The sequence below is a fragment of the Macrosteles quadrilineatus genome, unplaced genomic scaffold, assembly GCF_028750875.1.
Source record: "Macrosteles quadrilineatus isolate MER2022 unplaced genomic scaffold, UCM_ALF_1.0 Scaffold_8__2_contigs__length_117827958, whole genome shotgun sequence".
NCBI classification, from domain to species: domain Eukaryota; kingdom Metazoa; phylum Arthropoda; class Insecta; order Hemiptera; family Cicadellidae; genus Macrosteles; species Macrosteles quadrilineatus.
In genome coordinates, this window is record NW_026542601.1 from 74,419,953 (window position 1) to 74,541,671 (window position 121,719).

Here is a 121,719-nt window from a genome sequence, read left to right on the forward strand (position 1 = left end):
CTTATGGGACGTCTGTCACTGAACAACATCACTTGCGATGTTGCCAATTCTACCAGGCCGCGGCCTGTTGTTAAAGGCGGCCGTGCCTGGTGACGCCTGAGAGTTGGATAAAATCATTGGAGTTGCCAGCAAAGGGACACTTTTCCACTCAAGCACCACCCCCTCCCCCCCGGTAAGATAGTTTTCGGCCCACTTGAGGATAAATAAACCAAGGGTGTTTAGTAGGTCTTTGCAACAAAGATGACGTTCTTCAGATAGTTATAACTTAAACCTATATTTTATTAGGAGGCTATGTAATTCCATAGGCATAGCCAAAACATACTCCTACGTTTTGCAACAAATTGAAAAACTCCAATGTAAATGCAACTTCAGACGTCAAAGCTTCATGAACTACATCAAAGTCTTGATCCTAGTCAGCATTGAAAGGGTAATCAATGGAAATTGGAAAACTTAGAAAAAAGTTTTCTTTGTATACTCTCTCCACTCCTCCCCTCCTACTCCTAAAGCTAACCTAACCTAATAAAATCCAAATTCCAAATCAAATCCAAATCCAAATCAAATCAGTGAAGTGAACTGAAGTGAATGAAGTGATCTCGATCTGTGACTGTGGCTTTTTTTACAGTTTTGGAGTTTCGATGTTTCGTTTCCTGCCTGATTTGATTGACTTGACACTGATATGAACGATACGATACTGCTCTCTCCTAGTCTCCTTAGTCCTTACACAATTAAGAGAACGAACACCATTAAGTAATTTAGGAGAGACTGCCTGTTGCCTATTTGTCTCGTTATTATTGTTTGTGCTACGGCTACGGAACGGAGAATTGAAGTCTTTTATCTTGTTATTCTGCTTTACATAGGCCTAGTTCAGTTCATTTATGTTCTTTAAAGGTAAGTAGGCCTAACAAGATATTCAACTATTTTGACGCTTACGATACATGTCACGGTTAGGGTATGTTTACGCATTCCAATATGGTATTGTTTCAAACTCAAGCAATTAGGTCTACATATTTCTTCTGATTGTTTCTGACACCAACGTAATTGCGTACAATTTTCGTGGGAAAGTGTTTTATAGGCCTACTTTTAACTTAGAGTTTGTCTAGAAAGCCTTAGAGGCCTAGGCCTTAAGTTAGGTATAGAGCATGGAACCGTTTAAATTAATGGTTTAAAGGGGTACACTTCATTGGTGTGAACCTGGCAATAACTCCAGCCATAAGTAGTGCGCGCGGCCAAAAAAATTTATTGCTGGCCGTTTTGCGGCAAAATACGTCCGCGAGCAATATTACCGATGATGCCAACAGATAGAGGACACTTTAACGGACACGACAGTATCAATATCATGTACCTGGGGGATAAGTTAAGGGGGGTAAAACCAGCAATAAGTTGTGCGCGCGCCCGAAAAAATCTATTGCTGGCCGTATTGCGGAGAAATACGTCCGCGAGCAATATTACCGATGATGCCAACAGATAGAGGACACTTTAACGGACACGACAGTATCAACATCATGTACCTGGAGGATAAAAAAAGGGGGGTAAAACCAGCAATAAGTAGTGCGCGCTCCCGATAAAATCTATTGCCGGCCGTATTGCGGAAAAATACGTCCGCGAGCAATATTACCGATGATGCCAACAGATAGAGGACACTTTAAGGGACACGACAGTATCAACATCATGTACCTGGGGGATAAGTTTAGGGGGGTATAACCAGCAATAAGTAGTGCGCGCGCCTGATAAAATCTATTGCCGGCCGTATTGCGGAAAAATACGTCCGCGAGCAATATTACCGATGATGCCAACAGATAGAGGACACTTTAACGGACACGACAGTATCAATATCATGTACCTTAGGGATAAGTAAAGGGGGGTATAACCAGCAATAAGTATTGCAATAAGTAGCGGCTAAGCGACTACATAGAACATGGCTACTGTGCACTGGTTCTAGTATAACAGACAATGATTAATGGTTAGTGCAGCAATGGTATAGCAATTGTTAGTACAGTTCTGAAATACAAACAAATGAAAGCGTGTTAGTTAGTAAAGAAGCCAGCAAAAAATTACAATCACTCTAATAAATCAACTATTTTCTTTTACTCCCATAAATCAAATATCTCACAGCTGAATTGCTGCTACAGTAACTATCTGTCGTGATAGTGGAAATCGTATAGTGGGCGAGAGGCCTTACCCACGGGCTCCACCCCTGTTACTACAATAGTATTAATAAAACTATTGATTGGTTAAGTTAAGATGAAATAAACAAAACAGAATACAGTAATGGTAATGCAAACAAATAATAACAGCTGAGGTATTTTTAACATTAGGTAAATGGAAAGTTCCCTTTGGAAAGCAATTACGACCTTATAGGGCAGTTTATGAAATAATGAATAATTTTGCGCAAGGTTTCTCGTCATGACGAACCCTTTTAAGTATATGGTTTATGGGGGTGTGACTTGTAGTTTTCTCAAAAGTTCATGGGTACTTTTGACTTGATACATAGATTACAATAAACATTGACTACAAACTAAACACCACACATTATTTTAGGTAACACCGTGTTCTCACGGACCTACGCGATAACAAAACGAATTTGAAAAACCACCTTGCTGTCGACTCCCGCCCATCGATGTAGTTATTATACATCGATGCTCCCGCCTCGCCGTCGCCGACCCCGACTGCGACTCAGACTCACTGTCTAGTCTAGTGTCTAGTATCTCGGCTCGGCGAGCGCCGCGCACATCCAGCGCTGTACCCCGGCTGTACCCTGCGCAGGGGCGGGCGACTGATGCGCGGCCCGGCGGTGAACCACAAGATCAGCTGTTTCTGAACTAGTGTCATCTGCTAATTTGTTATGTGTACATTTTGGAACATAACTTTGGTGAATTGGCGAGGCGATTCTGCTAGTATGGTTTTAGTTTGATTATAAATATTATAAATACTAACTTAGTTACTTGTATAACTGTGTGGGAAGAGGTTTAACACCAGAAAACCTAGTACAGTATATATTAGGAACGGCAATGCCTCTCCTCCAAACTTCACGTTATCTGCCCACAACTATATTGATTATGAAATAAAACTGTGCTAAACAAACCTAAACCAAACTTGCTGCAATATTTTAAAATTCCGTTTGATAGCAGCATTCTGAAAGGAAACTGCTGTTCTTTAATATCCTAACTAAACTTTCTGTAACATTTCAAAAATTTCTTTCCCAAAAATTCCATGATTGAATCATAATTCATTTGTTCTAAATATGCAGCCTAAAAATTTAGTTTGTAAAGTGTTTCTTGATGATAGACTAAGTAAATATGAGGTTTGTGACATTAAATTTACTACAGACAAGACAAATTGTAACAAAAAAAACATTATGCTATACTTCAAAACATCTTTATTTAGTCTTTAGCTCTCAATTACTTTAAACTAAAAAAAATATAACAAAAAATTAAATTATTTGAAAAATTACAAACAAAAAAGAAAAATATACATAAAATACAAATTATACAACATAAATAACAAATAACATTAATTATCACTCAGCTCCCCTTCCTCCATACCTCTCCTTCCTCCTCTTCTCTTTCGTCGTCGTATTTTTCCGCAATACGGCCGGCAATAGATTTTATCGGGCGCGCGCACTACTTATTGCTGGTTTTACCCCCCTTATTTTATCCTCCAGGTACATGATATTGATACTGTCGTGTCCGTAAAAGTGTCCTCAATCTGTTGGCATCGTCGTTAATATTGCTCGCCTGCGTATTTTTCCGCAATACGGCCAGCAATAGATTTCATCCGGCGCGCGCACTACTTATTGCTGGTTATACCCCCCTAAACTTATCCCCCAGGTACATGATGTTGATACTGTCGTGTCCGTTAAAGTGTCCTCTATCTGTTGGCATCATCGGTAATATTGCTCGCGGACGTATTTTTCCGCAATGCGGCCGGAAATAGATTTTATCCGGCGCACGCACTACTTATTGCTGGTTATACCCCCCTAAACTTATCCCCCAGGTACATGATGTTGATACTGTCGTGTCCGTTAAAGTGTCCTCTATCTGTTGGCATCATCGGTAATATTGCTCGCGGACGTATTTTTCCGCAATACGGCCGGAAATAGATTTTATCGGGCGCGCGCACTACTTATTGCTGGTTATACCCCCCTAAACTTATCCTCCAGGTACATGATATTGATACTGTCGTGTCCGTAAAAGTGTCCTCTATCTGTTGGCATCATCGGTAATATTGCTCGCGGACATATTTCTGCGCAATACGGCCAGCAATAGATTTCATCGGGCGCGCGCACAACTTATTGCTGGTTTTACCCCCCCTAACTTATCCCCCAGGTACATGATATTGATACTGTCGTGTCCGTTAAAGTGTCCTCTATCTGTTGGCATCGTCGTTAATATTGCTCGCGGGCGTATTTTTCCGCAATACGGCCGGAAATAGATTTTATCGGGCGCGCGCACTACTTATTGCTGGTTATACCCCCTTAAACTTATCCCCCAGGTACATGATATTGATACTGTCGTGTCCGTTAAAGTGTCCTCTATCTGTTGGCATCATCGGTAATATTGCTCGCGGACGTATTTTTCCGCAATACGGCCAGCAATAGATTTTATCCGGCGCGCGCACTACTTATTGCTGGTTATACCCCCCTAAACTTATCCCCCAGGTACATGATGTTGATACTGTCGTGTCCGTTAAAGTGTCCTCTATCTGTTGGCATCATCGGTAATATTGCTCGCGGACGTATTTTTCCGCAATACGGCCTACAATAGATTTTATCCGGCGCGCGCACTACTTATTGCTGGTTATACCCCCCTAAACTTATCCCCCAGGTACATGATGTTGATACTGTCGTGTCCGTTTAAGTGTCCTCTATCTGTTGGCATCATCGGTAATATTGCTCGCGGACGTATTTTTCCGCAATACGGCCGGAAATAGATTTTATCGGGCGCGCGCACTTCTTATTGCTGGTTATACCCCCCTAAACTTATCCCCCAGGTACATGATATTGATACTGTCGTGTCCGTTAAAGTGTCCTCTATCTGTTGGCATCATCGGTAATATTGCTCGCGGACGTATTTTTCCGCAATACGGCCAGCAATAGATTTTATCCGGCGCGCGCACTACTTATTGCTGGTTATACCCCCCTAAACTTATCCCCCAGGTACATGATGTTGATACTGTCGTGTCCGTTAAAGTGTCCTCTATCTGTTGGCATCATCGGTAATATTGCTCGCGGACGTATTTTTCCGCAATACGGCCGGCAATAGATTTTATCGGGCGCGCGCACTACTTATTGCTGGTTATACCCCCCTAAACTTATCCCCCAGGTACATGATGTTGATACTGTCGTGTCCGTTAAAGTGTCCTCTATCTGTTGGCATCATCGGTAATATTGCTCGCGGACGTATTTTTCCGCAATACGGCCGGCAATAGATTTTATCGGGCGCGCGCACTACTTATTGCTGGTTATACCCCCCTAAACTTATCCCCCAGGTACATGATGTTGATACTGTCGTGTCCGTTAAAGTGTCCTCTATCTGTTGGCATCATCGGTAATATTGCTCGCGGACGTATTTCTCCGCAATACGGCCAGCAATAGATTTTTTCGGGCGCGCGCACTACTTATGGCTGGAGTTATTGCTAGGTTCACACAAGTGTACACTTCCATATCTGTTGGCACAAACAACCTAATGAGTAATATTGATTATTTGATGGTTTAATTCGATATATCGTTTGGTTAGTTAGGAAAGGTTAACCTAACCTAACTAGGCTAACCAAACGATATATCGAATAATTGATACATCGATCGATATTTCATCTGGTTGTTTAAGTGCCAACAGATATGGAAGTGTACCCATTTAAAGTTATGTTAGGGTGAATCTGATTTTATATTGTGCTTTTGATTTGGCTTCCAATCTTGATTAAATTATTGAATGTGAAGCAGTGGCGTAGGTAGTATCGTGATTATCTCTCGCTGTTGTGGATACATCATCGCCATCTCCTGGAATTACAGCAAAATCCTAAGAAAATTAACTTACCATGGCATAAGCGGTAATTTTCTATCGCCCGATTATTGCAAAAGTGTCTGATATAAGTTAGTTTGTCGGAATCCTTTTTTTTACGATCGATTCTTGATACCGATACCAAGGTCGTAGTATCCAAGTATATGGTACAATATTGAGCATTGGTATCAAGAATCAACACATCCCTAATAAAAATAGCCTATACCGGTAGGTAGCCTATACTGTATAACTTTGGGGGTGGCCATCTCGGGCCCCCTCCCTGAATACCCCTTTTGTGAAGTAAGTACTTAATGGATAAAAATGAACATTCAATCTGTCACACATTTTAACCTACACCTCCCTGAAGTGTAAAATCTTATTAATTTGCTTAATCTAGATAACTGATGCCTAATGATCTGATCTAGATGATCTTTACCTGTTAATGACAAACCATTTGCAAATTTTAAAACTGGAAAACTACACATCTCAAAGCTTTCATATCCCAAACCTTACACCTGTTGGTTAATAACTCAGCAGACCTTACTGGTATAGTGGCTGTGCAGTATTCACCTAGGCCTAGTTAGACTCATGTTACAAAAGATTACTAGAGTTATTATTACAGCTAAATGGAGCCTTGACACCTCTATTTAGCCTACAGTTATTGTTAGGGGTATTACATTTTAACTAGCCTACTTTAGTCAAACTTACTTTTGCTCTATGTAAGTTAGGCCTAACTGTTACAAACTTGTAACAGTTCATCATTAGCAGTGTATATGAGTTAATGATAATTTTAACGGTAAGATACATTGTTTAATGTTTACCAAAACATAATAGCCTTAACAAAATACGGTGATACAAATAATTGGCTTATGTGTCTGCTCTGTGTAATTCCAACAAACATAGAACATGCCATTCACAAATAATGTGTAAATGCTGCTGATGATGATAAACTGTAACAAGTTGGTACTGGAGGCCTTTAATAAACAACCAATGGGCTGACACCATACGTCCTCTGTAATTTGTTAATCAAATCAAATCAATAAAAAAAGGTTTGGTTGTGTTGCTAGTCTAGTGGTTAGCGTCTCGGACTTTGGTGCAGGAGGGACGGGTTCAATCCCTGGCAGTGGCACATCCACTAAACATTTATCTCTCGTAACTCTCTCGTGAAATGCCACTGGCGTTGAAAGAGAAAAAAATCAACAAAGGTGTAAACATAAACATTGAGCGGATGCTCCATTATAAATGCTGTTTTGGTTTGCCGTTACAGCGTTGTTGCCACTTACGTCTTGTAGCTGCCTTGAAGAGGCTTTGGTAAAACATTTATCACGTAGATCTCTATTTAATACTATAACTGCCTTCTGGTTAGGCCTGTCCATGACTTTAATAAATTAAATGGAATTCTATAAGAAATTAAAGAAATAGTTAATTCGTAATCATAACCAATTTGATTTTAGCGAATTTCCCCTATAGGGAATTGAATAAGCTATTACTGTAGTACTCATGGTAAGACCTGGACCCGGGACCGATTTACTTTTTTGTTTTGAGGTCCCTAGAGACCAAAAATGCCATCCGCTCAAATTCATATATCTATCTATATATTAATTACGTAAGCCAATTCTTTGCGTCAAAATTGTGGGCGACTGGGAAGTCGTAGAACGACGGGAGAGGGCTCAAATTAAAGGTCTCGATCCTGTGACAGCGGGAAAAATAGTGAAATTCCCTAAATTTTAACACAAAATTGGATATAACGTAAAATGTTCTCCATAAGAAATGCATTAGAAGCCATGCATTAGATGCATTAGAGGCCGCCAACCTCTTAAAAAAAAAAATTACTGCTGATTTTTGTTTACTTCAATACAGCTGATCGTGATTAATCATCAAACCAGTAAGCAATATTACATTTGGATTACTCATTTGCCAGTCAATTCTGCAATGTACTATAGCCTATACGATATAAAACCAGGGATAACTTTAGGCCTACCTATAATAATAAATACTTTTTAGTTACGTCTTAAAATTTTGAAATCAATTATTTTACTGTACAATTGGTATTATTTACTGTACTCAAATCAAATGAATTAAACTTAGAATGGCTGAAAAAAATTATAAAGTTTTTATCTTCTAACTTAACGGTTATTGTTGTGTTGAAGGAATGTTCAACATGAAATAACTACATTGACTAAATAATAATTGATTCAAGATTGTTGAAAACTTCTGCTTTGTTTTGATTTCAAAACATTTGTTAACGATTTATTCTACACTTTTTTGTATACTTACTAACATTTTTAATTTGAGGTTTATTGTAGTGTTTACAAAAGGAGCATACACTTAGAAATAATAACTGGGTCGGGATGCTAATTTAGCGGTTTTAACTAAGAACTAAGCTTATCTCATCACACCTTTATTTGCCTTTTCATATATGAAGAAGACAATTTCCAATACTTTTATCAGGAAAGCCTTTTTATTATCAAAAGACCAAAGCTACATTAGTAAACTAATATTTATTCACAAACAAGTTTGCTGCCTTAGCAGAGTTAAACCTTTGGAGTAATTTAAATTATTTATTAAAAATTACATCAACAAAAGCAAACAAAGACAAATAACAAACTATTTTTTACACAAAAGATATGTTGTACTGGGATTTATATCTGATATATGTATTAGATTTATTTAAGTTTGTTTATACCGTACTGTATTACAATAGTTTTTTTTTACATTTGAGCTTTTCAGGGACTTATGTCCCTTTAAGCCACTATATTTATATATGTGTCCTTTAGCGCGATAACTCGAGTATAAACCATCCGATTTTGATGAAATTTGTTACAAACGTGTAAACCTACGTTAATTCGAACGAGTTCGCGAGCCAGCATGATCGGACGATGGGAACAGTGGTCTATGGGGTGTTTTTTGGGGTAAAAATTGGGTTTTCTCATTTTTGACCCTAAAAACTTATAATTTAGCAATTTCTTTCCAAACAATTTTGTAGCGCTTAAAAAAAATAGATAATTTAATATATTGAAGCGTTATTATGCTCCTAATGGTTATGAAGAAAATTCCAAAAAACTGTAAATTTAAAATTCCCATGTTATTCTTAAGGAGAATAAATAAACTGTTGTTGTTTGCTTGTTTATGAACATATTTTGATCAAATTTGGAAAATGCATTCATTTCATACTAAACTATTAACATTTTACAAAAAAAAAAAACTTTTTACCCTCCCTATTGCAGCAAACCTAAGTACTCGTTAACTAATGCTATTTAAATAGGGAATAAATGTGATATTTTTAAGTAGACATTTTAGTGTAAATCCAATCAGGCAAATGGAAATTCGCTTAGTCTGCAGGTTTGCAGGTTTGCTGCGGCGGGGGTATTAAACAAATTATATAGGAAAACCGTTAATTTTCCATTGATTATTATATTTTTTTCCAGGTCTGGTTTTGAAAAATGGATGATTCTGAGTGTGGTTCAATAGTTGAATTGGCTAAAAGTAACTCAGATAGCGGGATTGACGGTTTCCTCTCCGATGGTAGCACTTCATCAAGCAAGTCTGATCGCCTTACTGAGACTTGTAATTTAGATAAGAATTCTCATGGCAAACAGTGCACTTCATCAATTAAGTCTGACCGCCTTGCTCAGACTTGCATTTTTGAGAAGAATTCTCATGGCAAACAGTCAAAACAGTTGTCTAAGCCCCACCATTGCTCCCTGAGTCATTACAGCATATCTGGAAGATGTATCGAAACACTTAGCCCAAAAACCTTTCGCTACCTTTCAAGTTGTGTGAGAGTACTCGATTTAAGTAATAACAAAATCAAAACCTTACCAGAAACCATAAGCGAACTACAAAATCTCCAAGAGATAAATTTGTCTTGCAATCAATTGGTCAATTTGCCCGATTCATTTGCAAAACTTCAAAAGTTGCAAACCCTGAATCTGTCTGAAAACATAATTTGTGAGCCTCCTCGATGTTTAGAGTTTGGTCTTGAACGATTAACCCACTTAGACTTGTCAAAAAATGGCATAACTAAGTTTCCTAAATCACCCAAATGTTCTCCACTACTTCAGTGTTTGAACTTGAGCCATAACGACATAAACTTATTGCCTTTGTGGCTACTTAGCGAAGAGTGCCGTGCCATAGAGGAGTTGGATGTCTCTTTCAATTTCTGCTTCGACGATCCCGCTTTGGAAAGAAGATTACCACTGTTAAAACACCATCGCACGTCTGCACTCAAGAGTCTGAAGAAACTTTTGATAAGCAACACTGGAAGCAAACCAGTCCATTTGTTTGCTCTAAATAGTTTTGAATCTTTACAACACGTGCATCTAGGAAATCTCCCAGGCTCCAAGGAGTCAGAAAACTACATTACAGACTTGGATTTGAAATTGTTTTACGATCCCAATAACATCCTAGAACTTCATCTGCCGACAGTAGGACTAGCTTTATTGCCTGAGAACATTGACAGATTCAAGAACCTACAAGTGTTGGATGCTTCATACAACAAGCTGGATTGGCTTCCAGACAAAATAGTAACATTAAAGTTCCTTAGAGAGTTAATACTTTCAGACTGCAGCCTATCACACCTTCCATCTAACTTCAACGAACTGAAAAGTTTGGAGAAGCTAGTTCTTGACCGTAACCAGGTGAGGTGTATTTTTTTAGATTTTTTATCTTGTTTTACGTTAATTTAAACTGCCTATCAGTTGGCCTAAGCTGAATTCTTTTCACATTGTACAATTTTGCATGTCTGTTCTTGTAAGTATAAAATTTAAGATAATTGAATATTAAATGTTAAGTTTTCAGAAGTGATTTGGTTGCTTTTTGACTGCTGTACTTTGGAAATAGCCCAGATCATAGTTTAGCTTCGAGTAAAGTTGTGTTTTACTTATATTTTTCAGCTCACAGATGTTGAGAAGTGTCTTGATGAGTTGCCTAGGCTGGCGTATGTAGATTTGTATGACAACCTTCTGGAGAGTCTTCCTATCTCGCCTGATTGTTTGCCAAACATTCAAATGGTGGACTTCGCTTTCAATTTTGTTAATCTAGAAGAAGCATTGGATAAAGTAAGTACATGCTAGCACTGTATATAAGACAATGAGGCTAATAGCCTTGTGCCAAAATGTTTGTACAATACTACTGATTTAGTTTTTCCAGCATTTGAATAAAGTCACAAGATTATTTAATAATGAAAATACCTTTGTTTAGTAACCATTACAATAGAACCCCTAATTTCCGACCTTGTCATAACCAACTCCTCAGAATATCCGACCTAGTGATTCACTGTCTACTTGCCGCATGTCCACTTGGGGTTGCCATAGAACTCTTGTTAAAAAAATTGGAATTTTAAAATATAAAATAAAAATTTTTTCTGGTTTTCCCAGCAGCAACATCTGGGGTTTCCTATTGATTCATGGTCACCAAGTACACTTTTTACAAGGGGTCAGGGAGTCTCTGTTATTTTTAGGTCAGATTGGGAAAAAAGTCGTAACAAGAGATCTATTTTGGCCGAATATGATTATCGGGCAAAGCTTGCGTTGAGTCAATCTCAGCCAAGCGTTTATTTCAGCAATCGCGGGTAGTGTTTGCAAAGATGCTTGATTGAAAATAAAAGTTTTTGTCGCTATAGTGGGTGATCTTCACGGTCGTGCCGCAATTGTGGAAGGCGACAATGTCGCTGTTACCGCAAAAGATATTTATGATTTTAATTAGACCGCAAAATATTCTCTCGATTTTGCCATGACTGCAGACAATGTTCACGATTTTGCTGTCACAGTGAAAAGTGTTCTTGATTTTACCGTGACCATGAGGTATGTTCTCGATTTAAACAAGACCGCAAGAAATGATCTCGATTTTGCCGTCACCATGGAAGGGATTCACAAATTTATTGTGATGCTGGACCCTGTGTTCACAATGTCGCGTGACTACAGAAGTTGTTTTCGTATTTGCTGTGACTGCAAAAGACATCTAAATTTAGAGGCAAGCATACTCGAAGCTGCAATTTAAAAAAATAATAATAGCCTCAAACAAATACAATGTACAATGTAGCAAGTTTTAGAGAATGATTATTTGTAGAAATTAATAGTATATCTAATTTATTAAACAGCTTAAAGTTTTATATGTCATAAATCTTGAAAAAAATAAATGGCTCTCATTTTCAGGATGTTAATGGAGAGAATCTTTTTAACATTTACTGTCATCAACAAGAGAGATTAAGGTCATCATCTGCTTCCAAACAGAAGAGATACAGTGAAAGGAAAATCCAAAACATTGCGGCCAGTTTTGAGAGTTTAGGTGAGTTGTGGTATTAGATACATTAGTTAACTTTGCCCAGTTCTTTTTCTTCTCAGAAACCATTTTAGTTGAAAGTCCAACATATTATGCAGGTGACTGCACTTCTTACTACAAGCTAATCAGCTTTGCATGCAATTTATTGATAGTTCAGCAATAGTGCCGGCACAAAATTGTACAAAAACAAATTTAGCTAATATTTATGCTAAAGAATTGTTATTCAAAATTTCAAGTTGATAAAAAATGTGTTGAAATATCACAGCTGTATTCCATAAGTCTGTAATCTTTTAATATTATGCTTTGTGTTAAAAGTATTAGGTTTCATTCATAGATCTTGCAGCTTTTAAACAAATTTAAATTCAGTAAAAGTATTATTTTGTTCATTAGTGTGCTGACGATTAGAATATGCATCAGTGGTATGGTATCCTCATCAGCTCTATCTTGTAGATGTGATTGAGGCAATTAAAAAAAGATTTTTAAGATTTATGTACGGTATTTTAAAACATTTGATCACTATACATTTAACATTCCATACCACCAGCTCTTGACCATGTTTGATATGACTAGTCTCAGTGACAGAAGGAAGTTGGCCGCCTTATCTTATCTCCATAAACTGGTGAGGGTAGTTCTGGACGATTGTGACTTGCTGGGACAACTCAATTTTCATATTCCACGACACAACTCACACAGCACTCTTGTATTTACCTCGTTACTCTCGTACCAATCTTGGATTCAATTCCCCACCAAATCTAATGTCTCACACTTTTAACGCCTATCAGTTTGATATATTTAACTTGTCACAAAAAATGTGAAATGTCTGTTTTTCATATTCATTCTGTCATTCTTATTTATATTTTATGTTCTTATATTTATACTAGCTGACCCGGCGAACTTCGTATCGCCTAAGTTATAGGTTTCCCCTAAGACAGACCGATGGAAAGAAAGTACCGTTACGTTTAATTTTCAAGATGATCTCGTTCGCATCGCTCAATCACGTCCTGGTTGAAGTTCGTTCGCTACGCTCACTCACCTTTGGGTTGGAGCTCGTTCGCTGTGCTCACTTGCCTTTAGGTTGGAGCTCGTTCGCTACGCTCACTCGCCTCCAGGTTGAAGTTCGTTCGCTACGCTCACTCACCTTTTGGTTGCAAATTAGCTGTTGTCATAAATGTAAAAGAAATAATAGTGCTGCACCCTGTTGGTAATCCTTGTAACTTTAATGCTATTGAACATCATAGGACAGAACCAACTTGTTTAATTGAAACAGCTGTTAAGATTCATTAATTCCATTTCTCATAAGGTTAACATGGGAAACTCCAGAGCCACTGGGGCGGAGCCCTTTTAAGAATTTCGAAACGGGAAATAGTTTACGTCCGATTCGCATACCTACAGAATTTACACACCAAATTTCATTACGATTGGTGAAGTCGTTCCGGAGGAGTTTGCAGACAAACACTGTGACACGAGAATTTTATATATTAGATTTTGAGTAAAACTGTTGAGTATGACTGCCACCATAGAAGACGGACATTTTTCCCTTGTATTTATTTCTATATTGTTACACTCTGTTAACATTATTTTTGCATGATTAATGCAACAAAGTAATTGGCATGTGCTGTTTTTTAGCATTGGAAAATAAAGTAAAATAAATATTTTTACAATTGTTTTAACTATTTTTGAGCTGTTCAACCTTTCTGCTTGCATATAAATTTCTGGGGACAGTTTTTGTTGTAAGGTCGAGACTGCAATGATAACTTCAGTTAAAAATTAGAAGCAGATGGTCATTTAGGACCAATTGACAATATTAAACTAGGCCTATGTGTTTTTGCACAAATTTTACCTAGGAAGAATTTATGAATGGGGCTCAGGATTTCCTAAACTTATACAAGCTCTAGTATTAAATAGCTATTCCATTATTTTTTTATTGACTTCTTAAGTATTGTTCACATAGTTTTACATGTTTGTATCATTTATATGTTTTAGAGTCTGAATTTCGTCATTACACGAGTGAATCGGAGAGTGATGCTGGCATCCCAGATGAAATCTTCTTAGGGGAACCTTGCAACAACGGGTATGTGTAAGATGTGTACAACCATAGATATATTTGAATATTTTAATTTTAAATGGGTAAATTTCTTTACCGATTCTCAACACCACTAATTCCCAAAACCTCTTGAGACATTATTGCCATCCAGTTAATAAAACATGTTAATAAAACCAGTTCAGTTCCAATCATAGCTATACTACTGTAATGGCTACTCACTCAGATTATTATTTTAGATTTTAACGTACTCTGTGTAAAACATTAAAACTATTTTAATGACAAGGCTTTAGTGTGTGCATTACAGTTGACATTTGATTTTTAGGTTAATTTTCTAGCCCGGGATTGTTTTTCACATTACTTAAGGCTAGACCTAGGAGTTGCAGCAATATCACTTAGGCTAGATAAAATCCATTGGAGATTTAGTGGGATCTAAACCCAGGACCGAAGTCCCGCGCTCTAACGACTAGATCAACTTGCTCTCCCCTAAAAGAATAAGAATAAGAATCTTTATTACCCTTCAAACATTTTACAGTGCAATAGAGTTCGTCATTTGCTACATAATATTAAAATGTAATTAAATATTTCACACAAAATAGTAACAAAGATAATTTTATCAAATTATAATTAACTAGGTACATTGAAATTGCTGGGTTACAAAAAAATATCTTATTACTGAGCACCATAGAAAAATACAGTTTTTGTGAAAATAATGGAAATACTGTTCAAATGTAGAGTCAAGAGAGCTATTAGAAATACAATCTTTACAACCAGGCATATTTTTAGCATGCGCAACGTCAACCAATTGTCTACAAACTCTGTGGAACATGCCTAGAATGTGAAATTGTACAACAGCGAAGTTTAAAAAAAAATTGTTGAAGCTTCATAACACAGTTTTATAACATTTCATTGTCTTTTTCAGGATGAATGTAGATGAAAATTGGGATTTGGACAGCTGTGATGAATCAGATTACTTTGATTGCGCAAGTAAGTTTCAAGGGTTTTTATTAGTCAAAACAATGAATATAATTTGCCCTACATTGAATACTAAATTGTTAAAACATTCTTTAACTTTGATCGTTAGGAGTTGGAACTCTGAATCACAAGTTGTCTCTTTTTAAACCTATAACCTTATTTATTTAAACCTAATATTTTTTTTCTAAAACAATAATATTTACTTGAACACTGCAACTTGAAGTATGAATTGTGAATAAATGTATACTAGCGAATTTCCTATAAAGAGAAAAAAACTATTACCACAGGTCTTATGTTAAGATCTAGACATGGGGCCGATTTACTTTTTTGTTTTGATGTTCCTAGAGGCCAAAAAAGCCATCCGTTTGAATTCACAATAGGCCTATTATATATGTGTCCGGTTAGTACGAAAACTCAAAGAAAAACAATCATATTTTATGAAATTTTGTACAAATGTAAATGTGTAAACCTAGGTTTATTTCAACGAGTTTGCGAACCAGCATGATTGGACCATAGGAACAAGGTTTTTTTAATAAGGGTTTTCTCATTTTTTAATCAAAATATAGAATTTTCTGATTTCTCGCCAAACCATTTTGTAGAGCTTAACAAAACAAATAATTTAGTGTATTAAAGTGTTTTTACAGTTATTTTTTACAAAAAATAAATAAATAAATAAATAAGATTAAAAATTCCAACGTTAACCTTATAGAGAATAAGTAAAATTGTTGTAGTTTGCTTGTTTATCTATATATTGTCATCAAATTTTGTAGATTAGATTTATTTATTTCATACTAAGCTATTGTCATTTGACTAAAACATAATACTTTATTACCCTCCCTGTAGCAGCAAACATAGGTACTCATTAAACATACAATTTTTCAAATAGGGAATTTATATTTTTAAGGAAATATTTAAGTGAAAATCAAATCAGGCAAATAGAAATTCGCTTAGTCAGCAGCTTTGCCGTGGCAGGGGGTATTGTTGAAAATTGAACAGCCATATTCAATTAAGATGAAAATCTACTTACGCATGCCAGAAGGTGTCAAATGTAGTCGTCTTTATGATGTACTTGTTTTGAGCTTGTTACAGCCCATCTTTAGCAGCATTCATATATTTACAATAAACCACATCGAGCGATGTTTGTTGAGCATTTCCAAACACTTTCATACACACAGAAATAAACATCATGCATATCGTTTTGCCGGTATTTTAAAATTTTTTTGTACGCACACATGGAGAGTTTTTCACATCAAAACCGGATGACATTCTTTGGCCTGAGGAAGACAGAATTGAAAAATATTGAAATTTTTAATTTTTTTACTTTACAATATAGTTTAGAGTGCAAGTTAAATAACTTTGATGGTGACTATTTTTGGTAGGTGTGCCCAGGTACAGCCTGCCCCTAGGGTACATCTTTGGGTGGACTCCCCCAGTCAAGCCGAAGGATTGCCAGGTACCCATTAATCAGCAGGCGTCTGGCTTCCTGTTCATTCCTGGACAGCTGCATCAGAGGACCACGGTGAGGAAGCGTCGTCGGGAGGACCTCCCAGTTGTCGATGGCCAGTTTGATGATGCTTGTGTAAGTATCTAGATTTGTGTTGATGTGTGCTCAGTGAAGTGAGCTTAAGTTTAAAATATGGTAGCGCTGAAAATAATAAAAGTGCGAAAAATTGAAATCGAGCGATTAAAAGTGAAAAAAAATTTTGGAACCCGCTATTTTGTTTTTTACAACCAGTATTGTATTGTTTTGTTGTGGGGAGCAAGCTGACGTAGTGGTTAGAGCGCGGGACATCAGTCCCTGAGGTCCCAGGTTTGATCCCCGCCACGAATGGATTTTATCTGAGTGATAATGCCACAACCTCTAGGTCTAGCCTGAAGTAATGTGAAAAACAATCCCAGGCTCGTACCTAGCGTCCTAGGACAACAACAACAAAATATTGTATTGCAATAACTATTTTTTTTTTTATAAATACATGAAACAAATATTTCTTCGCAATTAAAAACTCCCACTCAATCTAACTCCGGGGGACCAATAACCAATGATGGATTTACCCATCCCTCCAAGAATACAACCTGACTTGGTGTTCTAGTCTAGAAAGTGTCTTGCTCCAAGGAGAAGTGGGGGAATCACTGTTGGAAGCTGTTAAGTAAAGTGGTTCCCAGCACTGTGGTATCTTTATGTGTGTATCCAGGAATGACCTCTGTATTTTGAACTAATAACCCCAAGTCATTTACAGCTTTACATCCTAATGTATAGAATACTGACATTTTGATGTTTGCAAATTATTTTTCATTGCAAATGGATTCATCAATTTCATTGCACATTTTATCCATTTTACTGTAGCCTACTCCTAAGTACCAATATTTTTTTTCTTTCAAAATTCAGGATGATCAATAGATACTATAGATAAAGGGTATAATAGTAGAGTAAATATATTTTTAACTAAAAGTAAAACAAAAATTATGTCTCAAATGGAAGATTGTGGACTTTCTGGATTAACTTGATTTTTGTGTTTAATATGGGTTAAAGGGATCTTCCGGCCAAGGGGTCAGACTGTTGTTTTTGTACAAATGTTACAAAAACTGACCCTTCATAGATCCTATTACCTTTTTAATGTTCCAAATGTTTACCTTATTTTCCTACTAGGTGGATACATATGCGGGTTTACAGAGCGGCAAAACATTGATTGGTAAGTATTTTTTGGTTATTGGGCTGCAGGTGCTTTTCCATGCTTTGCCATGTTTAAATGAAAATCACTCATTTAAACTAATCACACAAAACTGTAATTAGAATCGTAATCTTCTGCATCTTAACAATACAATTTTACTGTTATGAGTTTTGCTGTTTACATTGTAAGTCACTAACAAATAGTAGCTAGAGAGGGTCGTAGCTGTAGAAATCATTATTGTAGAATTTTCAGTTTTTTATTAGGCCTATATGATTGCAGAATGTTGTGAGGTGGGGTGAATGAAAACGAGCACTAGAAGGATCCCTCCTAGTGATGAAAACTACTTAAATTATTATTTGATAGTTTTTAAGACATGCTGTTGTCACCAATTATGCTATCTAGTTTTGCCTACATTTTACCAACTAATCGAACCAATGATTTTAAATGGTAGAAAAAGGAGGATAGCAGCTAGCTTACCTTGAAAGTGTGGGTAGGCCATAGAACAAGTAGAAAAATATTGTGTGCAAAATATTGCCCTAGGGACAAAGTCCCTTAGGGGACGAAATATTGTGTGCAAAATATTTTTCTACTTGTTCTATGGCCTACCCACACTTTCAAGGTAAGCTAGCTGCTATCCTCCTTTTTCTACCATTTAAAATCCTGGCCTAGAGCCTTTCCTTAAACAAAACTAATCGAACCAATGAGTTATTGGAAGCTGAAAATGCATCTCTGTACCAGAGAGCAAATCACTTGCTAGAACCAGACGTCTAACAAAAACACTCATTGGTGTGATTTATATGGCAGTGGATGTAGCATGAACAAGCGGTGGGAGTAACTATGGTATTTTATGGGTAAAATCACAAAAGCTTAATAACTTTTGAACCGTAATATTTTTACAGCAGTGGGGGTTGTAGGACCATAAAAGAGTAAAATTTAACCAAAATTGTTGGAGCCATTTAACCCTCCAGCTGCTAGTCGACTCGAGCGAGTCGATACGTAAGGTGTCGTTTAATCTACTTCACTCCGTTCCAGTGTACAAGAAACTGGATTGAGTTTGGGATCTCCGTAAACGTCAGATTTCAGGCTTTCTCCCGATACCTGTCTCTAATGCTTTAACCCATCTGGCTGCTTTGTAAAATGACTTGCAAAATTGACATTATTGCGCCAGCTGTCTGCTGTGCTAACCTGCGTAGTTACCGAGTCTGTTTGTTTATGTCATCCAAAGTGGTTTCTAATGTATTAATTTAGTGTTTTTATGTAAATAATGGATAGTAGTGACATCTGTATGGGTTTTAGTGAGGATCTTAGTGATTCTGACAAAGATTTGTTTGGTGTTGGTAATGAAAACGTACGCATCCTAGGCCTAGGCCTATGCCTACTCTTGATCCTTGGGTGAGGGTTTCTGTCCATAAATGAGATATGATATAATATTTTATTTTTTATTTTATGTGCATAAAAGTATATATTTTCTTGTTCCTTATTACATTAACTACAAAATGGCTACTTTTAATTTTAGTTCAGAGGAAAATAATTTTATTTTTATTATGTGCAAAGTTACAAAATGAAAACAAACTTTTATATTTTTTTTGTTTGTATCTTTAAAAATATTTTTATGGAAACATAACCATGCACTAATATGGTATGTTTTTATTTATACTGAACAAGAAAATATATAATATGTTATGATTTGTTTAATTTTTAACTTTATTACTAATTTCTTTTTATTGCCTGTAAAAAATGCTTAGCACCAAGGGAAAATATAACTAGCAGTTAGAGGGTTAAAAAAAATTTGGTTTTACATTATTTTACGGGCTTTATGAAAAAATCACATCAGCTGCAATAACTTTTGTACTGTAATCTTACAGCAATGGGAATAGTACCATTTTTATGAATGGAAAGGGCCAAAACGTACTATAGGCTATTATAATCAAAATCGTTCATGCCGTTTTTATGTAAATCCGAGTTTATTGTTATTTTTTTCTAAAATCACCGTTAGAAATCAAAATTTCAATGAAATGAAAAAAAGGCCTGGAGATACCAGGGATTAGTACCCACATAACTAATTTCATCAAAATCGAACCCCCACACACATAACTTTGAAAACCTCTTTTGGGTTCAGGAGGACCAAAAATGGATATATCCACTCAAAGCCCTAAACTCAAAAATGTGGACAAAAACAATATTCTCTCCATAGGGGGAGAAAGTAAACAAAGAACGCCATTCTCAGGTAAGAACATTCTCTGTGTCTTGGACCACATTCTTCAATAAAGGACACATGATGGTTTTTTCCACCGTCTTTGATTATTTCATTAACTCTTGTCGCTTTTACAGCCTTGCTGGAGAAGATGCACATGTTTGTCCGGAACCCTGCGGGGATGAGGACTAGGAGACGCTGCAGGACCCACGGTCAATACGATTTTTGTTGTTGCCCTGGAGTGTGGTTTCAGCTCAGCCCTCCGTTCAGCTTCATCATTCCATCCTCCTCGGACATGTGATTGTACTTTGTGTTTGTGTTATTGTTCTCACTGATAGTGTTTCTGTTCTGTTGGTAGTGTAGGTGTTGAGCTAGGTTAGGTTAGGATCGACTAGATTCTGAAGTATTCCCGTTCGGTAAGGTAGGATTTGTGTTTGTCTGTAAGACTATAAAATCTATAATCTCGTGAATTAGAGAATATAACCGATCAGGAAACCATTTTTAGATTGCTTTAATCGGTCAAGTGGTAAGCTGGTTTAGCCACGGTATTTCACATCGGCTATCCCTGGGCTGATCAGATAGCCAGTGGTATAGCCCAACATGAAAACGAAAACACTCAGTTGAAATTATTCTGAATTGAATGTGTGAATGACATGACAATCATTAACAATTCGGCAAAGCCATGTAGATTATTGTTCACTTCAGTGCCAATTTTATGTTAATTCGTTGTGTGTAAACTGTGTAAAGTAAAGGTCTATAGTGTTTGTCATTTTCAACGATTGTTTGGATTTTGATCTATGTTTTGTTCATGTCTTGAAGTCTTGTCTGAATTTCCTTTGTATGAAATTACCTATTTAGTAGAGCCTAGTAGGCCTACAAAATTTAAAGAAAAGTGTATGTTTGTGCTATGTAATTTTCAGTGTTAGTTTTTAGTGTAAGCTGAGGTAAGAATGATTTGATAAATTTGTTTGCACTTTGATTTTGTTGTGCTATTTCTTCGCTAGATTTAGAGTGCGCATTTTTCATTTGCACTTAAGCTCATTGAATGCTCAGTGGGCAGTTTGTATAAAAAATGTACAGTTTGCTAATGCTATGTAAATATGTCTACTACGGAAAAAAGATTACATTTTGTATTGTGTTAAGTGTAAATCAAACTGTATGTATTTTTGCATATTGGAAAACATTTTATATTCACATTTTTATACATCAGATTTGAAAGATGTTTTAAAAGTACTATTTTTATAGATTTATGAACAGTTAAAACTTCTCTGTATCCTTAAATTTTGGTCCCTGTTCTCTCACATGTATCTAGTCCTAGATGGGACCTGTTAACTGTTTAAGTGCTGGTTTTGGTTCTCACTAGATCTTAAATTGGGCTGCACATTATAATGTTATCAATCTATATCTTTCAATATTTTAAACTTAATTTAGATATTGTTTTACGTCAGGCAAATCATGATATAAAAAATATGTTGTTTTTAACAAAGTTCAGGTTATTTGAAGCTTTTTATGTTAAAATTTATTTGCATTGTCAGGCAGCGGTTTACAAGACACTAGTTTGTGTTAAACAGTGCTTGTTGAAACTGCAACCTACATCCTATTACCTCTCTTTACTACTATAATCTCTTCTCCAAAGGATAGCTTTTTGCTCAACTAAACAAAATTGGTAAAACAGCTAATATTTGTTAAACAATATTTAGAAAGAACATTCTGTTCAACTGCTTTCCTTCTCAAATTCAGCACTTCTATACAAACACCGGTTTGAGTTATACAGCTGTTTGAATTTCACAGTTGTTTTAACGGGTGAATCATTAGGAGATAATACTCAAAATTTGCTAACTCTCAGTCTGATAGTATTTTATTAAAATTTAAACAATACCACAACAATCAAAATTTCTAGCTTGTATACTTGATTGCATGATTCCAATTAATCGGTAGCTATCCGTCCACCATCGGTTTTACTTCTATTTTTACTCAAGTTCCAGAATATGCTAAGTAGTTTGCATTCATTGAATTTGCATTCTAAATATCAAAGGAAAGGTACATAGTAGCAACCACACTGACAGACTCTTGGTCCAATACCAACTTGAGAAACACACTGATGAAGAACTGAGAATTTGTATATAAGGGTGCTATATAAGGGGGTTTGTATATAAGGGTAATTTGTTCTAGGTTTACATTAGTCATGTATCACTAAGAGCAACTACTACTAAAACACATCATATATACTGATGATGAATAAGAACTGAGTTGTAAATAAGATATGTATTTCTAAAATTGTTATGTATTACTATTTGTAAAAAAAAACCGTTATTTCTTTAATGTTGTTTGTTAGTGGTTATGTTGTTGATTGCTTATTTATTAAAATCATTTACTCGTTATTGTATGTCTTAAGTTAGTGTTTAAATTTGTTAGTTTATGTTGTAAAACAAAGTTGTACAAACATGTGTAAAGTACAAAGAGACAGTTTACAAAAAATTAGAATGTTCCAAAATGTGGGTCATTGGTATATTTTTTAAAATTTTGTTTTATCGTGTATTAGCGTACATTTTTGTAGTGATCCAAAACTATTAAAATAAAACTTTTGTATGTTTTTGTGAGGTTCACCTCCAAGATATTATAGAATCGGTTAAATTTATTCTGGTATTCATAATTTTTACTCACAGAGCTAGAGATACAACTGCAGGTAGTACTGAATAAGAGAATCGAGAGACGTCCACTTTATATACTACTTGGTTCGTTACGTTATAGACATTATACTTAATACGTTGGAACTAGGGGCTGAATTTTAATCCGAACCACGGGGTTTGTGGAATTGTAAAATAGCCTTGAGCTGACCAATGCTTGTAGTTGGTAACATGTCAAAATTTTCAGCATCTAATTTTCTAGCAAAGTTGCTGTGCCAGTGCTAACTCCAGTTTTATTTCTAGCTCAGTGTTAACCTCATAATTAGGTCGGTGTGACTCATCTTAAACAGAGAATGAAGTTTGCATTGATTTACATTCCTGTAATGTTGATTTAGAGAATATGTGTTGTGTGGGTATATAATCAGGATAGAGTTTTGTGTTAACTCCTTGATGTTTTTGGCAATCAAAAGCCATGTTTAAATATTTGAGCTAAAAAAGGTAGCCTGCATTTTGCACACAGTTCTTAGTTTAGGTTATATTTGTTCGGGTTTTCCATGACTATCTGTGGTTCTCTTTAAAACTGCTATGTTTTGTGTAAACTCATATAATCAAGTAAAAAAAATGTTGCTTAGGATATAATTTATTATGCTGATTCCAAGAACTGTAATCAGATTCCTATATTTACTCTTATACAGCATTTGTAAAGGAAAATATAACAATTAATTTCAACTTTCATTTCAACTTTATACTTATTTGAACAAAAAGGTACGAATCCTTCTTACAATCGCAACATATGTGAACCCTTTGTTTAAACTTAACCTTTGCCTAATGCTCTCTACCGTGTATCCTTTGGTGTGCGATCCTTAATGGAGTTACCAAAATACATTACCATGTTTGTTCAGTTTTACAATAAGTATTATGATTTCGTATTTAGTAAAGTCTAGATTATCTACTCTTTGGTCATCCAAACTTCCCTGTCGTCCAATCTTCTGTGTTATCTGACCTTCCAAATTGGGCTATTAATTAACAGCTGTGTCTAAGGAATGTCAGACATAGTCACTAACAAGACTACAAGATCGCGCCACTCATCCTATATTCATCTCCATTCATCTTGGCTTAAAATACCTAATTTGTATGGTCGCCATTTCATAGAACGTATCCATAATACACATAGAACGTTCATATTAACAGTATCCTACCTTCCCTTTATATCTGACTTCCTGTTTTATCTGACTGTTATCCAGCCTTCCAAGTTATCCGACCCTCTCCTTGGGTGTTCGAGTACCTTGAAATCAAAAGGGTTTTTTGTGTGCACTGTATATTCTTGTGGGTAGGTTGAGACATAATCTTTTTCATTGTCTGTACTCAGAAGATAAGCGCCCTCTGCACCTGACTGTACATTCTGATTGTTTTAGCGTGGTAAATACAGTTACCTTCTACCACCTATTACTCGTCACCTCCCCAAACTAATATAACTCTCTGCTACCCCTCTCATCTGAGTCGTGGTGTAATTTGAGTGCATGAGTATTGCTTTATCTTGCGTTTTTTTAGTTACAATAGTGGTGTCTTAAAAATCGGCCCTAGACGGTGTTAGGCCCAGTGCAAACATTTAATTTACCGTACTCGAGCTGACTTTACCGCATCCCTTTCTATAAACAATGACTTTCTGATCCAAAAAGAGAGGTGAAACCAGCTGCTTATCGAGTAGCGTGGTGAAAGTGTGTTAACAATAGTTTTTTTATTATTTTCTGAAATTTCCAATCTTTCTGTTGATCTTGCTGTGATTTAGTTTGAATAATCGAGACTTTGCTTGGCGGAGGTTTCCATTTAATAATTATTTGTATTTTTATTTTCCTATCTAACTGATTTGTTAAAATGAAAATGGATTGCAAAACAATCTGGCTTGGTCTTACGATTGGGTTAAAAAAATCACATATATTTTATTTAACAAATAATGGAATACCTCCAGCAACATTTTATAGCAAGGAGCTGCATTTTTTTAGTTACTGTGTCTGAGCTTTGCAGTTTTTGCCAAGTTTTTCAACCTGTAGTTGCCTACTTTAAAACTAGAACTAAGTGCTCTTATAGATGGTTAAGAGTTTTACAATTTGTATTCTCTGCAAATTAGACTAATGTTTTCAATTAGGTTAATAGTTTTGATACATTTTTTATAGTGAGAAATTTGACAGAGATTTAATTCAAAAAGATACTTTGGTTTTTAAGAAGAAAATTTTGTTTGATTATTAGCTTTACATTCATGGAAATGTATCCACTGAACTATATACAATATTCATTTAGTTTAAGATTTTTAAAAAAGTTTGCTAAATAAAATATGAATGTTTTGGTTGATAGTGTAATTCACTATAAGTGTTATTTGTCAAAAAGTTGAAAATTATTCATATTTTTAATTTTAAAGTACTTTTAAAACTTGAAAACTAGTAATTCCCCTTTAATTAAACATGCTATACTGCTCCGTTGGTAATACCATAGACAAAAAGAATTAAATATAGACTGTCAGCCGTGCTGCGGTTACCATGGTTACCATAAGTTCGGGCGCACACCGCTGTAGTTTACGTAGCGCGTGCGCTGTAACTACCGTGGCGATCCCAGCGGTGTGCGCCAGAACCTATGGTAACCGCAGCACAGCTGACGGTCTATATTTAATTCTCTTTGTCTATGGTAATACCATTGATTAATTAACATAAGTAGACTTCTTATTCCATTATAAATTCTGAAACTCATTTTTCATGTCCAATTCATGTATTGCACACTAGTGTTGCCAACATTTTGTTTCTATTTGTTTCTACGGGTTGATTTTATGACTTGTGTTTTACTTTTTTGGTTATATAGCCAGGGGACGAGCTATTGTTTATGATCAGATCGTTTTATTTGGTTAAACAAGGTAATACTGTAACTGAAATTGAAAGAAAAAACTGTAAGGGACTCCCCTAGTGGCACCAGACTGAACCAATACAATTGTCTTTAGTTGATCCATAAGGATCTAATAAAATCTAATAAGGGAGTATGTTTAATCTGTGGTAGTACTTAGACTGTTTTCCTCATTGAAGTACAAAAAAATAATAAAGTGGTTTTATAATTTCATTACTGTTTAATTTTTTCCCCCAGTTTATGGTACCAACTTTAAAAATAAGTACAGTATTTTAATTTAAAGCTAAACATCTGATAGATTTGTTCCTCTTTTTCTATTCACTTTGAAAGCTTTTCTTTGAGTTTTTCTATCAATAGGTCTGCTCCTTTTTTGTTGATTTTATCAAAGTCCTTGATTGTAGATTTACATCGCTGAAACCAAGCTTTAGTTAATGGAAACTTGTCTCCTGTAGGGCGATAGACCTGAAAACAAACAAGAAACATTTTAGTGATTAACACTTCATATTATTTACATCAAATGAAACTGTTGTGTTACTTTTGGAGTAGGGTTTTATCTGGACCAGAGATATAATTGTGCTACATTGCCTCCTTAGCCCTACAACACTGTGAATGTTTCATGATAGTAAATCAAGCTTCCATAGCATTTACAGTTCTTTTATGATTGAAATTCAAATTATCTTTATTTATAGCATGTACAAGATGTACAATAAATAGTGCCAAGCTTATAGTTACTATGTACAAATACTTTACCTAAACAACAAATGCAGAAAATAAAACTATAGCTGTATACGTTCATAAACAGTTTATCTATAGAGTAGATGGGTATTTCTTTAAAAGAATTCTGCTGCCTGTTGGTGAGATATGACCTTAACCACTGTAAAGGAGTTTTCATCACTCCTCACCGAAAGTAACTATTTTCGATAACAGCTGACATCAATGAAAGTAGCTGTTTCCCAAGCTCTAATTTAGGGCGAGGGAAAATCGATCAGCTGATTTTCCCTCGCTCTAAATTTACTTTCCCTCGCTCTCAATTAGTTTTCCATTTATTCACTACGCGCGCTAGTGTTTTGTTACGGTTTAATTTAATGATTCAAATCAGCTGTATGTATTGTTCAAAGTCGTTTTCATCTTTTATTATTATGTTTGAAGTATTGAGAAATATACGAAGGTTTCCTTTAGAATATTTTATTTTATTTTATGTTTTAAACTTCAAACAAAAATAAACATAGGTTTACTTTTAGAAGATTTTATTTTATTTTTATGTTTAAACAAATTCATTGATAGATAATTATTGTAATATTACTGATGAGGTCTGATATTCTGTGTTTGTGTATTTTTGCGTTGTGATGAAAAGTATCGTTCATAACTCGTACCGAAAGTTATTATCCGGCACTTGCTCCATTATTCCCGTCCTCGGCTTCGCCTCGCACGTGAAAATAGCTCTCACGTACTCGGCTTCGCCTCGCACGTGAAATTTGCGTTCCCTGTGTTCGGCTTCGCCTCACACAAAAACTTGTGCGCGCGCCGGAAAATGCCACTTTCGGTCCTAGTAATGAAATATACTATTTTTTTTAATTCCAGGATAATGTGATTTCTGTAGCAGCTGTTCATGTGAAATACTATCAAATGCTTTAGAAAGGTCCATGAAAATACCAGCAATACTTTCTTGTTTGTCTATTGATTCAGTAAAATTGATCAGGGCTGTGGTGACAGATTTATCTTTACAAAAACCATGTTGTTCGTCATTTGGAAGACTATTTTGTTCTAAAAATGACATTAGTCCACCTTGCATGGCTTTTTCAAAAACTTTAGATATTGAAGGGAGAATAGAAACTGGACGATAATGTTCGACATTAATTTCTTCCCCTTTTTGTAAAATGGAATGATTTTAGAAATCTATAATTTGTCCGGGAAGATGCCAGAAATAAAGAATGAATTTATCAGTTGTAATAAATGGCTTAATCAATGCTTTATCAGGGCACAGTGGCTTTATCAATGGGAGTTTTGAAACTTTTATATTATAATTATATTTTATTATTAAAGGTTCTTTGTTATAGACCCATAACATAATATTAAAACAAAATTTCTGTTCCTGGTTGCATATTAATTTTTTGTGATGGCAAGTTTATCATTTACCTACATCCTTTTTTTTAACTAGCCTTTTCAATTCTATTTTGAACCGATAGTTTGAAAAGATTAACTTTACCGTATTGTTAGTAGGTCTTTATAAAAATACAAGAACTCTAGAAAATTTATTAGTTGTAAAAAAAGAAAAACCAGTTTAATTTCAACATCAATAAAGAGGCCTACCTCTAAAATGTCAACAAGAGTCACATAGCTGAAGTCTGCAACCGTGAGGGAGTCCCCAGCAATGAATGCTTGTCCCTCCAGAAGTTTCTCAATGTTTTCCTGAGTTTGTTTTACCTTTTCCAGCTGCTCATCCAAGATCGTAGTGGCGTCAGAGTACAGAATTCTTTTCTGTAAATATGTCAAGTTAAATTACTAACATCTGAGTAACCGTCAATTTTATAATGATTTTTGTAGGGCTTAAGTATTTGTTTCTATATTGGTTACCAGTACAGATACATCTGTGCTCAGTCCAACTTGTACTAATTTATAAAATTTTATATTCTTAAGGGGAGTCGCTACTGAAACTAGTGATTTTTAATAAAATCCTTTTAAAAATTATCATATATACTTTTTTAAGTTCATTTAGTCTTAGAAAAAGATTTACTGCCGTTAAAGTAAAAAAAAAATTTTTTTACATACTTTTTGGAGTTTTTTAAGTTTTTTGGCGGGAAAAAATGGGGTTTTTTAAATCTCTTATAACTATTTAACTACTGAACCAATTTTATTGTTCGATATCTTATTTTAAAGAGCAAGGAAAGCACATACTTTCTGTGCATACTCGTGTTATTTTCTCAATTATTTTATAAGTTATGGCTTCAAAAATAAGTTTTTGAAAAATTTATAGGTTATAAATTTTTATAAATTTTTTTTCATGTACTTTTATTTACCCAATTACAATATCCATTCACAGAAAGTTGATTTATAGTATAAACAATGTGTGGTAAAAATTTCATTCATATAGCTGCAATAGTTAAAAAGTTATAAGAACTTATACATAAAAAAAAACAAAATTTTAAAGTCGCGGAAAACAGCGGTTGAAGTTTATACGTTGGTTTATACTAGGCCTAGTTGATGCCCCAAAAGAGGTGTGCGCGCTTCACTTCAAATATTTTTTTCACAGTGAAAAAAATATATATTATACCAAATGTTATGTTTTTCTGAAACCTTACAATCCATAGAACAAGATAAAAAAATAATAAAAAAAATCAAGTTTTTTACAAAATTGGTAGTTTTTGAGTAGCGACTCCCCTTAAAATCAGTAGGGTCTATTCAAAATTTGTTATTGAAACAATTTGTCATATAAAAGAACAAGTTTAGTTTTTATTTGGGATAGCGTTTTATTAAATAACTAAAGTGTATATTATATTGAAAGTTATTCTTTAATCTACTTTAACAATCAAATATATCCAAGATTTATGATTTATATTAGCTGTCAGTAGCAAAATGTGGTATAAACCCCCCCCCCCACCACCTTGGTTTTACCTATATAAATATTAGATTCATTTACAAGAATTACAAGATCCAATCAGTACCTACACTTTCATTGCTCCAATATCTTGAGCCTTTTATTTTTTTAACTATTTTAGATACCGATGGTATAGATTACTGTTAAACTATTGATTCCCTCCTCAATGAAAACCTGTCGGATATGTTAGACTTACAATAATCTGTATGAAAATGTAGAACACATCATTACTGTAGTGAAGTCGTTGATCAACAATTGCTCTTTTCTGCAAATCTTTCGGGTAGAGAGAATCGTCTTTGCCATACTTGGAGACCAGGTAGGTAAGGATTGCTCGGCTGGAAATTAAACAAAGATTTACAAATTGTTTTGTAACAAAGGCTACAACAACTATCATAAAAATCAGAGTCAAACTGCTCAAACTTCCTTACCTTTCCCAAAGTATGAATCCATCATCATCAATGACTGGAATAGTGTGAAGAGGATTTAGCTGTAACAAAATATTTACTATGTTAACAGCTTATTACAAAGGCATTTACCTAACCCGCCATGTTAAACTTCCCTATCCCAAGCGTGATGTATACAACTTCTTTACTTCTCGAGTGATGTAAAGTTGAAAAAAACTCACTCGGTGAGGTAATGAAACCCATTTAAATAACATTGAGTGCTTAACTTAAAAAATATACCTCTATGGAGCCAATGACCAACGCTAGAAATCAGCTGTGCGCTTGAATTTTATTGTAATGTTTTATAGCTTTTGTTTGTAAATTAACGTTACTGTTAGAAGATGAGTGAAATGGATAATAAAAAATATTGTTCGTAACCTCCTGTATATTGTCGGGTCAGGTAAAATCTTGTACCTTACACGTTACGCAAGAGCGTGTTTACATCACTTAGGTAAATTATGCAACTCGCTTCCGCTCGTTGCACAACATTCACCTGCGTAATGTAAAAACGCTCTTACTACACTTGTAAGGTAAATAGCTATTACAAATTTAAATGTATATTATAATCTAAAGCTGCAGAGTTAACTGTGTTGTCGCTTGTTATAATACGTTTTCATTATAATTATGATACTGTTAAGATTTAATTTAATTTAGGAGTTACAAGTGAAGAAATAGTAATTCTTGATTCAGAAAATTAATTTAAGTTGAATATAAATTTTTGAATAAGCATATTATGAGTGTTATGGTGATCATTTCACCTTTTGTTTGTGTCAGGTGGAAAAAAGTCATCTCATTGTCATGGTATTTAAAAAATCTATAATTTTAATATTTTATATTATATCTTTGACTTAATCTGTTTCCAATAAACTGTGTTTATTTGTAACACAGTTTTAGCAGGAGTTAATCCAATAATACCCCCGCCGCAGCAAACCTGCAGACTAAGCGAATTTCCATTTGACTGATTGGATTTACACTGAAATGTCTACTTAAAAATATAACATTTATTCCCTATTTAAATAGAATTAGTTTAACAAGTACTTAGGTTTGCTGCATCAGGGAGGGTAAAACTGTTCTTTTTTTGTAAAATGTTAATAGTTAGTAAGAAATAAAAATATTTTTCAAATTTGATCAAAATATGTTCATAAACAAGCAAACTACAACAGTTTACTTATTCTCCATAAGAATAACATTGGAATTTTAAATTTACAATTTTTTGGAATTTTCTCCGTAACCATTAGGCGCATAATAACGCTTCAATATACTAAATTATTTGTTTTTTTAAGCTCTACAAAATGGTTTGAAAAGAAATTGCTAAATTTTATGTTTTTTGGGTAAAAAATAGGAAAAACCTATTTTTACCCCATAAAACCCCCCATAAACCCCCGTTCCCATGGTCCGATCATGCTGGATTGCGAACTCGTTCGAATAAACGTAGGTTTACACGTTTGTACCAAATTTCATCAAAATCGGATCATTTTTGCTCGAGTTATCGTGCTAACGGACACATATATATATATATAAATATATAAATATATAAATATATATATATATATATATGAATTTGAACGGATGGTGTTTTTGGCCACTAGGGACCTCAAAACGAAAAAAAAAATCGGTCCCGCGTCCAGGTCTTACCATGAGTACTACGGTAATAGCTTATTCCCTATATGGGAAATTCGCTAAAAAGGAGTGTAAATAACACATTTCTAGAAGTCAAAAAAAAAAAAAAAAAAAAAAATGGTAATGCCAATATAATTCCACCCATCATAATCAAGGCTACCATAAATTGAAATTAGTTTCTTCATAGTAATTACAAAACGGCTGTTTCATTATAAAAAATAAAATATTACAAAACTATAACAAAAAAAGTTCAAACTATTTCAGCATTAGCCTTCTTCAGGAACAAACAAATAATGTTTAACCTTGCAGTATCAGATGGTTTTAGAATCCAAAATACATCTAATTTAAATGGAAGGATTTAGAAGGAAGGATTTAGAAGGAAGGAGAATTTTTTCATCAAATATAAAAAAGAAAATTTTGATAAAAAGAAAGAAAGAAAAATATTATATACTATCTAAAATGTAGACTAGATGGCGTTTTTAGATTTAAGTGATGGGCTTGCTCAAGCAGTCTTAATTTTATGTCTGATTCGTCTTTGTCTAATTTTCTCATGCCTTTTAATTTAATGAAAAAAACACTGTTGAATTTTGAGAATGCTTGTGGATATCAAGTACAGTATTGCATTTATTTATCAGGATAGTTTACATCATATCTAATATCTAATAAATTCATTGTATTCATCTGTGCCAAGTGCCGTCCATTCATACGAACTCCAAGAGCATTTGTTGTTTTGCCATGTCGTTAGGACATTTTTTGCAGGAAATTTGGCAAGTGACATTGGTAGAATCAGAATGATGAAGGTTTGACGTGATGATTTACAAGTGGCACATCGAGGTTGGTGGCATGGATTACAGCCTGAAAGTTTTGCTGGTGGTTGGGAAGTGGGAGATAGTTTAAATTGAAATTAGTTTAGTTGATATGTTTAGTAGTTAAGCACTGATAAATAAAAGCTGCAGACAGGGTACCTTCAAGAACTCGGGCTTTAATTGGTCCTTATGAAACAGATTGACAGTCTTGTATTGAGCCTTGAGTCCTAGGGTGTGTATCAGCAGATCTACGGACCGCACAGGAGGACTTGGGTCCAAATGATACAGAATCAGCACCATATCTGTGCAGAACATACAATGGCGTTATTAATTTATTTAGAGCTGAAAGGAGTCGAATTCACAGTCAGCATTAACAAATCTGATGCTAAAGAACAAACAAATTGTGTTAACAACTTACCAACTCACTATTTAATAGTCACCGCAGCCATTACTTAACTGCAAATATAATAGCAGAGTACAAAGTTGTTTTATTTGTAGTACCTATAAAATCTAAAACCTGATTAAATAGAAAATTCACAAAATTTGATTAGGTATTAAATATTTCAAACCCAAGAGTGTCCAAGAATGTACAGCGTTTGGCTCAAAACCAAGAACAATGTGAATTTGTAGGCCTATATGCTATTAGTTTGCAGAGGTGCTATTCCAACAAACTTTTTTCGTTGTATATTCCCATTTCAAACTCTTATCATGTATTTCAAAGTCATATAAGTAAATTTGATAATTTTTTATATACCGGTATTAAAACATGGGTCAAAATTTATTTGTATGCATTTTATATGCTTGCTATACATTTGTAAAAAACAATGTTGTAATATAATTTTTACTAGTTTATTAAAGCATTTTAAAATGCAGTTACCATACCAAACTTTTACCAGTTTTTTAATGTTTTATAACAGCCTATTTAAAAATAAACTCCGACTAAACAACTTTAAGTTTTATTTATGATAAAACGCTTTGCTTTTCCTGCGCGGTTTTAACAGTCGTCATTGATTTTGATTAGTTAATACTAGTGCACCTGTTGCTCGAATTCGAGCAATTGCAAAGTATTCCAGGCGTTATTTCGAAACCAATAACAGTCATAATTTCGGAGGGGAGTCAAAGTCGAAATATTTTAATTTTTTTCAATTTTTACTTTTTATGTTCTTTTTATAGCACAGAACTTCTTCTTAAAAATGGTACACTTACATTTTTGATTACTAACCTAGAAATGTATAAAAAAATATATTTTCCATAAAATTGCAGTGACGTTTTAAAGGTAAAACTAGTAGACCCTTGGTTGACCCTTGGAGGCTTTTCTTGCCGATTTCGCAACTTAACTTTTTTAAACTTTAATGTAATTTTTTTCAGGACTGGTAATACATACAGCTGTGAAATTTTACCATGTAGTCTTAGTGACTTATTCTAAACACAGACATAAGGAATTCATCATATCTTTAGTAGAAGCATGTAAAAAAAATTATAAATTTTATTTTTGAAACAAATTTTTGTTTAATCTATAAAAACCCATAAAATAGTTATTTTTAATTTAAATGAAAAATCTTGTGTCCGTGACTACTTATTATAAAAGTATACCAAGTTTCATTATCCTACCTGTTCTAACTCCTGAGAAAAGTGACATTTAGTTAACATTACTAAACATAGGACCTCGGACTCCCCGAGACAAAATTTTAAATCGGCTCATGAATTTGTGAGATAATCCCCCCCCTTTTCCCCTACCCATAACTTGTTTTTTAATAGCAAGGTACCCGCCCTTGTGACATATCAAATGAAAAATAAATTTCACCAAACATTTTCTTTTTTCATGCTCTTTCATTTGATATGTCACAAGGGGAAACTTGCTATTAAAAAAATTAAGTTCCGGGGAGGGGGAGGGGGAAATATCTCGCAAATTTATGAACCGATTTTCAATTTTTTTTTCATCAAACATTTTCTTTTTTCATGCTCTTTCATTTGATATGTCACAAGGGGTACCTTGCTATTTAAAAAAATTAAGTTAGGGGCAGGGGGAGAGGGGGGAATGTGAATCTAACGTAGAATTCAAAAAAATTGGGCCCCTTACGTAAATAGATGATTCCCGCAAACTGCATATTTCTATCTATTGCGGTTTTTACATAAATAAAGATGCAAGTTTAAAAAAAAAACACCCTGATGACTGTGGAAGTGGAGTGGATTCAATGGGATCGAATCGGATTGGAATGTAGTACTCACTCACTTAACACTTAACAGCCACCGCCACCCACCCAGTCAGTCACTTCCACTTCACTCCTTCACAGTCACACGTGCTGTTGCTGTTGATTGAATTTTGAAGCGAAGCTTGAAAATTGTGCTTGCTGCGTTGCTTTGTTTCTGTTTTTTTGAGTTCTAAACTAAGACTAGACTGTGTTTCGGTTCTTTATTATTGTGTGTTTGTTGATGTTGATGTTGTGTTTTGTGTGATGAACAAAATAATCCAAATCCATACTTCGGGAAATGTATTTTTAAATTAGAATATTGTAGATAATTGTTTTGATTTACAGTTTGAAGCTACTGTACTACTTGCTCGGTAAGTTCCTTCTCATTATTAGTGCATTTTTTTAACACAGAAAACATACTTAGGCCTAACTATAACCATAAGTTACTATACTTTTAACAATATAAACATACTTTGAGAGAGGCAAAGCTTCTCAAAGTACTTAACGCTTTTTACCATGCGGTTGGCATTCTGGGTTAAATAGGCCTAGTAGGCTAGTATGTTTTCCGTGATTTTAATGAGAAGCTCTAAAAGCACTGCACAATATAATAACAAGGAAATGTTATGCACCACTATTCATAATATAACATAACCTCAATTTCACTTCACTCGCTACTGCGCTTGAAACAAAAACAATTTTATATATTTCCAAACCATAGGTAGGCTAAGTTATTTTACTAAGTGTTTCCCTTTATTAAATAGATACCTTCCGACGAAGACCGATCTGACGAAAAACGATCAGAAATGTTAGTGATGGTGAATCTTTGCAGAGAACTCTCGCTGGCATCGAGTCTTGGTGCAAGCAGAATTTGATGTATCTCAATGTATCTAAGTGCAATGTAATATCCTTTACAAGACGTGAAACTATTGTACATATAGATTATTGGTTGGATGGTACTCCCCTGAGCCGGTGCCACGTAATTAAAGACCTCGGAGTCTATTGGAATTCTTCCCTTACGCCTGAGCACCACGTAGATGAAATCTGCAGGAAAGCTTGTGGAGTCCTCGGTCTGATCTTCAGAGTGTCAAGAAATGGATTTTCAATAACAACTCTAACTACCCTTTACAAGACACTCCTTCGCCCGATTTTGGAATATGCGGCGGTGGTTTGGAAACCTTACCATGACATCTACGTTTCTCGGTTACAGCGAATTCAGAGAAGATTTGTAAGAATGATGGGAGTTAGATGTGGCTACAACTATAGAGACGTCCCAGTTGAAGAACTTGAGTCCCTGCTGAACCTCCATACTCTGGCCAAGAGAAGAGATGTTGCGGACCTGGCTTTCTTGTTAAAACTGATCAATGGTAAAATTGACTCTCCTCAGCTGTTGGAAAAGCTGTTATTTCGAGTTCCAGGCAGTACCAGGTCTACAGATGTTTTCTTCAGGGCGCAGTACAGAACAAACTACCAGGGTAATAGTCCGATGATCCGACTCCAACGGCTAGGAAACGAATTCTCAACTCATGTTGACCTCTACAGCGACAGTCTAGCCTCCCTTAAACATAAAATCCTACACGTTTAATTAATTCACACCACATTACACTTCACATCCAAATACAGATTTACACCAGACTTCATACTACTATATACTACAGAACTACACCACTTACATTAGAATACAACAGATCAAACTCAGACATCCTACCATACGATTCAGACACATTTCATTATCATTGTTATTGTTATTATTATTCTTATGCCTTGTTTTTGTTATGTCATAGTTTATAGCTGTCAATGTTGATCGATTGTATTGTTGTTATTGCTGATGAAATGTTGTTTTGTTATAATTTAATATTTTGTATTCATATAATCTTATTATAGGTAATCTTAACTGATTGTATTTTGTAAATGGCATTGCCGTGGAAAATAAAATGAAAATAAAATGAAAATGAAAATGATAGGGTAACTTACTATTTTTTGGTTGGAATATGATTCCGAAACATTAATTAAGTTATAAAGGTCCTACGTTAATTGCACAAGTTCCAATCTGCCTAACTTTATTCAATGATTTTTAGGGTTGCACTTTAGTTTACGTCCTACATTTACTATAGTACATTAACTACCCAAAAATGAAACTTTTCTAAACTAACTTAACATAACCTCAACCAAGCTGCAGTAGGCTAGATACTTGCGAGTAAACGTAGGACGTAAACTAAAGTGCAGCCCCATTTTTAGAATACCGGTAGGCCTAAGTTTTGCATAAGATATAAACACAATGTTATGATGTTAATAGAAAAAAGGGATCTGGTAAACTTTAAAACCGCCATAGCCTACCTATAAGTTGGGCTACCCAAATTGTCTTATACTCTGGTAGGCTAATCTAAGTTGGGCTTATAGGCCTAGTCAGTTATACCACATAAATAATCCTACAGGCATCACACAGATATTAACTTATCTAACATCGTTCATCAGAGACTAAGTTAGTTAACTTAAGTTACTTCTGATGGATTGTAACTTAGAAGGATTTTAACTTAGGGCCTAAGCTATCAAGAAAAAACTTAATATTTTCACATTTAGGCTAACCAAAAACTCTATGAAACGTAAACTTACACATTTGTATTTCAAGACAGTTAGTGTCTAAGTTATCAAATGTATTTCATAGGTTAGAAAAAGTCGTGTAACTTACGGTAGCTGTAAATTTTTCAGTATAGGAATGCTTACTTTCTTCTAAGATTTCATTAACATATATAAGATTGTAAGGTGTTAATTCCGAGGGGGGTAAAACTACACCTTATATGCCTCGGATCTGCTAACAGTCAGGTGTGTCCAGGGTTCAATTTATATTATTAATTGGCTGGGCTCAGACCAAAGGATGTTATCATTGATTCAGTAAATCATTGGTCATCATCATTGCCCAAATTAAAGCCAATTAATCCCCGATCGTGTTTTTATTATCATTGAAGTTAAGTAAAAAAAAGTTAATCAAACGTCACAAAAAGGAAGAACCTTAGGTTAGCCGTGAACAAACACTATCGCTCGTGCGTTACCTACGCTCACCAAAATAAAATTACTTCTACAAAGGTTACTTCACCTTTTAATAAAAACTAATAAAATCAAAACTAAAAATAACTAACGAAAATTATTGTCACGACTAACAACTACGTCCTAGGTTCCCTGAGTTGTTTCACCCGGGTGTGACGTGGGAATATATCAGGTTTAAAACAATTATTTTAAGTGTATTAATCTAGATAGATGTGTATTAATTAATAGACCACACGACGGGACTGATCACGACAAGGCTGTTCCGCCCGTCACCTAATAATCATCGTAATTTGTAATAAGTAGTGATTTAATATAAGCTGAGCTTTTTCGCCCGCCACCTAGTAATCCGATTTAACACAATAAAATGCGTTCTGTAACCACTATAATTTATGGTTATGAATGAAGAGGAATAGGGCTGAGCTACTATCGGTTACGATGGACGTGAGCTGTTTCGCCCGTCCCCTAACAATCGAATTTTAATAATAAAACTAAATAGAGTACGTTCTTTAACAATTATAACTTGTGGTTGTTACAGACAGTTGTAGAGCTAAGCTACTATCGATGGACGTGAGCTGTTTCGCCCGTCCCCTAACAATAGAATTTTAATAATAAAACTATAGTAGACCACTATCCGTCTACACCATGAAATAAATCTACTCTCAAGAAGACAACTAACAATACCCGTAAATAGTCTTGTTAAGAGTATAACCTATCTAACTGTTTTAGCTCGAAACTATCGTGGCCCATAAATTCCAACAAAAAGGAATATTACAGCAAAATTAATAGTAGTGAATTTAATTAATTATATTTAATACCCAGAGTACTTACAGTTGGTGATCGTTTAGAATAGGGACGACGTCCACGTTTATTTTACCCAATGGGTTTTTGTGAATGAGAGCGGGCTAACAGGGAGTAGTCAAGAGAGGGAAGTGACCAGCTACACGCCGGCCGATCGAGTGTCGGTTGATCCTAGGTCCTGGAGAACTCTCGCCCTACCCCTACCACTACGTCCTTAAGACGCTACTAGTGCTGCGGGTGGACACTGCCGGTAACATTTCCCGCTCTAATTTAAAATTGAATAGAGGTCCAATTTGGGACCTTACACCCTCTTCTCACTTTCGGGAAAGAAAAAAAAACAGACGGGAAAAATGTTTTCCAAATAAAGTTTAGACTTTTATAAGGGTTGAATACGCTACTAAGCTAATGAAACAACCCCCTTTTCAAAATAAAATAAAAGTGTACTTCACAATGACACAAAACAACTGTTAACAATCTATATAAAATAAAATTAAAATAACAAACTTCTCTTCTGGCAAAATTAACGAATACTGTCACAAGGAACTAATAATTGGTAACAGAAACACGGCCCTAGGCCTACGGAAACAATACTTCTCATTAAAAGGAAATCACCCAAATCACCCCAAAAATAAACCCGACTAGTACCAGCGCCTGCGGTACTGAGGCTTGCGATACTGAGGCTTACGGTACTGAGGCTTCAGTACTTTCTCCCGGTAGAAGGTCCCGTCCTCTCTCCACCTTCTTATTTTGTAGAAGCGGTTCGGCCTCCGCCGCCATTCTGATCCTCCGGGAAGTTCATCTGGTCCCAGGGGAGTGTTACTCACCTCCCTCCACAATGGCGTAGACACAATGGTTAACGATGGACGAGAGCTGTTTCGCCCGTCTTCGGAAGCACTGATCTCGAGATCGTCCTCATTCGCCAAAATACTCAGAACCGGTGTCGATGGTCGATCTACCGGGTCCACGACTTCCCCCTCTTCCAGCTCGGGCACCCGGGTAGCTTCCTCTTCCGTCCCAGTTAGATCAATAAAAACGGGCGCTGCCCTAAATGAGTTGTAGCTCCGGAAACTGACTTGATCCTCCATTAAATCGTCCCTTATTTGACGTCCTTCTCCAGTGACTATTGTTAAAAGTAGGGGTCTGGCATGGGGAAAGCCTGCATAACGCCGCCCGTGCTCGTCTCCCGGCTTAACCTCAAGTAGGGCGAAGTTCTCGTCTTCTAATCGCCCTCTCCTAAGGGCTCGGGCGATTTTCTTTCGCCACTCGCATGGGTTGATGTTCAAATCTTTAATAATCCCCGAATTATTGGACAGCTTTTCCGCCATCGCACACAAAAAGACGCCACATGACGTCTTGTCAGGCTGTCGCGGAGCCTCGTCTGGTGTCTCAAAGAGGGACCACTCCTCGGGGTTGAACTCCACCCCCTGTATCAACGCCACCTTCTCTAGATAACTAAGCACTACCTTCATTTGGGGAGCCCTGCGCAAGTGGACCGAGTCGTAGGCCTGCAAGAACTTTGCCCGAGTGTTTACTACCACCAAAGCCCAATGCCCCACTTCACTAACCTCCGGAAGGTGTACCGGGAATAGCAACAGTTTGTGCCCGAACAAGGCAACTTTACTCACGCGCCCCCTGGTAGCTCCGATACCACCCTTCGCCCAGTCTCCAAAGAATTCCGTGTCAAAAGCCCAAGCGGAGGGCACTTCACGGTAATACCGACTTCGGCGCTCTAGGAGCCTTACGTAGGCGTTAATTACTAGTCCATCCACACAATCATTATTGTACAGCGCATCCAGCTCACCACTACTAATTTTTATTATCGGCCTTAAGGTAGCCATGCTAAAGTGCACAAGGTATGGCGTAAAGCAACAGTGGGGAAACTATGGTAGCATGCACAAGCCAAGCACTACAATGCAAAAGCGGGACCTGCAAACAAGAGAAATCAATCAATTTTGGATAGAATAGTGATAAAAATATGCTACGCACTAACTATGTACAGCAGTTTAATACTAGTGAAATGAAAACTTAACTATTGGGACCATTTAGGATTAGTCAACTGTGTAGACTTATTTATAACTTAGTCGACAATCGTACGCTCCTGGAGTGCCTTTAAATCTTTGACATGAGCGGTTTGTTTTTTCCTTGATCCGGGCAATTGAATTTCATACATATTGTAGCCTACTTTACGGGTAATAACAAATGGCCCTTCATACTTAGGCGACAATTTCGTGGCCACGGCATTAGCTTTGGACGATAAAATGTGAGTCCGTTTTAAGACTTGCTGGCCAACCGCATATTGTACATCCCGGCGTCGCAGATTATAATATCTAGCTTGAGAAGAAAACGCGTTTCGCAAGTTTCTCTGAGTTGCTTGGTATAGAGCCCTAAAACGTTGCATTCGCTCGTGGTGTAATTCATCAGGAGTTATTTCACCCCCGTCATTAGCAACCTCAAATAATGGACCACGGATCGCCTTAGGCACCCTTAACTCCCGACCATAACACAACATGGCGGGCGTGTACTTGGTAGACTCGTGCACCGCCGTATTCATAGCGTACACGATTTCCTTCAAACTCTCGTCCCAGGTTTGCTGAGAACCCTTAATACTTTGCGCAACTAGGGTTTTAATTACCCGGTTGCGCCTCTCAATAGGGTTGGACTGGGGACTGTATGGGGCTGTATTTTGACAGGTTATGTCCCAGTCCTTTGCTAGCTCCTGGAATACGCGAGCACCAAATTGAGTGCCATTATCGACGATAAGCACTTCAGGAGACCCATGCCGCAATAAGACCAGTTCCTTAAATTTCTGAGCTACTTGCGCGGCAGTGGCACTCCTAAGTGGCGCCATTTCAGTCCACTTACTGTACTGATCTTGGAAGGCTACAATAAACGTGTTTCCTTTTTTAGAACGTGGTAAGGGTCCCATAAGATCTGCCGAAACCGTGTGCCAGGGCCCACCTGGAGGGCGAAAATGCATAACTCCGGCCGGCTTGGTCTGTTCGACCTTAAACCTTTGGCACGTAGCACAACTTCTAACGTAAGCCCGGACGTCGTTCCGCCAGCCCGGCCAGAAATAACTCTCTCCAGTTCGTTTGGCTGTTTTCTTAAAGCCAAAATGACCGGCAGTAAGGGAGTCGTGGGTTTCAACCAATACCCTTTCACGGTCCTCTACTCGAACGCAAAGCTTCCAACATTCCTTCGGTTCGCCCTGAGACTCTTTCCGCCTAAACAATTTATATAGTTTATTGTCCCGAATAGTGAATCTATTGTTGGAAACTGGATTTCTGTCTACCTTTGCAAAAAGACGGTCGTACCATTTATCCACGGACCCTGTAACACTGTCCTGGGGCTGTTTCGCCACCTGACTCGGGGTGTTCACGTCCACGGGACAAGCCGACACGTCAAGGTCGTCAGTAGTCAAAGCCTCGACCGGAAAACGCGACAACGCGTCAGCTACACGGTTGTACGCCCCTTTCCTATACTCGACATCAAACTCATTTTGTTGGAGCTCGAGAACCCACCTGGCCAGCCGTCCAGTAGGTTCTTTTAGACGCAAGAGCCACTTTAGTGCGATATGGTCCGTCACCGCAATAAAGCGGTAACCCTCTAAATAGGGGCGAAATTTCTTTACTGCCCAGACTAAAGCCAAGCATTCTTTCTCGGTTACAGTGTACTTGCGTTCGGCATTTGAAAGCAGACGACTCGCGTAGGCGATGACCACCTCCCCATTGTCATGACGCTGGGTGAGGGAGGCTCCTAGTCCTTCGTCTGACGCGTCCACTTGAAGGACGAACGTCTTTTCAAAATCAGGGCAGGCGAGTATAGGTGTAGAAGTAAGGCGACTTTTTAATTCAACGAACGCCTGTTCTTGTTTATCCGTCCACATCCACGGGTTTCCCTTCTTTAACAGACTCGTAAGAGGGGAAGTGATGCGGGCAAATCGATCTACAAAGCGCCTGTACCAGGAAGCGAGCCCTAAGAAACTTCTAAGGCTCTTAACATTCGTCGGCCTAGGAAACTCGCTGATCGCTTTTACTTTGTCAGGATCAGTACTTATACCTTCGGCGTTAACGATATGTCCTAAATATTTCAATTCGGTCTGACAGAAATTACATTTTTCGTAATTTAGTTTGAGGCCAGCGGTACGCAAACGTTCAAAAACCTCTTTTAGCAAAACAAGATGCTCATCAAAGGTTGAGGTAACAACGATAAGATCGTCAAGATATGCGAACGCATGAGGTTCTAATTCAGGGCCTATAATTTGGTCTAAAAGTCGTTGGAACGTCGCAGGGGCCGAATGGAGGCCAAACGGCATCACAGTAAACTGAAACAAACCCACCCCCGGTACAGTAAAAGCCGTTACTGGGCGGCTCTCAGTGGCTAAAGGAACCTGCCAGTAGCCATTGGCTAGGTCTAGGGTTGATATAAATTTGGCATTTTTCAGTTTGTCCAAAATAGAATTGATACGCGGAAGTGCATAAGCATCCAGTTCGGACGCCCTATTAATGGCACGAAAGTCAATGCAAAATCGATACTTGCCGGATGGTTTACGGATTAGAACAACCGGCGAAGACCAACTACTACTTGATTTTTCAATTACTCCATCGTCCAGCATTTGTTTCACCTCGTCGTTAATCACACCCTGCATCGCAGGGTTGCGAGGATAGTATCGTTGCTTAATAGGAGCCACTCCCGGTTTCAGATTTATTTTGTGTTCTATTAACGAAGTTCGTCCCGATACCTGATTAAAAAGGGGCAATTGCTTACCTAAGAACTCGTCTAGTTGGGATTTCTGACCTTTGGTCAACGAGGTTAGAGCTCCTAACCCCTTCTCTTCTCGGGTACTATCACACTTGTCCGATCCCTTTAAACAAGTTACTTTGATGTTGTACGAAATCAAATTTAGCTGACTAATCATATCAATTCCTAATATGACATCACACGTCAATGAGGGCAAACAAACCGCCTTAATCTCCTGACGCATACCCTCAATAATACCCTCAAACTCATAAACACAATTTTGTTGCACTTTAGCCCCGTCCGCTAACTGTACTAAAATAGACGCATTTTTAGCTTTTATGCCCTGTGCCTCCAAATGTTTTGCAACTTTAGAGTTAATTAAAGTTATCGCGGCACCAGTGTCCACAAGAGTCCAGAAGTCCATGTTATAAATATTAACTTGAATATAAGGCCGTTTATCTAAACTAGTAGTACCGACTCCAAACCCTTCCGGAAACATTTTGACTTTTTCCAGCCAAATTTGCCAGTCGGAGGATTTAGGATTAGATTTGGACTCGGGCGACCTCCTATCACCTAAGCCCGTGGCTCGTTTCCCTGACGACATCCACAATCACGGGTTCGAATACCTACCTTCTTACAGTGGAAGCATTTTAACACTTTTGGTAATTTACAATCGTAATATGCATGACCAATTTCATTACAATTCCAACAAGTAGGTGTACGTCTTTGTTTATTTGTTTGGGACATCAGTGTATTATTATTCGGCTGTGTTTGTTTACTAACATCGCGGGGAACCCCCTTATCGGAGAGTTGATAAGCCGGTCGAGCATTACACTGCGGACTACTTTCACTTTTTACCTGAGACAAGTCCCGCGGCATATTATTTTGCCATCTAACTGCCGCTTTGTCACTTACAGCCGATTTATTTACAGCAGATATTTCTCCGCTATAAAAAACATTAACACCACAGTGTCCCATTTGTCTATCGTCTTTTCGCCTCGGTTGGTACGCGGTTTCCGGGACGAGTGCTATTGAGGGGGGAGGGGGCGGCCTATATAACGCCTTTTCCCGAAAATAACTTTCCACATGCTCAGCCTGCTTAAGCATACCCTCATAGGAAACGATTTCATCACGTTTCATTGTAAGCTTATAATCAGGTTTCATGTTAGTATAAATAATGTCTAGCTGTTTCGCCAGAGATAACCCACCACGTCGCCTCATTAAAGTGCTCAATGCGACGACAAAGCTACGAAACGGCTCTTTTTCGCCTTGGGTTCGGCACCGTATCTCCTCATCAAGATTCCTCAAATAGCCCGGTGGTAAAAAATGTAAATCAAAACTATGACGGAAATCATCATAAGAAAACCAATTACTTTTATTATTCCTATACCACAATAGCGCGGTGCCATGTAACAATTCGGGTAACACTATGAGAATGTGTCTGTTATCAATACCGTAGGATTCCTTCAATTCCTCTAACCTCTCTAGGAATGATATAGGATCTTTACTCCCATCAAATTTGACATTCCATTTTCGAACAAGGTTACACAACGAAGATGGATCATCTCGGTTTACACCCGGAAAATTATTGTTTTGAGGCGGAATAACGGACGAAATAGGTCTAGCTGAATGACTATGTACAAGGTCGTGCCCATGTTGGTGAGGCCAGCCTAGATAATTACTCTCATCATTTTCCTTAACGTTCGACGTCGATTGTGATTTAATTAAAAATTGGGATACCGACCTACAAACTTCATCTATTGAGGTCTCAGGTGGCATTCCTAACACTTCAGAAATTTTATGCCATTCATTTCCTCTCAACTGAGTAAACGTTGGTTGTAAAACGCTTTGAGCAATATCGCTTTGAAAAATATGATCCGCGCTATGTAATGTGTGATCGCGGTACAATAGACTTCCGGCCTCGGTCGACTCACCGGCCTGACCAGTAGGTGTTTGTTTATTTTTCTCGCGGGGAATTCCATCCTTCCAAAACTTTGAAAAACGCCGTCTAAGTTCGTCTACTGTTCCCGAGGTATCTAAGTCGTACTTATTCATTTCAAGTCTAAGTTCATCTTTGCTTAATGACCTTATCCAGCTAGTTCTGGGGTCATCTTCGGACGGGGTTTTAGATATTACACCTACAGCCTGTGTAGTTAATGGTAACTCTAATTGTGATTTACTCACAGTAACTGTATCGACTGGTTTGACAACTTTTGGTATTGTCCCAGTACTACTAGTACTGGTACTAGTCAAAGTACTACTTGCTGTACTTGAAACGGCTTTCAGGGTCTTATCACCCTTATCACCCTTGCTCTTATCAGGGGTATTTATGTAAAATGTAGGCCAGAATAGCTGGAACAAAACTTTCAAAAACAAACGCCAAATTCTCATTTTGAAAGTTTAAGATTCTACAACAATACGGTATAATTAATTAATTAATTAAGTCCTTTCGTTCGGGCGCCAATTTGTAAGGTGTTACGTGGGAATATATCAGGTTTAAAACAATTATTTTAAGTGTATTAATCTAGATAGATGTGTATTAATTAATAGACCACACGACGGGACTGATCACGACAAGGCTGTTCCGCCCGTCACCTAATAATCATCGTAATTTGTAATAAGTAGTGATTTAATATAAGCTGAGCTTTTTCGCCCGCCACCTAGTAATCCGATTTAACACAATAAAATGCGTTCTGTAACCACTATAATTTATGGTTATGAATGAAGAGGAATAGGGCTGAGCTACTATCGGTTACGATGGACGTGAGCTGTTTCGCCCGTCCCCTAACAATCGAATTTTAATAATAAAACTAAATAGAGTACGTTCTTTAACAATTATAACTTGTGGTTGTTACAGACAGTTGTAGAGCTAAGCTACTATCGATGGACGTGAGCTGTTTCGCCCGTCCCCTAACAATAGAATTTTAATAATAAAACTATAGTAGACCACTATCCGTCTACACCATGAAATAAATCTACTCTCAAGAAGACAACTAACAATACCCGTAAATAGTCTTGTTAAGAGTATAACCTATCTAACTGTTTTAGCTCGAAACTATCGTGGCCCATAAATTCCAACAAAAAGGAATATTACAGCAAAATTAATAGTAGTGAATTTAATTAATTATATTTAATACCCAGAGTACTTACAGTTGGTGATCGTTTAGAATAGGGACGACGTCCACGTTTATTTTACCCAATGGGTTTTTGTGAATGAGAGCGGGCTAACAGGGAGTAGTCAAGAGAGGGAAGTGACCAGCTACACGCCGGCCGATCGAGTGTCGGTTGATCCTAGGTCCTGGAGAACTCTCGCCCTACCCCTACCACTACGTCCTTAAGACGCTACTAGTGCTGCGGGTGGACACTGCCGGTAACATTTCCCGCTCTAATTTAAAATTGAATAGAGGTCCAATTTGGGACCTTACAAGATTCTTGAAAAAAGCAGAGATCCGACAGATTCCTATTCCAAGTACAAAGTATAGCTTAGAATGTATTAACAGTCAGTCAGTCATTGTCTATTGTTTCGCTTTTCAAAACTATTAAAAGATACTAACTTGCTCACTGTCTATTTACAATCTTTCTTTCTTTATTAAAAAAAACAAAAAAAAAAAAAAAAAACATTCGTCATGGCTATTAGTACGCCTAAGATATGGTTTGCTAATTACCGTACTTGCATACTTGAAGGTAAGTTTAAATTATCCCACTTGTAGCATTTCAGCCGTGGTCGTTAGTTTGGATTGGATAGTTTGGTAGGCCTAAGGTTCTGAGGCAAGCCGTTGTAGATCCTCAGAGCTATGGTTAGGAAAGCATTCTTTGTCTTTGAGGATCTACAGAAATGAATGTAAGCCATGTTTCTTGGCAGACAATTTTTGAATTTTGTCCTTGACATGTTGCGCATATAGGCTATGTCACATATTTATGATAAGCCCTATATATCACAGATTTCACTGACTAGACTGTTAAAACGTTTGTTCTGATAAAAAAAAGGGCTTGCAATGGTCCTTAAATGAAAATTGTGATCCTAAATCTAAGTTTTGAATCCCTCGTCTGTGGCAACAGGATTTTAATGTAGGCTTAGGTAGCGTTATGCCCCCATAGCGCAGTACCGTACGCCGTTGCTCAGCATGCAATCAAGAGCATAGCTTAGCATTTGTCAAGATGGACAAAAAGGCTCACAATAGAAAGTTTAGCCTATATTAATATGTCAAATATATAGTTCATAACAGGTGGGAATAATGATTCCAACTCTCCATTTGTGGCGAGTCTGTGGCTCAGTCGGCAGCGTCACAGACTTTGGGACTAAGGCAACGATGTCGTGGGTACGGATTCTGGTCACCTCCGCTATTTTTTATAAGTACCTACAGTTCACCATTGTCAGTACCGGCTCACCCCTTGCTTTACTGGATACCGTATGTTACACACACAAGCCCATAGCCTATGTCGACGGGCAAGTGCAAGGTTAAAAGAGGCCGCCAACCTCCTTTTAGCAAATTTCCTATATAGGCCTATAGGGAATAAGCTATTACCGTAGTACTCATAATAAGACCTGGACCCGGGACCGATATATTTTTTGTTTTGAGGTCCCTAGAGACCAAAAAGTAGTTTGTTGTAGTTAGTGCGTACACGCTACGCGGCTCCCAGCGGTGTTCGCCAGAACCTATGGTAACCGCACCATGGCTGACAGTCTAGGCTATATTTAATTAATTTTGTCTATGCTTTTTCCTAGCTCAAGATATTTTGTGGTGACCGATTCGCTTACGGAATTAAATATATAGATTTAGGCCCAATCTAAATTTAATGGTTAGCCTACTGTACTATTGGTTTGTCTAGTTTCTAAAGCTGCCTAGGAAAACCAAATCACATTAATTTATATAAAATTACACCTTTAAGGAACATAATAAAACACATCCATTTGAGTTTCTAGTTTTTAGCATTTTTATCAAATAAATTATTATTAGGAAATAAAAGCTATTAAGATCAATAGCTGGGCTTTGTTTGCTTCTGCAAATAAAGAGTTTTGTACTGCTACAAACATGATTGAATTTTTTATACATAGGCTACCGGTACTAAATGCAAAGTTGAAACAATGTGAAGCGTAGAAGAGTGTTTTATCAGTTAAATAATGATCAAATAACTCATGTTGAATTATTTACAGATTGATGAGCACGACTAAACTGAATTTCAAATGTATTCATTTACTAGCGGGATTCGAACCCGGCACCTTCAGATTATCAGCCCGACACGCTATCCACTTCACCACCAAGGCTCATGACTCAGCTGCTCCGTATCGTTGCGGTAATGGTTGACGTCACGCCATCGGCACAGAGCGGTGGTGGGGGGTTTTCCGATCTGATCCACGATCCTCGGGGTTGCACTGGCTGCCTAGACGCTTATAACAAAACTTGATCGGAAATGGTTGCGGTATTTGTAAACAACATTTAATGTAAACATATCAGTGACAGCTAGAAGTGAGAACTAATCCAAACAGCTGATAGTTATTTCATAAAATGTAATAGTAAACATTAAGGAGAAAATTTGATAAAAATCAAACGAAATTGGGTTTTTGATGGTTAGTTATTTTGTTTTCAAAGAAGCGAGGCCATGTTTTTATAGCCAAAGACACTCTCACCAATCCAGTAAATACAGAAAAATGATTAGAACCTTGATCGGTAATCTAGTTTTCTAGGAGAAGGCCGTGTAAAATGACATTTTGGCGTTACAGACGGAGTCACAGAATGGACAAACAGACATACAGACAGAAATTGAGATAAAACTCGTTTCGGCTTTCTTAGGCTATAAAACGTAAAAATTACCAAAAACTGCATGATTCTAAGCAATGTACAGACAAAACTCTAATTTTATTTATATAGATAGAAGATATTTGATTGAAAATAAAGAAGATAAATGATTTTTTAGGTATGTGGGCTATAATAAGAATTGTTGAAGACTCAACATATGCAGTTGTACCTGTGTCATGGCTAGTGGATGACAATACATGCTATTATCCAGATGTCGATAGCAAAACTTTGAATCTACTTGTGGCCAGAGCCCAGGAACCTGGGACGAATTGGGATGTGGTCCTGATTGAGTTAATGGATAAAAACATTGGTAAGTAACAAATTGTTGTTTTTCCTAGATTACATCTTATAACTGGAACACGCTTATGGGACAACCGTGCGCTTTCAGCTCTGGTATGTTGGGGCGGAAATATATTTAGTACAAGCAAGAAAGAGCCCGAACGGTGAGCACTGTGTAGAAATTTCTATGGCACAGGGTCTTTTTCAACCTTGAGTTTTGTAGTAGGCCTATGTGATAGTGAGGTGGTGGAGAGAGACTTTGCTCTAGACACCAGCACTAGTGCTAGACACCACTCCTGCCTCTGTGCTGTATCATACAGCGTATATTCTGTTCGTTACTTCTCCGTGCTATAGGTTTTTTCAAAATGCTTCAATATCTTAAATCTGTTAACAATTAGCATTAAGATTGATTGATTTTACTGCAATGTAGGCCTATTAGTAATAGTTTAATAAAACCTAACCAAACATTTGCCACCCATGTACGTCTCTTCAGAGGTAACATGTTGAAATTACATATAAGTACTTTATTGTGTAATGGCAAAATGTTCCGCCTCCTAGAAACTGTCAAATAGTTGATAGTTTAATAGGCTATCATATGTTTTTGGTTTTGTGTTATGTAAATAAGATCAATAATTAAAATGGCTTGAATAGAAATAAAGTTTGTTACAAGTTCAGCTATGTCCTTATTTAAATGTTAAAATCTACAATTAAAAGTAATCAAAGTAAAAGTAAAACTACAAAAATAACAGAAGCATAAAGCTTATGAGTAGTTATAAGTAAAATCCCCCATTGATACATACCACTCTTATGATTCTAAAAAATCCAAAAATTGTCCATATTCATAATTTTGGCGATTTTATTTTTGGAATATCCAAAATTCGATACAGTAAAGTCATATTATTTTTTCTAACGCTGTATGAACAAAATAGCTCATTGCTGCTCTGGAGCAGGAATGGATCATACCCCCCCCTGCTAAATCAGCTGATCTCACAATTGTCGTTTGGAGACAAACCACAGCCGCGTATTCGGTACATTAAATATGAACCAGTAAGAAATAACACAACCTTTAAAAAAGCAAACACAACCTAAATGACATTTATATACACCTAAAAAGAAAAATCTTGTGTGTATTACGAGCACAAGTAGTCATTGCCGCATTCTAAATGTATGGCCAGCTAAAGCTTTGTGCAAGCATCTTCAGTTCTCGAGCCGCAATTACATACTTTGCACTCCTAATACACAAATAGCTATTATACTACTGCTACAGGACTGAGGGATTAATAAACTTTATTCCCTAGTCATAATACCTAAAGTAGCTTAGCCCTGATACATTTTTGCAATACTTATTCCAGATAGCTTTGAATATTGCATGTCAATCATTGCCTGCCTCAAGAAAGGTGTGACATCAGAAAATGAAAAAGCAATGAGCAAACGGAAGAAGTCTTCATCCATGAATTCAGAAAGAAGTAATGAAGAATCAGACTCTTCTTTAGATGACATTCAATCGTTCAAAAAAATCCAAACGCCGAAAAAAACTCGAACAATCACCTCAAAACTGGAACCACTTTCCCCAGTGCAAAGTTCTCCTATAATTTCCCCTGCTGCGGCTTTAAGGCCTTCAACAGAACAGGTAGAAGTGTGTTCTACCCAAGAGTCATCCTGCAGACTGCCCAAACAAAGTGAACATTACTGTGTCTTCAAGTCAAAGGAACAGGTTACATTGGAGGCAATAGGGCATGCTCTCTGTGTAATAACACGTAAGTAAAGTTTTTACATAATCATAGTTACTATTATAGATGTAAGACTTTCTTTGCAAGAGGTATTAGATGGAATCGGGGAAATTGCTATTTTTCATCAATCCGTAGTACAATTTTAATATTTTTCAAATGTACAAATTTAAATTTGAACAATTTTTTCTTCTGGATTTTCTATAGAATACCTACTGTAGTTATTTGAAAACCGTATATTATACACCATTCTAAAATGTACATAGAAAAATAAATTCTTTGTTCTGAGTGGTTAGTCACAGACACCACCACAACACACCTCAGGGATAATCACTTCTGAACATTAGATTGCTTATATAAACAACTAGCAGAGCACCCGTCCTTCGTACGGGGTTGGCATCTATAAGTATAAAAGAGGATGTTTGTATATATATTTGTTTGTTTGGAAGTGATAAACTCAGACACCGCTGAACCGATTGCCACGAAACTTGGTACATACATGTAGAATGTCATGGAATAGGTTTATACACCATCAATTTCGTGATCCGTCCAATCGGCTCCGCCCTAGTGGCTCTGGAGTTTCCCATGTTAACCTTATGAGAAATAGAATTAATGAATTTTAACAGCTGTTTCAATTAAACAAGTTGGTTCTGTTCTATGATGTTGAATAGCATTAAAGTTACAAGGATTACCAACAGGGTGTAGTCAGCACTATTATTTCTTTTACATTTATGACAACAGCTAATTTGCAACCAAAAGGTGAGTGAGCGTAGCGAACAAACTTCAACCTGGAGGCGAGTTAGCGTAGCGAACGAGCTAACCTGAAGGCAAGTGAGCGTAGCGAACGAGCTAACCTGAAGGCAAGTGAGCGCAGCGAACGAGCTCCAACCTAAAGGTGAGTGAACGTAGCGAACGAGCTCCAACCTAAAGGTGAGTGAGCGTAGCGAACGAACTTCAACCAGGACGTGATTGAGCCATGCGAACGAGATCATCTTGAAAATTAAGAAGTTAAACGGGGCAAAGCCCGTGGGATTATAAATAGTCAAAGGCAAGACAACGTCTGCCGGGTTCAGATAGTATAAGTATAAAATGCTTATGGCAGTTATACTCAAGCTTTGCGTTTACAATGGGGGAGGACACAGTTTGATAAAATTTGGTTCATAAATTTACGGTACGATATAGTATAACACATCTACCATTGCCATAATGTTCTACCGCTGCAACTAAACAATAGAAAAAAATAAATGATCAAACATTCGCACAATATCACAAATTATTCATTGGATTAAAAACTCAAACCTAACTGTAAAAAATCCCACTTTTCAGTTCTCATTGTGTATCACAGCTTTTTAGTGCTGCTTAGTTCAAATTAGCTGTTGTCATTTATGCAAAAACAAAATAATAATAGTGCTGCACCCTGTTGGGAAACCTTATAACGTTTTAATGCTATTGCATGTTATAGAACCAACTTGTAAAGTTGAAACAGCTGACTAAATTCTTTAATTCCCATTAAATAAGAATACTAATAAGGTTAACATGGGGAACTACAGAGCCACTGGGGCGGAGCCCGAAAGGATTTTTGAGATGAGAATATGCCTAAATGTTAATCGGGAATGTGAGCTATCATCATGCCAAATTTCAGCCCAATCCGTCCAGTAGGTTGTGCGTGATTGAGCAACACACAAACACACACACAAACTCACAAACTTTCAGATTTACAGTCTAACCTTGATATAACGAACCTCGATATAACGAATTTTTTTAAATCCCCTAGAACTCTCCATAAGACACAATGTATATTTTACCTCTACATAACAAACAAACCATATCAACGACCTTGATTTAACGAATTTTTCATGATCCCGGATAAAAATAAGACACCTCAATATAACGAATTTATCATTGTCAGAACCTCTACATAGCAAATTTAACCTCTACTTAACGAATCGTCTGCATCTCTCCCTCGAAACAACAAACCCCCCACCCCCATTATTGTTTTTGAACAATCCGTTTCTTCATCAAATGAAATGGAAAGGTGACGTCAACGCTTGCGCTAACATTCGTCTGCTCCGTTTTACACATCCCTGTCTGCTGACGTCGCTGCATGCGCGCTATGTGACATACTGAGAACTGAGGACTGATGACGACGTAATGTGTAGTAAGCTGTGATTGGGTGATAAGTAAATATGGTGAATTGTACAATTTTTGGATGAAGAGAAACCTAAGAAAGAAAAAGAATAGAAGAACAAAGCAAAGAGAAAGAATAGCAACATCGTTATCTTAACATTCCTTTTGCGAGTCTTTTTATTCTCCTTAAGTTGGCTATGATTATGATTATACACTTTTATAACGACTTATCTAATATTTTTATTATTTTCAATACGACTTGTTTAAACTAAGGCAACACCAATGCTATAGTTGATGATTATTACAGTATTGACATTCCTCTGTTGTGATTTAAAGCATTACTGTAGCCTACCGGCCTATCACGAGCAGTAGCTTACAAAACTCTCTACTGTTTTGTTTTGTTCTTTACGTGGTTTATTGCTATAAAATACAGTATTTGGCTAGGTTTTAGGTGGGTTAGAATAAGCTGTGATTTTAAACTTACAGTTTGTAACCTGTACCAAGGTCAATGACTAGAAATGTCATGATTGCGCAATATTAAAGATCCCTTCCCTTTAGTACCCCAGATAATCAAGGTTCTACTTTACAATATAAACACTGTATACTGTAAAGTATTGTAGCCTATGCTACTTTAATTGTGTTTTGATGAGGCCATTGAGGTCCAATCCCGACCTATATTGACTGATGCTGGTTCTGAACCTCGACTTAGCGAAATTCCTGCAAACCTAACCTCAATATAACGAACCTTGTTTTAACGAAATCCTTGATATAACGAATATTTAGTTCAGTCCCATCAGATTTGTTATACCGAGGTTGGACTGTATAATATTAGTAAGATATAAAGTTATATAAACAATAATTATTACAATAAACATTTATTCTCTCGTAAAATGCCACTGGCATAGAAAAAAAATAAATAAAAAATAAAGTTATAAATAATACAAAATTAGAGTAAAAAAATAATCTTAAAAGGTCTTTTTTTTAAACTAAGTTAAAGTATTTAAAACATGTAATTCTTATGTGTTGTAGGAAAACTTGAAGTTCAGGAAAATAACTCATCATTTCTTAAAGAAGAACTTCGAGCTATCAGACAGGCTATTGAAGTAAAAGAAAGAGTTCAAGATGTCCCGAATGAACAACTTCAAAACCATGAAGAATTATTTCAAGAACTGCCACTCAATTCAGTTGAAGAGGTGGATTTGTTTGAAGAGCAATTGAAAAGGAAAGATCTCTTTCAAGCTTGTGTAAGTAAGATTGTTTGAATTACAGGGTGTCTACAGCTCCCGGATGGATATCTCCGATCTCTTGGAAAAGTCCCAAATGAATAGTTGAGGCCCAAAGCAGCAACAGAATTTTAACTGATTGTGAATCATTGAATGACAGTAATACCAAAATAGTAAATATTTATCCGAAGCACAAGATATTTTTATGCTGATTGCGTAAAGTTATTTTTGTTGAAAGTTTTATCACTATAAATTAGATTAATGGTTGTTGGTAGTTGCTCTGTTATTTAATTTCATTTTATTGTGAACTGTTCAATGGAAAAGTCTCCAAATTTATCCTTTGTACGCTGAAAACAGTGCTTTGAAGTTATGTAAATATTTCACTGCACCTAACAGCGGCACTGAAAAAAATCACCGAATGTGCTGCTGTAGCAAAAAAATTTTAACCGCCCATATAGCAAAGTAAATCAACAAGAACAAGGATCATGCCCTGTTTTATCCTGTTTTTTGGATAGCCTATTAAGGGCAGGCCTATTTTCAAGTTACACTTACATTTGCTTGAAATAACAGGGCTTAAAATATTATACTAGATTCAAACTAAAATCATGTGTAATAATACCCACAATTCCGTTCCTTAACAACTCTATCGGGACTGACTGGAACCAAGTCCACATTGCTATGACAGCCATTTTCATAAAGAAATCATCGTGTCAGTCAACTTAAGCTTTATTTAGTTGAATTTAGTTATTTTACTTAGTTTGCTGATTATGCTGTTGGGTAGTTACTTTACTGTGTTTATAATTTATTGCAAAATCTTAGTAATTAAGTAGGTAGTTTTTATCAAGGAAGATAATTGGCAACAATTAATCCAAAGGTAAGTGCTAGTATATTACATTTTTAGCATGTTTATTTTAATGATAACTGATTGTGAAGTCAGTTTGTTGTAATATTTTTTGTTTCAATTATAAAAATTAAAGGAACTAGCATCCCAGATAGCAGGGTATTTTTTGGCAAAGTTGCTGTTAGTTCGACGGGACAACGATTCTTCTGCAACTTTGCGTAAAGTTTTATTCATTTGCCGTGACAAACGTTCTTCTCACTCGTGAAATCAAAGTCGTATCTTTGCAACAGTTTGCCAACACCTAGTTGCGCTTCGTTAGTTCAAGAGTTCGGCACTGAGAGTGCTGATTGTTTTGTTGAATGACGCCACCTTCGCCTGACACCATATTGAATACGGTTCCTGGTATAAATGTCTTTCCATCATTACCTCACCACTGTTACTGTTTGTTAATAACAGTGCGGCGGAATAATAATATGTTTTTTGCAATCTTTCTTGCAACATTAGCTTGCAAATGAACGATCAACCGCTCTATTACGGTAAGTATTTTAAAATTTACTCTCATTTTACTGTTCATTTTTTACATCTCCTTGTTTCTCAACACTTCACACTTCCGAGAAAAATGAGAATAATTTAAAACCTTTGTTTAGTTTCTACATTTTTTTCCTTGAGTTAAAATATTAAAAACCAGGCCTCAGACTCGTTGGTTAGAATAGGATTTTAAGTTATATGTTCTGGGATAGGAGGCCTAGTTGACGCTGAGTGTGTTGCGTTACATTACAGTGATGTGGTTAAAATAAAGTCTTGCATACTAGTATGTGCCAACACATTCAATAAATGCCCCCCAAAGCTTGAGTTTGCGTCTCTTTTCCCCGACTGTGATTCATCTAGACAATTCAAAATTGCCCAGATAGATTATTTTAACTGTCGTCAAAACCCGATAAATGTTGTTTTCTTTCAGATGGCTCTGTTGATCTAATTTCATTTTCTCCAATAATCTTAATGCCATGGTTATTCTGTGTCAGGTTTTTGAAAAAAAATACTAAATTTATGAAATTTATGAAGAGCCTCAGTTTCGCTTTACTTTTGGCATCTTTAAAGTGGGCAATTTGTCACCTAATGTTGTCATCAAAGAAGTCTCACTTTTTTCCCATAATATTGTCTTCCTTGCATTAGATCACCAGAAAATAGTTCTTCCTTACTGCACAGTATAATAGAAAAATTTGACAATGAAACTAAATTTTATTTACCATTATCATTGGATAGCCTACTTTCATTTTTTAAATTCACTAATTCATTTTAATTCATTTTTTTAATCCATCAAATTATAAAAAAAATTTAGCAGTCAAAGTTTATGATTTAAATAGTTTTCCAATCAATTTTCATTAAAACAGCACTCTTAAATAGTACCATACAATCAATTGTATAATAAATTTGTGTTCTGTAGATATCCAGCAAGTCGCAATATGCCGTTGTGGGATTCCCGGATGAAGATGATGTTTGTGTTATTATACCATTATCCTGGGCTAATATTGAAGAAGGATGGTGTTTCTATCCCAAAATCAAGAATGAGGAGGACGTGAAATACCACGTCAAAGCCCAAACCAGACCATCTGAAGACTGGGAAAAACGCAACATCCATCTCCTGCAAACATATGGTAAATATAACTTAATTTTTAGATGTTTTTGCCAAGATGTTTTTATTAGCGAATTTCCCATATAAGGGTATAAGCTATTAGGCTACCGTAGGTTTCAAGGAAAGACCTGGATCCGGGACACTTTTTTCCTTTTGATGTCCCCAAAGGCAAAAAACACCATCTGTTCAAATTCATATATGTGTTCAAAAACACCATCTGTTCAAATTCATATACATATAAAATGCCAGGATTTGAATAGTATCCAAAGAATTACCATTTAAAGTCGCGGCATTCTTTTGTAAACACCCTGTATATGTGTCAGTTAGCACGATAACTCGAGCAAAAAAGGTCCGATTTTGATAAATATGTTAACCTATGTTTAGTCGAACAAGTTTGCCCATGGGAACGGAGTTTTATGGGAGAATTTATGTGGTAAAAATTATTTTTTGTCATTTTAGACAGTAAAAAATTGCCAATTTCTCCCTTGACCATTTTGAAGAGCTCAAAAACAAACAATTAAGTATATTAAAGTGTTTTTGTATAAATTTATTAGTTACAGAGGGAAAAAAAATTGTATATTGAAGCGTTGTTGTATGCCTAACGGTTACAGAGATAATAAAAAAAATTTAAATTTATAATTCCCATGTTATCTTATGGAGAATAAGTAAACTGTGGTAGTCATGTTTATGGATATATTTTTATCAAACTTGGCAAATATATTTATTTTGATGTTTCAATAAATCTATTCAACTTCAAACTTTTTTAGTATTTTGTATAACCAATGTGATGTACAGTACAGTTATAATTGTCATAATTCTATACTAGAACTAGGATGTCCCAGAGTCTCAGGATTGTGCGGAAAATTTTAACTACGTAGAACAGTTTCCAAATGTAGCTGTTTCAACATACTACGGACGGCATTGCCTATTACCGATATGCCTAAGCATGTTAGGTACTCTACCTAAATATTGTTTTAAAGTAAAACATGTTGCTTATCCTATATTTGCTATATATATTAAGTCACAGATCCATTTATTACAATTATTCTATTTCTTTTTATGGTCTTATCATTCCTTGACCTTAATACACATGAAATGTCCAAAACATCTGTGATTTTAGTATCCAATATCTAACTACCTTGTATAATTTTTAGTGTGCTGTATTTGATGTATTAGACATGGTATTTTTGAAAAATCTTGTTGTCATTTAAAGTTTTGGGTTTTTTTCAGAGAAGTATTCCGATGCACAAACTGAATATAAGGAAGTAGAACTGTCAGTGAACTTAGAATCAGATTACGAAATGACAAGCAAGACGAGGAAGAGAAAAGCAAGCACAAGACTTCAGTACCCTGGTGAAGATGGTGTTGGTACAGACATAAGTGATTCTGAAACAGAGGATTGTCAACCAAATAGAAAAGTTAAAAAAACACCGATCAACCCTAATCCTGTATTTACACCAACAATTTTTCCAGAAGAAAATTTAATTGAAAAATCTTCAAACCAAAATACGAAATTGCCTGTACCATCCACTCTTCTTTCATCCAAAAACAGAAACTGTGAAACAACAAAGGAAGTTACTAATTCTCTAGATCAAGGTAAAATATTCTAAATACAGATTATCATAAATTATGTCTGATAATAAACAAACATTGTCTTATAAACTGGTAATTCATTAACTTTGTAGCGTTAGAGTAAGCCTATGCGAGATATTGCTGTGAATGTGATTCAAACATTAGCTGTAATTTTTTTAAGTTAAGTTCATAGTCAACAGGTTTTTTTGGTGTTCAAATGAGGGTTTTTGTCTCAATCTTTTACAAAAATACCCCATCCGCAGCAGACCTACGTACTCAGAGCATTACCTGCTCTTTACAATGTCATAAAATAAATGTATCCACATTCCACATTGTATATATGTTGCAAAATAGGAAATTATACAACATTACTCTATAACATTGGGTATTTAGTGATCAGGTTTGCTGCCATTTGGTACACTGAAAGTTGTTACTTTTCATATAACGATATATTTTCACTACATAAAGAGCTATACCATATCAGGTTTTATTGAAACTTGTTCAAATTTGTAAGTAAGGAGTTTGCTTTATCTCCTCTGATAAACTTGGGAGAGATGCGGAGCTTTGAACACTTAGAATATGTGTTTTATCACGAATAATTAAAAGTTGACCAGATAAAGCTGTATAAACCTTCCCCAACTGTATAATAATACTACAACATTTCATCTTGCCGTTGCCGCACAGAAGTATTATCTTTATTTGATAACTATTAGATAATTTCAGTAGGACTCTTTCAATAGTGTTATCCTAATGATATAGGGTTCACAAAGATTTATACTCTTGTGAGGAAGTCTTGATTATGTTTTTTAATTCACAGGTGAAATTAACAAAATGCTTCAGGCGGCTGTATTTCATAATGTGAGGCGACTTATTTCTATGGAAGAGAAATTAGACAGACTTTTGGCAAAGCCAACAAACAACCCGTGGAGTGAAAATAATGATGTTGATCCACAACAACTATTGGGCCATCTGCCATTTCAGTCTATGGCAGATTTAGAGGCTACAGAGGCGAAATTGAAGGAAACTCCTTCCCTGAGGAACAAGTTTGTGAGTAAAATGAAATCGATATATATAAAGCTGTATGCGATCAGACACACTGCCATTAACCGTTTTGTAATGAAAGCATCAGAACTCCCACAATATTATTCTTGAACTAGGCTATCATTTGTCCCACTTGGGTTCGCCCTTGATTTGCATATGAAAATCTCGAGGCAGTTAAATATTTAAAAATTAAATTCAAAACTTACATTTCCAGTACAAGTCTAATAAGTTCTTTAATAATTAATTACCAAAACTTTCAAACATTTAGTGTACTGTATCATAAAAATATAGATAAGAAGTATTTAAGTTAATGTGTTTAAAATATCCTGAGGTTAATTATTTAGTTAACATTCGAGCTATGAATAAAGATAGGCCTAAAACTACAGAGCACATAATTAAATTCTTATTGTTCAAAGAGATGCACAACTTACAATTTGTTGAGATCTGCTTCATTCTCATCCCAAAATATTTTTTGGGGAGCGAGCTGGTCTAGTGTTTAGAGCGCGGGACTCCGGTTCCTTGGGTCCTGGGTTCAAACCCCGCCAAATCACCAATGGATTTTACCTAAGTGATATTGCAGTAACCCCTAGGTGTAGCCTGAAGTAATGTGAAAAATAATCCCAGGCTCGTGCCTAGAGCCCCAGGAAAAAATCCCAAAATTTTTAAGCTGCAAAATTTCAAAAAGGAAGCATAGTTTTGAGTTCCCTATTTATTGATTCAACATAACTACACATGATTACACTGCAGTATTTTAAATCTTTTTATCCAATATTTATTAGGTCTAGAGTAAAATGTCCTTAACATAACATATTTGGGAAACGGAAAATTGTCACCATATTTAATAGTCACAAATAAATGGTTACCATATAGAATTAATTTATCTTATTTTTAATTTTCATTTTTTAATTTTACCTTATTTTTGGGTGAAAATATTTAAAAATCATTCTTTGTACCAAAAACAAAAAGGCAAAAAGGCTTATAAGGCTGTTTTTGGGGAATCCACCATGCCGTATAAGCCTGGATTTTCAAGTGTATTATAATTGAAGCAAAGTGTTTTATCCACATGTTTAACAATTTGTTTCAGGTCAAGCTATTTATGGGAGTTGGGGGACATGATATTAAGAATATGTCAATAAACATTATGAGAAGGACATTGACAGACGAACTCGGTCAGAACTTCTCATTCACTGGGAAGAAAGGGTTCACAGATAAAATAGCTTTTGTGAATACCCAGTTATATTCTGTCATTCGGCGTAAGTAACTTAAAAAAAAAATTGTTAAGTTACTTCCTAGGCATTTTTAACATTATTCTATTATAGTTTTTTTCTTTAAAATATCTAAAGCAGTTAATGAATGACAGCCTTAAAGAAGAATATGGTACGTTTGTTAGCAGTTTTGTTTAAGCGCTTTTGAATGCTATGATTTAAAATGGAAATCAAACACTGCCAGGAGAAACTTACAAGCTTCTCATCCTGCACTGAATTCTGGGCACTCAAACTAACCAAATTAGTGCAAAATTAGTTATATATTCACTGTCAATAATTTGTTGTTTTTACTTTTGTTTCAGTTGCAGTATGGAACTGGTATAAGGACAAATTTTGCGAAACTTCTTTGAAAAGACATATTTCAACTTGGCTGCAACAGTCCAAACACAGATTGATCCGAAGGTAAGGATTTTCCACTGTTTTACTTTTAAACTAAAATCTGGTTGCCTTCAGGGCCATGAAGACACCCACATGATAGTGTCATTGCCATGTAACTATCAGGGTGTGTGGTCAGCGCTCATCAATTTCTCTTTTGGCAAATTCCCTTATAGGGGAGTAGCTATTACTGTGGGTGGCACGGTAAGACCTAAAGCCTGACCGTTATTCTTTTTCATTTTGATGTACCTAGAGTAAAAACACTATTCCATCAAATTTTTAAATTTGCATATAGATTTATTTATATATACAGTATATATATATATATATATATATCTATATATATACATCTGTGAATGCGAAAACTTGAGAAATTTTTGTCCGATTTTGATGACATTTAGTTTGAAGATGTAGGGCAGGATAAACTTGGATGAGTTTGCAAACCAGTATGATAAGATCTTGAGAACGGCGTTTCGTGAGGGGTTTATGGGAGTAAAAATTGTTTTTTTAAAATTTTTGACTCCTGAAATACAAAATTTCCCAATTTCTCTTTTAACCACTTTAACCCTTTCCACTCGGATTAGTTGACCCCTTGTTGTCCCATACGCTTGCATTTATTGCCATGCAAAAAAACATGTTTTAAGTTTTGTGTACATATACTGACTAAAATAAATTATTTGTTGTACTTGAGGACTTGATTCTTATTCAGCATAAAATTGTACACAAGTAAAACAAAATATCAAAATAAATATACCCATAAAATATTTTTTGTGTGGTCATAATATAAAAAAAGTAAAATAAAATGTACAAAATATTTTTTGGGAGGCTTTTTAAAAAACGTTAACACATTTTCAGGATTTGTAAAACACTTTATCAACATTAGTTATCTAGTTGCCAATTCAAATCAGCCATTACAAGAAGGATTAGGTGTATTTTTAATGAAAAAATGCATTTTCAAACTTAGATTTTTTGGTGATTTTGGTCGTCATGGTTACTATTTACACTTCTCTATTTTTTAATCCACAGCTGACTAAATAAACTTGCAATTATTTTTCAAGCTACCAAAGACATGTAAAATGAATAAGGAAATCATTAAGTATTTATTCAACACAAATTCAAAACATGCAAACACTATATAAATAGGATTTATTAATAAAAAGCCGATGCTGAAAATGTCGCGGCGGCCGCGACATACGAGTGGAACGGTCAGACGTGAATGTCGCGGTAGCGGCGACATACGAGTGGAAAGGGTTAAAGAGCTTAAAAAAACAAATTATTTAGTATATTGAAGTGTTTTTTTTACGGTTATTGGCTACGGAGAAAATAAAAAAAATAGTAAATTTTTTTTTAGTTAGTTTATAATAGTAAATTTTAAATTCCTATGTTATTTTTATGGAAAATTCAGTAGAACATCCGACCTCAGAATAACCAACTCCGCGGGATATCCGACCAAGTACTTTTTTCCTGCCTGGGGCGATAATGCCAAGTGCGATCGGTTAAATGAATCTCCGATGTTGCCGCCGTTGAGAGAGATGATTAATGAAGTCACGGACACTGCAAGTTACGCTTCTCCCAATATGGCCTTTCTGACCATGGCCCGGTTTGTCATGGTCGGATATGAGGGGTTCTACTGTATTGTAAAATGTTGTAGTATACTTGTTTATGGATATATTTTGATCAAACTTTGGCAAATTTATTTATTTGATAACAAGTCATTAATATTTTACCAAATAACACTCTTTATTATCCACCCTGTAACAGCAAACCTAGGTACTGTACTTGTTAAAACTAATGTTATTTTAAATCGATTTAATTGAAAATCCAATCCGGAAAATATAAATTCGCTTAGTCTGCAGGTTTGCTGCAGTGGGGGTATTTCTACACTCATTAATCACTCTCTAGAAATTACTAAAAATGTCTAATCACATTTACAGCGTTCCTCACATCATGTAATATTTTAATGACCTTGTTTTTTAGATCTATGCTGCTTTTTTGTGAGTATCGCAAAAATTGTATTTTTTTACTCTTAGCCTAAAAAAATAGTCTGAAGATTAAAATCTCATCACAGGTATACACGTGCATACAATGTTTTATAAGAACTAAAACAGTGTATTGTGTAATTCGGGTATTTTAATGTTATACTGTTTGTATTCTTTTCAGGACCGAAAGGAGAAATCTGACGGAAAGTAGAGAATCAAACCAGGAAGGTTTCCCATCCAATGATGAGGATCAGCCTGGAGTAAGCTGCAACTAATTTAAAGCTGTCATAAGGATCAGCCTGGAGTAAGCTGCAACTAATTTAAAGCTGTCATAAGGATCAGCCTGGAGTAAGCTGCAACTAATTTAAAACTGTCATAAATATCACCAGTTGGATATAGGCCTAGTATGTGATTAACCCTAGGACTGCCCTGACCTGATTTATGCTCGGTGCACTGGCAATTTAGGCTATTTTGCAGAGGTTTTTTTTAACAGTTCACAGTGCCTAAAGTACTGTTGATAACCTGGTCATATTCATACTTGTTTAGTTCAGAAAAGAAAGGAGATTACAAACAAAATCCCTGTTGGTGGTTTTTTTTTTGCAAAATGTGAAAAAATGAAAACAATTTCAATTTTTTAGAACAATTTTCAAAAGCAGAGGCCTAGCATTTTTACACCATTCTTTTTACAGAAAATCTAAGATATATGAAATGTAGGCAATTTATTTCCTTATGTGGAAATGTTATTGATGTTTCAAATAATTTTTTTACCAAAATTACAGGGGAAAATATGGAAATTGGGGAAATTCAACAAATTTGCGCCGAATATTTGAAACATAAAAATATAATCAGAAGTATACCATACAGAAGTATACAAAAGAGAGGTAACAATACATTTATTCAGAATTATGTCATATTGTACAAAGTTATAACTTTTTTATGACTTTATATGACTTAAAAAAACAAATTTTGGTTTTTCTAAAAACAACAATTAGTTATTCAAAGTTAGATCTAATTTTTGTACTTTACTATAATATGATAAACATTACATGTACCTATTTGTATTGCAGGAAATATATTTCTGAACAAGAAAAAATGCATATATTATATTCAGAAATATAAACAAATAAAGGTTCCAGAAGCATTATTTTGGTGTGAGACACACATACGATTGTAGGCTAGGTTAGGATTTAGGTCTAGCCTAATAGGCATAACCTCTAAATAATCACCATTTCAATGACAAAAATTTTGACATAAATAATAATACTTACCCAGCGTAATATGGATAAATACTACTAACTCTTACACCACCTGACAATACACTTCTTTTACACTAAAACACTAACCTCTGATGAAAATTAACACAGATAATAATGTAGCCGCACTAAAACCTTATTTAGATTACGGCGAAACTTGTTTTCCCAGTTAAAACTAATGTGTCACCTGAATCTCAATACTGAAAGGCACAAAAACATAGAGATAGAACGTTTTCTTTGCTTCAAATAGGTATGACTCTCATCACTCTATGTCAATTATCAACATAATTATTCGAGATTTAGAAACCGCCGTTTGGGCAAAATGGCCAACTGACAAAACAGCTGATTTAAAAAAAGTTCTCAATACAAAAATAAAGAACAACTCAAGTTCTTTCCAATGTTACCAACTACTTCCTGTTTAGGCCAAAATTACGACTTGTTGATGTTTTGTCAAGGAAACGTGTTTTACAAAATTTTGTCGATTGTGGCCCAAAAATTTTACTCGCGCAAAATATTGTTAAAATTATAATAGCATTTATATTGATCTGTTAGTGCTACGAGGTTCCTTGGAAAATAAGAGTTCAGAATCTCTTCTTTCCAACGATATCAAAATTATTACGCTTCTGGATCATTTTCATTGCGTAATAACTAATAAGCGTTTGAAAAAAAAATTTCTGACCCGGCGACCGGTTGGGCATTGAGTGCACACGTCAAACCGCCAACTCAGTCGGCGGAAGGCAGTCCTAGGGTTAATGTTACCAATTTTGTCATGTATAAAAAAGGAAGGGTGTGCATAGTCAGCTAGTATGACATAACTACGGCTTAGGTGCAAACCATTCTTTTGCTGTCCGCTGAACTGTCAGTTTTTTTATATTTTATTTAGGGATGGACGGGATTGAATTTTTAGTTCGGGACGGGACAGGACGGGATTTTTTTCTGTGCATAGAAAGAAAGTCTTGAGTATTGCAGTTACCAAAAAAGACATACGAAATCAATTTTTACCGTTTGTGGCACTGATCTATAAAAAAAACCAAAAAATGGGTAACAATTTACAGGTACCTATAAAAACTTGTGACTCGCGGTCGAAATTACTGGCGGTCACTGTGGGATCGTCAAAATGACCGCGGTCACGGGACGATCATTGGTATGACTCCGCCGTCAGGGTGTGATCTTCAGTATGAGTATGACTCCGCGATCACGGGGTGATCGTCGGTATGACTCGCAGTCACGGCATGATTGTCGGTATGACTCCGCGGTCACGGCGTGATCGTCGGTATGACTCGTGGTCACGGCGCGATTGTTGTTATGACTCAAGGTCACGGTGCGATCGTCGGTCCATGAATCGCAGTCACGGCGCGATCGTCGTTATGACTCCGCGGTCACGGCGCAATCGTCGAAATGACTTCGTCTCCTACGTTCGCGGACCTTTCACTCGCAATAGCGGCGTCATCGGCACTCGCGAAGGGGCAAAATCGCCGACGATCGGACCAAATCCCGTCCCGAAAAATTCCCGAATCATATGTAATCCCGTCTTGATAATCGGGAATATTTTTTTCCCGAAAAATTCCCAAAATTTCGGGACCCGTCCATCCCTAATTTTATTTTTTTAATAAAAAATGTTTTTAATTTGCTTTAAGTTACTTGCACTCTGTCCTTATTGTACATTTTATGGTAAAATGAATCCAATTAAAATTAATTATTTAATTAATGTAATAATTAAATAAAAATAAAAAATAAAATAAATTAAATGTAATAATTAATTTTGTAATTAATAATTAATTATGAATGGTAAATTATTAATCCAATTATTTGTATCACAGTAGCAATGTTTTGTCTCAATAACCGGAGAATTCCATATTGTTTTATTTCTTACTTTTGATGTGCCAACCTAATCTGACACACACTTTCTCCCATTAGCTTGTCATCAACCTTTATCATAGGTGGGAGTAACTATGATATTTACAGAGAAAATCACAAAAAGTTGCAACAGATTTTTGAACAGTAACTTTACAGCAATGGGGGGTTTGAACTATTTTGTTTAAAACTATCATAATCAATTTTCTTGACCTAAACTGATACTTTCTTGGCCTTCAAATTTTGACAAAAACACTATTTTGTCCATGTACATTATACCCGTGAAAGTAAAAAAGAAATGAATTCATTACTTTAACAATTATATGAAAAATATTGTCTTTTCTCATAGTGAGAAATGCATTTTCTAGAACTAGAACTTGTAGCACTTGTATGTGAGCCCAATTACATCATATCAGCTAAATATGTTATACAGTACTATAACACATCCATTTCTTTTCCCCATTTTTCTTTCCATTTTTTTATGATCCTAATAACTGAATTTTTTTATATTTTATATTTACATTAGATTGTAGTCCAATCAAATTTTGTATTTAAAAGATTTTGTCTTGTATAAAATATTCCTGTACTATTGTTGAATAAATATAGCATATTAAACATAATTCTTCCTTCATTTATCCATTCCTAATATTTTACTTTACAATATTTTATAGTGGCATGTTTTCAGAAATTTGTCACGAGTTTGTGGCAAAACTTTATGGTAATTTTACCTGACAATTTTCAGTAGCTTTGCAATGACAACTTTGTGGCAAAGTATTAAAATTGTAATCGGAAATTTTCAAAAAGTTGCTGTAAGTTGCTCTCTAGGATGTAAGTTTTAGGTTACGTCAGATTGGCCAAATTAAAAGAGTTTGTAACTAGGTGTATCCAACCAAACAATTAATATTATGTATAGGTCCTAAAGCAAAGATATTTAAATGTAGCCTATGAAGTTAAGGTCGGACAAAGGCCTAGCTTCTTTCATTGAAAGGCTTTAATTGTGACATCAATATGACAGAACTAGGCTAGGCCTATTCTACATATTATTGATATTATTAGTATCTAGGGATTTTTTCTTTATACAGGTTAATATTATCTTTCAATATTAGTGACAAAATATCAGATAAATACAGAAAGAGTAGCCAACTTTCAGATTTGAGTTTCTGCTGTGAATAGGCTACAAGATCACATTTCTCCTCCGTATTTCCTAACTTGGGTCTACAATACGTTCATTTGACATAATCGCCGGAGATCCACATGTTTTATCTTTAGTTTTTTTGTTTTTTTCTAAGCCAGTAGCATTTTAAGTCGAGTCAAAGTTTGTTTGAGTTTAAACGCTTTTAAGGGAAAGCGCTCCAAACCCATTAAAGTTAAGTGGATGTGCCGGGAATTCCGAGAGGCTAGCCAGCCACTAGGCTAGCAAAGCACCCAACCGTGCTGATTTTTACGCTCTTCATAGTGGTTTTAAAATTTTAACTTTGATTTAAGATTTGAGACTTGATTTCTATGTTTTGGATCTGAAATTTATTATTCCTGGATTTTCACTAATGACTGGTGAAGTAAGTGTGTCAACTCAAAAACCAAGATCAGATCATAAATAGTCGATGTATAAGAATCAAGACATTTATGCATGTACGTACTATGCAAAACATATGCATTTTCTCATTTTGTATGCTATCATTATAGAATGCCGTACTTTATTTCACCATTATTTAATTTATCTTTTACATTTTGCTATTTATTTGGTTACCACTTAAAGAAAATAGCAAATACAACCAATTTCAGCATTCCAACCATTTAATAAAAACTAAAAACTAGTTATATGTTTTTTACTTGTATGGAATGTTTATTATTATTATTGTATGGAAGATTTATTGCAGACATTATCAATCACAATTATAAAATACAATATTCAATGTTTTGGGATCTGAAATCTGATTACAACGAACAATTAAATTAATACTCAAAACCCAACGTAAGTCGTCTTCATGAGGGAAAATCACTTAAGTGTCATCAAAGTACCTTTCCAACAGATCTTCGGTTTAAGCCGAGGTGAAGCCAAAGCTTTTTGCTCAAACTCCTCTGCTAAGGCTTTATAATGTCAGAAGGACTTAAGACAATTCCCTACAGGGAGAATCGCCGTAAGCTAATTATCGGTCTGAGTCAACATTAGGCTTAAAGATTTTAGTTAACTTGTATAATGTACATGTGTGGATTTTGAAATGATGCATTGTGCTGATGAGAAGCATTTGAAATGATGCTTCTTTCTTTCAAAAATTGGTTTATTCAAATTTATTTGTCCTTTTAAAACATGGAAACACCTAATTTTTATTAGATCCATGCTCTAGAGCTCAAAAAACAATTCTGTTCATTGAAGCATTGTTGTACAACTAAAACATCATAACATTCATATACACATTATCACAAATATTGTTATATCTTGGTCGTTTAATTATTGATCTTTACAATTAAAACATCGTTGGAATCAACTAATTTTCAAGATATATAGGATAAAAAGATTTAATATGGTCCCCATTTTGAATTCTATGAATTTAGAAATCTGGTACTTAGTACAAAGGTTTGCCCTATATGTTTGCACTAAGTTTGAAGTGAATCGCTTAAGGAGCTTAAAAGTTATGGATACATTTGTTTAAATCACACAGTGACAGAAAAACAGGCATTTTAGACCCATGTTTATCTGATTTTTTTTTTAATTGTTTCAACTTGGAATAAATACACAAAAGCATTTCAGAGAGTTTGTGTACCCCTATAATGTCAAAAACACTTTTAACATGCTTTTAATGGACAAAATATCCCATTACTCACGTACTAAAACCTAAACACAATTGTTTTTTACTTTTTTCTTAGATTCAAAATCTTTTTGGCTATCTACGATACAATTTTCCTTTAATGTGATGAGGGTGAACTTGAGTTTATTTTTTTCAGATGACAAATGATTATGCCATTTGTAAGTTACATGGAGATGGTGATGAAATTGTTAACATATGTTCAAAATGGCTGGTGGACGAGAGTAATACATGGTACCCTCCAAAAAGTTATTATCCTTTCCTGAAAAGGTTGCTGAAGAGGAAGTCAACACCAAGTGATACATGGGTCCAATATCCAGTGACAGTGATTTCATACCATGGTAGGTAACTCTGTTAGGTTAAACGTTTGACTTCTAATACAACCTTCTGTATCCAATAGTCAATGGTTAAACGTTTTGAAATTGGCCCAGTATTTAATACTTTTGGATTTTCTAGACATATTTAATTTAGTTTTTTCTGGTTTTATAAGTCACTTTATCTCATGTCTATGAACGGTACAGCAAGGCAAAAGTGTGATGTAGATCAGTGACGTAATTTGTTGTTAACCTGTAGTTTCCTCTAATAGAGACTATTTTATTTTTTTACTCTGAAAACCTAATAGTAAAAAAACCGGTTAAGTAATTTTGTAATACACTTTCAATGACATATTTGTTTTTCATACTGTCATAGGTAATTTAATAAGTGAATACATTTCACAGGTACTTTCGAGCAAGCAGAAGAAAAGCTGAGAGAAGCCTACGACATCTCCAATTCGGGGGGAACGACCAATTCAAGGAATGCGGGGAAGAGAAAACATCTCTCGACGGTGTTTCATTTTCCATTTGGTGGCAGCTCTTCAGGAGAGGAAAATAATCCCCCTCCAGTGAAAAAGAGCATGAACACCAGCAGTGGATATACACCTAGGCCTTCTCTCGACTGTCCTCCACTATCTCCTGCAACACCCATCGACAGTCCAGTTCACAACAGCCCATCTCCTAACAACCTACCCCCGGTCAACTCTATTTTTGAATCCAATACGCAAGAAAACGTCAACCAACTACTACAGTGTCCATCACAAGGTGGGTTTGTGTTAGTGAATTTCCCATATAGGGAATAAGCTATTACCGTAGGTCTCATGGTAAGACCTGGACCCGGGACCGATTTACTTTTCCGTTTTGAGGTCCCTAGAGGCCAAAAACACCAGCCGTTCAAATTCATATATATATAAATATATATATATATATATATATATATATATATATACTAGCTGACTGGCGAACTTCGTATCGCCTAAGTTATAGGTTTCCCCTAAGACAGACCGATGGAAAGAAAGTACCGTTACGTTTAATTTTCAAGATGATCTCGTTCGCATCGCTCAATCACGTCCTGGTTGAAGTTCGTTCGCTACGCTCACTCACCTTTGGGTTGGAGCTCGTTCGCTACGCTCACTCACCTTTGGGTTGGAGCTCGTTCGCTGCGCTCACTTGCCTTCAGGTTAGCTCGTTCGCTACGCTCACTCGCCTCCAGGTTGAAGTTCGTTCGCTACGCTCACTCACCTTTTGGTTGCAAATTAGCTGTTGTCATAAATGTAAAAGAAATAATAGTGCTGCACCCTGTTGGTAATCCTTGTAACTTTAATGCTATTGAACATCATAGAACAGAACCAACTTGTTTAATTGAAACAGCTGTTAAGATTCATTAATTCCATTTCTCATAAGGTTAACATGGGAAACTCCAGAGCCACTGGGGCGGAGCCCTTTTAAGAATTTCGAAACGGGAAATAGTTTACGTCCGATTCGCATACCTACAGAATTTACACACCAAATTTCATAACGATCGGTGAAGTCGTTCCGGAGGAGTTTGCAGACAAACACTGTGACACGAGAATTTTATATATTAGATACAAAATTAAAAGCATAGTTAACAAATATATATATGCGTCCGTTAGCACGATAACTCAAACAAAAATTATCCGATTTTAATGAAATTTGGTACTAAGCGTGTAAACCTACACATTTATTCGAACGAGTTCGCGAACCAGCATGATCGGACCATGGGAACGGGGGTTTATGGGGGGGGGGGGGGGGAGTTTATGGGGTTAAAATGGCTTTTCCCATTTTTGACCCTAAAAACATAACATTTTGGAATACCTTTCCCAAACATTTTGTAGAGCTTAAAAAAAGAAATAATTTAGTATATTAAAGCATTGTATGCCTAATGGTTACAGAGAAAATTAAAAAAAGTGTTAATTTAAAATACCCATGTTATTCTTATGGAGAAATTGAAAACTGTGGTAGTTTACTTGTTTATGAATATATGTTGATAACATTCGGCAAATTTATTTATTTCATACTATACTATTGACGTTTGGTCAGAAACACTTTTTACTTTCCCCGTAGCAGCAAACCTAAGCACTCGTTAAATCTAATGCTATTTAAATTTGGAATAAATATCTTATTAATAGAAATATATATTTTAGTAAAAATGTAATCAGACAAGTGGAAATTCGCTTAGTCTGCAGGTTTGATGCGGCGGGGGTATTTTAATTTTGTTCTGGTAATGATTTAGTAATGTTACTACTGTAGGATTGCATTTGAAATCTTTGACAGTTATTAGACCTATCTGTGTAAAATCATATGACATGTTGGCAATGTCATGCATCCAATCAAGCAAATTCTTTTTGGCCTAGGACTTTGGGCAGAGCCCGGGATAGTTTTCCACATTATTTCAGGCTAGACCTAGGGGTTGCAGCAATATCACTTAAAAGAACAGATCAAATATATTGGTGATTTGGTGGGAATTTTGGACCCGGGATCTCAGGGATCGAAGTTCCGCACTCTAACCTCTAGACCAGCTTGCCTCCCTAGATCAAGCACATTAGCACCAAAGGAAGCTACACCCATTCAAGTTAAACTCTATGTTTTAAGACTGCTCTTTTGACTGTTTTAGATGCGTTCAACACTGTTTTACCTATGAGGCTGCTCAATAGTGTATCTAATCAAATACAAGGATAAAATGTAAAATATATAACTGAACTAAGATATTTTTTATTTACAAACACATTTATAGGTAAACTCTTTATTTGCTACTTGTTTTATGCAGGGATTGAATCAAAATGAACCTCGTTTCTTTTGTTCAGTTCAAGAAGACACTACTCTTTATGTTAAAAATAAACATTGTTTGACAATTTTCAGATGAAGATAATTCCCTCATCAAAATTCAATCAACATTAGATGATGTGGCGGCCGAACTAAAATGCGTAATGGAGAGGCTAGATCAGTTGACTACCCTGGTCTTACAAAACCTGGTTGCTGAGGACAATAGTAGAGTCGTCAGCCTCACAGACGCATTTGGAAGTTTGCCACTGAATGAGATGATGACATTCGAACAGTTCGAGGAAGAACTGGACAACCAGAAAGAAATACAGTTGGTAAGTTTTCTCTATAGATCTGATGACGTTTAGCTTTAGGCACTCAAGAAATATTTATAAGCTGTAATTTTATAGTCTGAATTTGTGATGTTCTCAATAACAGGGTGTCTACCGGTCTTGGAAGTCCCTTAAAAGTCCCAGATTTTAGTAGGTATTAACAGAATTCACCGAAAGTCATGTATTTCCGATTAAGGTCGACTACTGAAAAATTAAACCTGGAGGCAATACAGGCGTATTAGGTGGGAGGCTTTAGTCTTCCTCAACTTATTCTATCTCTATATTTATTAAGTAATATTATTTAATGGAATATCATTATGTTGAAAAAACATATTTAGAACACAGAAGGATCACTGGGTTTAAGGATTTATTTTATATTTAATAGGTTATGTTTTATTATGTATAGTAAAATACCGTACAGTACGCATCCTGAGGTCACCAATTAAAATAAACGGTATCAGCATTCTGACACATACTTTCTCCCATAAGTTTGTCAACAACCTTAATCATATTGTGTAAGCGGTGAGAGTAAATATACGGAATTGGGATTAGTATAATCTTGTTCAGAATTTAAAGGACTACATACAAAATTTTTATCAGAATCGTTTGGGCCAGTTTTGTGAAAATCAGATTTGTCCGTTATTTTATGGGTTTTTTTATGGGAAAATAACATAATTTACAATAACTTTTGAACCGTAATTTTTACAGAAATGGGATTTGTACTATTTTGTTTAGAATATAAAGGACTATAACATTCCAAATTTTTATCAAAATCGTTCGGGCTGTTTTTGGGAAAATCCTATTTTTCGTTATTTTACGGGGTTTTTATGGGAAAATAACATAATTTACCATAACTTTTGAACCGTAATTTTTATAGAAATGGAATTTGTACCATTTTGTTCAAAATTTAAAGGGCTACAACATACTAAATTTTTATCAAAATCGTTCGGGCCATTTTTGAGAAAATTGGATTTTTCCGGTTTTTTATGGGTTTTTATGGGAAAATCCCCATTAAAAATCAAAATTTCAAAAAAATGAAAAAAACGCCTGGAGATACCATGGATTAGAACCTACATACCAAATTTCATCGAAATCGGACCACAGGTGTAGTCCCTAGCTCTGTACACATCCAGACACACAGACACACACACACACACACACACACACACACACACAGACATCACTTCGAAAACCACTTTTTTGGGTCCAGGGGGACCCAAAACGAATATATCCACTCAAAACTCAAACTCGAAAATTTTGACGAAAACAATACTTTCTCCATATACTATGGTATAGGGGGAGAAAGTAAAAAATTAGACCATCAGAAGTCCCCAAAACTTCCCCGATTTTACTTTTAAATAGTGAACTGATAAGACACCCTAATACAACTTTATCAATATACTTTAATACTTTCTTATTAAATGGCGACCATACAAAGAGGTATTTTAAGCCAAGTATGAATGGAGATGAGTGTAGGATGAGTGGAGCGATCTTGTAGTCTTGTTAGTGACTAAGGCCGATATTCCTTAGACACAGCTGTTAATTAATAGCCCAAACAGCTAATGGCAACTAAGGGACCTACAGTATATAGTGGAATCCGAACCCCATTTTTGCCTTGGTATATACAAATTGATCTAATTATCAGGATAGGACAGCGGATAGTCGTATTACTCATTCGTGTGGTCATTAATCCACACCAGGGAGTATCATACCCACAATTCAAGACATCCTAGTAGCTGGATTACAGGACGATGCCACCCGTCCCAGTCTATTTGATATGTTTTATCTATTTGATTTAACATTTCCTGTTTATAAAAAAAATTAAAATATTGGTGATTAAAGACACATGTATCCCATCCAGTTAGGCCTAAAAAGATTTTATGAATTTATGTTGTTTGGTTTTACACTTTTATTTCTTAATAGAAAACTCCTCACCTCTGGGTATACTTTGAGGCAAATAAATGTGACTAAGTACCAAAAGTAGCACACATACTCAAAACTTTTAATAATTTACTTTGAAATGGTGACAATACGAATGTAGGTATTTTAAGCCTGAATGGAGATGAGTGACGTGATCTTGTAGTCTTGTTAGTGACTAAGGCCGACATATTCCTTAGACACAGCTTGTTAATTTAATAGCCCATATATCCAATGGCAACTAAGGGAGCTATAGTGGAATCCGAACCACATTTTTGCCTTGTAGTTAACGAATTGGTCTAATTTTCAGGATAGTACTGCGGATAGTTGTAGGTACTCACTGGTGCGGACGTTAATCCACACCAGGGAGTATTGCATCCATAGTGCATGCCTATAAATATCCACAATTGAACATAGTATATTGTTCTGTTTCAGTCTGACTAACACACTCATGTTTACAGGTTGATTTGCTGAGCTGCTTGGGTGGAAGGGACCTACAACATTGCATCCACCACATGCTGCGGAGAGTGATGATTGACCAGCTAGCAACCAAATTTTCTTATTCAGGAAAAACCATGGCAGCAAAACATCAAAGCAAGGCAGAGTTTAGGAGGACTAAGCTATACAAATGCATTGTTGGTAAGATTAGATTACATTGAATCTGAACTGATACATTTAAAATTTGCTGTCAATGAAAAAGATATTTGTCATACATGGATTTATTTAAACGTCAATGCAATAAACATGCAATTTTAGAAAGTGAACAGAACCATCAGTTAACTGTAGAACCTCCTTAATAATTTTGCTTAAACGGACAGCCGAATTGCCGAGACACCATTTAAATTAGTGAAGTTCAACCAAGATGAACTGAAGACAGCAAAAGTAATCCTATAATATATTAGGTACAGTAAATAATGTGATGCTTTCATATTACAGTACATCACAATCAAGAACCTTCTTATTTTGTATTGTAATTTAATGTAAGTTTACAATACATGTATGTTTATTAATGTTGAATTCTGAATTATCAATGTTTTCCTGTAATCGATAATGTGTCAAAAAATGTATTTTATTCGTAAGTGTAATTTTGTTGTTTAATAGTTGATGTATAAATTATAGTACCAATGGTAATGATCTATTAAGTTCATTGTGTTGTCTAATGTAAAATACAAGGGGAGCAAGCTGGTCTAGTGGTTAGAGCGTGGGACTACGGTTCCTGGCGTCCCGGGTTCAAATCCCGCCAAATCACTAATGGATTTTATCTAAGTGATATTGCCGTAATCCCTAGGTCTAGCCTGAAGTAATGTGAAAAACAATTCCGGGCTCGTGCCTAGTGTCCTAGGACAAAAAAGAAAAAGGAAAAAATGTAAAATACAAACTGAGCAGACCTAACAATTGAATACCTTAAAACAGCTGATTAGTTTAAATAATAAGAATGATGAGGTAACACGGTTTATTTTTAACATTGCCTCAGAAATTAAACATACCTCTTTAATACTATAAAAAAAACTTTAAGCCTTAGTGGTAAACAAACGTACTATCTTGTGTTAAGTCCAAAACATGTAACTTTTTTTAGCTGCTGCACAGAAGGTTTTTGGGACCATAGAGGCATCAGAAGCCAATGTAGCCAACGTTATTTCAAAGTGGCTTCAACAGGCCAAGTGCAGGGTGGAAAGAAGGTAAGATAAAAATATGTTACTGACTATCCGACTCAACACTTGAGTTTTGTTATTATTTAGTATGAGTTTAAGAGGAGAATTCCATTGATACCATTACCATTACCATTACCAACTGGTGATCGTTGACCAGATCTCTGGATTGATCTTGTCAGATAAAATTTACTTATCTGACATGATAGTCTTATGGCATCATGTTTTGTTTTTGTTTAAAATGTATTTTTACGCGTTGAAACAAATTAATATATTTTATTCTTGCGGAATGATTTCCAAGTTTAACAGCAATCATGACTTGTAGCTCCCTGAGTTTATAGCTTGCTTGACTTTAAATTCATGCTCATGGACATTTACTTAGGTAAAAAAATAAATTTGGAACAGATTTCTTTGTTATATTCAGGATAACCTACCGATGACCATCACTAGTTATGTATCAAAACAGTCACGTTGATCAGAATGTTGATCGGTCTTGGATGTACAGGGTGACTGAAAAAATGAGTACATTTTTCAAATAAGCACTATCTATTTCTTTTTATGTCAGTTATAACTTTTATTAGGCCTACATTAAAATGTCTGTTAGCTCTTGCCATTTAATAAACTCACTACTTACTCAACACAGTTGGCTACATTTTTAGGATTAGTTTTCAACTTATTGAAAACAATGTATGTCAGGTGGTGTCCACTTTAATTCATTCAAGTTTCAATCGTTTCCTAAATTTTTTTATTGCACATCCGAGAAGTTTACGGTCACCAATAATTGTCCACCACTTCCTCGTTAATTGTATCCTTAATGTCAACCGGGATTCGAGATTTCAAATAGATCCAATTATTCTCAAATGGTTAATGTACATGAGAATCATATTTTTGCTGAAAAACGATATATGTAATGACGAAATCAAACAAGCAAAAATTGCTTCGCTGCCGTAGCAAGTTCGTAGTTTCTCACACACTCATTATAGGCAAACATTCAGTGTTGTATCGTCTAATGCAAACTAGGTTAAACTATGTCTATGGAAACTAAAATGGCATAATATACAGCAAAGAATGACACCCCTCCCCTATCACTGCAATAGCTCCGGCACAAGTATACTATCCTTTTAAAAAACATACTGTTCCTGTCAGTCACCTTGTATTTTGGTAAATAAATATTTTCATAACAAAATGAGTATGTCATAAATGGTATTTTAATCCGAAAATTGTATTACCATGCTGAATAAATAAAAATTATTTAGGGCAGTGATTATTTTATTAATTTTAATTTTAATTTTATTAATAATGTACTGATTGTGAGGTAAAAAATTTTGATTTCAAAACTAATCATTTTGAATAGTTATTCTAAATTCTAATTGATTCTATTTGCTTTGATCTTTTTCAGAGCGAAAAAACCTGCTGTTAGAATGGATGAAAGTCATGAGGAGCTTCCATTGCTGAATGAAGTTCCATCGTAGTAAAATTAACTAACTTTAAGTTTAAAGGAATGTAAATAAAAATCTGTTGTCACAAATTATCTGTTGTGTCTTTTATTTCTCAATTTCTAAGAATTTGTAATTTCGTTAACCGTATAGTTAAATCATGTAAAATTAAATATTGTAAACTATAATTTAAAATCAAGTAGCAAAAAATGGTTTATCTTATTTTACAACAAAATAAGAAAGACTCTGGATGTATTATTAAAAAACAATATTGACTGTATCTTTTGCTAATACAGTCCAACCTTGGTAAAACTAATCTGAAGGGACCAACTGAATATTTGTTATATTATGGATTTTGTTAAAACTAGGTTACCTATATTGATGTTAGGTTTGCAGGAGGTTTTCTAAGTCGAGGTTCATAAACAACATCAATATAGGTCGGGCTTGACCTTGTTCAAACACAATTAAGTAGCAAAATGCTACTGTATTGTAAAATAGAACCTCAATTATCTTGGGTAATATAGGGCGGGAGTAGTAATATAAACCACGGTTAATCAAACATGGCATAAAGAATATGTAAACCTATAAAAACTTTATACTACTGTGTGATCTTATTTTGTTTACATTTTCCTCTTCTATAGACTATATTTTGTTTTAGTGACTTTGTCCTGTACATTGTGTACAATCAATACTTACTTTGCTTTAATACTTTTTGATGAAATGGCAACCATACAAAGTAATTGCGCAAGAACGAAATTACAAATCATACTTCTTGCTTCAGTTGTTCAAACTGTAACTTTTAAAATAACAGCTTTCTCAAACTCATCTAAAAACCAGCCAAACACTGTATAACAATAAATAACATAAAGAGCACAACGGTAGAATGTTATAATGGGCTAGAGTGAGCTTGAGAAGGTTTTATTCAAGTTTGCAGGTTTAAAATAATTACTGTATGAAACAAGAATTTCCTTATAGCTTAGACATAAAGTACCCATCTTGGAAAATTGCTGATATGTGAACTGAGGGTACATTGCGATAACCCCCCAAAAACACCTGGTTTTGTACGATAGGTGTTGTAAACGCCCTGAATTTTTTGTAATGCATTATTGTTTTTATAATGTATTTTTTATGACCGACGTACCGATTCCATTCGCATTTAGGATATAAAATCTATTCCATTCAAATTTATTGCCAAAGGGACGTAACACAAGTAATCTTATTTTGATGTATTTTAATGCAATAATTTTTAAGAAGAAAAATAAAACTTGGTTCATAAAACTCATACCACACCTTCAAAGAAAAAAATAACAACTGTACTTCAAATTTTCAGGTTGCACAGTTGGCAAGGGCAGCACAATCCTCCAGCGAGTCACGTACTGTCACTAGTATAATGAACAAATTACTTACTTTTGAAGCTGCAATGTACTTCACCTGGAATGGTATGCTTCGTAAAGACCAAAAAGTGTCAAAAAGGCCATTTAAAGTTTTGAATCTCGCCAGTGTGGTATTTGGTAAGTTAGGCATGCACCAATGCATTTTCACATTTATAATAACTAGCTGTTACCCACGGGCTTCACCCCGTTTGACTTCATAAGTATTAATAAAACTATTGATTGGTTGCTAAATAAACAAAACAGAATACAGTAATACAAACAAATAATCACACCTGATTTTAATAAGGTAATAAATTGAAAGAATAACAGAAATAAGTACAGCTGAGGTATTTTGAACTTTAGGTGTATGGAAAGTTCCGTTTAAAAAGGAATTACGACCTTAAGGGTGCGCTCTACCTCAGCTCGGAAATCTCAGAACGATGTTCGAAGTGTCCGCCAGACTGTGCCGTGTCGGTGCAACCCAGTTGGAGGGGAAGTGGTGGGAGGAGCTAGGAGGTTTGCGAGTTGACTGCTACGCTAGGCAGCGCCCTGCGGAGCTCCCGACGCGCAAGCGCAACCGGGTTCTTATTCGTGCGTCCGCGTATCTTTTGCTCAACCTCCATCATGCCCTGCCACCGACGGCACCGACACTCACTGGCAGCAACGTGACGTTCGCTATCGCTCCCATAAGCTTATACAGTAAAAAGTAAAACATTCCTAAATATTGAGTCTTGTTTGTCATTATTGAATAAAAAAAAAAATACTTTAGTTATACTTTGTAAAGTATCACTACATTAAATTATAGTAATCTTAAGGTTTTTTTACTAAAAAACTACTTTTTTTTTACTAAATAAATAAATATACTATTTGACCGAAAACTTGATCTTGGCAAGAGGTCATCGGTGCAGAGTAATTTAGTATATTGAAGCGCTGTTGTATGCCTACGGTCAGGAAGAAAATTAAAAAAAAGTGTTGTTAAAAATTACCATTTATTCTTATGGAGAAAATTAAAACCGTTTTAATTTACTTGTTTATGGATATACCGTATGTTGATAACATTTGGCAAATTCATTAATTTCATTCTACTGACGTATGGTCAAGAAACACTTTTTACCTTCCCCGTAGCAGCAAACCTAAGCACTCGTTAAATCTAATGTTATTTAAATAGGAATAAGTTTGTCTTGTATAAAATATAAGAAATAATATATAAGGAATAAGGAAATGTTTTAGTATAAAATACTGTAATCATACAAGTTGAAATTCGCTTAGTGAAGAGTTTTGCTGCAACAGGGTATTTTATTTGTAGACCCGTGTTATGACTTTTAGTGGATTTGAACTTGAAGTTGAATGGCTGAGTGGTCAATAGTCTAGCTAGAACATTTGAGGTATCAGATTCAAGTCCCCAACTTGCAGGGGTTAATTACAAAAATTTAAAAATGCTGTTTTAATACAGTACTATTGAGTACTGCTTTTCTTAAAACACTTTTATTATGGTTGTTATTACAACAATCTCATACCCGACGTTTATAAACAAACTTATATTTTGGTAAAGTTTTAAAGCTGTATCTGTGCAAGCAAGTTGCGTTGGCTGAGTATAACTGTTTACAAAGAGGACAGTATACTCATATGTGTAAAAACGGCGACGACGCAAAGATAGAACAGAATCAACCGAGAGGAGGGGAAATATCGATCGATGGCTGTGGTGGGAGAGTCGACGACAGGTTGAGCCGTTGGCCGCATGGCCGCGCCACTGCACGGCGCCTTGAAGAGCGCTTGCAAGCCTTTCGAGTCTGCGTGTTTACATAGTTATCATTCAACTTTTTAGTAAACTAATTCCAGGTTCTTGTTTTTAAGAATCTATTGCAGGTTTCCCGTTTTTTTTTCTCTAAAAATTATTTTAATGTATTAAAACTCATGATAAAAAACGCCTATTTTTACATTTTTCACCAACCTTTGAGCCCAAAATTTTTAAAATAACAAAATTTAAAAAAACGGGAAACCTACAATAACATTTAACGAAAAATATGACACCAAGATCTTTTAAATCGGTTCACAATTGGGGCTACAATCAGGAAGAACTAAAACCCTTACATTTGCGCGCGCCAGACGGGTAGAGCGCACCCTTAAAGGACAATTTATGAAACTAGTGTATCTGTTGCTCGAATTCGAGCATTTGCTAAGTATTAGATGCGTTATTTTAAATCGAATAACAGTCATAATTTCTGATGACTTTAAAATATTGGACTCAAAGATTATGGAAATACTCAAGATGTACATAAAAGATCGATATAATCAACATTTATTGTAAATAGTGTTTTCTACAAATAGCCTTACTCATAGCCGCATTAGGTTTCTAGACACATTATGTGTTCAAAAGCCTAACAGGACAACTCCCTTCCACATACTGCGCTCTGAGCGATAGGGATCATTGAGATTTGCTCTAACCTTTCCTCTCCCCTTCATGGGCAAGTTTTCATTCCTTTTCTTTCTTAGTTTTTGTTTGTTTCTTTTTTTTTTATTTTCCCTGGTTTTTCCTATTTCCCTAGCTACTTTTCTAAACGTCACAATTGTTTCCTTGTCACTCATCATGTTTTATTTTCTCATCTCTAGACCTCTCTTATCCAAGACTTATTCCTGTTCTCTCCTATTTGTCTCATGTAATTTAAATACGTGACTCGTGGTTTTTATTTCTCCACATCTACATACTTCCTCTTCCACCAGGTGAAATCTTCACAAATTCGCCTTGAAATTGTCCTTGTCATGTGACAAACTGTGTTTCATAATGGCCCATCTCCCAATCTTGTTCCAGTCTCTTTCTGATGTTAGGTGTATATTTGAACGTTTACCTTTAAAACGTTAACATAAAACACTCTGCTCCCAACGCATTTGCCACTCATCTCCTTTCTTCTTGTCCGATGTAGTCCTACCTGCCTCCTTGTCTTCCAAAATCAACAGCTTATGCAGCGATTATCCAACAGTCCTAAATTGAATATGAAATCTTCAGGCGGCTGTTGGAGACCACACTTAAACCTAACACGAAAGGGTGTTTGCTGTATTTGGCTATCAACAATAATAGTATTATTTGTATTTCACTCGCGTCTACCAGTTAAAGTTTGTCGGCCTCCTCCTATTGGCCGTCCTGGTCAACGTCTTCTAGTCTCCATTATGTTGAATGTTTTTTTTTGCTATGTTTTGATTTTGTGAAAATGTTTAGTATAACCAGCTGTTTCAAATATTAGTGTCAATTTCAAAGTATTCATCTGTTCAAATGTAAACAAACATTTTCTCCTTAAGAATAACATGGGAACTTTGAAGGCCACTTCTGAAATTCCAGTTTCTTTGTTTGATGACAAAACAACATGCTAAGACCTTTCTAACGACACCTTGGACATGGTGTTCGGTAGCACCAACACTACAAAACAATTATGACAAAAATATGCCTAGCGTATTAAATATATAGATAATGGATAGGTTTGCACACTGTTTCTCGTCATTACCAACATTTTAAGTATATGTTTATGGGAGTGTGAATTTTAGTTTTCTCAAAAGTTCATGGATACTTTGGGATTTATATATGGATTTTAAAAACAAAATTCCTCACAAAACTACTGAAAAATGCAGTTCAAAGAACATTTTTGAAAATAAATTATTTCATGGGCAGCACAGTGACACCTAAATTTGAACAGTCTCAAATTAAATTACTATTTCTTAACTGCTGAAATTCATTTATACTTTTCACTCATACAAAATAATAAAACTAAATTGCACCACTCAACTTCATTCAATCTTTATAGCAACTTAGCAGATGCACAGGCACAGCCTATGTCTGCTAATTCCAGGACTAATTAGATAGGAACAACCTTTTACACATGTTTATAGTTAATTAGTTATAGTTAATTAGTTTAGTTTTGCATAAAGCCCTTTTTTCTTTTGTACATTTGGTTGTGTAATTTTATATATGTGGTGGAATAAATTCATAATTAATTAATTCATTCAATTCATTCATTCATTCATTCATTCATTCATTCATTCATTCGTTCATTCATTCATTCATTCAAAGTGGTTTGTTGTTATTCAACTATTTAATAAACTCAATTTAATCCTGATTGTGGCAGTATCAATGAAAATTTATTGTTTAGGGTAGGGTGTGTTTATGATCCATCATAAATGAAGTTAAATTAGTCATTTCTTTGTATGTTATGGATGTTTATTTGTTACTTAACCACACTTTAATTGTAAATTTTAAAACACAACTTAGGCCCCTATTAGACGAGGTAGCCTGGCGACGTCGCCAGCGACAGTAGCTGGCGACGCACTGGCCACCAAACCTAGTAGCCAGTTGAGTAGCTAGAATTTTACCGCCGTTACCTACTCATTTTGTTGTGAGTGCTTGTCTTGTACTTGTACTTGTTATGAGCGGTATGTTTACAGTGAATAATGAGTGATTATAAGTATTTTCTCCTTCTGTTACTTCTGAAGAAAAGGAGGCAAAGGAAGAGAAAAATATACGTTCATCCAATGCTTAGTGCAAGAGAATCGAAAGGGTTATATTACACCCTTTTTGATGAGCTCTGTGCAGACAATATAAAATTTTTCAATTATTTTCGTATGTCACAATCCAGTTTCTTCGAGTTGTCTTCATATCTTCGCGTATCCCTTAGACTAAATCAGATGTAGACATTTTATCAACTGAAGTGAACAATTCACCCACTCACAACACAACAGAACGCAACACAACAGTGTGCAAGTACCCCCGTGATATGAACTGACCGAGTGGCGACGTGATACTGGCGACCTAGTGTAATAAGCTCCATATGCTACAACGCAGCGTTGCCAATATGGGTAGCCAGTCGGTCGCCGAAGTGTGGCTGCGTCGCTGGCTACCCTCGTGTAATAACATCCATAATAATCAATGACCCTTGACAAGCTGAGTAGCCAGTTTGGTCGCTGGCGACGTCGCCAGGCTACCTCGTCTAATAGGGGCCTTAGACTTTTTTTAAATCAACAACAATAGATCCATCTCATAGGTTACCTTTTTAATTTGATCCTCAGCTTTTAAACTCAGACTCAGTAATAAACACATGCATGCATTTTATTATGTAATTTTGTTACAACATTTTGTTCATACTACTCTTATCAGAGAAGTACACTATGTGTGGGATTAATGTGTAATAATGTTCCAATTTTGTTTTAGCCGCAACAAAACGCTGCTGGCCAGCACTTGAGAGGGCCAAGATTGAGGTCACAGCTGCAGCCTGGCTTGCTCAGGCAAAATCTAAATTAGATAAGAAGTAAGAATTGATTTTGACCATGTTTTTCAAAAGAAAAAAATGAGAATATCTCTTTAGCTTTACACTTATGTTTTTGAACTTTCAATATCTGTCTTACAACGTTATGGCCATGTAGTAATTATTCTTGAATCTGAATCAACTTACTATTGGATAGCTGTAATCAAACTTTCACTTTGCTATATTTTTTGTAACCACATTAATTTAATCCTACAGTCTTTATTGTCTTTTTGCATTGTAGTAAGACATTTTTGGTTGACTATCTCATATGACAGTCTACTTCTGTTTTCAGGATAGCCAAGAACACCTAAAATAAGGACGAAGAAAGGGAAGGTAATGAAGATGGTGTCTCCAGTGAGTCCAGTGGATCAATTTTTTGTTATTCCATTTAGAATCGCCATGTCCCAAACATCGATCTCTATTATTACAACTGGATCGCGCGCTGTACTGCTCAGAGATACACACGTATCGGTCCGCCGCTCCCCCCACCACGTAAGGTATTTACTGTCTCTCTCTTACTCATTACGTCTTATGGCGTTTCCGCGTTTGCGCTCACAAAATACGCTATATCTCTGTTCATAGTGGCTCGATTGTCAATTTGTTTACACAGTTGTATAATCTCCATGAAATTGCGGGGATTATGGTATATGTTTTATATTTAAAATTCTTTTTTAGATTATATTAATCCTTAAATCTACTAAATACGGTTTGTTATTGCCACTTTTTAAATTAATTATAAAACTATTATCATTGCTAATAATTAATTAACTTAATTTAGTATACACACTTATGTTTTTAAAGTTTAATCTTATGTTTTTTATGCATTTAACGTGTAAAAAGAGGACCCATGCAGATCCGCAGCTTTAAAATAAATATATTATCCAAGAAAATCAAATATATGATTTTTGATTGAGTAATACAGTATCTTGAGCTTAACAGATTCAAACGATCAATCAATCAAATTAAAGCTTATACGATACTGATTATTTTGAGTCCAAAACATATAAAAATCATGAACAATACTGGAGCTATTGATTTTTAATCATAGAAATGTAGCGTGTCCCTGTCCCTACATGGAAATCAAGTGTAATATTTAGTTGTTTTTTGCTTTTGTATTTAGGTCAAGTTGTAACAGTTTCCTTGGTTCTTTTCGGCTTTTTAGGCTTACACTTGCATTGAAATCACGTGATTCGCCATTAGATAAGCCTAAAAAGCCGAAAAGAACTAAGGAAACTGTAGGCGGGTTACACACTGGTATCGCAGACATAATGTTGCCGATATTTCTGATGTCGCAGGCATGATGTCTGCGACATATAGTGAAATACAACCATCGGAAGAGGCACAACTGGCGACATGAAAGTGAAGGAATCACAACATTCATCAGTTTAAATAATGTCATCGTCAGAAGAAGATGATGTGTTGTTGCTGTTGTTCTTTCTACAAACACATTAAAGATAACTTCTTGGTAATTTTTCCAAAATACATTGTAATTAATTGTATTACAGTACTTATGTAATTTCCTTATGGTGTCAATTGAAGTATTATGTTATCACAATATACATTTCACACCATTAGACATACTGAATAATGTTGCTTATAGTTGCCTCATAAGGCTACTATAAGAGGCAATTAAGGAAGTAAAAAAGCGCCAAAACTACTAGAAACGTGTTCTGCGCATGCGCGGGCCCAAGAGACATGAGACAATATGTCTGTCCAAACACCGACCGATTGGTTAGCTTGACACGAGTCGCAGGCAACGTGTCTGCGACACTGGTGTGTATAGCTCCATAAGTTAACATTGGTTGGTTTTCAAGGGGCATGTCACAGACACGAAAAATATCTGCGACATCATGTCGGAGATACCGGTGTGTACCTCATATGACGTTAATGTGGCCTTTACAACTTGACCTAAATACAAAAGCAAAAAAAACAACTAAATATTACACTTGATTTAGGAACGGGGACACGCTACATTTCTATGATTAAAAATGAATAGCTCCAGTATTGTTCATGATTTTGATATGTTTTGGTCTCAAAATAATCAGTATCACTATCGTATAGGCTTTAATTTGATTTATTGATTTTTTGAATCAGTTAAGCTCAAGGTACTGTATTACTCAATCAAAAATCATATATTTGATTTTCTTGGATAATATATTTATTTTAAAGCTGCGGATCAGCATGGGTCCTCTCCTACACGTTAAATGCATAAAAAACATAAGCGTGTATGCTAAATTAAGTTAATTAATCATTAGCAATGATAACAGTTTGATAATTAATTAAAAAAGTGACAATAACAAACCGTATTTAGTAGATTTAAGAATTAATATAATCTAAAAAAGAATTATTTTAATATAAAACATATACCATAATCTCCGCAATTTCATGCAGATTACAACTGTGTAAACAAATTGACAATCGAGCCACTATGAACAGAGATATACCGTATTTTGTGAGCGCAAACGCGGAAACGCCATAAGACGTAATGAGTAAGAGAGAGACAGTAAATACCTTTTGTGGTGGGGGGCGCGGCGAGCGGTCGGACCGAAAACCCAGCACACAGCGCGCGATCCAGCTGTAGTAATAATAGAGATTGATGGTCCCAAATTGCTCAGTTGTTTATATTATAATTTATACATTTGTATTATTTTCATACTAAATTTCTAACAATAATTCATTTAAATAAAAGTAATTTGTATACAATAAAATTTTTATTCAGTATTTAGATAATGTATCTTTTTTGCCCCTGTTTCTATAATCATTTCCCATATTTAGCTATATTGTGCGCATAATTCTATAATTTGTTTGTTCTAGATATTTTCAAAACCTATTTTTCAATCATGAATCTTATTGACAATTCGAAAATATAATTTTAAAAAATCTTTTTAATGGTGATAACACTTATATGTTTAAAATGTTGCAACAACCTTTTCACAAAATTTGTGATTGAAATAGTTTTTCACAATTTTTTAAACTACCTTCTTACAACGCTTAAATACCTATCTTTTTATTTTTTGGGATTCATGTACATTAAAATCTTTAAAGTACCGAAAAGTCTTCAGAATATTTTGACGTTTAAAAATGCTGTAGAAACTTTGTACGTCAAATTTTCGTCTGTACTGGTACAAAAAGTCTTTTTGATAAGCTGTAATACTATTTTTTTCAAACAAATTGTGTATGTAAAAACAACTTTATAAAAATATTAAGCTACTAGGGACAGAACCTGTAAATTTGAGGTTTATATGTGTATCATGTATTGTAAACCCATACTGGAAAAATCTAATCAAGGATGAGATCTTATATGCAAAGAGGTATTTTTGCAATTCATCTTCTGATGAAGCGAATCATTTGCTCTTTTGTACATGTTGTCATTAAACAACATTAATAATTTATTCAGCATTGCCTCCAGGATTGATTTAAATATGACATAGGTCTACCTTCCTCATCAGAATTTTATGTGAGATGACAAGAGGCTTGAAAATGAAACAACTGAGACTAAACTAGGATTGAATTAAGATAAAGTAGGCTAAACCTATTTTATATTAACATCAACAAGTAGTCATTCAACTTACTAATCCCATATTTTCATTTCAAATACATACAAAGGCTAAACTAAAAACTGTCTTATGTAAGTAAGGTATCTTTAACATGTTACCGGCTTAATGACTTTGAGCAATGTTGGTTGAGCTGCACACCACACTAAATACTGATAAACTGACACCAAGATAAGAGGTTGGCCTTGATAATTAGGGTAAAGTAGTGGGGGATTGTTTCACTCTTCCAAGTTTTGTATAACCACTTGGCTTACTGTTAACTAAGTATTTTTGAAAACATCTCTATTTAGTAACACAGTTGTTAAACTTTTTTGGACATTTCTCTTGGTCTTAAAATTGATTTGATAGCACATTAGAAAGCTATGTAATGTAAGTGTCTGAACTTGAACAACTAGTACTGAGTTTTACATTGTTTGGTAATTAGAGTGGATTGACTAATGTCAAGTCACTAATGTCTAATGTGACTAATGTCTGTCAGTCTGGCTCTAGACAACACTTCCAAGAACTGGATAAGAATATTTTCAATTATATTGAACAAGTTGATAAAAAGAAATAATATTTGTCTGCAGTTATAACTCACTAAACAGCTGCTTATTTACATCAGCAGAATCGAAACCAAGCTGCAAGCTGGATGTTGTTATGAGAGGTCATCTTTACATGAAAAGTATTTTCATTTTCTAGCTAAGTTGGTAATAATTAATGAATGAAGTAATATGACAAAAAATATGTATCTTTACATGGGCAAAAATTGTTTTTTCAAGCCTCCCTCATGTTCCGAAACTTGAGCTCGGGTCGAAAATTAACTTTACGCCCTAGTGATGAAATATACTATTAATTACAAACAAATTTTTAAACTATCATTGTTGTGTAGCAGCTTGGGTAGATTTCTTGGGAAACCCTTTTTTGCGTTATTTGTAACTTATTTTTCACACAGTTAGTTCTTTATATTAGCGAATTTCCCTATAGGGAAGTAGCTATTACCGTAGGTGGCACGGTAAGACCTAGACCCGGGACCGATTTACTTTTTCATTTTGATGTCCCCAGAGGCCAAAAACACTATTCGTTCAAATTTTTATATATGTATATATATATATATATATATAGACTTATATATATATATATATATATATATACGTCCGTGAACGCGATAACTTGAGTAATTTTTGTCCGATTTTGATGAAATTTTGTTTAAAGGTGTAAAGCGGGATAAACTTGAATGAGTTCGCGAACCAGCACGATCGGACCATGGGAACGGGGCTTTACGGGGGGTTTTATGGGGTGAAAATTGGTTTTTCTCACTTTTGACCCTCAAAACACAAAATTTCCCAATTTCTCTTCAGACCTTTTTAAAGAGCTTAAAAAAACAAATAATTTAGTATATAAAAGTATTTTTGTTCAATTATTAGTAACGGAGAAAATTAAAAAAATTGTAAATTTAAAAATCCCATGTTATTCTTATGGAGAATATTGTCAAATGTTATAGTATGCTTGTTTATGAATATATTTTGATCAAACTTGGCAAATTTATTTATTTTGTACTAAGCTATCAATATTTTACTCAAAAACGCACTTTATTAGTTTCCTTGTAGCAGCAAACCTAGGTACTCGTTAAACCTAATGTTATTAAAATATATTTAACTGAAAATCAATTCAGACAGATGGAAATTCGCTTAGTCGACAGGTTTGCTGCGGCGGGGGTATTTTTATATTGCTGTTGTTCTTAATGCAGTCATATTTCACAGTGTTTTCAAAATGATTGAGGGCTAATATGGCTACATTTTATAGTTATTTAACTTTTCTGAAAGTGACTGCTTGTTGGACAGTTTTCATATATTTACATGAATAGTTAGTCGATTATTTGTGACTTAAGAATATGGGGGTTTCCTGTGCTGATTATTTATCTTTGTTATTCTCTCCCAAATATCGGATTCGTAAACATAGGGTTTCCCATGCCTCCAAACATAGGAACACTCTCCATGTGCTTTTAACTTTAAAGTCATTCCAACCCCTAAAACTTAACGATATTCAGTAGAGAAAAACGTTGCGCTCGTAAATAATAATATTTGACAATGATTACACATTCCTTTTATAAAACATGAGGCGTAATGTCCCTTTAAAGTTTAACGCTCTTCCTAATCTAAACCAGGAAATTAAGGGGTGATCATTATATGATGGATTTTCAAGAAAGCCACTTTTCCAGAGTTAAAACTCAATTTCCTGGCGAAGCATTTTACTGTTCAGCACGATTCTGTCATGAGATATTGAAGAATATGATATCGAGACTGAGACGGAGTCAGTAAAATACCTTCTGTGAAAGAATATTTCTATGAAATTTTTCTTGTTGTTTCGAGACTATTCGTTAATGGATTTCAATACTTAAAATACAAGGCTATGCTAAGTTCACTGTTTTGCAACAACTAGTCTTATTTATTGGAGGGGATAACGAGCTAATGCCGTTCCCTGCAAAATACAATATAGTTAAAATACGACCACAGATAATAGAACTGGTGGTCTAAATCTGTGATACGACCCAAATATGGCCATAGAGTAGGGATGAAATTCACATTAATGTCAACATAAGTTATTGAAATTTTATAACGATAAAAATTGGAAAGGAAAATAATAGTGTGAACGGATAAAAAATGTTCTTCAAACTCTAAGCGACGGCAATGGAAAACTTTTGAATACCCCAAAACTTTGTCTAATGTTGGGAAGCTGACAACTTTCATTCTCAACAAAAATGTTTAATGCCTTTTTACCATTGCTAAGCGTATTTTATTGTAATAAGGACACCATCGCATACTGTATCTACGTGATAAATACTGCAGTATTAACACACCTTGGGTATCATCGGCTTTATGGATTACTTTAGAAAGTTATACTAGAAATATATTTACAAGTTTGGGTATTCTAGTGGTTTAGAACCTTAAAATTGGGAGGTTGTTGGTTTGATCCCAAGCAGAGACAAAACTGGACACAAACGCTATGTTTCACAGCCATATGCCTAAATTGATGATAAAATGGTCGATGCTGCACATTGATAAGGCCTGGGCTTGAAATATTCAATCATAAAAATGTAATAATGCAAACAAGATTGAAACACAAAAAAATCGCTTGATTACACGTAACATATTACAGATCCAAAGAAATAAAACTTAATGCTAAAGAAGTGATAAAACGTTTGTTTTGTGGAAAAATTTAATTTAAGTACAATTTTGTGCATTTATTAGCAAAAAAATGTTTAATTAAATAAATTCACGATTGGATAATTATTCAAACTGTTGAAACAATGTAAGTAGATTAGGTTTTAATCTCACGTTAAGTACTTTACCTATTCATTCTCGGAACGTAAATTGAAAACTCTCGTTCTTGAGAAATTAAGGAAACTCATCCCAGAGTAATTTGAACAGACCAGTTTCAGTTAAACGTAGTTTATGAAGTTGCGTCTGTGTTTAATTATTCTTACTGTGGTTTTGACCTTACCACAGTAGAATTTTTGTTAAACTTATTACGTTTCCTCTTCAAACGATTAATTGTTTAAACCGAATGTATTAGATACAGTACACTGTTAATGAAAAAAGTCGAAGCTCTCTGCTTCAACATTTGAACAGGGAGTACTGTAACAGGCACAGAAAACGAACCTTACATCTTACAAGTACTAAAGTTTCTGAGTGGAAAATAAAATCTGTCCATTATTGAACGGAAGGGATATTTTGGGGACAGCTCTAAATAGCTATAATAATGCAAACCCGCATGATTTGAAAACTTATTCATGACATAATTATATTATGGTATAAGGATTTAATTTTGTATTGGTTTGATTTTATTTCAATATTACACATTTTTTGTAATTACTGAAAACCGTTTGAATGATTTACAACATACATTTTGTGTTAAATCACAATAAATACTGATTGAAAATTCAATATAAATCCAATCAGTTTAAGTATCTGTACGTGTTTTCTGTGAAAGTGCATTAAAGATAAAACGATAAAAGGAAAAACACCGATGAAGAGGCCCATTGATAGAGGCAGGGTTAATATTTAAGCTCCAATATCTCTCTACTCTATTAACCTGCATAAAAGATGAATATCTAACTATCAGTCTGGAATATTAACGACATTTTAACGTCCACTCGCAGCTGCTATTGAAATGATTTATACTTCGGTATAAAACATCTGGGTGCCTAAGTTGATACGAACTACTTTGCAACCATTTTAATCTGGGAAGTAGTAAGTACATTTTTGGGAAATAGGGGTTGGTATTAAATAAATCAAAACCCCACCTACAACCCCTATTTGGGGATGGGTTATGAAATTCAAAATAATGTTAAAAAGTGTGTGACATCAAAAAGGTCACGTGAATTAAAGGTTATTTGAAAATTTACAGCCATGGAAAAAATTAGTAATCTAACATTTTATTTCTTACCATAACTTTTTGAAAATTTTTTGCATCAAAGTCAAATTTGCGACATTAATTTCCTTTTTTTAAAGCTCGCCTCCTTTTTAGCTTTTTATGCTACTTGATAGGGGTGCCATATAATTTTTTAGGTTACCCCTAGCAACATCTATTTTGGGATGGGGTGAATTTCAAAATACAACCGAAAAGTACTTTACATTACCCTAATAACGTGTATGGAAGCTCGTTTGAATATATGCTGCAGTTCAAAAACTAACCAGGTGGAGTATTATGGGACACCTCAAAATTACACAGTTTATTAAAACGATGGGAATTTAAATTTCATATGGAGTAATCTTTATTGAGATACCTATAGATTATATCCATCTCGGCATTTTGGCCCGTTTATTTTATCAAAGGATTGTGTATGGTAGCGAGATCGACCTAATATAATCCATAGCCTTCGCTAGTATACACGCTTAAGTTTGTAGCACACGTTTCCTTAAATTACAACTAAAATATTAACCGCAATTCAATTATCCAGCTGATCATAATGTAAATAAATATGTTATTCATAAGGGTACATGGGAACTTTAAAAGCCACTGGGGCAGAGCCCAAGGGACTTAAAAAAAATTAAGGTCAGTTTGCAAATCTACACACCTAGACGAACATTTTGGCACCATATGTAATATGTGGGGTTAATCTTAAAACAAAAAAGCCTTATCGTTTACAAAGTTTCATGTAGCGTATTAATAGTTAAATGCATATATAACAATTTGAACGAATTGTGTTTTTGACCTCTGGGGATATCAAAGTGAAAAAGTAAACCGGTCCCATGCCCAGGCCATACCATGCCACCTACGGTAATAGCTACTTCCATATAGCGAAATTTGATAAAAGAGGAATTGTGTTCAAAAGTAGTGATATTTAAAGAATGTTAAATTTGATTTATTTTTTGCCAAAAATGGTAGATTCTCTATAATCAATGGCCATGAGATAAGACGATTTTAGTCAAAGAAACTCTGAAAAACTTGGGAATCTTGAAACTTCAAGTAATGATGGAAGCCGGAAAAACTTTTATATTGCTGAGCGAACTGGAGTAATGATTCAGGCTCATCTCTGAGGTATGAAATAAATACGGTAGTAGGTCCAGTATATATACGGTAAATTTTGTTTATGCTCTAGAGGAATAATAACTAGTCTCATTCTCATAGCTTATGTATTTAGTTGTTAATTTGTTTAAGGTGTTGTATTTTAAATTAACGAAACTGGAGTGATCTTTTATTTTCCACTGTTGTGGGCGAGTGGCAAATACAATTCATTTTTATCATAATCATTTGAAATGGGGATGACAAGGTTGTAAAACAAAAGAAAGTGGTGAATTTATTTATTTAATGGACACCCTATCGACTTTAGAAAGTAACCTGTATAAATATTGGTAGTGCTGACTGTTATTGCAGTAGTTTTAAAGACTTCCTTAGACATTTCTAGATGCTGAAGCACATTTCCAGTTTCCTAGCAAGGGTTGTAGTGAAACCTTTGCTAAACTCTTAACATAAAGGTTCGCTTGTCCCAGTAACATTTAGCAAATGTCAGTGTTGAATCGGCTTGTAAACCATCTTTGTTGGTTGGTTTTTGGTTGTTTACCGATTATCCTTCAAAACATTTTTTTAAGAGTTTGTGGTTAGACCAACAATAACAAAAACCACCCTGTACTATTAATGACACTTTTAGACAATTTATATATTTTGACTAGTGGAAATCAACACTGATATCATCACGTAGTATAAAAATAACGACTTAAAACAACATTATATGTCAGTTATTAATGTTGTGTACATTTCAGAATTAACTTTTGTATGAAATTCAGACAACAAAAATATCAATAAAATACCCCCGCCGCATCAAATCTGCAGACTTAGCGAATTTCCATTTGCCTGATTGGATTTACATTAAAATGTTTCCTTTCACAAAAATAAAAACATAACAATTATTTTTTAACCACTGTGTGCATTCTGTACTCACATAAAATAAATCTATCTATGAATTGAATTTTGGAATACTATTTCCCATTGATTTTGCTATAGGTAGTGAGACTTGCGTACTTTTAACGCAATCATTTGTGTTTTATTCTGTAACATTCAAAAAGATTTAGGGTTGGTTGAATATTTATACATTTATTGATGAAATTAAAAACAGAACCGTGTTAATCGGCCTTAAAATGGCACGAGTAGAATGATGATGTTTTATGCTTACAGATTTGTTAATTATACTTCTGATAACAGAAAAATATTATTATACTATTTGCTAGTTATTTTTAGAATGAAGAACCCTCCTTAAAATTATCAGAGGAATTAGTCATTATCAGCCGAGATTGCTTTCCTAGATTTGAGTTGACTTGCAAATGAATCCATTCTTGTTCAAAATCCTATCAACAAAAATGACAGATAACCCTAATTATATCGTTAATCCTCATTGGCTTAATACAGTGCAGCATTTCAGTGAGTTCAGTGGTAAAGTGACTTTTAAGCTTTCAACATCAATAAACTCAAGTTAAGTAGCATTTAGTTGGATTGCTGTATAGATTTTTACGTTGGTATTCAGATATAGGTAATTAAAAACTGATTTTGAACAGTGGTGATTATTTTAGTTTATTATCGCATTATTAGTTGACGATTTACAGAAAAATGCAAAATACATAAATAAAGCTTCGAAATTGGCAACAGTTAGTTCTTGGGCAGTAACATTTTAGCGATTTTATAAATGACAATTTGCAAAACAATTCAAGGCAAGTATGAATCCACAAATACGTAGCTAATATTATTTATGCTTGCTATAACACCTCAATGTATACATAATACGGGGTTAAAAATGTACCATATAACTATAATTAATTAATAGCCATAAATGGTTTGTTCGGGAAAAAATATAAACCCTTGGGTTTATTAACAATGCAGAGACAATTTATAATGCAGAAACTTGATGAAGTAAGTCGGCCATTAAAGACTAGAGTTATCGTTTAAGCTTCTCTCCTCCATAATTACTTGTACAAGGAATAAATGAAAGCTCAACCAAGTGGGGTTTAAAAAAGTTAAATACACCCACTGCAGTAAACCTGCAGACTAAGGAAATGTCAATTTGCCTGATTGAAGGGTATATATTTTTTGTGAATAGCCTATGTTTTAATTCCTCCCTCTATGCCATAGTATATGGAAAGTATTTATTGTTTCGTAAAAATTACCGAGTTTGAGTTTTGTGTGGATATATCCGTTTTGGGTTCCCTCTAGACCAAAAAAAGTGGTTTTCAAAGTCTGTGTTTGTGTCTGGTTGCATGTTTAGTTGTAAAATGGGGTAGAACAAGGCAGAAGCTAGTTAGGTTTGCCCCATTTTACAACACAAAATCGTAATATTTGAGCTATTTCCCATTCGATCTTTTTGAACTTGGTATCTTTTGATAGTTGAATAAAAATGCTAAATAAAAGTGTTCTTGATATTTTTCATAAAACCAGCCATTTTCATGTAATTTAAGTTTAAAAATATTAAATGGCCGCCATTTTGTAATTAAAGTCGAATAAGATTACTTTTTTCTAACACGGGTCTCTTCCACCTTAACATACATACTAAGTTTCATAAAGATTGGTTGAAAAAATTCAAAGGTAAACATGTTTATGTAAAAAATACAAAATGGCGGATATCTGGCAAACGGAGCAATTTGGTAAAAAAGTTGTATTCTTGATTTTCTCTTTATTTTGACCGAAGGAATCCGTACGTAAACTATGTCCTCATCTTTTTCAAACATTCTGTATACCTACTTGGGTATCCAAAAGCGTACGGTTCGTAGCAATGTACGTTATCAGTACTTTATAGTTCACCTGACTATTTTATACTGTTACTGCAGTTTCCAATGAGGTAACGTTTCGGTATATCTTCAACCCTGGATATCTTCCACTTCTGCGGGCCCATTGAATCTAAGTTATGACCTCAATACGACCAAAGTGAATCAGTCAAGGAAGTAATTCCTATTCTGAGCCGATGTGTTTTACTATCTATGTATGGAAGTTATCTGTTATTTTTCAAGAAAATATACTATATCCATTGACTATATATCATGAGAATCAATGCTTTAACGTAATAATTTTGGATGAAATTCAGGGGTTTTTAGCTTTATATCTAAATAGCTAATGATTTGGTAAATAATAAGCCTTCAGTTTTGAATTTATAATACAACGAATACGGAATATGTTGACTTGTGTTTGTTTAGCAGTATGTAGATCACATTTTTATATTATCAACTTTGAAGATATCAAAAAGTCACCTTTATCTTACGTTAGTATCATCAAACCAGTTTCTTCTTAAATACATCAAATTTTTATATAGTTTTGTATCGAATTAGTAGGCCTATTTATTAACCAATAGTATGTTGAAGTCTGCTATAAACAATTGCATATGATGCCTGGCTGCATTTGACTGATAAAATTACAAATTCATAAATGTAAGATTTGACTATCCTCGAGTCACTAATAAAATAAGTGTTAGTTGTTAAATTAGTAGAACAGTGTTTCAGTGATTGCTTTATTTTTGGAATTTGCTTCTTTTTTGTGTATATTTATGTTTTCTGTAATCTAAATACGTAATTTAGCTTTTTGCAACCTAATGGATTAAAATGTACATTACTAAAATTGGAACCATCAAAATTGTAAAAAAGATTCCAAAGATCACGGTGGCGTTACTTGTTAGGGACGGAAACACCACACCTGAAGTAATTCTCTGAACCGAGTTAAAGCATTTTAATATGTTTAACTTTCACTTTTTCGTTTGACCTGATTATTTTTGTAAATTATAAATAATTTCTTGTTACTGATTCATATTTTTAGCAATACATGTCACTATTGCGTCATTGTTTTATAAGTTTGAACAGGCATTTTTAGGTAATGGATCACACCAGATGGGACATAATGAGGGCAAATACAATGACTATAGTTTGTTAAAATGACGAAGGCGCTCAGAGGTGGGGTGGAGTGGGCGGCCACTGAATACAAACATTGAGGTAGATTTCATCCCACACCGTCTTCGTTATTTGAACAAACTATAGACTTACATGTACCAACATGCGCCCATTTCATGTGTTCAACGTTTATATGTCGTGGACCAATTGCCATATTCTTCCATTGGTCTACGTGTTTAGTTTCTACAGGACAATGGTTTGAGGTTGAACCTTTCCATTAAACAAATATATTCACCTAAATGTAAGATATAATGGAATTAAATGCAATTTGATATTGAATGCAAATATATTCCAGAATGAATTGGAATTGGGTACATTAATGCAATGGTTACTGTTCGGTTTGAAATCCTGCCCTGGACAACCATGTACTTCTTACACCAACAACTTAATTGTTGTTTTAAGTAGTGTTAGAAACTGACAACGAGAATAACGTCGATACAAGTTCAGAAAATATGAATAGTTCAAGATTGAGCCTAATACCAATAACAAGAAACTTTAAAGTTTGTATTTTTATATGGTACATATGCAAAAGTCGCGATTATATATCGAATATTTAAATGTTCACTTTGAATTGAATTTAATGAAAACATAAACAATAGAAATCTACAATTATTGACTACGATCTAGACTACTCACGTAATTTAATCATACACCAATTATGAAAACATCTCTCTTGAAAAATGGATGAACGGTGCAGAGAGATTGAAAATTTGCTTCGTCCTAGCTTTGATTCGCATACTGGGCAGGAAATCAAAAAGTTCCATGATAAAATGAGTGTTGACTATTTGATTCATAATTTGACACTTCCCACAACAGCTACTTATGAACGTCTGTTATTCGTATTTGCTGTAAAATTGAAGTCATATATAAGACTAAGACAATAATTATAAATAGTTAGGTAAAAAATAAAAAGTCAAATTTGTCTAGCAAAAAATGTACCATGAGATCGTTTGTTAAGCTATAGCTTGTGTCAAGTTGAGTGTTAAGGCCAGACGACGCTCTCTATCCAATCGATGTAGTGGGAAACTCTAGTATATATGGCAGGGTAGCGATCGACAGTACAGAAATTTGCACCTAATGACGTCACCCCGACCTGACTGTACATACATCGGTCCAGCCTATACTGCAGCGGCCCCCCGGAGTCTCCCTGTAACATAGTCATATATGAGACTTGATGACGTCATCCGACCTGACTGTACATAAGCTACATTGGTCCAGCCTGTACTGCAGTGGCCCTCCGGAGTCTCCCTGTAACATGGTCATATATGAGATTTGATGACGTCATCCAACCTGACTGTACATGCATTGGTCCAGCCTGTTCTGGCAGCGGCCCTCCGGAGTCTCCCTGTAACATAGTCATATATGAGATTTGATGACGTCATCCGACCTGACTGTACATAAGCTACATTGGTCCAGCCTGTACTGCAGTGGCCCTCCGGAGTCTCCCTGTAACATGGTCATATATGAGATTTGATGACGTCATCCAACCTGACTGTACATACATTGGTCCAGCCTGTACTGTAGTGGCCCTCCGGAGTCTCCCTGTAACATAGTCATATATGAGATTTGATGACGTCATCCAACCTGACTGTACATGCATTGGTCCAGCCTGTTCTGGCAGCGGCTCTCCGGAGTCTCCCTGTAACATAGTCATATATGAGATTTGATGACGTCATCCAACCTGACTGTACATGCATTGGTCCAGCCTGTTCTGGCAGCGGCCCTCCGGAGTCTCCCTGTAACATAGTCATATATGAGATTTGATGACGTCATCCAACCTGACTGTACATGCATTGGTCCAGCCTGTTCTGGCAGCGGCTCTCCGGAGTCTCCCTGTAACATAGTCATATATGAGATTTGATGACGTCATCCGACCTGACTGTACATAAGCTACATTGGTCCAGCCTGTACTGCAGTGGCCCTCCGGAGTCTCCCTGTAACATGGTCATATATGAGATTTGATGACGTCATCCAACCTGACTGTACATACATTGGTCCAGCCTGTACTGTAGTGGCCCTCCGGAGTCTCCCTGTAACATGGTCATATATGAGATTTGATGACGTCATCCAACCTGACTGTACATGCATTGGTCCAGCCTGTACTGTAGTGGCCCTCCGGAGTGTCCCTGTAACATGGTCATATATGAGATTTGATGACGTCATCCAACCTGACTGTACATGCATTGGTCCAGCCTGTACTGGAGTGGCCCTCCGGAGTCTCCCTGTAACATGGTCATATATGAGATTTGATGACGTCATCCAACCTGACTGTACATACATTGGTCCAGCCTGTTCTGGCAGCGGCCCTCCGGAGTCTCCCTGTAACATAGTCATATATGAGATTTGATGACGTCATCCGACCTGACTGTACATGCATTGGTCCCGCCTGTTCTGGCAGCGGCCCTCCGGAGTCTCCCTGTAACATAGTCATATATGAGATTTGATGACGTCATCCAACCTGACTGTACATGCATTGGTCCAGCCTGTTCTGGCAGCGGCCCTCCGGAGTCTCCCTGTAACATAGTCATATATGAGATTTGATGACGTCATCCGACCTGACTGTACATAAGCTACATTGGTCCAGCCTGTACTGCAGTGGCCCTCCGGAGTCTCCCTGTAACATGGTCATATATGAGATTTGATGACGTCATCCAACCTGACTGTACATGCATTGGTCCAGCCTGTACTGGAGTAGCCCTCCGGAGTCTCCCTGTAACATGGTCATATATGAGATTTGATGACGTCATCCAACCTGACTGTACATACATTGGTCCAGCCTGTTTTGGCAGCGGCCCTCCGGAGTCTCCCTGTAACATAGTCATATATGAGATTTGATGACGTCATCCGACCTGACTGTACATGCATTGGTCCCGCCTGTTCTGGCAGCGGCCCTCCGGAGTCTCCCTGTAACATAGTCATATATGAGATTTGATGACGTCATCCAACCTGACTGTACATGCATTGGTCCAGCCTGTTCTGGCAGCGGCCCTCTGGAGTCTCCCTGTAACATAGTCATATATGAGATTTGATGACGTCATCCGACCTGACTGTACATAAGCTACATTGGTCCAGCCTGTACTGCAGTGGCCCTCCGGAGTCTCCCTGTAACATGGTCATATATGAGATTTGATGACGTCATCCAACCTGACTGTACATACATTGGTCCAGCCTGTTCTGGCAGCGGCCCTCCGGAGTCTCCCTGTAACATGGTCATATATGAGATTTGATGACGTCATCCAACCTGACTGTACATGCGTTGGTCCAGCCTGTACTGGAGTGGCCCTCCGGAGTCTCCCTGTAACATGGTCATATATGAGATTTGATGACGTCATCCAACCTGACTGTACATACATTGGTCCAGCCTGTTCTGGCAGCGGCCCTCCGGAGTCTCCCTGTAACATAGTCATATATGAGATTTGATGACGTCATCCGACCTGACTGTACATACATTGGTCCCGCCTGGACTCCAGCGGCCCTCCTGAGTCTCCCTGTAACATAGTCATATATGAGATTTGATGACGTCACCCCGACCTGGCTGTACATATATTGATGTAGCCTGTACTTGCAGCAGTTGATTGGGGGAGGGGGGTAAACCTGAAATGCTACATTCCTCAAATATTTGGGAATCTCCAGCCTTTGTGTGTGAGCGAGAACTTTATGGTGTTGAGGGGCAGTCGCTCGCATATTGCTAGCAGGAAACCTACCAGTCCGACGCTCTTTGTTCCTTCCAGTCTCCGTCTTGGTCTGGCGCTTTCCGCCCTTTAAATAGAATAACCCATTGGTCAGTCGGGATCCGTCAGTAAGACGAGAAATGCACCAGTAGCCATGGAAAATGGAAAGTTCCGTTGGAAAACGGACGAGGTTGTGGCAGCAGCGTTGTGTGCTGAAGATGACAAACGAAAACGAAGGAAGCATTGGTTCTGGGTACATCCCATATTCAAAAGAAGAAATGAGTACGGCAAATTTCATAATTTGTTTGACGATAAAATATGTACGGCAAATTTCATAATTTTGTGACGATAAAATATGAACGATTTTTCATAGTTTAGCATGTCTCAAGTTTGGTTTTAAGAGTTGCTTTACTTATTGAAATTTCCAGCGAGACATAGCAACTTTCGTGAGGTCATGTTATCCTGATAACTTTTTATCACTTGCTGTATAAATAAAGGGGTACCGTACTCCCAAACTGCTTCAATCAAAAGGTCGTCTGCACTAATGTCACACAAAGCTTGACAGTGTATAAACTAGGCTGGTGCACGCAGACTAGAGAAACATCTGACCCAACGTCCGTCAACAATGCCCCAGAGAGCAATGTCGACCAGACGGAGACGGAACGGACAGAATCCAAGCGGGAAAATGTGTTACAGTTCATTCAAAGCCTTGCATAGCAATTTTGACGGAAGACGTCGGAGACTGAAGAGCGGATAGCGTCGAACTAATGAGTTTCCTACTTAGTGACATAGTGTTATATATAACAATACTTACCGAACATACGGTTGTCCCATTGGAACTATTCGTGCAAATAGTCGTCTTCGTATCCACGGTGCGGTTGGCAACTCTGTATCTCCTGACACATTCAGATCCATGGACGAATGACACGTTACCTTTCAGTAGAGTAGAAGATAAAAATCCATCTGGAAAAATATGAAGTGTTAAGCCTAACGAGACTACCCGTGCACAAAATGCGCAGTTAAATAGAGCCGAAAACTAGTTTACGAGGCAAAATGAATCCAGTGCAATACCCATTAGACTTTTCAGGATTACGATTGATTAGAATAGGTAGGCTAGTCATTGTATGAATAGAACTACCAATTTGTAAAAGGTTTGTTGCTTTTATATCTCAACTATAAAGAGTAATACGTAATACCTTCCTCAATCAGGTCACAGTTGATCAAGGGCGAATCCCTAAAGGAAATGACCCTTTTAATTACCATTGCGCTCTATCATAAGTTTTAAAATGACACGTTAATCGTAAAAATCTGTTTATTGGAATGACTAGAAAAGGGATGTAGCAAAGAAAATCCTAACTGTTCTAAGTATATATAGATATATAGATGGAACATAGATATATAGATTATTTTATTTAGAGCTGTTTTTAAAATATTACTAAATAAGCGAAAAATAGAGTGTAGTTCGTTATACTAGAGCTAAATAGCTGTTTCCAATGTGTAGGTCCCATGGGATCAGCTGGAGTGGAGGATTCCAGTTGTATATTTTTCGCTTGGTGAATCAAATTTATCCACTGAACTAGATATATAACTGGAAGTACCACTGACACGGCCACTCTGTTAGAAAATCGAGCCGCAGTTGTTTTTAGGTTAGTACTAACTAGGGAATCAGCCTTCAGAGTTTTTGGCAGTTTCCAAAAGTTCTCCAATTTTGATTTCACCGATGAAGCTTGTGTCAAAACATTATTTTCCACCCTAGATAGGAAATATTGGTTAAAATTTATTTTTTGACCACCATGATAAAAATATCAACTGCAATAAGCAATGAAACATAACGGAAGTTTATCCTACTTGAATATGACTGTTTACCACATAATAAAGACCTGACTTAGAACTCAAAGCAAAAAAGTTGTACTTGAATATGCTGGTGTCTTCACGAGTATCTTGAAGCGCTGTCACTGTTTTTAAGTGAAAATTTCACTTGTAAATGGTCAGCTGATAGCAAAGGTTTAGTGAAGTAATTTTTGCCTCCTACCGACACCATGCCTGACCTAACACACAAGCCAGCGAAGCCGTTATCCTAGGTTCCTAGATGTGAAGACACTTGCAGATGCAAACGAAACCTTTTATGTTCAGAGAGGTCTTTATTCTGTGCTTCTGACTCTTACCGTGATCATCCTTCCCCCAACCAGCGATGAGTAGCCTTTTTCTTGTCAACTCGTACTCGCCTCCCGTGTGGAGACATATCGGTCTGATGTACTGGTCGAACTCCACCGGTCTGTCCAGTTTATACAGTGCGATGTCGTTGTAGTATTTCCTGTCTCTTGGTTCGTACTCAGGGTGGTTCACCCGTTCTATGATATTATATACGACGGACCTTGCGTCCAGCCTGTCTTCGTCGTCAGTGGACGAGAAGTCATAATCCCCGAGTCTAGCCCAGACCGGTCTGAAAATGTAAAAAAAACCATTGGTATAATTATGTGACTAATTAATTTACAGCGACAGTATTTTTCTGTTCGTCTGTCTCTAGGTGATTTATTTATTGTAAATATTCTATGTTAGGAATGAGTATTTCCTTGTTAAGGTTGTCCAGAATAAGATAAAATATATCTTCGTTAAATTATGCCAATTGAAGTCCGGGAAAACTAACATAAACACAAAAAAATAAATGTTTATGTTCTAGCATTGATAAAACATACTCCCTAAGTAGATATCCGATCCTTAAGGATCAGTTGAACACAATTTTATTAAAATCCATTTTTAGCCCCTTAGCTGTGATAGTAATTAAACATAGGTATTCGTCCCGCTTTTTTAATCTTTCAGGTTATACCATAGACTAAAGGGAGTATGTTTTATCAATGGTTATACTGACCCAGCGTTGTCTGCATCGCCCGTCGTACAGTGGGCGGCGCTCAGTATCCACCGGTCGCTTATCAAGCTTCCCCCGCAGTTAGGATTGGTTTTCATACCGGACCCGAGCAGAGCCTGCAAATATTAAAACTGTATTATCATTATTTTTTATGGAAAAACCTTTTTAAACTAGGGGATATCGTGATTGACACACTTTCAGTAAGTGTGACAACGGACCTACCAGATTAGTTATTAGTTATTACCCTCACTATGTTTGCAATACAGATTGTATGATCAACCCCGTCCTATCTCGGATGGTTCAGCAAGCAAGGTGGTCAGCTGACTAGTTGCCTGAGCCCAGTACGCTGGCAATGTGTACCTTTCCACCTGGGTAAGTGAACATCAATTGTATTGTAATTGTGAAATACTGATAAGCTTGCAAAGATCAAAAACGTATACAAGATTTGAAAAGTACTTTGTTCTGAATAGAACTAGGTGTTCCATACAAGCGTAAAATGAATCTTTGGCGATTAAACTTCAATATGTTCAATATTCATTCTAGGCCGGGTTTTAGTGAAGCTCATTACGCACCTTTGTCAACATAGAAGCGCAACTAATCTACCTTGCCAGATTCCAAGGCGCAATTAACCTCCCCATTTATGGCCATTAGAGGCGCAACTAACCTACCACCAATTCACTTCACTTATAGTAACAAAAACGTGGGTCACAGAATGTGTGTTGTGTAATCTTATTACATAATAATATATATTCAGTTCCCCCACTTAAACCATTTTTGAACTATGAATGCTTTCAACGTTCTATACGTTTTTGGATTGCGTTGCAACTGATATAGTGATTTTAATAGAATAAACTCTTCTTGATCCAAACTTAACTTGATTCCATTCCTTAGCCATAATGGTTTTTAGTGATTACCACATACACAAAGTGTAATGCATGTGGTGTAGTGTTGTTACAGGCCATTGTACACCATGTTGGTTATAAAGTACGAGGAGCTTACCATATGTGGGAACTCCTTAGGACGAGCTTTGGCCCCGTTCACTATCTGTGGTTCTGTGCTCGTACACTGATCTTCGTTGACAATAGTTGAATATCTCTGACACACTGAAAAAAAAAAAAAACAATCCACCTTAGAAGTAAATTTAATAGATTTATTATATTTTATCATTAGTAGTTTTGTCCGTGCTTTAAGTTAGGACTCGAGCCTAATATCACAATACTAAGTCCTTCAAAGCTTAAAACAGATAGTATTTACAATTATTTTCAACTATTAGGTTACATATTTACAAATAGGGTAAACCAGGTTTAAAAATCCAAAGAAATTCATAATAGTTTAATGAATAAAGGAAAACAGACAAATCTTTACTTTTAAACGTAAAATAAAAGAAAAAAACACTGCAACGTGCTTCATAACGCGGCAAGAGTTGAAGGGTTTCATTTTAAGGTACCAACTGTAAATAATATAGTAGAACCTCAATATCAAAACGCTCCATAACAAGTCAACCTTGATAGCATGCCATAGTTGTCAATGCATCTGAGAGACGTGCTATCGAGGTCTACTTTAATGTCACTTAAAATATTAGATGCAGACATTATATGAAAATACGATAGAGAGGATCGTTACGTAAACGTTTTGCTTATTTTATGTAAGTGAACTGAGAAAACAATTCTTAGATGTACTTTGAAGGTGCATTAGATAAACGGTTTGAATTCCTCCCTTAAAATGTCATACAAGCCTGACGACAATCAAATACATAGAGAGAGATACTTATCATGGAAAACCCTTCAAACTTGGATTAAACAGGATCTTTCAGATTTATACATTAAAGGGTATCCTAACAATTGCCGGAAGTTGAAAAGGTCATTCATTGCTTGGGGATTATTCAAGATAACTAAACCATTCAAACGTCAAATTCGAGTAGAAATAACTATTTTTTGTGTAGCACGGGAGGTAACGTTTACCTTAGCATACGTATGGTTTGGATTAATGTATTACCAAGTGATATGACCAAAGTCGTGAGCAAACGGCATGACCAAAAGGCATGAAAAAAGCTCATCTCTTCAATTTGACGTTCAAATCATTTAATTATCTGTAACAGCCCCAAGCAACGGCCATTAGAAAACCCGGCATTCCTTTTCGGAGACCCTGTATAATTGACTTATACTCACTTTGTCTACTCTTGAAGCCGGGCGAAGGCTTAGGTACAGGTGTAGCTGGTTTAGGAGGCGGCGAGGTATCGTCGGGCACTGGGAACGAAGGCTCAGTCACCAGTCCGAAACCTTGGTCGCAACATACTACCTTGTCCTTGCCACTGGGTCTGTACAACAGTTTAAACATTCTTGTTGTACCACATGGACAATACTTTGACATGTTTAGTCAGATTTGACCACAGTACACGTAACAATAAGGCAAAGGGGAAATGGGAAACCAGCTGTGGACGCTTCTAGAAGCCACGGTCACAGACTATAGATTAAACCTATTTTTTATGATTAAAAAAAACAATAGAAACATATTTTTTAATGTTTATTTTTTTACATACATTATGACTTGATAAAACTGTATACCAAGTTTCATAAAGATATCTAAATAGTTTTTGAGAAATATCTCATTCAAAGCGCGTTCATTCAAATTCAAATACAATCCCCACGGCGCCACTTGAGGAGGAAACCGCTTCGCGTCTTCCGCTACAGTGGCGCGGCAATACAGCTGCATCATGAAACAGCGCCTAGCGCAGATACAGCTGACCGTCTGCATCTAATATCTATAGTCTGTGCCACATCATCGGCATTGCTTTGTCGGTTCTATCCCCTTTCATTGTTTATCCTCTTTGTGATCTTTTGATGTTTTTTAAAGCCCCAATTTCGGGTAAAAAAATTGGGTTTTCTCATTATTTAACTATTAAAGAAAAATCTTGCCTTGCCAATTTAAAATTGAACGGAACTTAAATCTATCATCAGAACATTTGCATTTTATAATTATTTAAACTAGTGTACCTGTTGCTCGAATTCGAGCAATTGCGAAGTATTACAGGCGACTCACGAAGATTATGGAAATACTCACGATCTACACAACAGTTAGATATACTGTAATCAAAATCTTGTGTAAATATCTTATCTTTTTTCAAAAAGCTGATCTTGTTTTTAGTGTTTCTACAAATTTTTCCCTCTCATAGCCGCATTAGGTTGTCTATAATAACAATTAAAAATGAAAAAAAAAACATTATTTATTTTTCCTACAGTTACTTAACAATGTACATGTTCTCTCACTGATTTGAGAAAGCCAAGTGACCAATTCGCTCATCAGTGAGACAATGTTAACATTGTCTCACTCTAATTACTTTGTCTCACTCCAGATTTGCAACGTGAAGGCACGAAATAGTGAGCGCGTAGTGAGTGCGTGCATGCAGGCAACGTCGTATGCGCGCGAAATACGTTGGCAGCACTGGCTGTAAATCAGCTGGTCAGCTGTTGTACTGTTGTATTTGTCACTTCACATTAAATGTTATATTAAAAGTTCACTTCTGTGTAAAAATAGGTTATGCTTCTTCACAAATTTATTTGTTTTATGATAACTGTAGGAAAAGTATAATGTGCAACTCCGAGTTCAAAGTACAATTACCTCACTCGAGAAACCATTCAGTAAGGATTTCTCTCGAGTGAGTCAATTGCTCACTTTTCTCACTAGTTGCACAAATAACTATTTCTTTACTTGGTTGTGTTCTATGACTTTTTCTATGTTTCCATTGTTTGCAAATCGGTTATTTCAATGATTGATCAAGAAATGTAGCATATTGTTAATTCAGTTTTATTTTTAGCCTATATCAAGTTGTCCAGGATTTCTCGCTTTTTTCCATTGTGGATATCCATAATTTCCATAATTTTCCATAATAATCCATAATTTTACCAAACCCAAGTTTCGTCTACAGATGCAATACGCCTAAGAATATCAAGAGTTACTGTGATATTAGGATTTTCCACTGATTTCCCGCTTATATGATTTTTTGCTTCCATTTGGTAATAGAACATTATATTGCAAAACATGACACGATGCAGAAGAAAACCCAATTTAAAATCAGAAAAACCCATTGCAAATACTGTAGGCTACTTCATTTTGACACATTCAATAAATCACAATTTAAATATTAACAGCTGTTTCATTAAAAAGTAGTGTAGAATTATGCATATGGTCGTAATGTAAACAAATCTGAAGAGGCAACTTTAAAGGCTTGTGAGGCAGAGCCCCAAGGGAATTTACCTCGTTCCTCTTTTGATGGCTCATCTACAGACCAAGACCTTTCTTTAGAGACCCCTACCAAGTTTTTACGCCCAGCCGTTCTCTCAAATTAGCTGTGACAAAAACCCTGTTTTCCTCCATAAGAATAACATGGGATGGGATTTCAAAGGCCACTGGGGCAGAGCCCCAAGGGAATTCACCATGTTTCTCTTTTGATGGCTAATCTACAGACCAAGACCTTTCTTTAGACACCTCTACCGAGTTTCTACGCCCAGCCGTTCTCTCAAAATAGCTGTGACAAAGAAAAACAGTTTCAAAAATATATAGATTCCTTTCCTCCTTTAAAAAAGTAGTTTTCATTCTTTTAATTCCATTGTAATTGTTTTAGGGGTTTTATCCTTTGTATTCATGTTGTTTTTTATTTGTATGAAATGAGCAAAAAGCTGAAAAGAGCTATTCCATTTTAGTAACCATTCTGAAGATACAGTATTCAATTTTACAGGTTGTCTGCTTGGAAAATATGAGGTTTTAAATATAAATTAAAATGCGGCACATTGTTATTGATAGTTTATCCGATAGCTTTACAATATAAAACTCTTCCCATTACATTAAAAACTTCCTAATAAAGTCACAATTATAGTTTTTCATGAATGGTGAAAGAGCAAAAACTGTCAAATTACCTGAAAGTGTGTTTCCTAATGTATAGGAAGTTGTTAAAAAAGAACGCTCAAATGTAATTTTAAATTAATGAATGTATACTATCATCTAAGGCCATAAAATGTCTATCGATTTAGCAACCATAACACGATGCTCTGGGATGAGGGTAATCTAAGAGTGAATATAGTGTGTCTGTAAAATACAATAAAACACATTGGAGTCTGTTCCTACGGCAATATACTTGTTTAAATCGAACACACATTCACGTAATTTTGAGTAATATTCATAAATATAGTTCCACAATCTCTTCATCAATTGGTTTTAGTATTTAATTGGGCTTGTAAGTTAGTTCGTTAAACGGCAAAGATGTATACAATATAGGAAAAATGATGCATATCCCAAATACTGACCTGCAGTATTCGGGTTCCTTGCCTTTGCTTATAAGGGCCCTAGCAGAAGGGCAACGTCTAAGCTTGGTACAGACCCATGGCTTCCCTTCCACACGCTTGCAGATCAAACCTGCCACAAGAAGACAATAAACATTACAATATTTAACATATATGTTAGGATTTGCGGTCAAGCCATAACCTTTATTTTCAATTTTTTTTATTTCTACAGCTCGAAACTGCAAGATACAATTGATACATAAGTTACTAAAGCATATTATAATCGTACAGTACAAACTGTATAGAATATTTACCAAACAATTCTAGTGCAGTTTTGGTAGTAGCTCCAAGACTACTATCAACGGAGTTGTCTATCGATAGAGCTAGACATTCCCTCTCTATGCCAAAGTTAGCAACGATTTTTATCATAGTTTACTTGAGCCAGCCACATAATAGTGTCTAAAATTTTATTTCTACATTATTTTTTGTTACTGAGATGGTAGAAATAGTTATTTGTCCAACTAGTGAGCAAAGGGAGCAATTGACTCACTGGAGAGAAATACTTACTCACGAGCCGTACGCGAGTGATGAATGGTTTATCGAGTGAGGCAATTGCACTTAGCACTCGAGTTGCACATTATATTTTTCCTACAGTTACCATAAAACAATTAAATTGGCAAAGAAACGTGACATATTTTTTACACAGAAGTAATATTACATTTAATGACACAACAGTACAACAGCTGACCAGCTGATTTACAGCCAGTGCTGCCAACGTATTTCGCGCGCATACGACCTTGTCTGCATGTTACGTGCTCACTATTTCGTGCATTCACGTTGCAAATCTTGAATGAGTGAGACAAAGTAATTAGAGTGAGACAATGTTAACATTGTCTCACTGATGAGCGAATTGGCCACTTTGCTTTCCCAAATCAGGGAGAGAACATGTACATTGTTAGGTAACTGTAGGAAAAAAAACATTCTACAGCTTACAACACCTTATCAGTTTGACTTGGTTTAAAAGTCCACAAATGTGACAGAAATCAGTAATCTACACCAGCGCAATCTATCAGTGGCTCACATCAACTACAGCCATTTTGTTCTACATTTAGTAAAAACGGTACTTTCCTGTTAAAGGGAACATTCATTATTATCGATGATTTTTTTCTCGATATATCGATATTAACAAATTGAAACATATCAGCTGACAACTACGCGATAAATATTGTTCACTATCAACAAACAATAATGAAATGAAACGGTTCTAAAAAAAATAACCTAACATAACTAACCAAACTTGCTATAACATTTACAAATTCCGTGTTTAACTTGCCTTTTCTATTACCAAACCCAAACGGAATGTTTAAATGGTCCAGCAAGTTTGGTTGGTTATTTTAGCTTAGAATATTTTAGCCTATGTTAACAGCTGGTCCATATAGATGGGAAGCTCAGTATATAAAAGTCAATGGTAGTAGGGGCTTACCTTCGTCAATTTGATATTTGATTCCTGGTTCTATTCCGTCTGGTTGTTCATCTTGGTTTCCAACTAAAAAATGGGGTTTAGTTAGTTCACAGACATATAGTAACAAAACACTTTAAACATTATATTACTTCATCTATGCTTTAAGAATATGAATAAAACACTATGATTTTATTCTGGGATTGTTCTTCGATTGGTCAATGGCTCAAACTTTTCAAACTCAAACCTAATTATAACTTCTGGCGCGTTATTGAGGTTTCTGTGGATGCTGAGCTCCACAAGATCCCCCTCCTTCCCCCATGCAGCCAAAGGAAAAAGAATGATCACAGTGGGTCCAGGGAGGGCCCCCACTGCTGCCCACACTGCTGGACATCGTGTGTAGCTTACCATTAACTGTTGGAGCTCAACAATTCGTATATTAGAAACTCACGTTTATCCTCAAACTCTTCGGGGGGCTCGCAACAGACGATGGTGACCCCTCCAGATGTTCTGCAGACTTCAGGAGCCTTCCCTCTCCTCATAAGCTCTGCAGCTTTGGGGCAATCCGACGACTTGCGGCATGTCCATTCCACACCGGACACGCGCTTGCAAGCATCTCCTATGAGGAAAAATATTTTTTTTCAAAACAAAGATTTTTAAATTTCAAAAGAAAATACTAAGGTAGAGTAAGAAGATAAATACTTAATTAGAATTCCTTTCATTTTTGTCAACAACCTTGGACAAGAGATCATGGCATAATCCTTAGGCTAGGTTATTACTTTAAACATCAGCCAGCTGTTGGAACCCGGCATTAATTAGTCGAACAAAAAAATGTCAAGCTGGTGCAGAATCTATGCTTCAAATCTTTGAAGAAGAAACTTATTTTAATCAAGTCATTATTGTTAAATCATAATGTAGGACTAATGACAATGGAACTGTCCAAAGTATTATACGATGTTTGAATCACTTATTTGCTAAATTTATTGAGTGATCTATCTCTCCTTGGATAACAATGGAACATCGCTAATATAAATCACTAATAACCAGTAAATATGACATACTGATGGGCATGTAGATGATTCCCAACCCAGCAAATTATGAACAGAATTTCCTCTGCAAAATGTCGAAGTCCTAATTTATGAACACGGGGCTGAAATGAGACGGATTCTATAGTTTGAAGAATATTAATTAGAAACTTAATTGGTACAACTTAATTTTAGCAAGTTCTTTAATGTTTTATTTTTTTTTTAACAACTTTAAGTTTGGAGCGTTATTTAGCGTGTATGCTGCATCGATATACAGGATGTTTCGAAAATCTCGACCGAAACTCCGTGGGCATGTTTGACTAAGTTTCTGTTCGTCATCATATTCGTACCAAGTTTGAAGTTGGTACCTTAAGTGGTTCCAAAGTAATGGTAAGTAAAAAAATACGATACATACACACCAACAGACAGAAAACGAAGCGAGACAGGGCATATATTTTGTGTTTGTTTTGACCTAAGGAACATGACCGCGGAGTTTCGGGCGAGAGTTTCGAAACACCCTGTATACATCAATGGTATGCGGTAATGTAAGTAAAAAGCCTTTACGAGTAATAGGATTGATAAAACGTTGTATTATCAATCGATTAAAGATAATTATTAATCGAGCTAAGGAAGGATAATGGAATGTGAGTAACAGTTAACTTCTAGTTATTAACCTGGAAACAAAACCATATGGCCTATAAATCGTAAGCAAGAATCTAAACTAGATAAATAGTAAATGAATGTTAATGTGCCAGGCTCACCATGCTGAATTGACGACCTCAAGAACCATAATCTCTACATCTGCATTGCCACTGAGAGGAAAAGAATGACTGGATATTATCTTACCCAAGCTCCTTCTCAGCTCTACACATTGTACTTTTGACTGACTATCCTAGATAACAAACTATCTAGGTTGTTCCCACACTGATGAGACTGTTTTAACTAGAATCACCGCACTATCTGAATCGCCACTGAGAGTAGAACACTGACTGGACATTATATGAGCAAAGCTCGGTCACCACTCACCTTCCCTGAGCTGTACACGTTGTCCACACACTGATGGGACTGCTATAACTAGAATCACTACACCTATTCGCATCGTCACTGGAAGGAAAACACTGATTGGACATTATATGAGCCAAGCTCGGCCACCACTCACCTTCCCTGAGCTCTACACGTTGTCCACACACTGATGGGACTGCTATAACTAGAATCACTACACCTATTCGCATCGTCACTGGAAGGAAAACACTGATTGGACATTATATGAGCCAAGCTCGGCCACCACTCACCTTCCCTGAGCTCTACACGTTGTCCACACACTGATGGGACTGCTATAACTAGAATCACTACACCTATTCGCATCGTCACTGGAAGGAAAACACTGATTGGACATTATATGAGCCAAGCTCGGCCACCACTCACCTTCCCTGAGCTCTACACGTTGTCCCCACACTGATGAGACTGTTACAAGGACTAGAATCACTACAACTATCCGCATCGCCCCTGGGAGGAAAACACTGACTGGATGTTATATGAGCCAAGCTCGGTCACCACTCACCTTCCCTGAGCTCTATCCGTTGTCCCCACACTGATGAGACTGCTATAACTAGAATCACTACAACTATCCGCATCACCGCGGAGAGGAAAACACTAATTAAACGGTACATGAGCCAAGCTCGGCCACCACTCACCTTCCCTGAGGTCTACACGTTGTCCCCACACTGATGAGACTTCTACAAGGACTAAATCACTACAAATATCCGCATCGCCACTGGGAGGAAAACACTGACTGGACATTATATGAGCCAAGCTCGGCCAACCACTCACCTTCCCTGAGCTCTATCCGTTGTCCCCACACTGATGAGACTGCTATAACTAGAATCACTACAACTATCCGCATCACCGCGGAGAGGAAAACACTAATTAAACGGCACATGAGCCAAGCTCGGCCACCACTCACCTTCCCTGAGGTCTACACGTTGTCCCCACACTGATGAGACTTCTACAAGGACTAAATCACTACAAATATCCGCATCGCCACTGGGAGGAAAACACTGACTGGACATTATATGAGCCAAGCTCGGCCACCACTCACCTTCTTTGAGCTCTACACGTTGTCCCCACCCTGGTGAGACTGCTACAAGCACTAGAATCGCTGCAACTATCCGCATCGCTACTGGGAGGAAAACACTGACTGGACATGATCTTGTGAAAGCAACAAGTCCGAGATAAGATACGTCAAGACGTTGCAGTGACGTCACCGTCTGCTAGTCTGGGTTCTTCCTCCAACTGGTTTCCCCGGTGTTATCCTAATGATAAACATTTGAATATGCAGACCGGTTGTGGAGGTCACCATGACTTGTTCATTACAGTTAAGGAAAATTTTTAACTCAACGCCTGTTTGGATTTTGGTGCTCAACAGATTTGTTCCTAATGATGTTTAAGGGAACGGTCCAAGCCATGGGCTAGAGTACCAGATAGGGTCTACATTTTTAAATGGAATAATTAATTTGTACTGAGTTGTAAAATATATGAGTAAAAAAACGAGTGGGCTGCACTTGGGATTGAATCAGCGATCTTCAAAGCAAGGGGAAAATTCGTTACAACAGAGAATAAGGATTAGCATATCATTTATTTTTATTTGGCAGGGTTTAGATTTTAAGCTGGATAAATTAATCAAAACCATATTTCCCTTCCCCATGTTTTTGGGACGGACAAAATCTAGTAAAAGATGATCATTCAATCCATTGAGAATGCTATTCATTACAAACTCAGTTGATTGTAGTACGATCTGAGTACTATAAGTACGAGTATTCATAATAATTTCCATTCTGATGGAAAACTGAAGAATCAATGCCGAACTGGTGATTTTAATCCGTAGTTTCGACCTATGGAACCAGTTGAACGTACATTGAACAACGCTCCGATCAGGAAAAGCATCTACAGACAGTTAATTAAGTACACACATAATAGATAATAAAACTAGCTCAACATTTAGTTGTAGTTGACCAGGTCGTTTGACGAGGAAAAACAACAATTCAAAGATAGTTTCCTATCTCTAGACATTTACTCGTTGTGTTTTGAAATGAGTAATAATAATAAATGGATAATAAACAATTATAAATAATTGGTATTTGGTTTTTGGAATTCAGGATGTATAAATAAAGGGTTATTCAGTGTATTGAATTATACTAAATTTTAAATACATTTTGGTAGGAATTAGAGTTTGCTATGGCCAGTTAGATCTGAACTTAAATAATTCAGTATTAATTTAATTAGGTTTTATTTTTGCACCAGGGATTTAAAAATACGAACTTGTTATAGGCTACTGTACCATTTTAATTTCATTTGTGATGTAAATTGGGGTTTTTTGTAATTCACGACATTGCATTACATATTGGTCAAAATCTAAACGTACTATTCTCCTGCAATAAACATAAAAAACCCCCTACCTAATTATATATTTCATACTTGTGATTAATAGTGTAGGAGTCTACTTAATAAATACTTATATTCTAGTTCAATGATGGTTATGAAACAAACCTTTATGATATACAAAAGTAAACACAAATCCAAAATAAGTTTACAACTTGCATGGTAAAATATTTCATAAATATTATTTTGATAACAAAAATTTCTTTGGAAATCCCCAATGAGTGTTCTTGAAATTCAACTAGTATTCCCTGGAATCAATTATGTCGCAAAAGGAAAAAGGCAGAGGAAAATTGACCAAAGGGTGGAGGTGGGCACCTAAATGACGTAAGCAACAAGAACTAATTTCATTCTTTAAGCTTTTATAGAGTCCATAGTGCTTGTGTAACAGATGGTATGTCCCAAAATTGTTTGGTTATCCGAGTGGTTATAGTGCTCGCCTTCAAAACTGAAGTTATCTGGTTCGATTACCGTGAGAAAGTTTTGAGACCGAGACGTTATTTGTCATTGGACTATGATTTAATTATGCTATCTAACACTAAAGTCGATACTAGATAGTAACAAGGCCACGGTTGGGACGGTTCCCTTTCAAAACGTTATAAATACCATTCTCAAAGAAAACACACAAACTAAAAGTACTAAAATCGTTATATTTGATTTATTTCAAGTACTGTTTATTTTGACACATTCTGTATTTGAATGTTTTACTAAGCCTACGAGTAGACACATAAAATCTAATAAAACAATACTAATCTGACCATCCGTGTTGAACATTTTTTGTCAAAGAGACGAAAATATGTCGCGGGATACAAATAGCTTAGCCAGACTTTTTTATAATCCTAAATATTTAGGCTGTATTGTAAATTTGACTAATGAGCTAAAAAATAACCAGCCAAAAATTAGTGGTAAGAGTATTTTTAACGTTTTTAACAACACAATTAAGGCAGGGATAAATTATGAGAAAACTGAGTAAAAACTCATTAAAATGTTGAGAGGCAGATAAATTACTTCCGTTTAACGTTTCTCGCTTGTCGGCGTTTGGAAATACTCGTTCTTCAAACCACTATTTATTTAAAACCAATTTTAGCTAAGTGCTCGAGCTACAGTTCGTACGATATTTCAGTGATCATTGTGCCTTGTGGTTCATGGATCAAACCAGAGAACAGTCAGTAATTTAGATTTTTGATGGCTTGAACCTGGATTGAACTGTACTTGATCATAGCTTGATCGTTGATTATTAGCTTGCACGCAAAGTAGCTAATTGCTGCATTTACTTACTTTTCCCGCACTCATTTTCTTTTCCCACACTCATTTTTTGTTGCAATCCAGTATGTCAACAAAAAAACACAAAACAGTGTTCTGTTATTAGACACATAACACGAGTACGTTTGGAAATAAGTTGGCAACACTTAAAAGATACTACGACTACAATCAGCGTGGTGCTGCGTTTCATATTTCGTCCAACGCTTGTATTTAACATAACCTATAAACACGAGTTGTATAGTGTTTGAAAGACTAATTATAGTAACTGAAGGAAAAATTTAATGTGTAACGCGAGTGCACAGAGCCTTTGCTGCACTCGAGAAACTTTCCACACTCGCCGCTCTCTCATGTGCAGCAAAGTGCCAATTCGCACACTAGTTACACAAATAACTATTTCAAGCAAGAAATAGAAAATGTTGTGTTGTAGGATTAAACATGCTATTAAACTCGTAATATGTTCAACTAGATAACAAATAAATTAGGATGGCTAAGAAATCAATACATGTTTAATTGAAATAGTGATAACAAAATTAAGTTAAAGATAAAGTGAACTAAGAATTATTTTAAGACAAGACGTATTATGTGAGACAAAATTAGTATGTAGGGAGGAAATCCACAATTTAAGGCTATACCAAAGAACATGTTGCAAAGAATACCCGATGACGATAAATGCAAGCGACCAAAGTCAGTCAAATAGATAAGGTTATCTGATCTGCAACTAGTCCAATGTCTAATATGTCATAGAAGACGTTGCACTGATATTCTCTGAGGGATGTGATACAGACGTGACAAGTACCTAGACTGTCCAAGACATAATCAGACATTGGTCATTGCTCTATCCGTAGAGATATCTCCATCACTTAGACAATCTGATTGTCACTTCTGTATCACATCCCTTAGAGAATATCAGTGCAACGTGTACTGTGACATAATCAGATATTGGACATTGCTGCAAATCTCAGTAGAGATATCTCCATCACTTAGATCGTTCTACTTTCTACTATCTTTCTTCTTTTTAGACTTATCTACGTTGCACTGATATTTCCCTGAGGGATGTGATAGAGACGTGACAAGTAGACTGTCTAAGTGATGGAGGTATCTCTACCTACTGAGATTTGCAGCAATGTCCAATGTTTTATTATGTCATAGTAGACGTTGTACAAAAATTCCCCGGAAAATGTGACGCAGGTGTGTCGGTTATGTTTCAGTGATGCAAGTATGTATATGGGCAATTTAATTGTTTCATCGGTTGGATCCAATTTTTCCTTATTCAAATGCCAACTTTCATTTAATTTATACCTCAATGAAAATTTTTACTTTGTATTGCCTTGAGATCATGTAATATGATAGACTGTCTTAAATTATCAGTAATGTTTGACCTCAAAATGTAACAAAAATATACTTATAATATGGTTAAACCTTTCAGGTTAAGTATTAACCTGATGGACCTAACCACCGTAGTAAAGAGTTTATAGTTAATTTCCTTTAGTTGGCAGGTCCACCAAGCTGATTCGATCGTAAAACATTCAGTAGGCAGAAATGTAGGTAAGGTAATATATTCAGCTTAGTCTGTGTAACTGTCAACATCGTTGAAGAACGCACGATGCCGCAATGCAGACTTCCAACTCTCACTGATTCTCATACTAATAACTGCAGCGTTCAACAGCTTTATGGCGTTAGAGCAACGTTTTTGTCATTAAACTTATCAGACTACCTACCAATGAGTAATACTAGGTCCAAACAAAAACGAGCTGCTATACCCGTGCTTCGTAACGGGAAGAGAATACAGAAGAAAATAATACCGTTCTTTCGATCTGATGTATACTGTAGAATGATTACACGTTTATTATCCACTTATGAATTAAAAGTTAGTTTCACCTCTTGGTGAAGTAAAATTATTTTCTTTGTATTTAGATAAGGGGTTTAAATTTCCTAGGCAACCATACAGTGTTTAAGTGGCGCTGATGTGTTAACAGTATTGTAACTCTATGTAAGTTTGAAAAGATAAACTTATTTAAAAGTGTATACTTACTTTCAAAACCCCTATTGATGTCATAGATCCAAAATATTCTATCCACATACCTTAGTGTGGCAATAACATGCTTCATGAAAAAATGTCACCTTAATGCTTAAATTTTAGTCAAGCCTTTTTAACTGTAGCTGACTACATTATACAAGAAAACTTTGAACAACAATCTACAAAATTCTCACCACCTTTCTTTAACTAAACATAACCTTCTTACTAAAATAACTCAAACATTTCCACTATGTTTAAAAATCAAACGCCTGTTCTTTGCATTGGCCAGCTGTTTCATTCAAATAATTAAATCATTTAAACTTTGGAAGCATAGCTCTTTGGATTCTTTGATGTGCCATGCCTATGTTTTTATTTGATAAAAGACCTTAAACAAACGATGGTCGAGGCATTGAACTATTGAATGCCAAAAATTTCAATTCAGACAATTTTGCTTGCTGATTACGTCAGCTCGATGACGTAGTTAGCCATACAGAAATCGTTGAATCAAAGGTGGCTTGCACTGCAGCATCATCTTACCACTACGGTCATCTTCGACTTGATCATGTAAATGATACCGTAGCGGTGCTTTAGTGTATTTTGATCGGTCAAATGATCAGTTAAGCCTATGGTGAGAGTTGGCTAAATGTTGCACAGTTTTTCGTCTTCTTGTTGAAGGTGATTTGAAGGTGGCATTATCAAATATATATAGGTGCGTTAACATCCATACTACCGGTCTAGTTTTGTTTTGAAATGCTTGTGAGTAAATTAACTCTAAATGCTAGGAGGAAAGGTTAAAATGAATATCGTAAGGAAAATTCCCTTTGCACCCAGGATATATTAGTCTTGTTCCAACAAAGTGTTATGTTGTTAAATCTTAATTTCAATTAAATGTAGACCTAACTATAGGTAACCTTATTAATTGTTTAATCTTATTTCAAAAATGCTTTGTCAATTTACATTTTTTGTATAGTAGTTTTTAATGTACAATACAAGTACTGTACACTGTACAGACATATGGTTATATTCAATAGCGGAACCCAAGTACTAATGACAATGTTTTGAATGTATAGAGATTTAACTGTCTATTTACCTATCCTAAGTACTGTAGTATGGTGTTAAACCATTTATAAAATGCTGTGTAATATCCATTAAAACATGTATATCGACATCAGCAAGAATGTACCGTACCGGAAGTTATTTGGAGTTGGTCCCCCACTTCCGATACGGCGGGATTGGCAATTGGTAATTTCCTGGAAATTATCCTTCGATTACCAGCCAATATCCACAATCACGTCGGGAAAATGATTAATTGGTTTTCAATTACTATACTTTAAATGGTGTACCGTATATCCAGCTAATGAAGTCTGCATAGCAGATTTTCTTTGTATTTATCTTTTAATAATCATATTACAAACAGTTTGTTCACACATGTAGTAAGTAATACCAGGGTAGTCAAGTGATTTTGCTCAGAATCTGAAGGTTTGCTGGTATTAACTTGAGAAAATTCAGTATTTTTAACGGTCGAAACCAAACCTAGCTGTCTTTGATTATTGGTATTAATAGACCCGATAAAGGTAGAAAAAATATCTTCCCATATTTAGGTTAAAATATACATAACAATGTTACACCCTGGGAACTTTATTTGTTCGTGTGCCGCTTCGACTGTGCAAACATGATTCTTTATTTGATAATTAAAAACAGACGGTTTTACCAAACAATTAACTTGGAAATAAATATTTTCTAATACCTGGGTAGTTTGGAAGAATGTTTACACTGCTGTTTGTGGAAATGACTTGCATTTTGCAGTTCTAGCAGGACTAGATAAGGACTGTGGGGGACTGTATTTGTTTGAATTAGTATGGTTTGAATCAAATAGAAATTTAAATTTCAACACGACAGACATATTGTAACAATCATAGTTTGTTTTTGAACTTAAGCTAACTATATTTGATTGGAAATGAACACAAGGAAATATGTAGGTAATTAAATAAGTGAGTAGAAAGTGGTAAAATAACATTACCCCATTGGTGTATGTAAGTGGCATGCTGTCAACACTGCTGCCCCTTCAGGAATATTATTCAGTTTGTCCTCCACACCTTCCATACCGGAGGAGAACATCATATAATATTGGCAGAACACAGGTTGTTGCTATCTTGAATAGTAAATATTATTTATAAAGAAAGAGAATAGAGAGGTCTAGTTTGGTTGAACAACAGAATGTAATTCTTATTTGTTTACAAAATGTAAATAAACGAAGAACAGCTGAACAAAAAGCACAACATGGAAATTAATTGTACAGAATAAAAGGTAAATTATGTGATTGTATAATGAGTGGTGACACATGTAATGTTGTATAAAATATAATTCACGTCTACCTTAAAAATCTGTTGCTGAGATGGGATTCGAACACAATAGGTTGTGTTTTTACAGTCGTGGCATTTTAGCATACTTTATCTACGATATTGTGAACGTGATTCCTATAATATGTCATATTAACACAATGTAATATTTAAATTAAATTTGATTGCACGATTGGCGATACTGTATTGATACTGTCCACCATGGAGACATCGGCGACAAAACGTGCAATCGACCACAATCAAACCACAGCGCCATGCAACGCTCTCCCACCACTAATTACCCTACGGTAATTCAGTACCTGTTTAGCTGCAGCACCTTTAAATTACCTCAGTTGCCTGCCCTTTGTAAAATGTCATACTCGTTGCGTAGTTTAAATGCCAAAGAAAATACATTTTACCTTAATTACAGAGAAATATTTGGGTAATTGGTTGTCACATTATTGATTTTGAAGTAAATATAGTAGACTCATCGCCTTTTCTACGTTTACTGATAGGAGAAATAATTGAGGAGACATGTGGTAAAGCGTAGGTTTTTTGTCGCCGAGGTGCCGGGTTCAAAGCCCACTAATCACCAATGTTATCTATGCAACCTATCCCTCTAGGCCTAGCTGATGTTAAGTGTAAAACCATTGATTAAACACAGAATATAATTCCCATGTAATGTAAACATATGAATCTAAGAAAACATTTAAAGTTCAGGAAAATCTCACCAGGGGGTACTAGTGTATTGGGTTAAGTGTTAATTAAAAGCAATGCAGTATTATAGCGAATATCTGATTGATTTATCACTTGGCACAGAATATTGTCATTAGTCGGTAGACCAGATTGCACGTTTTTTTGCTTCACATTTTTGCATGGGAAGTCTGTTTTGTGTAGGACAATGGTAAAATGGAAGAGCCCAGAGCCTACCGTCCTAGGAAATGGACGTTAGACATAAACTACACAGCTGAAAGAATGTTAGTAAAAAGTGGCGTTAGCTCAAAAGATTTGTTATTTTAAATAGGTGATCTAATTTTTTGTGCGAAGCAAGCGGAACGAGCGAAGCTCTTAAACTACTAGGCAGCTTTGCATGAAGACAATAACAATGTAAGTAAAGAGTCGTCACATATGTTTATAACAAGCAATTTATACAAGCACAATACAGTTCTAACATAACCAATCACAAACAATATTAAGATGTTATTAACAGATTAATAATGGTAATTTGTTAAAATTAATGACAATTCGACTAATAAATTCAAATTCAAATTCAAATTGTTTATTTGGCCATTAAACATTACATAATAGGCTATGTCAATACATAATTCAGTAAATAAAAATAAACCATCATCAGAGATTGGTTAACAATAAAATCAAATCAAACCATGCTTAGTTTAATACTGCAAACCTTGCCAACCAAACCACTAACTTGCTGACGAGCGTGAGAACACGCTCCGCCGGACCCGCTACGGAATCATTTGTTTTAATGAGGTTTTGTTACGCTGCTTTCATCCTACTTCATCACTTAATGCCATCAACAAACTGATTTCGAAAGATGATTTGCCATTCCAAATGTGAAAGTACTTCTATATCTTAAATAGATCGTAATAAAGTAAATAACTGTTCACTTGAGGACATAT

The 121,719-nt window shown here is 35.7% G+C and overlaps 4 protein-coding genes across 4 annotated transcripts; 2 read left to right on the forward strand and 2 right to left on the reverse strand.

Annotated features, from left to right (window-relative positions):
- The first annotated feature begins 617 nt into the window (after positions 1–617).
- Positions 618–23,519, forward strand: LOC129001056 (leucine-rich repeat protein SHOC-2-like). The gene is made up of 9 exons (XM_054428208.1): positions 618–888; positions 9,425–10,636; positions 10,892–11,056; positions 12,152–12,284; positions 14,262–14,349; positions 15,242–15,306; positions 16,674–16,873; positions 17,942–17,984; positions 20,295–23,519. The coding sequence occupies exons 2-9, from the start codon at positions 9,440–9,442 to the stop codon at positions 20,456–20,458; spliced, it is 2,055 nt and encodes a 684-aa protein (XP_054284183.1). The 5' UTR covers positions 618–888; positions 9,425–9,439; the 3' UTR covers positions 20,459–23,519.
- Positions 23,520–25,873: 2,354 nt separating this feature from the next.
- LOC128999333 (glutathione S-transferase D7-like) lies at positions 25,874–87,479 on the reverse strand. The gene is made up of 6 exons (XM_054425772.1): positions 87,426–87,479; positions 32,297–32,439; positions 29,697–29,755; positions 29,465–29,603; positions 27,984–28,151; positions 25,874–26,135 (listed from the first exon to the last, which is right to left on the reverse strand). Exons 2-6 carry the CDS (start codon positions 32,435–32,437, stop codon positions 25,992–25,994), a joined length of 651 nt encoding a protein of 216 aa, XP_054281747.1. The 5' UTR covers positions 32,438–32,439; positions 87,426–87,479; the 3' UTR covers positions 25,874–25,991.
- On the forward strand, positions 34,540–77,198 carry LOC128999332 (uncharacterized). Its single transcript, XM_054425771.1, has 10 exons — positions 34,540–34,700; positions 48,826–49,017; positions 50,339–50,743; positions 53,870–54,084; positions 68,820–69,021; positions 69,400–69,759; positions 71,875–72,110; positions 74,486–74,663; positions 75,601–75,703; positions 77,073–77,198. Exons 2-10 carry the CDS (start codon positions 48,828–48,830, stop codon positions 77,143–77,145), a joined length of 1,962 nt encoding a protein of 653 aa, XP_054281746.1. The 5' UTR covers positions 34,540–34,700; positions 48,826–48,827; the 3' UTR covers positions 77,146–77,198.
- Positions 87,480–97,632: 10,153 nt separating the features above from the next.
- LOC128999775 (phenoloxidase-activating factor 1-like) lies at positions 97,633–113,227 on the reverse strand. Its single transcript, XM_054426448.1, has 10 exons — positions 113,124–113,227; positions 110,452–110,619; positions 110,025–110,087; positions 108,566–108,674; positions 105,434–105,582; positions 104,265–104,368; positions 103,269–103,381; positions 102,565–102,842; positions 101,214–101,362; positions 97,633–97,875 (listed from the first exon to the last, which is right to left on the reverse strand). The coding sequence occupies exons 1-10, from the start codon at positions 113,197–113,199 to the stop codon at positions 97,711–97,713; spliced, it is 1,374 nt and encodes a 457-aa protein (XP_054282423.1). The 5' UTR covers positions 113,200–113,227; the 3' UTR covers positions 97,633–97,710.
- Between the last annotated feature and the right edge of the window lie 8,492 nt (positions 113,228–121,719).

Bases quoted from the DNA above. Each gene is read 5' to 3' on its own strand.
- LOC129001056 (XM_054428208.1), top strand. From the start codon at position 9,440: ATGGATGATTCTGAGTGTGGTTCAATAGTTGAATTGGCTAAAAGTAAC. The intron at 11,057-12,151 runs GTAAGTACATGC...TCTCATTTTCAG, and splicing joins TAGAAGAAGCATTGGATAAA to GATGTTAATGGAGAGAATCT. The intron at 12,285-14,261 runs GTGAGTTGTGGT...TATATGTTTTAG, and splicing joins GGCCAGTTTTGAGAGTTTAG to AGTCTGAATTTCGTCATTAC.
- LOC128999333 (XM_054425772.1), bottom strand. From the start codon at position 32,437: ATGGTGCTGATTCTGTATCATTTGGACCCAAGTCCTCCTGTGCGGTCC. The intron at 29,756-32,296 runs GTACCCTGTCTG...ATTTTGTTACAG, and splicing joins TAAAGCCCGAGTTCTTGAAG to CTAAATCCTCTTCACACTAT. The intron at 26,136-27,983 runs GTAGGCCTCTTT...GTTTGTTTTCAG, and splicing joins CTCTTGTTGACATTTTAGAG to GTCTATCGCCCTACAGGAGA.
- LOC128999775 (XM_054426448.1), bottom strand. From the start codon at position 113,199: ATGCGGATAGTTGCAGCGATTCTAGTGCTTGTAGCAGTCTCACCAGGG. The intron at 108,675-110,024 runs GTAAGCCCCTAC...TTCTTGTGGCAG, and splicing joins CAAATATCAAATTGACGAAG to GTTTGATCTGCAAGCGTGTG. The intron at 104,369-105,433 runs GTGAGTATAAGT...TTTTTTTTTCAG, and splicing joins CGGCTTCAAGAGTAGACAAA to TGTGTCAGAGATATTCAACT.
- LOC128999332 (XM_054425771.1), top strand. From the start codon at position 48,828: ATGTGGGCTATAATAAGAATTGTTGAAGACTCAACATATGCAGTTGTA. The intron at 54,085-68,819 runs GTAAGTAAGATT...TATTTTTTTCAG, and splicing joins AAGATCTCTTTCAAGCTTGT to ATGACAAATGATTATGCCAT. The intron at 74,664-75,600 runs GTAAGATTAGAT...AACTTTTTTTAG, and splicing joins GCTATACAAATGCATTGTTG to CTGCTGCACAGAAGGTTTTT.